General features: G+C 58.1%; 4 protein-coding genes across 12 annotated transcripts in view; 1 reads left to right on the top strand and 3 right to left on the bottom strand.

The window, feature by feature from the left end:
- Positions 1–15,125: 15,125 nt before the first annotated feature.
- Positions 15,126–39,968, bottom strand: ATP6V1B1 (ATPase H+ transporting V1 subunit B1). 6 transcript variants are annotated; one of them, XM_064712463.1, is made up of 14 exons: positions 32,479–32,646; positions 30,064–30,119; positions 28,251–28,349; positions 26,284–26,377; positions 23,271–23,348; positions 22,472–22,611; positions 21,486–21,587; positions 21,296–21,393; positions 20,381–20,504; positions 18,020–18,170; positions 17,035–17,117; positions 16,772–16,876; positions 15,497–15,626; positions 15,126–15,410 (listed from the first exon to the last, which is right to left on the bottom strand). In XM_064712463.1, the coding sequence occupies exons 1-14, from the start codon at positions 32,576–32,578 to the stop codon at positions 15,253–15,255; spliced, it is 1,518 nt and encodes a 505-aa protein (XP_064568533.1). In that variant the 5' UTR covers positions 32,579–32,646; the 3' UTR covers positions 15,126–15,252. The 6 variants fall into 6 exon arrangements, with proteins under 6 accessions (XP_064568533.1, XP_064568539.1, XP_064568538.1 ...); XM_064712465.1 differs by lacking the exon at positions 32,479–32,646 and adding an exon at positions 39,862–39,968 and having other exon boundaries at positions 15,180–15,410; XM_064712466.1 differs by having other exon boundaries at positions 15,181–15,410; positions 32,509–32,612.
- Positions 39,969–43,123: 3,155 nt separating this feature from the next.
- Positions 43,124–66,704, bottom strand: VAX2 (ventral anterior homeobox 2). 3 transcript variants are annotated; one of them, XM_064712461.1, is made up of 4 exons: positions 66,673–66,704; positions 66,216–66,500; positions 60,550–60,737; positions 43,124–45,280 (listed from the first exon to the last, which is right to left on the bottom strand). In XM_064712461.1, exons 2-4 carry the CDS (start codon positions 66,496–66,498, stop codon positions 44,765–44,767), a joined length of 987 nt encoding a protein of 328 aa, XP_064568531.1. In that variant the 5' UTR covers positions 66,499–66,500; positions 66,673–66,704; the 3' UTR covers positions 43,124–44,764. The 3 variants fall into 3 exon arrangements, with proteins under 3 accessions (XP_064568531.1, XP_064568530.1, XP_064568532.1); XM_064712460.1 differs by lacking the exon at positions 66,673–66,704 and having other exon boundaries at positions 66,216–66,528; XM_064712462.1 differs by lacking the exon at positions 66,673–66,704 and having other exon boundaries at positions 60,611–60,737; positions 66,216–66,528.
- Positions 66,705–79,767: 13,063 nt separating this feature from the next.
- On the bottom strand, positions 79,768–99,812 carry SIGLEC1 (sialic acid binding Ig like lectin 1). Its single transcript, XM_064712130.1, has 22 exons — positions 99,654–99,812; positions 98,788–98,890; positions 97,972–98,331; positions 97,592–97,888; positions 97,110–97,373; positions 96,072–96,332; positions 95,170–95,469; positions 94,209–94,463; positions 93,317–93,619; positions 92,432–92,686; positions 91,165–91,458; positions 89,898–90,152; positions 88,632–88,934; positions 86,978–87,232; positions 85,744–86,049; positions 84,189–84,428; positions 83,700–83,999; positions 83,362–83,616; positions 82,174–82,470; positions 81,609–81,708; positions 81,027–81,099; positions 79,768–79,913 (listed from the first exon to the last, which is right to left on the bottom strand). The coding sequence occupies exons 1-22, from the start codon at positions 99,666–99,668 to the stop codon at positions 79,896–79,898; spliced, it is 5,109 nt and encodes a 1,702-aa protein (XP_064568200.1). The 5' UTR covers positions 99,669–99,812; the 3' UTR covers positions 79,768–79,895.
- Positions 99,813–117,182: 17,370 nt separating this feature from the next.
- Positions 117,183–123,890, top strand: part of HSPA12B (heat shock protein family A (Hsp70) member 12B) — a 20,852-nt gene continuing 14,144 nt past the window's right edge. For both annotated transcript variants that reach the window (XM_064712129.1, XM_064712128.1), the window contains exons 1-2: positions 117,183–117,347; positions 120,247–120,304. In XM_064712129.1, the coding sequence (XP_064568199.1) occupies positions 120,262–120,304 (43 nt within the window). In that variant the 5' untranslated portion in view covers positions 117,183–117,347; positions 120,247–120,261. The remainder of the gene's footprint in view (positions 117,348–120,246; positions 120,305–123,890) is intronic.

Here is a 123,890-nt window from a genome sequence, read left to right as displayed (position 1 = left end):
TTAAAAAAGGGTGGGAAAAGATTTGGGAAATGGGAGGGAAAAGGGTGGGAAAAAGGGTGGGAAAAATGGGTGGAAAATGGGGGGAAAAAGGGTCAGAAAAGGGGGAGGGAAAGGTGGGAAAAGGGGGAAATGAGGGGTGGGAAATCGGGGAAAAAGGGGTGGAAAAGGGGTGGGAAATGGAGGAAGAAAAGGCAGGAAAGGAGAAGGAAAAGGTTAAAAAGGGTGGGAAAAAGGGGAAAAGATTTGGGAAATGGGAGGGAAAAGGGTGGGAAAAAGGGGTGGAAAATGGGGGGGAAAAAGGGTCAGAAAAGGGGGAGGGAAAGGTGGGAAAAGGGGGAAATGAGGGGTGGGAAATCGGGGAAAAAGGGGTGGGAAAAGGGTGGGAAATGGGGGAAGAAAAGGCAGGAAAGGTTAAAAAAGGGTGGGAAAATATTTGGGAAATGGGAGGGAAAAGGGTGGGAAAAATGAGGGGGAAAAAGGGTCAGAAAAAGGGGCGGGAAAGGGGGGAAAGGGGGAAATGAGGGGTGGGAAATCGGGGAAAAAGGGGTGGAAAAAGTGTGGGAAATGGGGGAAGAAAAGGCAGGAAAGGAGAAGGAAAAGGTTAAAAAGGGTGGGAAAAAGGGGAAAAGATTTGGGAAATGGGAGGGAAAAGGGCGGGAAAGGGGTGGGTAAAAAAGGGTGGGAAATGGGGAAAAAGGGTCAGAAAAGTGTAGGAAAAGGGGGGAGGAAAAGGTGGGAAAGAGGAAATGAGGGGTGGGAAATGGGGGAAAAAGGGTTGGAAAAGTGTAGGAAAAGGGGGGAGGGAAAGGTGGGAAAGGGGGGGAAGAAAAGGCAGGAAAGAAGGGGGAAAATGTTAAAAAAGAGTGGAAAAAGGGGGAAATGAGGCGTGATAAGGTGGGAAAAGGATGGGAAAAGTTTGGGAATGGGGGAAAAGGGGGGAATGAGGGGTGGGAAATGGGGGAGGAAAAAGTGGGGAAGAGAGGAAATGAGGGGTGGGAAATGGGATGGGTAAAAAGGTGGAAATGGGGAAGAAAAAGGGGGGGAAGGGCAGAAAAAATGTGGAAAATGTGGAAGGAAAAGGGGAGAAAGTGGAAGAAAAGTGTGGGGAAGGTTTGAGAAATGGGAAGGAAAAGGGTGGGAAAAGGATGGGAAAAGGGGGTGGGAAATGGGGAGAAAAAGGGGTGGGAAAGTGTAGGAAAGGGGGGAGGGAAAGATGGGAAAGGGGGAAATGAGGGGTGGGAAATCGGGGAAAAAGGGGTGGGAAATGGGGGAAGAAAAGGCAGGAAAGGAGAGGGGAAAGGTTAAAAAAGGGTGGGAAAAGATTTGGGAAATGGGAGGGAAAAGGGAGGGAAAGGGGTGGGTAAAAAAGGTGGGAAGTGGGGGAAAAAAGGGGGGGAAGGGCAGAAAAAAGGTGGAAAATGTGGAAGGAAAAGGGGAGAAAGTGGAAGAAAAGTGTGGGGAAGGTTTGAGAAATGGGAAGGAAAAGGGTGGGAAAAGGATGGGAAAAAGGGGTGGAAAAGTGTAGGAAAAGGGGGGAGGGAAGGATGGGAAAGGGGGAAATGAGGGGTGGGAAATTGGGGAAAAAGGGTGGAAAAGTGTGGGAAATGGGGAAGAAAAGGCAGGAAGGAAGGGGAAGGTTAAAAAAGGGTGGGAAAAGATTGGAAATGGGAGGGAAAAGGGTGGAAAAATGATAGGAAAAAGGGGTGGAAAATGGGAGGGAAAGGGTCAGAAAAGGGGGGGAAAGATGGGAAAGGGGAAATGAGGGTGGAAAAATAGAGGAAAAAGGGGTGGAAAAAGGGGTGGGAAATGGAGGAAGAAAAGGCAGGAAAGGAGAAGGAAAAGGTTAAAAAGGTGGAAAAAGGGGAAAGATTTGGGAAATGGGAGGAAAAAGGGCGGGAAAAAGGATGGGAAAAAGGGGTGGAAAATGGGGGGGAAAAGGGTCAGAAAAAGGGTCGGGAAAGGTGGGAAAAGGGGAAATGAGGGGTGGGAATTCAGGGAAAAAGGGGGGGGAAATGGTGGAAAAAAGGCAGGAAAGGTAAAAAAGTGGGAAAAGATTTGGAAATGGGAGGGAAAAGGGTGGGAAAAGGGTAGGAAAAAGGGTGGGAAATGGGGAGGGAAAGGGTAAGAAAAGGGGGAGGAAAGGTGGGAAAAGGGAAATGAGGGTGGGAAATCGGGGAAAAGGGGGGGGAAATGGAGGAAAAAAGGCAGGAGAGGGAAGGAAAAGGTTAAAAAGGGTGGGAAAAGGGGGAAAGATTTGGGAAATGGAGGGAAAAGGTGGGAAAAGGAATAGGAAAAAGGGTGGGAAATGGGGGGAAAAGGGTCGGGAAAGGGTGGGAAAGGGGAAATGAGGGGGGAATTCAGGGAAAAAGGGTGGGAAATGGGAGAGAAAGGCAGAAAGGAGAGGGGAAAGGTTAAAAAAGGGTGGGAAAAGATTGGGAAAGGGAGGAAAAGGGCGGGAAAGAAGGAAAAGGGTGGAAAAAGGATAGGAAAAAGGGTCAGAAAAGGGGAGGGAAAGGTGGGAAAGGGGAAATGAGGGTGGGAAATGGAGGGAAAAAGGGGTTGGAAAAAGTGTAGGAAAAGGGGGAGGGAAAGTGGGAAAGGGGGAAGAAAGGCGGGAAGAAGGGGGAAAATGTTAAAAAAGAGTGGAAAAGGGGGAAATGAGGCGTGATAAGGTGGGAAAAGGATGGGAAAAGTTTGGGAAAAGGGGGGAGGGAAAGGTGGGAAATGGGGGAGGAAAAAGTGGGGAAGAGAGGAAATGAGGGGTGGGAAATGGGGGAAAAAAGGGAGGGGAAGGGCAGAAAACGGGTGGAAATGGGGGAGGAAAAGTGGAAAAAATGTGGGAAAGGTTTGAGAAATGAGGGGGGGAAAGGGTGAGAAGTGAAAGGAAAATGAGGTGGAGGGAAAGGAGGGGAAAAATGATGGGAAAAGGGGTGGAAAAGGGATGGGAAAGGGAGGGAAAAAGGTGGGAAAAAGGGGGGAAAAAGGGGGAAATGAGGGTGATGCCACCACGGGCACCGGGGCTGTTGGTTTGGGGTGGCACTGGTGGCCCTGGAGGGGACACGGGGACCCTGCTGACCTCTCTTGAAGGACCTCAGTGCCCGCTGGCTGGCGGCCAGGGCTGCCCGCAGGCGCTGCTGCTCCTCCCGCTCCAGCTCCAGCTGTGCCGGGAAAATACAGGAAAATATGTGAGAAATCCGGGAAATAGCCGGGAGAAAATCCGGGAGGAAATAAGTGAAAAATCCGTGACACATCCGCAAAAAACTGCAAAAAATTCGGGAGAAAATCTGGGAGAAAATAAGTGAAAAATCCGTGACACATCCGCAAAAAACTGCAAAAAATTCGGGAGAAAATCTGGGAGAAAATAAGTGAAAAATCCATGACACATCCGCAAAAAACTGCAAAAAATTCGGGAGAAAATAAGTGAAAAATCCATGACACATCCGAAAAAAAACTGCAAAAAATTCGGGAGAAAATCTGGGAGAAAATAAGTGAAAAATCCATGACACATCCGCAAAAAACTGCAAAAAAATCGGGAGAAAATAAGTGAAAAATCCATGACACATGCGCAAAAGAACTGCAAAAAAATTCGGGAGAAAATCCGGGAGAAAATAAGTGAAAAATCCATGACACATCCGCAAAAAACTGCAAAAAAATTCGGGAGAAAATCCGGGAGAAAATCTGGGAGAAAATAAGTGAAAAATCCGTGACACATCCGCAAAAAACTGCAAAAAATTCGGGAGAAAATCTGGGAGAAAATCTGAGAGAAAATAAGTGAAAAATCCATGACACATCCGCAAAAAACTGCAAAAAATTCGGGAGAAAATCCGGGAGAAAATAAGTGAAAAATCCGTGACACATCCGCAAAAAACTGCAAAAAAATTCGGGAGAAAATCTGGGAGAAAATAAGTGAAAAATCCGTGACACATCCGCAAAAAACTGCAAAAAATTCGGGAGAAAATCTGGGAGAAAATAAGTGAAAAATCCATGACACATCCGCAAAAAAACTGCAAAAAAATTCGGGAGAAAATCTGGGAGAAAATAAGTGAAAAATCCGTGACACATCCGCAAAAAACTGCAAAAAATTCGGGAGAAAATCTGGGAGAAAATAAGTGAAAAATCCGTGACACATCTGCAAAAAATCCAGGAGAAAAATCTGTGACAAATCTTCAAAAAACCACTGTGAAAATGTCATGAAAAATCCGTGTATAATCAGGGAGAAATCGAGGAGAATTTGGGGAGAAAATGTGTGACAAATCTGTGAAAACTCAGTGAAAAATCTGGGAGAAATACGGGGGGAAAATGGGAAAAAATCAGTGAAAAATCTGGGCAAAGTCAGGGGGAAAAATGGGAAAAAAAATCAATGAAAAATTAGTGAAAAATCTGGGAGAAAATCCAGGAGAAAGTCTGTGACAGATCCTCAAAAAATCTGTGAAAACGTCATGAAAAATCTGGGAATAATCAGGGAGAAAACCAGGAGAAATCTGGGAGAAAATCTGTGACAATTCCGTGGAAACTCAGTGAAAAATCGGGGAGAAATACGGGGGAAAAATGGGAAAAAATCAGTGAAAAATCTGGGCAAAATCAGGGGGAAAATGGGAAAAAAAATCAATGAAAAATTAGTGAAAAATCTGTGAGAAAATCCGGGAGAAAATCTGTGACAGATCCTCAAAAATCTGTGAAAACGTCATAAAAAATCCGTGAATAATCAGGGAGAAATCGAGGAGAATTTTGGGAGAAAATGTGTGACGAATCTGTGAAAACTCAGTGAAAAATCTGGGAGAAATACGGGGGAAAATGGGAAAAAAATAAATGAAAAATCTGTGAAAAATCTGGGAGAAAATCCGGGAGAAAAATCTGTGACAGATCCTCAAAAAATCTGTGAAAACGTCATGAAAAATCTGGGAATAATCAGGGAGAAAACCAGGAGAAATCTGGGAGAAAATCTGTGACAATTCCGTGGAAACTCAGTGAAAAATCGGGGAGAAATACGGGGGGAAAAAATCAGTGAAAAATTAGTGAAAAATCAGGGGGAAAAATGGGAAAAAATCAATGAAAAATTAGTGAAAAATCGGGGAGAAAATCTGGGAGAAAGATGTGAAGAATTCGTGAAAAATCCAGGAGAAAAACTGTGAGAAAATCCAGGAGAAATTTCGTGGAAAAATTTCACAAAAAATCCGTGAGAAAATCTGTGAAAAAAATCTGGGACAAAATCCGGGAGAAAACCTGTGACAGATCCCCAAAAAATCTGTGAAAACGTCATGAAAAATCTGGGAATAATCAGGGAGAAAACCAGGAGAAATCTGGGAGAAAATCTGTGACAATTCCGTGGAAACTCAGTGAAAAATCGGGGAGAAATACGGGGGAAAATGGGAAAAAATCAGTGAAAAATTAGTGAAAAATCTGGGGAAAAACTGTGAAATAATCGAATGAAAATACGTGAAAAATCTGGGAGAAATACGGGGGAAAATGGAAAAGTCAGTGAAAAAAATTAGTGAAAAATTGGGAGAAAATCTGGGAGAAAAATGCTGAAGAATTCGTGAAAAATCAGGAGAAAACTGGGAGGAAAATCAGGAAAATTGAATTTGTGGAAAATTTCACAAAAAATCGTGAGAAAATCTGTGAAAAATCCACGAAAAATCCACAAATTTTGTGAGAAATCAGCGAGAAATTAACAAAAAATCAAGGAAAAATCCATGAAAAATCCCTTCCTGAGCCCTGGGACGTTGCAGGGGTTTAATCCCAAATAATCCCAAAAATCCCCAAATGGGACGGGGGGTTTTTGGGGTTTTTTGGGGTTTTATGGTACCAGGTGATGCATCCCTGCACTGTGCGGACGGCCGGTGTTGTTCGGAGTTTTGGAGGATCTTCTGTGGAGTTGGGAAGTGGAGATGAGGGATGGGAAGTGGAAGGTGGGAAATGGGGGGGGAAAGTGGGAAATGAGGGAAATTGGGAAGTGGGAAAGGGGGAAAGTGGGAAAAGGGGAAAAGGGGGAAAGGGGAAAAAGGGGAAAAGGGGAAAGGGGGAAGGGGGAAGGGGAAAAGGGGAAAAGGGGGAAAGGGGAAAAGGGGAAAGGGGAAAAGAGGGAAAAGGGGGAAAAGGGGGAGAAAAAGGGGGAAAAAGGAGGGTAAAGGGAGAAAAAGGGGGAAAGGGGAAAAGAGGGAAAAAGGAAAGGGGGAAAGGGGAAAATGGAGAAAAGGGGGAAAAGGGGGAAAGGGGGAAAAAAGGGGGAAAAGGGGAAAATGGGGGAAAAGAGGGAAAATGGGGGGAAAAGGGGGAAATGGGGAAATTGAGGGGTGGGAAAGGGGGAAAGTGGGAAAAGGGGGAAAAGGGGGAAAGGGGGAAATGGGGGAAAAGGGGGAAAAGGGGGAAAGAGGGAAAAAGGGGGAAAAGGGGAAAAGAGGGAAAAGGAGGAAAAGGGGGAAATGGGGGAAGGGGGGGAAAAGGGGGAAAAGGGGAAAAAGGAGGGTAAAGGGAAAAAGAAGGGAAAAGGGAAAAAAGGGGGGAAAGGGAAAAAAGGGGGGAAAGGGGGAAAGGGGGAAAGGGGGAAAATGGGGGAAAAGGGGGGAAAGGGGAAAAGAGGGAAAAGGGGGGTAAAGGGAAAAAGAAGGGAAAAGGGAAGAAAGGGGGGAAAGGGGGAAAAGGGGGGGAAAGGAGGGAAGGATGAAATGAGGAGTGGGAAATGGGGGAATGAGGAGTGGGAAAGGGGGAGAAAAAGTGGGAAATGGGGGGGAAAGATTAGGAAAGGGGAAATTGAGAGGTGGGAAATTGGGGTGGGAATGGGGGAAAGGGGAAATGGTGGGAAAGGGAGGGAATGAGAGTTGTGAAAGGGGGAAAAAGGGGGAAAGGGGGGTGGGAAATGGGGGGAATGAGGAGTGGGAAAGGGGGAGAAAACGTGGGAAATGGGGGGGAAAGATTGGGAAAGGGGGAATTGAGGGGTGGGAAATAGGGAGGAATGGGAAGTGAGGGGGGAAAAGGTTGGGAAAGGAAGAATTGAGGGATGGGAAGTTGGGGTAGGAATGGGGGAAAGGGTGGGAAAGGGAGGGAATGAGAGGTGGGAAAGAGGGAAAAGGGGGAAAAGAGGGAAAAGAAGGAAAAGAGGGAAAAGAGGGGAAAGGGGGAAATGAGGAGTGGGAAAGGGGGAGATTAGGGGAAAAAAGGGGGAAAAGGGGGAAAAGGGGGAAAAGGGGGAAATGGGGAAAGAGGGGAAAGGGGGTGGGAAATGGGGATTGAGGAGTGGGAAATGGGAAAAAAGGGGGAAAAGGGGGGTGGGAAATGGGGGGAATGAGGAGGGGGAAAGGGAGAGAAAAAGTGGGAAATGGGGGGAAAGATTGGGAAAGGGGAATTGAGGGGTGGGAAATAGGGAGGAATGGGAAGTGAGGGGGGAAAAGGTTGGGAAAGGAAAATTGAGGGATGGGAAATTGGGGTAGGAATGGGGGAAAGGGTGGGAAAGGGAGGGAATGAGAGGTGGGAAAGAGGGAAAAGGGGGAAAAGAGGGAAAAGAGGGGAAAGGGGGAAATGTGGAGTGGGAAAAGGGGAGAATAGGGGAAAAAATGGGGAAAAGGGGGAAATGGGGAAAGAGGGGAAAGGGGGGTGGGAAATGAGGAATGAGGCGTGGGAAAGGGAGATAAAACGTGGGAAATGGGGGGAAAGATTGGTAAAGGGGGAATTGAGGGGTGGGAAATAGGGAGAAATGGGAAATGAGGGAGGAAAAGGTTGGGAAAGGAAGAATTGAGGGATGGGAAATTGGGGTAGGAATGGGGGAAAGGGGAAACGGTGGGAAAGGGAGGGAATGAGAGGAGGGAAAGAGGGAAAAGGGGGAAAAGAGGGAAAAGGGGGGAAATGAGGAGTGGGAAACGGGGAGAATAGGGGAAAAAAGGGGGAAAAGGGGGAAATGGGGAAAGAGGAGAAAGGGGGGTGGGAAATGGGGATTGAGGAGTGGGAAATGGGAAAAAGAAAAGGGGGAAAAGGGGGGTGGGAAATGGAGGGGAATAAGTGGGAAATGGGGGGGAAAGATTGGGAACAGGGGGAATTGAGGGGTGGGAAAAGGGGGAGAAAAAGAGTGGGAAAGAGGGAAAAAGGGCCCTGCAGCCCCCCCAGAGCTGAGCCCCCCTTGTCACCCCATCCCAGCTGTGTCCCCAATATCCTGACTGGAATCTGCCTCTGCAATGGGATCCAGCAGGAATGAGGTGTGACAGTGGGGTGGCATCCCTGGGACACCCCAAACACCCCCCAAGGACCATCCTGGGGTGGGATCTGGGAATTTGGGATGTTCCCACAAGGTCCCCAGAGGCTGCCGAGAACCAGAAGTGGCACCTTGGGAAAAGAGGATGGGAAAGGGGAAGCGCAAGCGGTGTCGGCGACTGCGGTTGGATTTCGGTGTTGGTTTCACTTGATTTGACCCAAAACAGGACGTGGGAACGGCCCCAAAGGTCGGTATGGGGACAGGCTGGGATTTGGGGACACTGGGAGGGGACAGCGGGGCAGGGATGGGGTGTGGGATGGGATGGGATGGATGGATGGATGGATGATGGATGGATGGATGGATGGATGGATGATGGATGATGGATGATGGATGGATGATGGATGGATGATGGATGGATGGATGATGGATGGATGGATGGATGGAGGGATGGATGATGGATGATGGATGATGGATGGATGGATGGATGATGGATGATGGATGGATGGATGGATGGATGATGGATGGATGGATGGATGGATGGATGGATGATGGATGGATGGATGATGGATGGAGGATGGATGGATGGATGGATGATGGATGGATGGATGGATGGATGGATGATGGATGGATGATGGATGGATGGATGGATGATGGATGGATGGATGGATGATGGATGGATGATGGATGGATGGATGGATGATGGATGGATGGATGGATGGATGGATGGATGGATGGATGGATGATGGATGGATGTGGAGGGATGGATGGATGGATGGGATGATGGATGGATGGATGGATGGATGGATGGATGGATGGATGGATGGATGATGGATGGATGGATGGATGGATGGATGGATGGATGATGGATGGATGGATGATGGATGGATGATGGATGGATGGATGGATGATGGATGGATGGATGGATGGATGGATGGATGGATGGATGGATGGATGATGGATGGATGGATGGATGGATGATGGATGGATGGATGGATGGATGGATGATGGATGGATGATGGATGATGGATGGATGATGGATGGATGGATGGGTGGATGGATGGATGGATGGATGGATGGATGGATGATGGATGGATGGATGGATGGATGGATGGATGATGGATGGATGGATGGATGGATGGGATGGATGGATGATGGATGGATGGATGGATGGATGGATGGATGGATGGATGGATGATGGATGGATGATGGATGGATGGATGGATGGATGGATGATGGATGGATGATGGATGGATGGATGGATGGATGGATGGATGATGGATGATGGATGGATGATGGATGGATGATGGATGGATGGATGATGGATGGATGGATGGATGGATGGATGGATGATGGATGGATGGAGGGAGGGATGGATGGATGGATGGATGGATGGATGGATGGATGATGGATGGATGGATGGATGGAACAGAATTGGGATGGGAAGGAATAGGGATGATTTGGGATGAGATGGAATTGGGATGGAATGGGATGGGATAAAATGAGATGGCGAGGAAATGCGATGGGATGGGATGGGATGGGACACCTCAGTCTCACCTGGGAGCTGGGCAGGGGTGGGTGGCTCCTCCAGGGCCACCCCTGTGGCTGTCACCTCCTCTGGGGCCACCTCCAGGGTCCCTTTGGGGCTCCTGGCCAGGCTGATCCTCTCCAGCCGCGCGTTCTCCTGCTCCAGGGGAATTCCAGAATCCCAGAATTGGGGTTCCCCCAGTGTGCCCCAAGGGTACCCTAGCACTTTGTCCCCACGAAGGGACAATTTTGGGGACCTGTCCCCGTCCCCACCTGGGCACTGAAGGCCTGGGCTCGCTGCCGGCTCTGCTGCTCCAGCTCCACCTCGGTGTCCAGCGCCGCCAGCTCGGCCAGCAGCGCCTGCGACGCTGAGGGTGACACCGGTGGGGACACCGGGGGGTCAGGTGCCACCAGCGTGCCCAGAGCCCGGCCAGGGCACCCGGGAGGGGGCTGGCACCGAGCCAGGGTGGGGATTTAACCCAGGGAGGTGCCAGGGACATTAGGGACATGGGAATGGGACATTGGGATGGGACATTGGGATGGGACATTGGGATGGGACATTGGGATGGGACATTGGGATGGGACACTGGGATGGGACATTGGGATGGGACATGGGGATGGGACATTGGGATGGGACACGGGGATGGGACACGGGGATGGGACATGGGGATGGGACACGGGGATGGGACACGGGGATGGGACACGGGGATGGGACACGGGGATGGGACATTGGGATGGGACATTGGGATGGGACACGGGGATGGGACACGGGGATGGGACATTGGGATGGGACATTGGGATGGGACACGGGGATGGGACACGGGGGTGGGACAGGGCTCACCTTGCTCCAGCTGGGCCAGCCGAGTCTCGGTGTCATCTGGCACTGGATCCAGGGGTGAGTGCTATGGAGGGAAAAACGGGAATGAAGCTCTGGGTTGGCATGGAATTCCGTTGGCATGGAATTCCATTGGCATGGCGTTCCATTGGCATGGCCATGGGAAATGTCATCGTGTTGGCGCAGCGTGGCATTGCCATGGCACGGAATGGCCCTCGGGATGGAATTTGGTTGGGAAGGAGTTTTGTTGGGATGGGATGGCCCTTGGTGGGGAATTCCATTGGCATGGTGTTCCATTGGAGCAGGGCTGTTTGGCACTGGCACTGCATTGGCACAGAATTCCATTGGCACGGCATTCCAGGCCCCAGCAGGGCATTCTATCAGCATTCCATTGGGCACTGGCAGGGTATTCCATTGGCATTCCATCATCATTCCATTGATATTCCATTGGCATTCCATTGGCATTCCATTGGTGAACACTGACCCACCTGGGCACCCTCAGTGCCAGGGACACTGTGCCCGCGTCACCCCTGGAATCTGGGCACGGGGCCCCCCTCCTTCATCCCCCCAATTTATGGGATCAGCAAGGGGGGATCCAAAGGAAGAGGAGCCTGGAAGAGGGAAAAGGAGCCTGGAAGCGATACCTGTCCAAGAGCTGCCTCTTCCTCCTCCTCCTCCTCGCTGCTCCCGGACTCCATGATGGCTGTGGGGACCCGAGCCAGGACTGTGGTGACACCAGGGGTGACAGTGGGGGGACGGGGCGGTCCCTGGCACCCCCTGACACAGCCCTGGGGTCCCCAGTGTGGCACTGGGGATATCCCTTGTCCCCAGCTCCCCCTGGACCATTCCCCACAATCCCTGATCTGATGGGAAACGTGCTTGGGAATCCGAATCCCAACCCCTTTACCCGGGACAGGACCCTCTCCCAGCCTATCCCCCAATCATGAGGAGGGAAAATCTCCCCAGACCCCAAATCCCAGCCCCCAAACCCCACTGGTGACACCCCCAAAAATCCTGCAATCCTGAGGAGGGAAAATCCCCCCAGACCCCAAACCCCACTGGTGACCCCCCAGAAATCCCTCAATCCTGAGGAGGGAAAATTCTCCCCCAGATCCCAAACCCCAGCCCCCAAACCCCACTGGTGACCCCCCAAAAATCCCCAATCTTGAGGAGGAAAATTCCCCCAGCCTGCAAACCCCACTGATGACCCCCCAAAAATCCCCAATTTTGAGGAGCAAAAATCCCCCCAGACCCCAAACTCCACTGGTGACCACCCCAAAAATCCCCCAAACCTGGGGAGGTAAATACCCCCCAGACCCCAAATCCCAACCTCCAAACCCCACTGGTGGCCCCCCAAAAATCCCCCAATTTTGAGGAGGGAAAAAATCCCCCCCAGCCCCAAACCCCACTGGGTGACCCCCCGAAATCCACAATCTTGAGGAGCAAAAATCCCCCCAGACCCCAAATCCCACTGGTGACCCCCCAAAATTCCCCCAATTTTGAGGAGGGAAAATCCCCCCAGACCCCAAATACCACAGGTGACCCCCCAAAAATCCCCAATCTTGAGGAGGAAAATTCCCCCAGCTCCCAAACCCTACTGGTGGCCCCCCAAAAATCCCAATTTTGAGGAGGGAAAATCCCCCCAGACCCCAGACTCCACTGGTGACCACCCCAAAAATCCCTCAAACCTTAGGAGGTAAATACCCCCCAGACCCCAAATCCCAACCTCCAAACCCCACTGGTGGCCCCCCAAAAAATCCCAGTTTTGAGGAGGGAAAATCCCCCCCAGACCCCAAACCCCACTGGTGGCCCCCCAAAAAACCCCCAATTTTGAGGAGGGAAAATCCCCCCAGACCCCAAATCCCACTGGTGACCCCCCAAAAATCCCCCAATTTTGAGGAGGGAAAATCCCCCCCAGCCCCCAAACCCCACTGGTGGCCCCCCAAAAAATCCCAGTTTTGAGGAGGGAAAATCCCCCCAGACCCCAAATCCCAACCCCCAAACCCTACTGGGTGACCCCCCAAAAATCCCCCACGAGATTCCCGCTTACCCGTGAGGTGTCCCCCGACTCCGTCCCCAATCCAGGCCATGTCTGGGGCCCCCCAAACCCCCGAGATTTTGGGGTGCCTCCCTTTCCCCGGCGCTGCCTCCTCGTTCCCCCACAGGGAAGTGAAACCTCCCTCCCCTCCCTGTCCCCTCCCTCCTCCCGAGGGGCCCCGATCCCAAGGGGGGGAAGCGAAACCCACAGCAGGATGTTGGGATTTTCCATGGCGAGTTTTCCCCTAAAACACAGAATTATGGGGTTTTGGGGAGCTGCAGCTTGGGGTGGGGTGAGGGCTTGCCCCTCCAGGAGTTGCTGGGATGGGAATTGCATGGCCATGGAAGGAAACATCGGAGCACGGAAGGGTTTGGTGACCACGGTGGTTCATTCACCAAAAAAACCAAATTTTTGCCGATTTTAGGAAAGGGGGATCCAGCTGTAGGAAAGAGGAGTTTTCCCCTAAAACACAGAATTATGGGGTTTTGGGGAGATGCAGCTTGGGGTGGGGTCAGGAACTGCTGCTCCAGGATTTTCCAGGGTGGGAATTCCATGGCCATGGAAGGAAACATCGGAGCATGGAAGGGTTTGGTGACCACAGTGGTTTATTCACCAAAAAAACCAAATTTTTGCCGATTTTAGGAAAGGGGGATCCAGCTGTAGGAAAGAGGAGTTTTCCCCTAAAACACAGAATTATGGGGTTTTGGGGAGCTGCAGCTTGGAGTGGGGTCAGGAACTGCTGCTCCAGGATTTTCCAGGGTGGGAATTCCATGGCCATGGAAGGAAACACTGGAGCACTGAAGGGTTTGATGACCATGGCTGTTTACTCATCACTAAAAACAAATTATTTCCGATTTCAGGAAGGGGGATCCAACTGTAGGAAAGGGGAGTTTTCCCCTAAAACACAGAATTATGGGGTTTTGGGGTTTGGGAACTGCCACTCCAGGCATTTCCAGGGGTTCCCAGGGGTGGGAATTCCATGGTTATGGAAAGGAAACATCGGAGCACGGAAGGGTTTGGTGACCACGGTGGTTCATTCACCAAAAAAACCAAATTTTTGCTGATTTTAGGAAAGGGGGATCCAGCTGTAGGAAAGAGGAGTTTTCCCCTAAAACACAGAATTATGGGGTTTTGGGGAGATGCAGCTTGGGGTGGGGTCAGGAACTGCTGCTCCAGGATTTTCCAGGGTGGGAATTCCATGGCTATGGAAGGAAACATTGGAGCACGGAAGGGTTTGGTGACCACGGTGGTTCATTCACCAAAAAAACCAAATTTTTGCTGATTTTAGGAAAGGGGGATCCAGCTGTAGGAAAGAGGAGTTTTCTCCTAAAACACAGAATTATGGGATTTTGGGGAGCTGCAGATTGGAGTGGGGTCAGGAATTGCCGCTCCAGGATTTTCCAGGGTGGGAATTCCATGGCCATGGAAGGAAACATTGGAGCACGGAAGGGTTTGGTGACCACAGTGGTTCATTCACCAAAAAAACCAAATTTTTGCAGATTTTAGGAAAGGGGGATCCAGCTGTAGGAAAGGGGTGTTTTCCCCTAAAACACAGAATTGTGGGGTTTTGGGGAGCTGCAGATTGGAGTGGGGTCAGGAACTGCTGCTCCAGGTGTCCCCAGAGTGGGAATTCCATGGTTATGGAAGGAAACACTGGAGCACTGAAGGGTTTGATGACCATGGCTGTTTACTCATCACTAAAAACAAATTATTTCCGATTTCAGGAAGGGGGATCCAACTGTAGGAGAGGGGAGTTTTTCCCTAAAACACAGAATTATGGGGTTTTGGGGTTTGGGAACTGCCACTCCAGGCATTCCCACGGGTTCCCAAGGGTGGGAATTCCATGGTTATGGAAAGGAAACATCGGAGCACGGAAGGGCTTGGTGACCACGGTTGTTTATTCATCGATAAAAACAAAGAGATTGTTGGCAATTTTAGGAAAGGTGGATGCGATTTGGGGATCCAGCTGTAGGAAAGAGGAGTTTTCCCCTAAAACACAGAATTGTGGGGTTTTGGGGAGCTGCAGATTGGAGTGGGGTCAGGAATTGCCGCTCCAGGTGTTCCCAGAGTGGGAATTCCATGGTTATGGAAAGGAAACATTGGGGCATGGAAGGGTTTGGTGACCACGGTGGTTTATTCACCAAAAAAACCAAATTTTTGCCGATTTTAGGAAAGGGGGATCCAGCTGTAGGAAAGAGGAGTTTTCCCCTAAAACACAGAATTATGGGGTTTTGGGGAGCTCGGAGTGGGGTCAGGGGCTGTCACTCCAGGGGTTCCCAGGGGTGGGAATTCCATGGCCATGGAAGGAAACACTGGAGCACTGAAGGGTTTGATGACCATGGCTGTTTACTCATCACTAAAAACAAATTATTTCCGATTTCAGGAAGGGGGATCCAACTGTAGGAAAGGGGAGTTTTCCCCTAAAACACAGAATTATGGGGTTTTGGGGAGCTGCAGCTTGGGAACTGCCACTCCAGGCATTTCCAGGGGTTCCCAGGGGTGGGAATTCCATGGTTATGGAAAGGAAACATCGGAGCACGGAAGGGTTTGGTGACCACGGTTGTTTATTCATCGATAAAAACAAAGAGATTGTTGCCAATTTTAGGAAAGGTGGATGCGATTTTAGGAAGGGGGATCCAATTTCGGGAAAGGGGGATTTGTGTGGATTTGGGGTCACAGGGCCGTGCCCTGCTCGGGCGCCTTGGCCTCGCGGGGGTAGAACTCGGCCAGGACGTTCTCGGGGATGCGCTTGAGGAGCTGCTTGGGGAAGATGCGCAGGAGCTGCCAGCCGATGTCCAGCGACTCGAAAATGCTCCGGTTCTCGTAGGGACCTGCCGGGAGAGCGGGGAGGAGGATCTGGGGCTGCTGCAGGGGCTCTCCCGCATCCCAAATCCCCGGTTCAGGGCTGAAAGCTCACCCTGGGAGATGAAGTGCTTCTCGAACTTGTGCAGGAACTCCAGGTACAGGAGGTCGTCGGCGGACAGGGCCTCCTCGCCCACCACGGCCTTCATGGCCTGCACATCCTTCCCGATGGCGTAGCAGGCGTACTGCGGGATCCAGGGATTCCAGAGAGGGGCTGGGATGGGCACGGACTCCACAGCCCGGCCAGTGCCACCGAGGGACACCTCCCACCAGCCTGGGTGGCTCAAAGACCCATCCCAACCTGGCCTTGGGCACTGCCAGGGATCCAGGGGCAGCCCCAGCAAATCTGGGAATTCCATCCCAGCCAGCAATTCCTTGCCAAGATCCCAGCCCAATCTCTTTCCCAGTGGGAGCCATTCCCTAGCTCCTGTCCCTGCAGGCCTTGTCCCCAGTCCCTCTCCAGCTCTCCTGGAGCCCCTCCAGGGACTCTGAGCATTCCCTGGAATTTTTCCTTCTCCAGGGGAACATTCCCAGTTTTTCCAGCCTGGCTCCAGAACGCTGGGATAGTTTGGGTTGGAAGGACCTTAAATCCCATCCCATTCCCAACTCATCCATGTTTAGGGACACCTTCTCCTACCCTGGGTTGCTTCTGTGTCCTGTCCATCCATGACACAGAAGCAACCCTCCATCCCATCCCATCCCATCCCATCCCATCCCATCCCATCCCATCCCATCCCATCCCATCCCATCCCATCCCATCCCATCCCATCCCATCCCATCCATTTCCTCCCCATCCCATGTCATCCCAATTCCATCTCATCCCAAATCATCCCATCCATCCATCCGTCCGTCCATCCATCCATCCATCCATCCATCCATCCAACCTGGCCTTGGACATTCCCAGGGATTTGGGGCAGTCCCAGTGTTCCTGTGTGTTGCCACTTTCCCTGGATTCTCCCCCCATCCCAATAAAGGCAGATGAAGATTTGGGATTTAGGACACCTCATGGAGCTCAGTGGGATCCAATCCTGAATCATCCCAAAACCAGAGCTCCCCTCTGGAATCCCGTGGCCATTCCTGGCTCTCTGAGCTCTTCCCTTCTCCAGGAGAACATTCCCAGCTCTCCCAGCCTGGCTCCAGAGCAGCTCCAGCCCTCGGAGCATCTCCAGAACCTCCTCTAGAATTGCTCCAGCAGCTCCAAACCCTCCTGAATTTGGGATCTGGGAGCAGGAGCAGCTCCACAGGTGGGACCCTACCTGAGCCTCTCCAAACGGGGGGACAGGAGGGCCCTGAAGTGACAAACGCCACCCGAGTGTCCCCAAGCTCTCACCAGCTGGTTGGACACGTCCCCGTGGTCCTTCCTGGTCATTCCCTCTCCGATGGCCGATTTCATCAGCCGGGACAGGGACGGCAGGACGTTGATGGGGGGGTAAATCTGTAGGGTGGGAGCGACCCCAATGTCCAGCCAGCCCTGGGGGACCCCACCCCTGCCCCCGGTGTTCCCGGGGCTTTCCAGCCCTGGTGGGTGTTGGATCCACCCCTGGATCCATCCTGGATCCACCCCTGGAGATGGGAAGGGGTTTGGGAACGAACCTGGCGGTTGTGGAGCTGCCGGTCTACGTAGATCTGGCCCTCGGTGATGAAGCCAGTCAGGTCAGGGATGGGGTGGGTGATGTCTGGGGTGGGGGGACAGAGGGGTTGTGAGACCCCCAAGCGGGGCTGGCAGCTCAGCTGGACACGGGACAACGCTGTGTGACATCTGTGGGGTCACCGGGGCAGCACAGACCCCACTGGGGTCAGTAGGGGGGGATTTGGTGTCACCCCATTGTCCTGGAGCTGGGGGACCCCAAATCTGGGTGGTTGGGATGGCACAGAGGGGTTTTGGTGTCACCTCCCTTGCCCAGGGACCCCAAATGGGAGGGGATGGGGCGGCTTGGATGGCACAGAGAGGTTCTGGTGTCACCTCTCTGTCCTGGAGTTGGGGACCCCAAATGGAAGGGGATGGGGGTGGTTGGGATGGCACAGAGGGGTTTTGGTGTCACCTCCCTTGCCCAGGGACCCCAAATGGGAGGGGATGGGGTGGCTTGGATGGCACAGAGGGGTTTTGGTGTCACCTCCCTTGCCCAGGGACCCCAAATGGGAGGGGATGGGGGTGGTTGGGATGGCACAGAGAGGTTCTGGTGTCACCTTCCTGTCCTTGAGTGACCCCAAATGGGAGGGGATGGGGGTGGTTGGGATGGCACAGAGGGGTTTTGGTGTCACCTCTCTGTCCTGGAGTTGGGGACCCCAAATGGAAGGGGATGGGGGTGGTTGGGATGGCACAGAGAGATTTTGGTGTCACCTTCCTGAAGCCAAGGACCCCAAACTGGAGTTGTTGAAGGGTTGTTGAGGACATGGGGAGCTCTCAGACCCTAAATCACCCCAGCACCCTCACCACCCCAGGAGCTCCCAAACCCGGGTAAAACCAGCGCAATTTGGGATTTCCCAACCCTGCCATTTCCAGGAGTGGGGAAATCCTGATCTCCCACGGTGTTCCCGCCCCCTCCCGGTATTCCCGGTCCTGCCGTGTCCCTCTGACCGTCGTTGGGCATGGTGAGGATGGGGATCTGGGTGATGGAGCCGTTCCTGCCCTCCACGCGCCCGGCGCGCTCGTAGATGGTGGCCAGGTCCGTGTACATGTAGCCGGGGAAGCCGCGGCGGCCCGGGACCTCCTCCCTGGCTGCTGACACCTGTGGGGTTTGGGGGTCAGGGCACCCCAAACATCCCAAAAACCACAGGGGGCACGGGGGACACGAGTGTCCTGAGCAGCCCAGGGAACCCCAAAAACCCCAGGTGTGCTGGGCGCCCCAAACACCCCAAAAAACTCAAAACCTGTGGAAACCCCAGGTGTGCTGAGGATTCTGAGCATCCCAAACATCCCAAACATCCCAAAAACCACGGGGGCCATGAGGCACACAAGTGTCCTGAGCAGCCCAGGGAACCCCAAAAACCCCAGGTGTGCTGGTTGCTCCAAACACCCCAAAACCCCCAAAACCGTGGAAACCCCAGGTGTGCTGAGTATTCTAAACATCCCAAACACCCCAAAAACCATGGGAGGCAAAGGGGACATGAGTGTCCTGAGCAGCCCAGGCAACCCCAAAAATCCCAGGTGTGCTGGGTGCCCCAAACACCCCAAAAAACTCAAGAAGCTTGGAAACTCCAGGTGTGCTGAGGATTCTGAGCACCCTGATCACCCCAAACACCCCAAGGACCCTGAGTTGTCCATGTCATCCTGAGCACCCCAAATCCCTAAAGACCCTGTCACCCCCAGCTGTCCTTGTCACCTTGAGCTCCCCAAAATTTCCAAGGACCCAGGGCTGTCCTTGTCACCCCAAACACCCCAAGGACCCTGGGAACCCCAGCTGTCTTTGCCACCCTGAGCACCCAGGTACCCCAAGGACCCTGGGCTGTCCTGGTCATTCTGAGCACCCCAGATACCCCAAGGATCCTGGGATCCTCATCTGTCCTTGTCACCCTTCGCACCCCAAAATCTCCAAAGACCCTGGGCTTTGTCACCCCAAACCCCCCAAGGACTCTGGGTTGTCCTTGTCACCCTGGGCACCCCAAACTCCCCAAGGACCCTGAGCTGTCCATGTCATCCTGAGCACCCCAAATCCCTAAAGACCCTGTCACCCCCAGCTGTCCTTGTCACCCTGAGCACCCCAGGTACCCCAGGAACCCTGGGTTCTGCTTGTCACTCTGAGCTCCCCAAACACCCCAAGGGCCCTGGAACTTCCAGCTGTCCTTGTCACCCTGAGCACCTCAAACACCCCAAGGACCCTGGGCTGTCCTTGTCACCCTGAGCACCCCAGGTACCCCAAGAACCCTGGGTTCTTCTTGTCACCCTGAGCACCTCAAACACCCCAAGGACCCTGGGCTGTCCATGCCATCCTGAGCACCCCAAATCCCCAAAGACCCTGTCACCCCCCGCTGTCCTTGTCACCTTGAGCTCCCCAAAATCTCCAAGGACCAAGGGCTGTCCTTGTCACCCCAAACAACCCAAGGACCCTGGGAACCCCAGCTGTCCTTGTCACCCTGAGCACCCAGGTACCCCAAGGACCCTGGGCTGTCCTGGTCATTCTGAGCACCCCAGATACCCCAAGGATCCTGGGATCCTCATCTGTCCTTGTCACCCTTCGCACCCCAAAATCTCCAAAGACCCTGGGCTGTCCTTGTCACCCCAAACACCCCAAGGACCCTGGGCTCTCCTTGTCACCCTGGGCACCCCAAACTCCCCAAGGACCCTGAGTTGTCCATGTCATCCTGAGCACCCCAAATCCCTAAAGACCCTGTCACCCCCAGCTGTCCTTGTCACCCTGAGCACCCCAGGTACCCCAAGAACCCTGAGCTGTCCTTGTCAACCCCAAACCCCCCAAGGACCTTGAGACCGCCAGCTGCCCTTGTCACCCTGAGCACCCAGGCACCCCAAAGACCCTGGGCTCTGCTTGTCACCCTGAGCACCTCAAACACCCCAAGGACCCTGGGCTGTCCATGCCATCCTCAGCACCCCAAATCCCTAAAGACCCTGTCACCCCCAGCTGTCCTTGTCACCCTGAGCACCCAGGCACCCCAAAGACCCTGGGCTCTGCTTGTCACCCTGAGCACCTCAAACACCCCAAGGACCCTGGGCTGTCCTTGTCACCCCAAATCCCCCAAGGACTCTGGGTTGTCCTTGTCACCCTGAGCACCCCAAACCTCCCAAGAACCCCAAACACTTCCCGCTGTCCTTGTCACCCTGAGCACCCCAAGGCCCCCAGGGACTCTGGGCTGTCCTTGTCCCCCCAAATCCCCCAAGGACCCTGGGATGCCCAGCTGTCCTCGTCACCCTGAGCACTCCAAGGACCCTGGGCTGTCCTTGTCACCCTGGGCCCCCCAAACCCCACGGCCACCCCGTGCTGACCTCTCTGAGGGCCTCGGCGTAGGAGCTCATGTCGGTCAGGATGACCAGCACGTGCTTCTCGCACTGGTACGCCAGGAACTCGGCCGTGGTCAGTGCCAGCCGCGGCGTGATGATCCTCTCGATCCTGTGGGACACCCCCAATTAGCACAATTAGGTTAATTAGTGCCCACAGGGCAGGTTTGGGGTGCCAGGGAAGGAAGGGAGAGAGGAGAGAAGGAAGGAGAAGGAGAAGGAGAAGGAGAAGGAGAAGGAGAAGGAGAAGAGAGAAGGAGAAGGAGAAGGAGAAGGAGAAGGAGAAGGAGAAGGAGAAGGAGAAAGAGAAAGAGAAAGAGAAAGAGAAAGAAGGAGAAAGGAGAAAGGAGAAAGAAGGAGGAAAAGGAGGAAAAGGAGGAAGAAAGGAAAGGAAAATGGAAGAAAACGGAGAGAAAAGAAAACAAAAGAAAGAAAAAGGAGAGAGGAGGAAGAGAGACAAGGGAAAGAAAGAAAAGGAGAAGGGGAGAAGGGGAGAAGGAGAAAGGAAAAGAAGAAGGAAGGAAAAGAAGAAGGAAGGAAGGAGGAAGAGGAGGAAGGAAAAAGGGAGAAGAAAAAAGAAGAAGGAGAAAGGAAAAGAAAAAGGAAGGAGAAAATAAGAGAGGAGGGAGAAGGAGGAGGAGAATGGAAAAGGAGAAGGGAGAAGGAAGAAAAGGAGGAGGAAAAAAAGGAGAAGGAAGAAAAGGAGAAGGAAGAAAAGGAGAAGGAAGAAAAGGAGAAGGAAGAAAAGGAGAAAAGAAAAGAGAGAGGGAAGAGGGGGAGGAGGAAGTAAAAGGAGGAGAAAGAAGGAGAAAAAAGAGGAGGAGGAGGGAGAAGGAAGAATGAGGAGACAAAAGGAGAAAGGAGGAGGAGGAGGGAGAAGGAGGAGGCAGGGCTGTGCCTCACGTGGGGTCGTTGGCCAGGTTGAGGAAGAGGCAGACGTTCTCCATGGAGCCGTTCTGCTCGAAGTCCGACTTGAAGAACCGCGCGGTCTCCATGTTCACCTGCGGGACACGCGGTCAGCGGGTGGGGACATGGGGACACGGGGACACAGGGACACAGAGGTTCTGGGGTCACCTGGAATGACCTGACTCACCCCCATGGCTGCAAAGACGATGGCAAAGTTGTCCTCATGGAAATCCACCACATCCTTGGATTTCTTCACCAGCCCGGCCTGGCGGCAGATCTGCGCTGCGATCTGAGGGAGGGGACAGGGGTGGCAGCAGGGACAGGGACAGGGGTGGCAGCAGGGACACCCCGGAGTGGCCATGGCCCCTGTGGGACTGGGGCATGGCCCCGTGGGTCAGGAGCTAGCAGGGTGTCCCCCTCTTCTGCGTCCTGCCTTGCCTGTGGTCACTCTTGGCTGCTCAGGGATGGTTCCCATCAGTTCCCACCCTATGGATCCCATCCCATCCCATGGATCCCATCACAATCCCACCCCATGCCATGAATCCCATCCCATGGATCCCATCCCACCCCATGGATCCCATCACAATCCCACCCCATGCCATGAATCCCGTCCCATGGATCCCATCCCATCCCATGGATCCCATCACAATCCCACCCCATGCCATGAATCCCATCCCATGGATCCCATCCCACCCCATGGATCCCATCACAATCCCATCCCATGCCATGAATCCCATCCCATGGATCCCATCCTATCCCATGGATCCCATCACAATCCCACCCCATGCCATGAATCCCGTCCCATGGATCCCATCCCACGCCATGGATCCCATCACAATCCCACCCCATGCCATGAATCCCGTCCCATGGATCCCATCCCACCCCATGGATCCATCCCATGCCATCTCACAGATCCCATCCCATCCCATGCCCCTCTGGAATTCCCAGCCCCTCCTGCTGTCCCACACTCATGGGCACAAGAGAAGGGTCTGCAGCCCCCCCAGTCCCTGGATTTAGGGGGGTCCCTAAACCAGCCCAGATCCTCCCGCACAGCACACAGCGATTGCTGTGCCAACGGGGAAACTGAGGCACGAGTTGACAGCAGCTTCCTGACACCAGGAGGAGGGATCCAACCTTCCCAACCCCTCCATCCTGCTCCTCCCCCAACCCCACCTCGTTGTGGGGCAGCCCGGCAGCAGAGAAGATGGGAATTTTCTGTCCGCGGGCGATGCTGTTCATGACATCAATGGGAGAGATCCCAGTCTGGATCATCTCCTCGGGATAGATCCGCCCGTGGGGGTTGATGGGCTGGCCTGGAGCAGGAAAAGGAGAGATCATGGAATGGTGGGGTTGGAGGGGGCCTTGAACCCATCCAGTCCCACCCAGGGACAATTCCCACTATCCCGGAGTGCTCCAAGCCCTGTCCAGCCTGGCTTGGGACATTTCCAGGGATAGGGGGGAGGAGGATGCAAGGATGGCCCTGGTTGGTGGCAAAAATTGGGGAGGAAGTTCTGGAGATGAGCAGGGAGCAGCTCTGGTGTGGAACAGGAACCATCCCGGCAGTTGGACACCGTCCTGGAGCATCCTGGTGGGGATGGATGATGGATGGATGGATGGATGGATGGATGGATGGATGGATGGATGATGGATGATGGATGATGGATGGATGATGGATGGATGGATGGATGGATGATGGATGGATATGGATGGTTGGATGGATGGATGGATGGATGGATGATGGATGGATGGATGGATGGATGGATGATGGATGGATGGATGGATGGATGGATGATGGATGGATGGATGGATGGATGGATGATGGATGGATGGATGGATCCATGTATGGATGCAGGGATGTGGTGACACCACAGGGCATGGTGACACCACAGGGCACAGTGACACCACCAGGGCACGTTGTCACCCCAACTCCAGCCCATCCCAAGCCCCTCCCGCATTCCCTCAGAGCCGTCACCGTTGATGTCCAGGAAGTCCTCGGCCATCACCGGGGGGCCGCTGTCGATGGGTTTGGCGGAGCCGTTGAACACCCGGCCTGTGGGGACACAGGGACTGTCCCTGACTGAGGCCACCAGCTGGGGGTGGCACCTGCCGGCCCCATGGCCCTGGGGCACGGTCCCCATCCCGATCCTGGGACATGCCTCTCACCCCAGAGGGGACACAGGGACCAGGGGGCTGTGGGGCAGGAAGTGTCACCTGCGGGCTGGGTGACACCTCAGCTCCTGTGGCAGGAAGGCGCCAGCACATGGCGACAAAACCCCCATGTCCCCAGCCACCCCCATCACCCTGTCCCCGTGTCCCCATGCCCCCAGCCACCCCCATCACCCTGTCCCCATGTCCCCATGCCCCTGGCCACCCCGGTTACCTCCTCCTTGGGGTCCTGTGTTCCCAGGCAGGCGGGTGACACTGAGACCCCCATATAAGCACAGGGGACAGGACCTTGTCCCCATCATCCTTTTTATGTCCCCATGTCCCCAGTCACCCCACCACCCTGTCCCTGTGTCCCTCTCTCCCCATCACTTTGTCCCCATGTCTCCAATGTCCCCACCATCCTGTCCCCATGTCCCAATGTCCCCCATTATCCTGTCTGTCCCTGTGTCCCCATCACCCCATCTCTCTGTCCCCATGTCCCCATCACCCCCATCACTCTGTCTCCATGTCCCCATGTCCCCATCACCCTACTCCTGTGTCCCCATCACTGTGTCCCCATGTCCCCATCACTTTGTTTCCATGTCCCTGTGTCCCCATCACCCTACTCCTGTGTCTCCATCACTTTGTCTCCATGTCCCCACATCCCCAGTCACCCCCTCTCTCAGTCCTCATGTCCCCATCACCCCTATTACCCTGTCCCTGTGTCCCCGGTGTCCCCACGTCCCCAGTCACTCCCCTCTCTCAATCTCCAGCTCAGTGGGGTGACACCAACCCCCCCCGCACCCCCCAAACCGTCCCCAGGGAGGGGACGCGGCCTCACCGCTCCCTCTCAGCCTCATCGACCGCCTCGGAGCCGCGGTGGCATCGATCGCGACAAAGCCACGGTTCCCTGACCTCGCCTCGGTGGCTGCCGCCCCCTGCCCGCCCCCCCTGTCCCCCACGGGACGCGGTGGCGGTGCGGGGACACGGCAGCGGTGTCACAGCGCATCAGGGTGATGGCAGCGCCGAGCGCCGAGCACGAAAGGTCAGCGGCCACGGCAGCGGCGACTCCCGGGGGACACCGAGAGCGGCAGGGGGGGCGACACCGGGGGGGCCACACGGGGGAGGTGACACCGCCCCCTGCCCTTTGCGGGAGCGCGACGGGAGCGCGGAGGACACGCGGCCCCCGTGGGTGAGGGGACAGTGCAGGGACAGCGCAGGGACAGGGCCACCCCCCGGCCCGACCCCGAGTGACCCCCAGGGGGGCGCTGGGGAATTCGGGGGACATGAGGGGACAGGGGGGGCTCAGAGCTGGATCCCAGGGAGGTCTGGGGGAGAAGGGACCTTAAATCCATCGATGTCACCTCCCTGCCATGGGGACACCTTCCACTGTGCCAGGTGGCTTTAGGCGCTGGCCAGCCCGGGCTGGGACACCGCCAGGGGAGGGGCGACAGGATCAGGGACAGGGTGACACCGCCAGGGGTGGGGTGACACTGCCAGGCATGGGGTGATGCTTTCAGGGATGGAGTGACACTTGCAGGGATGAGGTGACACCGCCAGGGACAGGGTGAAACTGCCAGGGATGGGGTGACACCTCCAGGGTAGGGGTGACACCTTCAGGAAGGGGGTGACATCGCCAGGGACGGGGTGACGCTTTCAGGGATGCGGTGACACCACCAGGGACGGGGTGACGCTTTCAGGGATAAGGTGGCACCTCCAGGGACGGGGTGACATCTCCAAGGATGCGGTGGCACCGCCAGGGACAGGGTGATGTTTTCAGGGATGGGGTGACACTTACAAGGACGGGGTGACACTAGCAGGGATGCGGTGGCACCTCCAGGGATGATGTGACACCGCCAGGCATGGGGTGATGCTTTCAGGGATCGGGTGACACTTGCAGGAACAGGGTGACACCGCCAGGGACGGGGTGACACTTACAGGGAGGAGGCGACACTAGCAGAGACGCGGTGACACCACCAGGGACAGGGTGGTACCTCCAGGGACAGGGTGACACAGCCAGGAGTTGGGGGACACCGCCAGGGAAGGGGTGACGCTTTCAGGGATAGGGTGACACTTGCAAGGACGAGGTGACAGCTCCAGGAGGGGGTGACACTTATAGGGATGAGGTGACACTAGCAGAGATGCGGTGACACCACCAGGGACAGGGTAGCACCGCCAGGGACGGGGTGACACTTTCAGGGATCGGGTGACACTTGCAGGGACGGGATGACTGCTCCAGGAGTGAGGTGACACTAGCAGGGATGAGGTGACACCACCAGGGTTGGGGTGACACCACCAGGGACAGGGTGATGTTTTCAGGGATGGGGTGACACCTGCAGGGACGGGGTGACACTAGCAGGGATGAGGTGACACCACCAGGGATAGGGTGACACCACCAGGGTTGGGGTGACACCGCCAGGGATGTGGTGACACTTTCAGGGACTCAGTGACACCGCCAGGGACAGGGTGATGTTTTCAGGGAGGGGGTGACACCTCCAGGGACGAGGTGACACTAGCAGGGACGGGGTGACACTTCCAGGAACCCGGTGCCACCTCACCTGGCCTCCTTTCCCAGCCCACCCCTCGCTTTTCCCGGGATCGCCGCGCACAGAGGAGGCGGGGACCGGGCCCGCCGTGTCCCAGGTGGCTGCCACAGCTCGGAGGTGACCCGGGGACCGGTCCCGCCGTGTCCCAGGTGGCTGCCACAGCTCGGAGGTGACCCGGGGACCGGTCCCGCCGTGTCCCAGGTGACAGCTCGGAGGTGACCCGGGGACGTTCTCAGCCCCAGAGGTGAACCCTAAATGTCCCCAGATCTCGGTGCCAGCCGTGCCCGGGCTCACCCAGCATGTCCTCGGACACCGGCGTGCGCAGGATGTCCCCCGTGAACTCGCACGTTGTCGCCTTGGCATCGATGCCCGATGTGCCCTCAAACACCTGCGGAGTGCCCGGCAAGGGCAATTAACCAGGATTAATTAACGCTTTTTGGGGCGTGAGGTGACCCGCGCTCACCCCAACCCCCCCAGGAGGGGACATAAAAGAGGAACAAAGTTTGGGGTTAAAAACCCTTCTTGAGGGGATTTGGGGGGATTTTTTTTGGGGTGGACGGTGAATGCCCCACCCACGGGAAAAGCCTTTTGATCCGGATAATATTTGACATCATTTGCGTTAATTAACCCCCCGGCTCGCCGCTTTAATTAGAGCCGGGTGGCTCCTGGGTGCAGGGGGGAGCTGGGGACGGTGACAAGTGACACTCGGAGCCCCCCAGGTGGCTGCGGGTCACCCCCAACAACGCTGAGGCTGCAAAAATCCCCTTTTCTCGCTTTTTTTCCTTCCTTTTATCCCTTTTCCCCCTTTTTTCCCCCTGCCCGAGCCTGACTCCCTAATAGGATTAAAAGGGCAGCCCCGAGGCGCAGGTGGCACCGGAGCCGCGATTTTGGGGCAGCTGCGAGGCCCCCCCGGGCCCCCGCGGGGCCATCTGGGGGGGATCCGGGCTAATTAGGGGGGATTTGACCCCAAACAGCCCCCGCGGCTTTGGGGACACCCCGGTGGCCACTGGTGTCCCAGGGCTGGTGGCTTCGGGGACACCCTGGCAGCCCCTGTGATCCCAGGGCTGGTGACTTCACGGACATCCCAGTGGTCCCTGCTGTCTCAGGGCTGGTGGCTTTGGGGACACCCCGGCAAGGGCTGGTGGCTTTGGGGGCACCCCGGCAGCCCCTGCGGTCCCAGGGCTGGTGGCTTTGGGGACAATGGCCTGGCTGTCCCAGGGTTGGTGGCTTTGGGGACACCCGGCAAGGGCTGGTGGCTTTGGGGACACCCCGGCAGCCCTGTGACCCCAGGGCTGGTGGCTTTGGGGACACCCTGGTAGCCCCTGCGGTCCCAGGGCTGGTGGCTTTGGGGACAATGGCCTGGCTGTCCCAGGGTTGGTGGCTTTGGGGACACCCCGGCAAGGGCTGGTGGCTTTGGGGACACCCCGGCAGCCCCTGTGACCCAGGGCTGGTGGCTTTGGGGACACCCTGGTAGCCCCTGGTGTCCCAGGGCTGGTGGCTTTGGGGACACCCCGGCAGCCCCTGCGGTCCCAGGGCTGGTGGCTCTGGGGACAATGGCCTGGCTGTCCCAGGGTTGGTGGCTTTGGGGGGTGGTGGCAGCGCGGTCCTGGGGTGGAGCAGGGGGTCAGTGTGGGGTTGTGGGGTGAGGGAGGGGACACGGCCTGTCCCAGGACACCCCTGGCCATCCCACGACATTGTCACCTGTCCCAGGACATTTGTCCCAGGACACCCCTGGCCATCCCAGGACATTGTCACCTGTCCCAGGACATTGCCAATCCTAGGACACTCCTGACCATCCCACGACACTGTCACCTGTGCCAGGACATTGCCCGTCCCAGGACACCACTGACACGCAGGACTTTGCACCCTGTCCCTAAATGCATCCAGGACACCCCGACAGCCACACATGCAGGGGACATTGCCCGTCCAGGACACCCTGGCCCCCAGGACATCAGTCCTTGGGCCTAAGAGCCGGGACAAGGACAGACCCGGAAGGGGACTGAGCCCGGGACGGGACCCTGGGAAAAGGACAGAGCTCTGGGACAGGGACTGAGCCTGGGACACAGGACCTTGGGACAGGGACCTGGGACAGAGCTCTGGGACAGGGACTCGGGACAGGGACAGAGCCCGGGGACAGAGACAGAACCCTGGCCCGCGCAGCCCCCGCGTGTCGCCATGTGGCGGTGTCCTCGTGTCCCTGCGGTGTCCCCGTGTGGCGCTGTCGCCGTGTCCCCGCGGTGTCGCCGCGTCCCCGCGCTCACCTGCACGATGGCCTTGGCGCCCATCACCTCCAGCACCTGCCCGCTGCGGGTGGTGCCGTTGGGCAGGGTGAAGTTCACGATCTCGGCGTACTGGGCGAACTGTGGGGACAGCGACACGGGCAAACGGGGTGGCGGTGTCCCCTCTGTCCCCTCAGCCCCAGCCCCTCTGCCCCCAGCCCCGCCTGCTCCGCTGGCGCTGCCTCAGTTTCCCCTCCTTTGGTCCTGAAGCCACCAAACTCTGAAGTGGGGACACACCGGGTGGCAAAGGGGTGACGCTGCCTGTCCCTGTCACTGTCCCATCCTGGAGCTGTCCCCGGGCTGTGGCACCGCTCTGTGCCTCAGTTTCCCCGATGTCGAGGGGATTTTCCACTCCCGAGGAGGTGACACCAAACGCTGTCCCAGCCAGAGCCGCCACCAGGGTGCCACCACCTCCAAGGCAGAGGTGTCCCCATGAGGCACGAGTGGCACTCATGGGGACACTGCAGGGTGCAGCGAGGGGACGTTTGTGTTGCGGGGACATGTCCTGCTCTGGGGACAATGGCCGATGTCAGCGCTCTCCTCCTCCTCCTTTGATTAGCTGATTAGTTAAATAAATGACAGGGCCTTGGAAATGCGACACCAGGTGACAAAACTCTCTGGGTGTCACCCAGGTGGCCCCAGCCCAGACAGGAGAGCGGGACAAGGGACAGGGAGGGTGACAGCAAGGGGACATGGGGGTTGTGGAGTGGCCCCGCTCAGAGCAGGGGCCATGTGGGAGATGGGGCTGGGACAGGGGACAGGGGACAAGGGACAGGAGACAAAGGACAGAGCTGGGAAAGGGGACAGGGGAAATGGCAGGTGCACAGTGACACAGGACAGGGGACAGAGCTGGATCAGGAACAGAGTGGACAGGGACACAGGGTCAGACTGGGAAAGGGCAGGAGGCAGAGCTGGGTGGACAGGGGACAAGGGACAGAGCTGGGAAAGGGAACCATGGATTTGGTACAGGGGACAGGAGCCAGAGCTGGGAAAGGGGACAGGGGACAAGGGACAGGTGACAAGGGACAGGGGACAGAGCTGGGAAAGGGGACAGGGGATGGGGGACAAGGGACAGGTGACGAGGGACAGAGCTGGGAAAGGGGACAGGGGACAGAACTCAGGCAGGTGCACAGGACACAGGGACAGGAGGCAGAGCTTGGTCAGGGACACAGGGACATGGGGGACAGGGTGCCCGGACCGAGCCCACACACGTTCCACGGAATGTCCCCCGTGTCCCCAGTGTCCCCCGTGTGGGCACACACACCACTCGCACGGGGACATGAGGACACCGGGACATGGGGACATGGGGACATGGGGACACGGGACGCGCCACCCGCGCGGGCAGGCGGGGACAGGGCTCTGCTGCCGAGCGCGTCCAGAGGAGGGAGCTCGGACCCCGGAGAGGAGGGGACAGCCCAGGGGACAGCCCAGGGGACAAGGGACAGGAAGGATGGCACAGGGAAAGGGGACAGCCCAGGGGACAGGAGATAGAGAAGAAAGGACAGGGGGACAGCGGACAGCCCAGGGGACAAGGGACAGGAGGGATGGCACAGGGAAAGGGGACAGCCCAGGCGACAGCCCAGGGGACAGCCCAGGGGACTGGGGACAAGGGACAGGAGGGATGGTACAGGGACGGGGACAGCCCAAAGGACAGCGCAGGGGAAGGTGGCAGGAGGGGGGGACAGAGGACAGGTGACAGGGGACACACTCCCCCCCATGGCACCCTCAGCACTGCAGTCCCCACAGAGCCCCAAGTGCCACCACCAAGCTGTCCCCATGTCACCCAGGGTCCTACCTTGACATTGTCCAGCACCACCAGGGGCCCGTTGACACCGCACACTGTCCTGTAGGCTGGGGGAGGTGACACCGTCAGTCCCCAGGGCCACGGGGCCACCCGGGCAGTGCCACCCCCACGTCCTGTCCCTTCCTGTGTCCCTTTCCCTGTGCCATGACACCCCGAGTGACCAGTGGTGGCCCGACTGGACACTGTCACTCAGTGGTGACACGGCACTCGGGGGTTGTGTCACTTTCTGGAGGTGTCCCCATGCACTCGGCAGGGATATCACCGCTGGGAATGCCACCAGGGCCAGCAGGGAAGTGTCCCCTTGTCCCCTCCCAGTCACGCCTTGCCCGGGGATCCTGCCTGGCCCGGTGGGATGTGGGGACACTTCCCAAAGTCCCCGCGGTGCTGGGGGACCCTGGGGACACCCCGGGGCGACATTGGGGTGGGGAAAGGACGGTGTGACCCCGCGGGGACAGCCCTGGGACAGGGGGCGACAAACGGGGAGAGGGGACAAGGGTGACAAACGGGGATGAAGCTGGATAGGAACACAGGGAGAGACAGCGAATCCTGGGAATTCCGGGACTGGGATTCTGGGAATGCCGGGATTGGGATGGGATCCTTGGAATAATGGGATTGGGATCAGATCCCGGGATTGGGATGGGATCCTGGAAATAATGGGATTTGGACGGGGATTCCCTGGAATGCCGGGGTTGGAATGGATCCCAGGACTGGGATGGGATCCCGGGAAATTCCAGGATTGGATCCCAGGAATAATGATTTTGGGATGGGATCCTGGCAATGCCGGGGTTGGGATGGGATCCCAGGAATAATGGGATTTGGATTGGGTCCCCGGGAATGCCAGGGATTGGGTCCTGGGAATAATGGGGTTGGGATGGGATCCTGAGAACGGCGGGATTGGGATCAGCTCCCGGGAACCCTGGGACTGGGACTGGCTCCCAGGAGTGCCGGGTTTGGGATCAGCTCCAGGGAGTGCTGGGATTGGGATGGGATCCTGGGAGCACCAGAATTGGGATCGGGTCCCAGGAGTGCCGGGAGTGGGATCAGCTCCGGGGAATGCCAGGATTTGGATCAGCTCCTGGAAGTGCCAGGTTTAAGATCAATTCCCGGGAATGGCAGGATCAGCTCCCGGGAACGCCGGGTTTAGGATCAATTCCAGGATTTGGGATCAGCTCCCGAGAACGACGGGACTGGGATCGGCTTTGGGGACCGCCAGGATTTGGGATCGGCTCCTGGGAATGTCGGGTTTGGGTTCAATTCCCGGGAATGCCAGAGTTTGGGATCAGCTCCTGGGAACGCCGGGGTTTGGGATCGGCTCCCAGGAACGCCGAGGTTTGGGATCGGCTCTCGGGAGCGCCGGGGTTTGAATCAGCTCGCAGCAGTGTCGGGTTTGGGATCTCCGGGGTTTGGGATCGGCTCCCGGGAACGCCGGGTTTGGGATCTCCGGGGCTGGGGCGCGGCCCCCGGCGGGTGCAGGTGCGGGGGAGCTGATCCGGCTCTAAGCCTCGCCTTGATCAGCCCGGGAAGCGTCAAAGCCCCGAGCGCTGCCCCGGCCCCGCTGACCCCGCCGGGCCCTTTCATGCCCTGCCCCCGCTCCCACACCGGGCTCCGGCATTCCCACCTGATCCTAATAGGATCGGAGAGGCCGGGCCAGCTGCAGGGCGTCCCGCGGGGACGGGGGTCCCTGATGTCCCCGCGCTGACGGTGGCATTGTCCCCCGGCTGGGACAGCCCAGGGAGGTCATTCCTGGGGATGGGTCCCGTTTCTCCCGCTGGTCACAGCCCAATCCTGGACACCCCACGGGGCACTGTGGGGTCACCCTGATGGCACAACGGGACCCTCGGTGTCCCCTCCCCTCAGCCAGGGCAGTGCCAGCGATCCCAGACATTCCAGCTATGGGATCATGGAATTGCAGACTGGTTTGTGTTGGGAATTCCTTAAAGCACAGGAATTCCACCCCTGGCACCTTCCACTGTCCCAGATTGATCCAAGCCCCAATGTCCAACCTGGCCTTGGCCACTGCCAGGGATCCAGGGGCAGCCACAGCAAATCTGGGAATTCCAGCCCAGCCAGCAATTCCTTGCCAAGATCCCAGCCCAATCTCCCCTTTCCCAGTGGGAGCCATTCCCTGGCTCCTGTCCCTCCATCCCTTGTCCCCAGTCCCTCTCCAGCTCTCCTGGAGCCCCTGCAGGGACTCTGAGAATTCCCTGGAGCCCCTTTAGGACTCTGAGGACTCCCTGGAATTTTCCCTTCTCCAAGGGAACTCAGCTCTCCCAGCCTGGCTCCAGAGCAGAGGGGCTCCAGCCCTGGGAACAGCTCTGGAATCTGCTCTGGATTTCCTCCAGCAGCTCCACACCCTCCTGAATTTGGCATCTGGGAGCTGGAGCAGCTCTGCAGGTTGGGTCTCACCTGAACAGAGCACAGGGACAGAATTCCCACCTTTCCCAGCTCCATCTTCTCCCAGGGCTGTCCCCAGTCCTTTCCCCTCCAGCCTGGATTTGTGCCCCATCCCTGCTCCTCCTGCCCTTGGCCTTGCTGAGCCCCACGAGGTTCTCCCAGCCCCACTCCAGGAGCTAATTAGCTAATTAGCCTTCTCTGCCCTTCCCCAATTAGGGCCAGCTCCTGCTGCTCGCTCATTCAGGCTCTGGGAGGGGCCGGCACGCCGGGAGCCCCCTCCCTGCCTTTTGTCCCTTTATTCCCAAAGTGACCATCCGGCCTTTTATTCCCGTTCCCACTTCCCTTCTCCCGGCTGGAGTTTATGGGATTTTTAATTTTCAGCAGCCCCAGAGCTACCCCTGTGGGACAGGGACGTTGGGAGTGTCACTTGTCCCACCACGGGGGTGTCCAGTGAGGTACCAGTGGCTGCCACCTCCTTGGGGACACTCCTGGTGGCCCTCCAGCCCCACTGGAATGGCTCTTCCCATCAGGAATGTGGGACCCTCTGGAAGCACTGGTGTCACCAGGAGTGACATTGGATCATCAGCTGAGCTCTTGGGTGGTATGGAAATCCATCCTTAGTCCGTCCATCCATCCATCATCCATCCATCCATCATCCACCCATCCATCCATCCATCCATCATCCATCCATCCATCCATCATCCATCCGTCCATCTGTCATCCATCCATCCATCCATCCATCATCCATCCATCCATCCATCATCCATCCATCCACCCATCCATCCATCATCCATCCATCCACATCCGTCCATCCATCCATCCATCCATCCATCCATCATCCATCCATCCTCCATCACATCATCCATCCATCCCTCCATCCAATCATCCATCATCCATCAGCATCCATCTCATTTCTGTTGAGCATCCATCCACCATCCCCATCCCGATCCATCCAGGACCCCATCCATCCCTCCATGTGCAAGATCTCTGGACATCAGGAATCCTGGACTGTTTGGTGGGAGGCTCAAATCCCACTGGTCCACCAGGACCCTCCACCACCAGTGCTCCAAGCGTGCCCGGCCTGACATTCCAGGTCATTCAGCCCTCATCCCTGCCCGGCTCTGGGATGTTCTGTCAGGACAGAGCGGGAAATCGCGACAGCAACGCCATGGGACAACCTGGGAAGGGATTGGGGTGGGGAGAGAGGAGGAGATAGAGAAAAAGGAAAAGAAGGAAAAGAAGAAGAATGAGGAGGAAGAGGAGAAAAAGAGGAAGAAGATGAGAGAGGAGGAAGAGGTGCAGAAGAGTCAGAAATAGAAGAAGAGGAAAAAGAAAGAGGAAAAGGAGGAGGAGGAGGTGGAGATGAAGGAGGAGAAGAATAAAAAGGAGAAGGGGATGAAAAAGAAGGAGGAAGAAGAGGAAGAGGAGAAGAGGAAGAAGGGGAAGATGAAGAAGAAAAAGAGGAGGAAGAGGAGGAGGAGGAGAAGGACAGGAAAGAGGAGAAGAAGTGGAGGAAGAGGAGAAAAAGAAGATGAGGGAGGAGGAAGAGGTGGAGGAGGTGAAGAAGGATAAGAAAGAGAAGAAGAAAGAGGAGGAGGAAGGGAAGGATGAGAAAGAAGAAGAGGAGGAGAAGGAGAAGAGGAGGAGAAAGAGGAGGAGAATAACAAGAAGAGGGAGAGGAAGAGGAAGAGGAAGAGGAAGAGGAAGAGGAGAAGAATAAGAAGAGAAGAAGGAAGAGAAGGAGAAGAACAAGTAGAAGAGGAGGAGGAAGAGGAGGAGGAGAAGGAGAAGAAGAAGAAGAAGAAGAGGAGGAGGAGGAGGAGGAGGAGGAGGAGGACGAGGAGAAGAACAAGAAGAGGAGAAGGAAGAGGAGAGAAGAGCAAGAACAAGAGGAGAAGGAAGAGGAGGAGGAGGAGGGCCGAGGAGCGCAGGGGCAGCACCGGAAAGCCGCAGCAGCGATAATGAAGCCGCGGCAGGCGCGGGCTGGGTGGGCTGCGGCCGCCGGCAGGGGCACGGCCGGGGAGCAGGGGGCGGATGGGGCGAGGGGGCCGAGGGGGCAGCAAAGTCTTTCAACGTGGCCTTTCCACACCCCCAGCCCCAAATTCACAGCTGCTGTCACATGCGATCTCCGTCAGCGCTGACACTCACGCACTGCTGCCCGCGCGGGGGGGACAGCGGCCCCCGGTGACAAAGGGGACCCGACCCGGCTCCACCCGCCGCTAATTGCTCCCGCTCGCCCGCCCTGCCCTCCGCAGCCCCCGCGGCCCCTCCCGGCACTCAGGGCTCGGCTGCAAAGTGCGCCGGGGGCTCGCTGCCACCTCCGAGGGGGGCTGGGGGTCGGGGAAGGGAGCTTAAGGGTCGTCCTGTTCCTCCAGGTCAGGTGGATCCGAGTCCATCCAGCCTGGCCTTGGGCGCTTCCAAGGATTCAGGGGCAGCCACAGCAAATCTGGGAATTCCAGCTCAGCCTCTCCTCACCCTCCTGGACAGGAATTACTTGCCAAAATCCCACCGAAATCTCCCCTTTCCCAGTGGGAAGCCATTCCCCTTTTTTGTCACCTCATCCTCTGGGCTGGGTGTGGGGTAAGTGACGCTCAATCCCAGCCCCAAATTCCAGAGCTGGGAAGGGATGGGAACACCTGGAGCAGGAGGGATAAACAGCCCCCAAACCCCCAAATCCCCCAAATCCTCGGTCCCAGAGCAAAGCTGTGGGTGCGGGGCTGCCCCAGCAGGTCCAGAGCTGGTCCTGAGCCACCCTGGGGCACAGGGAGGGTCCCCGGTGTCCCCAAGGGCACAGAGAGGGGACCCCAGCCCTGGATGGATGGATGGATGGATGGATGATGGATGGATGGATGGATGGATCCATGGATGGATGGATGGATGGATGGATGGATGATGGATGGATGGATGGATGGATGGATGGATGGATGGATCCATGGATGGACAGATGGACAGAGCCGGGGCAGAGGGTGCTGGGCACAAGGCTCTGGATGGTGCTGGGTGCATCCCCATCCCTGGCAGTGTCCAAGGGACAGGGACAGGGCTGGAGCAGCCTGGGACAGTGGGAGGTGTCCCTGAGGGAGGCACTGGGGGGATTTAAACTCCCTCCCAATCCAAAATCCAGGATTTTACCACCCCATGAATTCCCAATTTCCAGAACCCACCCCACAAACCCACCCCCCTCTTTTCCTCCTCCAGCTCTTCCTCCCAATCCCTCTCACCCCCGAGCCCACCCTGGGACTTTTCCGACAATCCCTAAGTGACCGCTCGCTTCCCCCCCAATTGCGGCCGGCCGTGGTCGCCTCCTGGACCTGCCCATTGTGCCATGTGTCACTTTGTGCCGCGCTGTCAACCCCGCGGGGCTGGCCCGGGGCTGGCAGGGGCCGTGAAAAGCCCGGCGGGGGGTCACACTCTATGCCACTAATTAGGGCCCGGCGGCCGCGGGTTCCCAGACACACCTGCACGGTCATGTGGGGGCAGCCGCAGAAAAGGCGGCCCCAGCCAAGCGTGAAGCCAGCGAGGAAAAAAAAAAAAAAAAAAAAAAAAAAAAAAAAACAAAAAAAAGAGAAAAAAAGAGGGAAATTGAAGCGTTGCTTGCTGTGGGTTCTGCTGCTGGAATTAAATACCAGGGAGGGAGGAGAGGGGAGGGGAGGGGAGGGATCCTAAGGGATGTGGGATGAAGGGTGGGGGTTGTTGTGGGGCAGAGGGGTCACAACCCCCCAGGGCAGGATGGCCAAGGGTTGGGAGTGTCCCTGGATCCTCCTCTGCTGCTGCTCGTGTCCCAAACGGCACCAGGAACAGACCCCAAAGGGACAACCCGTGCCTGGAGCAGGAGAGGTGTCAGGGATTGTGGGGACAGATGGGACGTGGCAGCAACCCACCAAAATCACTGCTAGGCTGGGGCTGTGTGGCACAAATTGGATGTCCATCTGTCTGTCCATCTGTCCATCCATCCATCCATCCATCCATCCATCCATCATCCATCCATCCATCCATCCATCCATCCATCCATCCATCCATCCATCCATCCATCATCCATCCATCATCCATCCATCCATCCATCCCTGCCCATCCCAGTTCTCCCAGTTCCGGGCACTGGGCTGTAGCTGGGGACAGTCACACCACCCCTGTGCCCAGGGCCACACTGGGACCCCGAACTGGGACGCCAAACTGGGATTCCAAACTGGGAACTTGAACGGGAACCCGTAACTGGGGCTCTAAACTAGAACATTTAGCTGGGACCCTAAACTGGTACCCTAAACTGGGAACATAAACTGGGACCCCAAACTGGGATCCCAAACTAGAAACTGAACTGGGACCTCAGAATTGGACCCTGAACTGGAACTCTTTACTGGGACCCCAAACTGGAACCTTTAACTGGGAACCTGAACTGGAACTCTTAACTGGAACTCTAAACTGGAGCCTTTAACTGGGACCCCAAAATGGTACCTTAAACTGGGAACCCAAACTGGGACCCCAAATTGGGGACCCAAACTGCGAAACTGAACTGGGACCCCAGACTTGGACCCTAAACTGGAGCTTTTAACTGCGAACTTGACCTGGAACCTTTAACTGGGACCCTTAAATGGTACCCTAAACTAGGACCCTAAACTGGTACCCTAAACTGGGAACATAAACTGGGAACCCAAACTGGGAAACTGAACTGGGGCCCCAGACTTGGACCCTAAACTGGAGCTCTTAACTGGGAACATGAACTGGGACCCTTAACTGGGACCCCAAAAAGGGACCCCAAGCTGGGATGGCAAGCTAGGATGCCAAACTGGGACCCTAAACCGGGAACATAAACTGGGACTCCAAACTGGGATCCCAAACTGAGACCCAGAACTGGGGACACAAACTGGGACCCCGAATTGGGAACATAAGCTGGGACCCTAAACTGGGACCCCAAACTGGGATCCCAAACTGGGATCCCAATCTGAGACCCAGAACTGGGGACACAAACTGGGACCCCAAACTGGGACCCCGAATTGGGAACATAAGCTGGGACCCTAAACTGGGACCCCAAACTGGGATCCCAAACTGGGATCCCAATCTGAGACCCAGAACTGGGGACCCAAACTGGGACCCCAAACTGGGACCCCGAACTGGGAACATAAGCTGGGACCCCAAACTGGGATCCCAAACTGAGACCCAGAACTGGGGACCCAAACTGGGACCCCAAACTGGGACCCCGAATTGGGAACATAAGCTGGGACCCTAAACTGGGACCCCAAACTGGGATCCCAAACTGAGACCCAGAACTGGGGACACAAACTGGGACCCCAAATTGGGAACATAAGCTGGGACCCTAAACTGGGACCCCAAACTGGGATCCCAAACTGAGACCCAGAACTGGGGACCCAAACTGGGACTCCAAACTGGGACCCCGAATTGGGAACATAAGCTGGGACCCTAAACTGGGATCCCAAACTGAGACCCAGAACTGGGGACCCCAACTGGGACCCCAAACTGGGACCCCGAACTGGGACCCTAAACTGGGATCCCAAACTGAGACCCAGAACTGGGGACCCCAACTGGGACCCCGAATTGGAACATAAGCTGGTACCCTAAACTGGGACCCAGCACTGGGGGAACCCCGCACCCCCATGAGCTCAGGCACCCACGGCCCCACGCTGCCCCTCCCCCATATTCAGGGATGTCCCCACCCCTCCGAATGTCACCGCCAGGTCCCCCCCCCCAGCCGTGCCACCCCCTCTGTCCTTCCTGCCACTTCTGCTGTCACCTCCAGAACATTTTGGGACTCGCCTGTCCCAGCTGCCCACCTGGGTGACAGGGACACACCGGGGACAGGACTTTGTCCCCGCCTGCGTGGCGGTGCCGCTCTGGGCACAGGATGGAGGGGACAAACGCGTCTCCCGAGGGGACAAAAGCGAGCAAGCGGGAAGAAACTGGGGCGTTTTTTTCCTGGCAAAGGGACACGCGGGTGACACCCGAGCCAAGGGCTGGCGCTCGGCCAGGCGACACGGGCAGGAGTCACCCGCGGGTGGCCGCTGTTGACAGCAAACACGGCGGGTGGCCGGGCAGAGCCAGCTCGGCTCGGGAGGGACCGGAGCCACCCGGTTGGGGACATCCCCGCGAGGTGGCTTCCGAACCGCCCGGCCCCGGCAGCAGCGAAGGCACAAAGGTCACAAGGGACGCCCTTGGTGACAGCGGGGGCTTGGGGACAAAGTGACAGGGGGATCGTCCAGCCCCGCGTGGCGCTGGCACGGTGCCAGGTGTCCCGATGTCGCCGTGGGATGGGGACACAGCGGGAAGGGCGCCCCGGTTGTCACCACGGCGCCTCACAGGTGTCCCCAGGGTGGGGACACTTTCCCCGGTCCTTGTGGGTGCGGTGCCCAGGAGGGGACACCCCCGCAGCCCCACAGTGTCCCCCTGTCCCCCCGAGAGGCACACGTGGCCACTGTGCCACCCTGTCTGTCGCAGTGCCACCTAGCTGTCCCCTCCTGAGCCAGTGTCACCCGTCCATCCAACCCTGCAATCCCTGCCTGTCCTAGTGTCACCCACCCATCCCTGTCACCCTCCCTGTCCCAGTGCCACCCCTCTGTCCCATCCTGAGCCAGTGTCACCCACCCGTCCCTGTCACCTCTGCCTGCCCCAGTGCCACCCCTCTGTCCCTGCCACCCCTGCCTGTCCCAGTGCCACCCCTCTGTCCCTGCCACCCCTGCCTGTCCCAGTGCCACCCACCCATTCCTGTTACCCTCCCTGTCCCAGTGCCACCCACCCGTCCCTGTCACCTCTGCCTGTCCCAGTGCCACCCCTCTGTCCCTGCCACCCCTGCCTGTCCCAGTGCCACCCACCCATCCCTGTCACCCTCCCCGTCCCAGTGCCACCCCTCTGTTCCTGCCACCCCTACCTGTCCCAGTGCCACCCCCCTGTCCCTGCCACCCCTGCCTGTCCCAGTGCCACCCACCCATCCCTGTCACCCTCCCCGTCCCAGTGCCACCCCTCTGTCCCTTCCTGATGCGGTGTCACCCATCTCTGTCACCCCTGCCTGCCTGTCCCAGTGCTACCCACCCATCCCTGTCACCCCTCCCTGTCCCAGTGCCACCCCTCTGTCCCTTCCTGTCCCAGTGCCACCCACCCATCCCTGTCACCCCTCCCTGTCCCAGTGCCACCCCTCTGTCCCTTCCTGTCCCAGTGCCACCCGCCCGACCCTGTCACCTCTGCCTGCCCCAGTGCCACCCACCTGTCCCTGTACCTGCTCCAGTGCCACCCACGCACTCCTGCCCGGTGTCACCCCCTCGTCCCTGCCACCACTGCTCGGGCACAGAGCGATGTCCCTCCCGTCCCCGGGGCTCCTCCCCCGGTGTCCCCTCCGATGTCCCCCCGGTGTCCCCCTGGTGTCCCCCCGGTGTCCCCTCAATGTCCCGCACTCACTCAGCCGGGGGTTGCTGTGGAAGTCGCGGGTCACGGCCAGCCCGTGCTCGCGGGCTGCCGCCAGCTCTGTCGCCGCTGCTGTCACCTTGGTGGCGGCCATGGCCCTGTCCCTGTCCTTGTCGCCGTCACGGTCCCGGTCCCGCCGGGCAGGACACGGCAGCGCCCCGGTTTTGTAGCCCCGGCCCGGCCCCGCCCGCGACACCGGCGGCAAAGGTGACACCGGCAGCAAAGGTGACACCGGTGGCACAGGTGACACCGGAGACAGAGGTGGCACCGGCGGCACAGGTGACACCGGAGACACAGGTGGCACCGTGTTGGCTGTAAACAGCGGGAGGGAGCGGCCGGGGGCGGGATCGCGGGAGCCGGGATGGGGGCAGGGAATGGGAATGGGAAAGGGAATGGGAACGGGAATGGGGGAATGGGAACGGGATGGGGATGCGGATGGGAATGGGAATGGGACTGGGACTGGGAATGGGAATGGGAATGGGGAATGGGAACGGGATGGGGATGGGAATGGGACTGGGACTGGGAATGGGAATGGGATGGGGATGGGGATGGGACTGGGAATGGGAATGGGAATGGGACTGGGAATGAGAAAGGGAATGGGAACAGGATGGGAATGGGAATGGGATAGGGATGGGAACGGGAAGGGGAATGGGATAAGGGATAGAGATAAGGGTAGGGATAGGGATCGGAATAGGGATAGAGGATAGGGATGGGAATAGGGATAGAGAGAGGGATAAAGAACAAGGGGATGAATAGGGATAAGGGGCAGGGATAAGAAATGAGGATAGGGATAAGGGATGGGGTAGGGAATAGAGATAAGGGATAAGGATAGGGATAGGGATAAAGATAGGGACACGGATAGGAACAGGGATAGGGATAGGGATAGGGATAGGGATAGGGATAGGGATAGGGATAGGGATAGGGACAGGGACAGGGACAGGGACAGGGATAGGGATAGGGATAGGGATAGGGATAGGGATAGGGATAGGACAGGGATAGGGATAGGGACAGCGATAGGGATAGGGACAGGGACAGGGATAGGGATAGGGATAGGGATAGGGATAGGGATAGGGACAGGGATAGGGATAGGAATAGGGATAGGGACAGGGATAGGGATAGGGATAGGGATAGGGATAGGGATAGGGATAGGGATAGGGACAGGGACAGGGACAGGGACAGGGACAGGGATAGGAGGTGAATAGGGATAAGAGGATGCAAAGGGAGACGGATAAAGGACAGGAATAATGGGTATGAAATAGGGAAAGAGATAGGGATAGGGAGAGGGAGGAGAGGGAGGGGGATAAGGGATACAGATGGGAATAGGGATAGGGATAAGGAATAACAATAGGGATAAGCGAATGGGGTAGGGATAGAGATAGGGATAGGGATGTAGACAAGGGATAGGGATAAGGGATGGGAATGGGATAGGGAAAGGGACAGGAATAAGGGATAGGGGTGTAGATAAGGGATAGGGATCGGGATAGGGATAAGGGATAGGGATGGGGTTAGGGAAAAAGGATAGGGATAGGGATAAGGGATAGGGATCAGGATAGGGTTAGGGAACAGGATAGGGATGGGATAAGGGATAGGGATAGGGATAGGGATTAGGGAATGGGATAGGGAAAGGGACAGGGATAAGAGATAGGGATGTAGATAAGGGATAGGGATGGGGATAGGGAATGGGATAGGGTAGGGGTTAGGGATAAAGGATAAGGGATAGGGATCAGGATAGGGTTGGGGAATGGGATAGTGATGGGACTAGGGATAGGGATAAGGGAATGGGATAGGGAAAGGGACAGGGATAGGGATAGAGAGAGGAATTGGGATATTCCCGATTATCAGCAGGGATAAGGGATATGAGACAGGGAATGGGATAAAGGATAAAGGCCAGGGAGAGGGAAAAGGAGAGGGAGAGCGATGGGGATAAGGGATAGAAATGGGAAGAGGGATAGGGATAAGGATAAGGATAGGGATAGGGATAGAGATAGGGATAGGGATAGGGATAGGGATAAGGGAATGGGACAGGGTTAGGGATAAGGGATAGGGATAAGGGAATGGGATAGGGAAAGGGACAGGAATAAAGGATAGAGATGTAGATAAGGGATAGGGATAGGGTAGGGATGAGGGGTTGGGATAAGGGGTTGGGATAGGGATAAGGGATAAGGGATAAGGGATAAGGGATAAGGAATAAGAATAGGGATAAGGAATAAAAATAGGGTTAAGGGATAGCAATAGGGGATGGAGATTGGGGTAGGGATAAAGGATAAGGAAAAATAGGAAAATAGGAAAAATAGGGATAAGGATTGGGATAAGGAATAAGGATAGGGAACAAGGGGTGCACGGCTCCTCGGGGGCTCTGAGGACACAGCAGAGCGGGCAACGGTGGCCTTAGGAATGTCACCCTGCGATGTCACCCACGGGGACAATGACCCGGAACAGGGAAGGATGAGGAGGAGGCAGAAGGAGGCAGGACGTGACTTTTATTAACATTAGAAACCATATAAAAACCCAATTTTTCCTTAAAATTTGACATCCCAGACTGGAGGAGCCCCTGGAACGGACTGGGACAAACTGGGGGTGTCCCCAAGCTGTCCCCGACCCCCGTGACAGCTTCGCTTTGGAGAAAGGAGCTATGGATGGGATTTGGGATTTTTGGGGTCAAACGGGCAAAAGGAGCAGCGCCGGGATTCCCGCGGAACCACAGCAGGCAGGAAAACCCCAAGGATGATCCCAAATCCAACCCGGGCTTTGTTTTGCCCGAAATGTCCCCAAATCCCCTCCGGCCGCGGAGGTTGAGGAGTCTGGGGTTCCCTTTTCCACCCGATTCCTCCCGGTGAGCCCGGGAATTTTCTGGAAATCCCTAAATCCCCGCTGGAATGGGGCTGGGAAAAGGGAAAAGCAAAATCCAAGCGAGGCCCGGGTGGGGTTGGGGACAGAATTCCAGGGCTGGGGACGCGGCCGCTTCCCTGTCCTGGCTCCACCTGGATCGGGAAGAGGCGGGATGGACAGAAATTAAAGAATTAGGGGATGAGGGGAGGAAAAATCCCAAATATCTTTGGAGCAATTCCAGGCTAATTGTGCCAGAATTAAAGGACAGGGGGACAGGCGGGATTGTCACTTGTCACCTGTCTCTGCCTCAGTTTCCCCGCCCGAGCCGTCCCCTTAAAACGCTCCAAAGTCAGTGGAGTAATAAATAACAATTCCCTGAAAACGGGGAAAAATTAAAAAAAGGACCCAAAGTTTCTCATAAAATCTTTTATTTTAAATATTTCCCTGCAAAATCCTGGGAATTCGGGGCCCCGGGGGAGCAGCAGCCCGGGGGTGGGGGGGGGACGACGATGCTCAGTGTTAATGATCATTATTAATTAATTGATTGATGAATTAATCAACAGCAGCGGGTTTGGGGGTGTGGGGGGAGCCCCCAGGGCAGGGCCTGGGTGTGGGGAGGGGGCTCGGGGTGTCCCCCTGGTCCTGTCACAGCCGTGTCCCTGCGGGGTCGGGGGGTGGCACTGAGGGGTGGTGACACCGCGGGGTGTCCTGGCACGGTGGTGACACCGTGGGGGACCTGGTGATGCCACCCCAGGGTGTCCTGGTATCGTGGTGACACCACGGGGAACCTGGTGATGCCACCCCAGGGTGTCGTGGTACAGTGGTGACACCGTGGGGAACCTGGTGATGCCACCCCAGGGTGTCCCGGTATGGAGGTGACACCACGGGGTACCTGGTGATGCCACCCCAGGGTGTCCTGGTATGGAGGTGACACCGAGGGGTACCTGGTGATGCCACCCCAGGGTGTCCCGGTATGGAGGTGACACCACGGGGTACCTGGTGATGCCATCCCAGGGTGTCCCGGTATGGAGGTGACACCGTGGGGTACCGGGTGATGCCACCCCAGGGTGTCCCGGTATGGAGGTGACACCACGGGGTACCGGGTGATGCCACCCCAGGGTGTCCTGGCAAGGCAATGCCATCACAGGATGACAAAGTGATGCCACCCCAGGGTGTCCTGGCACGGTGGTGACACCCCAGGACACCTGCACAACGTGATGCCACCCCAGGGTGTCTCACCAAGGTGACACTCACACTCCCCCAGCAGCCGTCCCTGTCCCCAAGGGCCACCTCACGCCAAGTCCCCCTGGTCCCCAACCCCACCCTCAGCCCGAGTGGGCCCCGCAGGGACCTGGGAAGGGACCCTGGCTGTGACAGGTGACAAGGGGGGTGTGGCGGGTGACAGTGTCAGCGCGGGGTCACTGCGGTGCCACCCCAGGATGGGTCTGGGGGTGCCCCAGAGCGGCAGGTGGCACTGTCACCACTGTCCCCAGCTGTCACCCAGCGGGACGGGACAGGGACCCACAGCCCCCCTGTAGGGACAGCCCCAAAAAGGGACAGGGCAGTGTTGGGGCTCCGCGGGTGTCCCAGCACGGCGACAATTTGGGACATCACTCAGGACACCGGAGGACAGATCCCCTCCCCGGGAGCAGCGCCGGGACCCTGCGGTCACCGCGGGGAAACTGAGGCACGGCGCTTCTCCGAGGACACCGCGGGGACAGAGCCCGGTGTCACCTCGCGCTGTCCCTTTTGTCCCCCCGGGAAAAGACACCCCAGGGTGTCCCAGCGCCACCTCCCGCTGCTCCTGTCCCCTCTCGCCCATACCTGGAGCGGGGCTTTGGTGACAGCGACACCTCGGAGTGTCACCAGCCATATCCTGGCGACATCCGCGCCTCCACCCGCCAGGAGGGAGCTGCCATTCCCGGGGGCGCCCATTCCCAGCGGGAATTCCCACTTGGGGAGGGGACAATCTGGGCTTGGTGTGGCGGGGGGGAGGTGACACTTTTTGACACTGTTTTTTTTAGGTTTTTTTGGGGTTTTTTGGGTTTTTTTGTTTTAGTTTTTCCTTTTAAGGGCTCGGCTTCTTGCTGGGTATAGAACTGTCCTTCCTCTCCAGCCGCGTGTAAGGCTCGAACGCGGAGGTTCCGGGCGGGTACGAAGCGGGCAGATCGTGCAGGGCGCCCAGCAGCGGCCCCCCGAAACACAGCGGCCTCCCCGGCAGCCGCGGCGACGACGACAACGAGGATGAGGAAGAGGATGAGGAGGAGGAGGAGGAGGAAGCGGCGAGGGACGGGACGTGCAGGCCGAAAGGCGGCGGGGCCGGGGGGCTGCTGGTGCCCAGCCCCGGCGGGGACGCGGGGACAGGCGGCGCCAGGCTGGCCGCGGGGCTGGCGACAGCGACAGGGTTGGAAGGGGGGGACAGGAGGCTCGGGGGGGCCGGCACGGACAGGAGGCGGCCCTGCTCCAGCAGCCGCAGGATGTTGCAGGTGGCGAAGGACTCGGAGGTGCTGGAGGAGCGTTTCTCAGAGTCCCTGCTCTGGTCCTTCTTCTGCTTCGTGCGGCGGTTCTGGAACCACACCTTGACCTGGGGAGGGGGTTTGGGGTGGGGAAAGGGGGGGACGGGAGGGCACGGACGGAAAGAGAGCGCGGGCGGGGCCGGGGAGAGAGAGGCGAGAGCCAGGAGAGAGCGAGAGGTACGAGAGAGAGAGAGAGAGACGGATTAGAATAAACGGCCAAGCGAGATCCGCCCGCCCGGGATCGGGGAAAGGGAGAATTCCTGCGGGGCCCGAGCCTGACGGGGGGGAGCACCCCGGGAATGAGAGCACCGGGATGGGAATCGGGACTGGAGCCCGGGAATGGCACCCCGGGAATGGGACTTGGGACGGGAACTCAGAGTTGGGATCGCGGGGATGGAACCCCGGGAATGAGAGCACCGGGATGGGAATCGGGACTGGAGCCCGGGAATGGCACCCCAGGAATGGGACTTGGGACACGAACCCAGGGTTGGGATCGCGGGGATAGAACCCCGGGAATGAGAGCACCGGGGTGGGAATCGGGACTGGAGCCCGGGAATGGCACCCCGGGAATGGGACTTGGGACGGGAACTCAGAGTTGGGATCGCGGGGATGGAACCCCGGGAATGAGAGCACCGGGATGGGAATCGGGACTGGAGCCCGGGAATGGCACCCCGGGAATGGGACTTGGGACGGGAACTCAGAGTTGGGATTGCGGGGATGGAAACCCAAGGATGGAACCTCAGGAATGGGATCCCAGGGATGGGAGTCTGGGGATGGGTCCCCATGGATGGGACCCCAGAGATGGGATCCCAGGAATGGCACCCCAGGAATGGGATCCCAGGGATGGGAGCCTGGGAATGAGACCCCATGGATGGCACCCCAGGAATGGGACCCCAGGGATGGGACTCGGGACAGGAGCCCAGGAATGGGACCCCGGGTTTGGGAGCCTGGGGATGGGTCCCCATGGATGGGACTCCAGGAATGGGATACCAGGAATGGCACCCCAGGAATGGGACTTGCGACACGAGCCCAGGGTTGGGATCACAGGGATGGAACCCCAAGGATAGAACCTCAGGAATGAGATCCCAGGGTTGGGAGCCTTGAGATGGCTCCCCATGGATGTGACCTCTGGAATTGGACACCAGGAATGGGACCTCAGGAATGGGATCCCAAGAATGAGATCCCAAGAATGGCACCTCAGGGATGGAATCCCAGGGTTGGGATCTCAGGAATGGGATCCCAGGGTTGGGAGCCTGGGGATGGGTCCCTATGGATGGGACTCCAGGACTGGGACCCCAGGAATGGGATCCCAGGGTTTGGACTCAGAACAGGAGTCCAGGGTTGGGATTCCAGGGACAGGACCCCGGGAACGGGATCCCAGGCTCCTGTCCCTGGAATGGGACCCCAGGAATGGGATCCCATGGATGGAATCCTAGGGTTGGGAGCCTGGGGATTCATCCCTATGAATGGGACTCCAGGAATGGGATCCCAGGAATGGGATTTGGGACAGGAGCCAGGGACAGGATCTCAGGCATGGGACCCCAGGGATGGGACCCCCAACGAGCCCAGGCTCCTGTTCCTGGAATGGGACCCCTGGAATGGAGCTGGGGACAGGAGCCCAGGGCTGGGAACCCATGGATGGCACCCCAGGAATGGGACCCCAGGGATGGGGTCTGACCCCCTCCGTGCCGTGCTCGGCTCTCCCTGCGCTGCTTTTCCCGGGAATGCTGACAGGGACAGGCTGGGTTCTCCTCAACCCCAAATTCCCATCCCCGACTGCAAACCCTTCCCTGGCCGGGGTGCAGGGTGACACCTGAGGGGACAGGGTGGCTTCTGGTGGCCCTGGACTGCTGGGGACAGACCCAGCCGGGGACACCCGCACCCCTGGCCGGGATCAGGAGGGAACCCAGGCTGAGCCCCGCGGGATCCCCGCACCCCAAACCCGCCCCTGCCCACCGCAGACCCCCTAAATCCCCCTCCTTCCCTCCCTCCCTCCCTCCCTGGCAGAGCAGAGGGGCAGGAGAGGCAGAGAGAGAGACAGAGAGAGGCGGGAGGGACGGACAGACGGACACGGGGTGAGGGAAGGACACGGGTGGGAAGACACTCGGGTTAGAGCGCGGCGGGGAAGGGCGGGAGGGACCCCGAGCCGCGGGGCCGGCGGTGCCGGGATCGTCCCGGTGTCACCGGCGGCTCCTTGGGGACGCGCCGGGCCCGCGGTGACACCGCACAAAGGAGCCCCAGGGCGGGAACCGGGGGACACCGGGGACACCGCGGGGACACCGTGGGGACATCGACACTGTGGGGACACCGCGGGGACATCGCCTCCCGCCGCCGCCGGGCACTGCCGGCCCGCCACTCCCCTCGGGGACATCCGCGACACCCGCACGGGGACATCGAGGCACTCACTGCCACCGGGCACAGCCGGGTCCCCAGGGATGGTGTCACCCATGCCACTGACTCCAGAGCTGGTGTCCCTGTCCTGCTGACCCCAGGGCTGGTGTCCCCAGGCCACTGACCCCATTGGTCACTCTGTGCTGACCACAGCACAGGGACTGGTTTGGGAACAGAGCTGGGTCCCCAGAACTGTGTCCCCACCCACTGACCCCAGACCTGTGTCCCCATCCCAGTGACCCCACTGGTCACTCCATGCTGACCACTGGGATGGTTTTGGGAACAGAGCTGGGTCTCCATGGTTGGTGTCCCCATGCCACCAACACCAGAGCGGTGTCACTGTGTCACTGACCCCACTGTCACTCCGTGCTGACCACTGGGATGGTTTGGGGAACAACGCCTGTCCCCAGGACTGGTGTCCCCATCCCACTGACCCCAGTGCTGTGTCCCCATCCCAGTGACCACACTGGTCACTCTGTGCTGACCACTGGTGTCCCCATCCCACTGACCCCATTGGTCACTCTGTGCTGACCACTGGGATGGTTTTGGGGACAGTGCCACGTCCCCAGACACGGTGACTGGACACAGAATTGTCCCATCCCCTGGAGCAGCCGAATCCTGGGAATTGCAGATCCCAAACCCGCAGTGGTGGGGCCAAAGAGGACCCAGGGAGCCCCAAACCCATCTAATTAGTGCCACCCTAATGAAGATCCAGCGTGAACCTGAACAGGATGGACATTTTCAGAACTGTCCTCTCCAAATATTCCCTATCCAGCGATTCAGGAGGAGCAGGAATTCAGGAAAATCCCTCAGTGGGATTTAACCCTTGAGGACGGGCAGGACGAGCCCATGGATCAGGTTTGGAACTTCAACCCCATTCCTGAACACCAAACCAGGAGCTGCTCCAAAATCCAACTGCTCCAGGTGGATCCAGCCTGGCCTTGGACACTCCCAAGGATCCAGGGGCAGCCACAGCAAATCTGGGAATTCCAGCCCAGCCAGCAATTCCTTGCCAAGATCCCAGCCCAATCTCCCCTTTCCCAGTGGGAGCCATTCCCTGGCTCCTGTCCCTGCAGGCCTTGTCCCCAGTCCCTCTCCAGCTCTCCTGGAGCCCCTCCAGGGACTCTGAGGATTCCCTGGAATTTTCCCTTCTCCAGGGGAACATTCCCAGCTCCCCAACCCACCATGGAAATGGGAATATGGGAAAAAGGAAGCGTGGCACAGAGACCCCAAAAGGCTGGGAAAGTGTCTGTGGGGAGCTATGAAATAGTACAAAATATAAAATATTCATATTTCATTATTTATATTGAATAAAAGCAAGAAAATTTTTGATATTTATATTTGGGAAAGAGAATAATAATGGGAAAATAAATATATACACACCTTATTTACATACATATTATTTTATTTTATAGAGATATATAATTATTGTTTTCTATTATATTTACTGATGTCTTTATGTTTACTATATTGTATTGAATTACATCTTTATATTTTTGTTGTTTTTATTTTCTGCTGCATATTAAATCTTTGAGATATTTTATATTAATTTATAATTATAGTAGTAAATCATATTAATATTCACCTATAAAATATAGCTTACTAATATATAAGACATAATACATATATACATATATAGTATATAATGTATTTAATGTAATTATAATGTAGTATATATTTTATATGATGTGTTACATTTGATTTTAGATTACATGTTTATATATTGTGATATTGATGTTTTTCCTTCTTTATTTTATATTATTTTATTATTTTATGATTTATTATTTTATTCTTTAGCAATTTAATTTCAATTTTTAAAATTGATTTTAAAAAATATAATTTAATTTAATTTATCTTAATTATTTCACTCCCTTGTCTTCTATCAAATTCTTAGAATTCTCTTACACTTATTTTGTTTTCTCCTACTGTATTTTATTTTGCTTTATTCTCTTCCATTTTATTTTCCCATCTATTTCTTCTCCCTGAGCCAATTTGCTTTCATTATATTTTATATTTTATATTTTATATTTTATATTTTATATTTTATATTTTATATTTTATATTTTATATTTTATATTTTATATTTTATATTTTATATTTTATATTTTATAATGTTATGTTCTAATTTTATTTTATTTTTTTATTTCAAAATATTTACTATTTTTATTTTATTTCCTATTTTATTTTGCAATATATTTTATATTTTATTTTATTTTATTTTATTTTATTTTATTTTATTTTATTTTATTTTATTTTATTTTATTTTATTTTCATTTCCCTCTCTATGTTCCATGACCGAATGAGTCCCCAAGATCCCCCTGGATTTTTCCTCCTCCCGCGGATCCTTTCCTTAAGGATTCATCCCTCTGACTCCAGGAAGGCAGGGCTGTGTTCCCTCCCCTGCTCCTGGCACCTGGAATGTCATCCCAAATGTCACCACGTTCGGAATGCCACAGCCCAGTGCTCCAGCGAGTTCTGATCCTGGAATCCCAATTCCCGGATCCTAGCAGGGTGTGGGGAGCAGCGCATGAAGACGGGAATAAAAATGGGAACACGGCATTATCCGGAGCCTACGGAATCATCCGGAACCCGTGACGTCGGCTCCATCCCATTTTTCCACATCGGCACCGGGATGGAGCCCATGAGGGGTTGGATCCCTGGAATCCTCAGTATGGATTCCACAGGGGTTGGATCCCTGGAATCCCCAGGTTGGAGCTCGTGAGGGCTTGGAATCCCTGGAATCTCTGGGATGGAGATTGTGAGGGGTTGGATCCCTGGAATGCCTGGGATGGAGGCCACGAGGTGTTGGATCCCTGGAATCCCGTGCTGTGACCTTGGAAGGAATCCCGGGATTCCTTCTCCAGAGACGTGGACTGCTGTTCCCATCCCTGCCCTTCCCCAAACACTTCTGAGCCACAAAAGGAATTATTCCCAAGACGGGAATTCCAACGGAAACCCTTTATCTGGGAAGGGAAAGGGTGGGAGCTCATCATTCCACGGATCTCAGCGATCCGGGGATTTGTGCATGTTTTCAGTCCAGTAACTGTCCGTCCATCCATCCATCCATCCATCCATCCATCCATCCATCCATCCATCCATCCATCCATCTATCCCAGCATCCCAAAACACTGCACAGATGGAACTGGAATTTTCCTCCTCTCATTACAGCTCCCGTTTTCCACCCTCATCTGCTGCTTCCTGCTGCACTGGGGCCGACTCCCAATGATGGGAATCGCTCCTGACTGGAGTCCCAACCCTGCCCAGGCAGATCCTGGGAATATCAACATCGCACACTCTGGCACTCCCACATTCCCAAAAAACACCGCAGCGCGTTCTCCCAGCGTTTATCCGCCCAACAGGACAATCCCAACCCTGCTGGGCGGCTCCGGGGCCGGGGCCGTGTTTGGGGTTTTCAGTGGTGTTTGTTTTGGGCGGCCCTGCCCCGGCAATGACCCCATCTCTTATCCGTCCATCCATCCATCCATCCATCCATCCATCCATCCATCCATCCATCCATCCATCCCATCCGTCCATCCATTCAGCATCCCAAAGCACCACATGGATGGAACCGGACTTTTCCTCCTCTCATTACAGCTCCTGTTTTCCATCTTCATCCGCTGCTTCCTGCTGCACTGGGGCTGAGCCATAGTGGGAATCACTCCTGACTGGGATCCCAACCCCGCCCAGGCAGATCCCGGGAATACCAACATTCCACACTCCCACATTCCCAAAAAACACCGCAGTGCGTTCTCCCGGTGTTTATCCGCCCAACAGGACAATCCCGACCCTGCTGGGCGGCTCCGGGGCCGGGGCCGTGTTTGGGTTTTAGTGGTGTTTGTTTTGGCGGCCCTGCCCCGGCAATGACCCCATCTCGTATCCATCCATCCATCCATCCATCCCATCCCATCCCATCCGTCCATCCACTCAGCATCCCAAAGCACCACATGGATGGAACCGGACTTTTCCTCCTCTCATTACAGCTCCCGTTTTCCGTCTTCATCCGCTGCTTCCCGCTGCACTGGGGCTGAGTCGTGATGGGAATCACTCCTGACTGGGATCCCAACCCCGCCCAGGCAGATCCCACGAATACCAACATTCCACACTCCCACATTCCCAAAAAACACTGCAGTGCGTTCTCCCAGCATTTATCCGCCCAACAGGACAATCCCGACCCTGCTGGGCGGCTCCGGGGCCGGGGCCGTGTTTGGGGTTTTTAGTGGTGTTTGTTTTGGGCGGCCCTGCCCCGGCAATGACCCCATCTCTTATCCGTCCATCCATCCATCCATCCATCCATCCATCCATCCATCCATCCATCCATCCATCCATCCCATCCATTCAGCATCCCAAAGCACCACATGGATGGAACCGGACTTTTCCTCCTCTCATTACAGCTCCCGTTTTCCATCTTCATCCGCTGCTTCCTGCTGCACTGGGGCTGAGTCGTGATGGGAATCACTCCTGACTGGGATCCCAACCCCGCCCAGGCAGATCCCGGGAATACCAACATTCCACACTCCCACATTCCCAAAAAACACCGCAGAGCGTTCTCCCGGCGTTTATCCGCCCAACAGGACAATCCCGACCCTGCTGGGCGGCTCCGGGGCCGGGGCCGTGTTTGGGGTTTTTAGTGGTGTTTGTTTTGGGCGGCCCTGCCCCGGCAATGACCCCGGCTCCGTCACGCGCTCCTGGCACACGTGTGGCCCCCGGCTCCTCCATCCCGCGCTATTCCTGGCTGCCGAGCGGGAATTGGCCGGGATTAGCTCCTGACCGCCGGCAGCTGACGCTCGTTGGGAGCCTGCGCTCCGCCATCATCCTGCGCCACCTTCCTCCTCCTCCCTTTCCCCATTTTCCTCTTTTTCCTCCTCATTCTCCTCTCTCCATCCCCACTGGGGCTCGGATCCCGGATCCTGGCATTGTGCAATCCGTCAGGATCGCTGCCAGAACCCGCGGGTTTCGTAACGGCGGCTCCGTGACCCTCCTGCCTCTCCCTGTTCCGACTGGATGGATTCATCCCTCGGCCGCCATTCCAGCTCATCCCGCTGCGCCAACCATTCCAAACCCTCCGCCTCTCTCTTGGGAATGCGCTTCCAGCCACCAGCACGGTGGGAATTGTCCCTGACCCTCATCCTGGAGCCCATTCCCAGCACAGCCCCTCTCCCACCGCTGATCCAAAATTCCAGCCAGCAGCCAGGCCTGTGTCCCTCTCCTGCTCCAAAATTCTGGATATTCCCGGCTTGGGAGTATTTGGATATCGGGAATTCTGGTTATTGCTGCCAGGGATATCACTTGCAGGTGCTCTGGTGCCATTTGGAAATGGAAAATTTGGAGATGCCCACGAAGCTGGAGGGGAATTCCCCCATTTTTGGGGTTTTGGGAAGTGCTGGGATGGGTGGGGACACCACCCTCCATGAAATCCTGAAGGTCTGGATGGGATCCATGGGAGGGAATTCCAGCCCAAGCATTGGGATGAGCTCCAAAACTCACAAAAACCATCACCAAACCCAAACCCCATCATTTTTTTGCAGGAAAACATTTAAATTACATCCACTTGGAGAATACTGGGATTGCTCTGGGAACACCCAGTTCGGCTTTATCAGGAATCAAATATTTCCATCAGAAATTCTGAAATCCCAGGATTTTATTTTGGGGGGGGAAGGGATTGTAAATCCTCAGTGACACAAATCTCAGTGAATTATTTGCTACTTTTTCCCCCCATCAATAATTTCACTCCTTGCTTGGAGAATCCTGGAAGCACCTGGACATTTTGGGATCCCAAATATCCAACTCCTCTATCCCAGAGCACACCCCAATTTCCCGCTCCCCTTTTTAGGAACACTCTCCAAAAATCCAGAATTCATCCCTCCAGCCGGGTTTTTGGGATCCCGATGCCGGAATTCGGGAATCTCCGGGGGCTGTGCCAGCCTGGCCCTGCCACCGCGGTGTCCCCGGGTTTGTCGTCCCCTGCTGCCAGGAGGGGCCGGGATTAGCGCGGCCATGGGAGCTGGGTTTGCTCCAGGAACGTGCTCTGACGCAGGCTGGGATGTGGGAATGGGATCCAGCACCTGCTGGAGGTGCCCAAATCCCGGGAATCTCCAGTGGGTATCAGGATTTAGGATCTCCCTCCTTTCCAGGTGCTTTCAGCATCCCGGTGTGACCTGATCCCGTTAAATGTGGGATGGTTCAGGCTGATGTTCCCCATTGCCACCAATTCCCAAGGATTTGGCAGCTGCAGGATGCTGTTCCCAGATCCTCTGGAATAGCCCAGATCCCTCCTGGAAGTCAGTCAGGGAAGTGCTCCAGGGAAAAAGGGTGGGAGAGTTCATCCCATCCCGAAAAAACTCCAGCAGAAGGGATGGAGAGAGGGATGGAAAGAGGGATGGAGGCCCCTCAGGAAAGAACCACTGAATCCCAAAATTCCCAACTGGTTTGGGAAGGGTTGGGAAGGATCTTAAAACTTTTCTTCCAAGGGCAGGGACACCTCCCACTATCCCAGGTGGGTCCAGCCTGGCCTTGGGCACTGCCAGGGATCCAGGGGCAGCCACAGCAAATCTGGGAATTCCAGCCCAGCCCCTGCCCACCCTCCCAGCCAGCAATTCCTTGCCAAGATCCCAACCCTGCCCTTTGGAAGTTCCAAAATCACCTGCCATGGATCCCATCACTTCCACCGTGTCCCAGTCCAGAGGGAAATTGGAATTACGGGGTTTTGGGGCTCCCAGCTCTTGCCAACCTCATCTTTCCTGCTTTTTATTTTTTCCCAGGAGAGGAAAACCTGTGGCAGCCCCAGCCCTCGTCCCCTCGTTCTGTCCCTGCGGGGAGCCGTTAACGAGCCGAGGTGATTAATTTTTAACGGCCTCCTCCTAATTGCCGGGCTATAAATAGACCTTCCCGGCCTTCCTCGGCTTTCCCAGATGTTTTGTTCCATGCTGGGAATCCCGGGATGCTCCAGGGGGGTGGGGGGCCACGGGTTGTGATGGAGTTGTAGGGGAGCCCAGGAGTTGTCCCCAAGAAGGTCTGGATGGAGCCCATGGGGACACTTGGAGAATCCCATGGATTTTCCAGCAGCCAGGCAGGCAGAAATCATGGAATTATGGGATCATTTAGGTTGGAAACTCCTGAATCCAGCCACTCCTTCCAGCACTGCCAAGGCCACCACCATGTCCCCAAGTGCCACATCCACAGGGATGGAAAATCCCCCCAGGAATGGGGATCCACCCCTGGCCGGTTGGAAAACCCTTTCCATGTAGGAATTTTCCCAAAAATCCAACCTAAACCTTCCCTGGTACAATTTGGGACTGTCCCTCATCCTGAGTGTCACCTCCCTGTCCTGGCCCTAAAAAGGGCTGGAAAACACCGGGGTCGCTTGAATCTGAGCCTGGCACTGAACTCCTGACCCTGAGAGCAAATCCCTGCATCCCATCCCATCCCATCCCATCCCATCCCATTGCATTTCCTCCCCATCTCATTTTATCCCACCCCATTTCATCCCAATTCCATCTCATCCCAATTCTGTTCCTTCCATCCATCCATCCATCCATCCATCCATCCATCCATCCATCCATCTCATCCCAATTCTTCCCATCCCAATTCTGTTCCATCAATCCCATCCCAATTCCATCCCATCCCATCCCATCAAAAATTTATGGGAATTCCACCCCATCTACTGACCCCTTTTTGCCTCCTCCACCTGGGATTTTCCATCCCATAATGACACCAGGAAGGGGCACTTTTCCCTTCAGGATTCTGGCGGGTTTTCCCAGAAAAAGCCAAATCCATGGATATGAGCTGCCCTGGGGATTTGGGATAGGTTTGGGACGCTCCTGCCACTTCCCAGCTCATCCCAAGGACCTCAGAGCTCTCCTCGGCATCTCCATGGAAATATTCCCCAATGGAAACATTTCCCAGGTTAATTAAACTCATCGAACATTAATTATATCTGTGGATTAATTAGGAAAAGCACTGGGAGGTGGAGCGGATACCGGGGGGGAAGAGGAATTCCCTGGATGGTGGAAGTAACTTTGGCTCCGAAATTCCACCCTGCTCTCCTGGCAGATCCCTCCTCTCCCCTGGGTGATCTCACCCAAATTTCCAGGTGATTCCCTTAATTTCTGGGTGATCCCATCCTCATTCCTGGTTGATTACCATTTTCTTTGAGTGATTCCCATCATTTCTGGGAGATCCCATAATTTCTGGGTGATCCCATCCTCACTCCTGGCTGATTCCCATCTTTTTTCGGTGATCCCCCTCTCCCTGCCTGATCCCTCCTCTTCTCCCAGCGATTCCCTCTCTCCCAGCCTGATCCCTCATTCCTGGAGCATGACTCGGAGCCAAAAAATCCCAAATGCCACTCTCCCCGACAAATCCTGCCTCCAACTCTCCCAAACAGCTGCCAGGAGAGTGAAACCAGACCCTGAATCCCCTTTCCCCCCTGTTTTCAGCAGGATTTCTGCAAGATTCCAGCCCCGCTCCCGGGAATGCTGCAGCATTCCAGCTGCGATCACACCGTGTCTCTTTCCATCTCGTCACATTCCCTCCTCGCCGGGATGAATCATCCTTCCCCCTCCCTTCCCAAACATCCACAGGCACAAAAAAATCCCAACCCTGGTGGCCCCTTTTTCCTTTTTCCTTTCCTTTTTCCTTTTTCCTTTTTCTCTCTTTCTTTCCTTTCTTCCTTTCCTTTCCTTTCCTTCCTTTCCTTTCCTTTTCCTTTCCTTTTTCCTTTCCTTTCCTTTCCTTTCCTTTCCTTTCCTTCCTTTCCTTTCCTTTCCTTTCCTTTCCTTTCCTTTCCTCTTTCCTTTCCTTTCCTCTTTCCTTTCCTTTCCTCTTTCCTTTCCTCTTTCCTTTCCTTTCCTTTCCTTTCCTTTCCTTTCCTTTCCTTTCCTTTCCTTTCCTTTCCTTTCCTTTCCTTTCCTTTCCTTTCCTTTTTCCTTTCCTTTCCTTTCCTTTCCTTTCCTTTCCTTTCCTTTCCTTTCCTTTCCTTTCCTTTCCTTTCCCTTTTCCTTTCCTTTCCTTTCCTTTCCTTTCCTTTCCTTTCCTTTCCTTTCCTTTCCTTTCCTTTCCTTTCCTTTCCTTTCCTTTCCTTTCCTTTCCTTTCCTTTCCTTTCCTTTCCTTTCCTTTCCTTTCCTTTCCTTTCCTTTCCTTTCCTTTCCTTTCCTTTCCTTTCCTTTCCTTTCCTTTCCTTTCCTTTCCTTTCCTTCTTCCTTTCCTTCTTCCTTTCCTTTCCTTTCCTTCCCTTCCCTTCCCTTCCCTTCCCTTCAGGGTTCCCATCACATCCACAGGGGAAAGTCAGGAGCAGCTTCCTCGGAATTAAAGATTTAATTCCAAGAATTTGTCTTGGAATTAAAATCCAGCTCAAGGAAGGACTGGAAAGGATCTGTCCCCCATCCCAAAAAAAAAAAAAAAATAAAGAGCCAGGAGATGCTGTTGATTGGGATTCACCACTAAAATTCCATAAATTCTGGGAGCTGTTCTGGGAATGAATCACCAGAAGCAGCCAAAATCCTGGGATTACTGCAAAAGTTGAATTTATCCCGGTTGGGAGGAGCTGGCTGGGGACAGGAGGGGCTGGAGGTGACTTTTCCCTCTCCAGGTCACCTGATCCAGGTGGGATCAGCACCTTCCAGACCCAAAGGCGGCTTGGAAAAGTCAGTTTAAAGCTCTTGGAATTCCCGAGGAAAACATCCTGGCCGTGAAAAACCCGGAATGAGGAAAATGGGGAATGCCTGAGTGTGAAACCACCCCTGGAGAGAGGAAGAAGAGGAGGAATTCGGGAATTGTGAGTGGCTGGGAAAAAATCAGGGAGCCAGGAAGGTTCTGGAAACTGGGAATTGGCTGCGGGGAAGGAAAAATGGTGTGAAAAGCAGGGAAAGGAATTTAAGGAGACAGGGAAGAAGGAGGGAAGGGGGAGAGCGGAGCAGAAGCGACAGCGCCCGGCCCACGGGGTGGGAATTTTCTCACCCAGGGATGGAGGCAGCAGCCGGGCTCCAGAGAAAAGATGGGAATTTCATCCCTGAGGAAAGGCTGTGACCTCTGAGCCCTGGCACCCTGCTGGGCACATCCTCCGTGCCCGGGGGACAAACGCTGGCCAGGGAGAGAGCCTGGGAAGGGGGATTTGGGAAAGGCGGAATTGGGGAAGGGGGATGTGGGAAAAGGGATTTGGAGAGGGGGGATTTGGGAAGAAGGATCCTGGGAAGGGGGGTTTGGGAAATGGGATTGGGAAGAGGAATTTGGGAAGGAAGATTTGGGATTTGGGAAGAGGAATTTGGGAAGGAAGATTTGGGATTTGGGAAGAGGAATTTGGGAAGGGAGATTTGGGAAGTGAGATCCCGGGAAGAGCAATCTGGAAAGGGGGATGCGGGAAGGGGAATTTGTGAAGAGGGATTTAGGAAGGGGGATTTGGGAAGAAGGATTCAGGGAAGTGGGATTTGGGAAGGGGGATGTGGGAAGGGAGATTTGGGAAGGGGGATTTGTGAAAAGAGATTTAGGAAAAGGGATCTGGGAAAGGGGATTTGGGAAGGGGGGATTTGGGAAGGGGGATTTGGGAGGTGGGATTTGGGAAAAGGCATTTGGGAAGAGGGATTGGAGAAGAGGAATTTGGGAAGTGGGATCCTGGGAAGAGGGATTTGGAAAGGGGCATGTGTGAAGGGGATTTGGGAAAAGGGGTTTGGGAAGAGGGAACTGGGATTTGGGAAGAGAAATTTGGGAAGTGGGATTTGGGATATGGGATTTGGGAAGAAGGACCGTGGAAAGTGGGATTTGGGAAGAGAGATTTGGGATTTGGGAATTTTGGAAGGAGGATTCTGGGAAGTGGGATCCTGAGAAACGGGATTTGGGACGAGGGATGTGGGAAGTGGGATCCTGGGAAGGGGAATGTGGGAAGGGGGATTTGGGAAAGTGGGATTTGGAAAGTGGGATTTGGGAAGGGGGATTTGGGAAGAGGGATGTGGGAATGGGGATTTAGGAAGGGAGATTTGGGAAAGGGGATGCGGGAAGGGGGACCCTGAGAAGAGGGATTTGGGAAGAGGGATCCCACGGCAGGGACACACAGCTTGTCCCTTGTCACCTGTCACTCCCAGCTCTGTGGAGGTGACACCGGGGCCCCAGGAGGGGGAATCCTGGGAAAAGGGAATTGCTGTGCAGCTCCAGCTCCCTGGAATCCTCCGCTCCCGCTTTGCCCAGCTCCCCACGGATCTGTGGAGGGGACACGGGGACAGCGGCAAGAGGGACCTTGAGGAAGGGACTCGGCCAGGGGACAGAGCTGTCCCTGCAGTGTGACACGGCCAGCCACCTGTGACAGCGCCAGCACCACGGGGGTGACACCGGGACCTCGGGAAGAGAAATCCCAGGGAAAAGGAACTCAAAGGAGAGGGATTCCAGGAAAAGGGACACTGGGAAGAAGGACACTGGGAAAGGGGAGCCCTCACCAGGGGGACAAAGCTGCTCCCACAGAGTGACACGGCCAAAGCTATCTGTGACCCTCGTGGACAACGGAGGTGACGCTGGGACCTCGGGAAGAGAATTTCTGGGAAGAGGAACCCCAAGAAGAGGAATCCCAGAAAAGTGGAACCCTCACCAGGGGGACAAAGCTGTTCCCGCAGTGTGACACAGCCAAGCCCATCCATGACCCCCCCAGCTCCGCGGAGGTGACACTGGGACCTTGGGAAAAGAAATCCTGGGAAGAGGGACCCAAAGAAGAGGGATTCCAGGAGGAGGGACACCAGGAAGAAGGACACTGGGAAAAGGGACCCCTCCCCAGGGGGACAAAGCTGTTCCCACAGAGTGACACAGCCAAGGCCACCCGTGACCCTCCCAGCTCCATGGAGGCGACACTGGGACCTCAGCAAGAGAATTCCTGGGAAGAGGAACCTCAGGAAGAGAGTTCCCAGGAAAAGGGACCTCAGGAAGAAGGACACGGGGAAAAGGGAGCCCTCGCCAGGGGGACAAGGCTGTTCCTGCGTGTGACACGGTCACCTGTGACCCTCCTGGCTCCACGGAGGTGACACTGGGACCTTGGGAACAGGGAACCCAAGGCCACTTCTCTCCTGACCACAGCACAGCCAAATCCCACCCCAAATCCTCGTCCTCACTGAAATCCCCCTATTCCACCGCAAAAAAAAATCCTGGAATGCCGATTTCCCCCGAACCCAGCAGCAGGATCCCCCCAAATCCCATCACCCGGAGCCATGGCCTGGCTGCCCACAGCTGGGATGGGTTTGGTCCATAAAAAAGGGTTGGAAAAATTGGAATTATTTCCTGTACAAATCAAGGGAAGCTATGCCATTGCCAGACTCGGCAGGAACGGGGTGGACGAGGCAGAATATTTATAATTATTCTAATATTACTATTATTATTACATAAATACCGTTATTAATATTATTTAATTAATTATGATTACAATTTAATAATAAATTTCTAAGCCAAAACCATCACGACCCCATCAGAGGCACCAACCCCAGAGCTCACCCCACCCATTCTCCCGGCTCTCCCCAGCACAGGAAAACCAGGAAAATCCCTTCCCATCATCCAGGGAAGGCGATGGAGAAGAGATCCCGGGCTAATTCCTGGATTGGGGTGCAGGAAAAGTGGGAGCAGCCCCCACAGACACCAATCCCCACCATGTCCCACCTTGCGTCACCACTGTCACTCCCTGCTCCTTCCTCTTCCCGCTTTTCCCGGGATCATGGAATGGGTTGGGTGGGAACAACCTCAAAGCTCATCCACCTTTGGGTCCAACCTCTCCTTGACCCTTTGCCGGACATTTGAGTGGACACCACCAGCTGGGGGTGTCCCCACAGACCGCTCAGGGTTGTCCCCAATCGTATCCCAACCATTCCAAGGACGCAATGGAGGAAAGCCATCACCGGGAACGCCGCGCGCATCCGACGGCTCGGGGACACGGCCACGGCCACCACGATGTCCCCAACCCCGAGGAGCCCCCGCGGGTCTCACCTGCGTCTCGGAGAGGTTGAGCTGCCGCGCTAACTCCGTCCTTTCCCGGCCCACCACGTACTGGCAGCGCTGGAATTCCAGCTCCAGGCGGTAGAGCTGCTCCGCCGTGAAGGACGTCCGCGTCCGCTTGGGCCGGTCCAAGTCCAGCCCCTTGGGCAGCACGATCTCACGGATCGTCCCTTTGGCATCTGAGAGGAGAACAGGGAAAATTGTCAGAAAAATAACCCCAAAACCGTGAAGGAATCGGTCCAAAAATTAAAAAAATGTGGTTAACAAGCGTTGAGAAAATGGAGCGTTTCGTTCTGGGAATGATAGTTTGGAAAGCGTGGAACAAACAGGAGATTGATGCCAAGGAAGAACTCAAATTAAAGATAATTTGATTATTTTTTAAATTTAATTTTTATACAATTTTTGATGGGGAGATCTGTCAGAGAAAAAATAAGTGAAGGAATCAGTCCAAAACCCAAAAATTGTGGTTTCCGAGGGTTGGGAAAATGGAGCGTTTCATTCTGGGAATAATACTTTGGAAAGTGTGGAGCAAACAGGAGATTGATGCCAAGGAAGAATTCAAATTAAAGATTTTTTTTCTGCAATTTTAAAAATAATTTTTGATGGGGAGATCTGTCAGGGAAAAAAAAAGTGAAGGAGTCAGTTCAAAAATTCAAAAATGTGGTTAACAAGCGTTGGGAAAATGGAGTGTTTAATCCTGGGAGTAATACTTTGGAAAGCATGGAGCAAATAGGAGATTTACGCCAAAGAATTCAAACTAAAGACTTTTTTTTTGTAATTTTTTATATAATTTTTGATGGGGAGAACATCAGGGACAAAAACAAAACTGAAGGAATTGGTCTAAAAATCCAAAAATGCAGTTAACGAGTGTTGGGAAAATGGAGCGTTTCATCCTGGGAATAATATTTTGGAAAGCCAGGGGCAAACAGGAGACTTGTGTCAAGGAAGAATTCGAATTAAAGATTTTTTAAATGTAATTTTAATATATTTTTTGATGGGAAGAACCATCAAGGAAAAAAAAAGTGAAGGAATGAGTCCAAAAATTAAAAAACGCAGTTAACAAGCGTTGGGAAAATGGAGCATTTCATCCTGTGAGTAATAGTTTGGAAAGCCAGGAGCAAACAGGAGATTTATGCCCAGGAAGAATTTAAATTAAAGATTATTTTTTCTGTAATTTTTATATAATTTTTGATGGCGAGAACCATCAGGGAAAAAAAACAAAACAAAATGGAAGGAATCGGTCCAGGGGAAAAAAAACAAAACTGAAGGAATCAGTCCAAAAATCCAAAAATTTGGGGGGGAATGGAAAATAAATGGAATTAAAGAGTGACTGGATGTGAATTATCCATGGAATTCCCACAATCTGGAGCTAAATTGTGGCTCAGTTCTTCCTTCCAGCCCCAAATGCAGAGAGTTTATAAATATCCAGGGAAAGGCGACAAATCTCCATGAATTAGGGGTTTTTTAAAAACATAAATAGAAGCCATAAATTTTTTGGGGAAAATGGAGTGTTTAATCCCGGGAATAATAATTTTGAAAGCCAGGAGCAAACAGGAGGTTTATGCCAAGGAAGAATTTGAATTAAAGATATTTTTTTTAATGCAATTTTAATATAATTTTTGATTTCTGTCCTTCCTCAGGATTACTGGAAAAATTTCCTCTCTATTACAATTCCCATCTCTCCAGAATTATTCTCGCTGGAGGAATATTTCCTTGGAAAGCTCAGCTCCCGTTTTGGGGCGGTTTCCTATTAAAGGACAAGTTTGGGGAGCGCCGTGGGCGCCAAGCTGTTGCCGGCTGTGGATTTTATGAGGTTGGGAATATCCAGGGAAAGAAAACTTTGAGAGTTTGGGTGTGGGAAGTGGCTCGTGGCCATTCCAGAGGAGCCTCCATGGCTTCCTTCCCACCAGGAAAGGACAAACTCCACCAAAAAAATCCACAGGAATTCTGTCCCAGCTCCCAGAAAACAAAACGAGCCTCGGGAATCGCCCACTGGGATCTTCCTAGGTCCCAAATCCCGACTGGGTTTGGGTGAGCCCTCCCTGCAGGGCTCCCAGGGGCTTTTCCAGAGGGTTAAAATCCAGTCCAAGCCCTGATTTTGGGATGCTGGATCCCAATTCCAGAGGGATCCTGGTTGGAGGTCAATGGCTCTCTCTCCATCTGGCTGAGTTGGGCATGAAGGGGTTACAAAATTCCTGGGGTAGGAAGGAGGAAAACAGAGAGGAAAACCTGGGAATGGGGTGATGGAGATGGGATGCGAGTGGTGGAGATGGGAACGGTGGCACTGGGATGGGAATGGTGGCATTGGGATGGGAATGGTGGCACTGGGATGGGAATGGTGGTGCTGGGATGGGAATGGTGGCACTGGGATGGGAATGGTGGCATTGGGATGGGAATGGTGGCACTGGGATGGGAATGGTGGTACTGGGATGGGAATGGTGGTACTGGGATGGTAATGTTGGCACTGGGATCAGAATGGGGGCACTGGGATGGGAATGGCGGTGCTGGGATCGCAATGTTGGTGCTGGGATTGGAATGGCAGCGCTGGGATGGGAGTGGTGGCACTGGAATGAGAATGGCGGCACCGGGATTGGAATGGTGCCACTGGGATGGGAATGGTGCCACTGGGATGGGAATGGGGGTGCTGGGACTGTAATGGTGGTGCTGGGATGGGAATGGTGGCCCCGGGATTGGAATGGCGGCGCTGCCATAGGATCAGCAGAGCCGGGATGAGGACAGAAGAGCTGGGATGAGGGTGGCAGATCCAGCACCTGGATGGGAATGGGGACCAAACACCGATTTGGGAAAGGGACCCCAACCCCAGAGCCGCGCTCCCACCGTGGAGCTGCAGGACACGGCCGAGGCGCCATCCCGGAACGCGGCACCAAAGGAGTCCCGAGGGCTTGGGGACATCCAAGGTGGCACAGGGGGTGGTGGCACCGGCCCCACACCCAAACCCCACAGGCTGGCGTGGAGCTGCCGGGAAGGAAAGGGGCTGTAGGCGGATCAGCGGCTTTTCCGGCGGGATCAGCGCCGGGAACCATTTTGTGTGGGAAGCGCCGTGGTGGTGACGATGCCCAGGCCACGTCCGCACTCCCGTGCCCACATCCGTGCCCATGTCCGTGCCCACGCCACGGCCACAGCACAACAACAGCCGGGAATGCCGGGGAGGCCGGATCCGGGGCCGCAGCTGCGGGTCGGCTCCAGCTCGGGCATTATTTATTGTTATTCCCTGGCAGCTGGAGCAGCTCCGCAGGGACGGCAGGGAAAAGGGCACGGCCTCGGTGCCAGCTCAGCACAGGGGACACCAAAACACTCGTCCCACCCTAGTGACCTTCCCTAGTGGAGGTTTTGAGGCGCTCAGGCCATCTCTTTGGAACCTCCTCCTGAAAGTCTTTTCCCTTTCTGGAGCCCCAAAAAATTCCCCAGGTCCTGCCTGAGGGGTTCCGGAGCCTTGGGCCTCACTGGTGACACATCCTGCTCTTGGGGACCTGGTGGCTCTGGAGCCAGGACACAGCTGGGGTTTAAATACCTCAAAAGAGCAGAGAGCACCCAAATCCATGGGGACACTTCACCCTGCCACAGGGACACCCCACGCTGGCACAGGGACAACCCATGCCCACCTGGCTTCCCGCACCAACACAGCTACCAGGATCTTTGGGGTCCCCAAAGGTCCCTGCCAGCCTCCAGGATGTCCCTCAGTGCCATGGGGTGGCCATGGTGGCACCAAACGCCACCAGGGTCCCTCCACGTGCTCTGCGGCCACCAGGCCCAGCACAGGGAGGTGACCGCGGGGAGCATCCCGGGATGTGTCCCCAGCCCTGTGGGGCCGCAGTGGCCACGGGGGACACTGGGACCGGCCCCGGGGCTGCCCAGGTCCCTCCTTGTCCCGTTTATCCCCGGGAGCCACTAACGACGAGACGGGGACGGCCAGGAGGTGACTGGGAGGTGACCGGAAGGCTCCGTCCTGCACGGACCATCCCCGGTACCGCGGGACAAAGGAGCGGACGGAGACCCCGAGAGGACCCTGTCAGTGTGAGGGGGTCACCAGGATCCCCCGACTCCACCGAAAGCACCGCGGGCGAGCACCGGGGCTGCGCCGGGGCTGCACCGGGGCTGGCGGCAGCTCCACGGCCGCCGCTCCTCACCGAGGCCGGGGCTGACAAGGCCCCTTTCCCTGGGCAAGCAGCGAGAGCAGAACTCAAAATATTAAATAAGAATTATTTTAAACATAAAAATGAACATTTTAACCTCCCGCTTCGCACGAAACCGACCGGGAGGCTCTGCCCGGGCCCAGCCGCTGCTCGGCCCCGGCCCTGCCCGGCTGCGGGACCGGGTGGGGACCGGCGGCTCCGTGTCCCCGCAGCCCGGGTGGCCCCGCCACGTTCCCCCCGCTTTTTTCCTGCTCAAGCCCCGGTGATTTGCGGCGTTTTCTCCCCGCCACCATTTTGTCCGCACCGTGGCGGCTGCAGCAAGATGGTGAAACCGGGCGCTCCCGGTGAGGGTCCCCGGGCTCGGCGGGAGCGGAGACCCTGCCCCGGCCTTGGGCACCGACCCTCGCCCCTCTCCCGGTGCCGGCACCGTCGGGGCGGCCTCGGTGGGGCTGGAACCGGCGGAGGAGAGGCCTGGCCCCAGCCTGACCCGGTGGGACCGGCGCAGCCCTGTTTGGAGACCCCCGGAACGCGGGGACAGCACGGGCGGGACCCTGGGACTCTTGGCCGAGCGCTGCCCGCTGCTCGGCCGCTGTCCCCGGTTCGGACAGGGACAACCGGGCTGTGGGCGAAGGGCGCCTATCGCGACAACCGGGAGAGAGGCTTGGGTGATGCCCGAGCCCGGGATAACGACGGGACAGGGACCCGGCTCCGGTCCCCGGCAAAGAGCACGGAGGTCACGGCCGCCGCTCCGCTCCCTGCCCGAGCGCTGCGCTGGGCACCGGGAGGCCTCGGCCCTGATCGCCGAGCGGCCGCCGAGCCGCTCCGGGCTCCGGCAGCGGCGGGGGAGCGGCGGGGACGCGGAGCATCCCCGGGATCCCGGAGCGCTCGGGACCCGCCCGCCTGCGACAGCCGCGCCAGGGCGCCCCAAACTTCTCGGGGTTCGCCACAAGGCAGAAGCGGTCCCGGCGAGTCCCGGGCCGGCGGGGACTGAGCGCGGGCGGCGGGATGAGGGATGCGGGATGGGGGACGCGGAGGCTCCGGGGAGCGCCGAGCCGCAGCCGGGGCCGAACCGGTGATATTATAAAGGGGAATGAAAAAAAAAATAAACCCCCCCTCGCCCGCCGCCGCTCCGTGACGCTTTTCTCCTGCGACATCGCTCCCAACGCCGAGCCGATGCTGTCCCCCCTCTCCCGCCGCCCGCGCGTCCCCCGCGGGGCTCCGGCGGCTCCGTGACCCCGGGGCCGTTCCCCCGGAGCCTTCCCGGCCGCCCGCTGGGCACGGCCCCGCTCCGAGCCCGCTGCCGGCCGAGCCGCGCTGGGGCAGCGGGCCCGCTCAGTGCCGCGCTCAGCGGAGCCGGGGCAGGAGCGACGGGGCCGGGAGGCCGGAGGTCGCAGCCGGGAAGCGCCCGGGATGCGCTGGAAGCGGTGCCGGGGATGCCCCGTACCCGGAGCGGGAATCCCAGGGCGGGGGAAGCGGGGACGGGAGCGGGGAGCGTGCCCGTACCTCGCACCAGGATGCGGCGGCAGTAATCCGCCTCGCCGGTCCCCGACGGGCTCTCGGTGTCCGGGGCGCACTGCTTGGAGGAGCCGGGGCTGACCGCCGACGTTCCCGGGATGTCCTTGAAGCCGCCGGCGGTTCCGCCGCTGCCGCCGCCGCCGCCGCCGCCGGCGCGCAGGGCGCTCTCCAGCTCCGCCCGGGTCGGCAGCTTCTCCCGGGCCCGCCCGGTGGCCGCGGGCTCGGCCAGCAGCACGGGGCTCCCGCCGGGCTCGGCCCCTCCATCGCTCATCCCTGCGGGCGCCGCGGCGGGATCAAACATCAGGAGGCAGAGAGAGACACGGGGAGAGGGAGAGAGGAGGCAAGGCTGGGCGGGGGGGATGGGAGGGAGCCCCCCCCCCCCCCCACCCTCCGCAGACCCCTTCCCCTCCCCGCCCCTCCCCGGCCCCCCCGGGGCTCGGCTCACCCCCATGGCCGGGGACCGCCGGGGGCCGCCGCCTGTCGCCTGTCGCCTTCTCCCAACCGGGGGCCCGGCATTTAAAGCGCACCCCCCCCTCCCCGCCCCGCCGGCCGGGGGTGGTACCGGGGATGGGGGGGACCCGTCGGGGCGTCCCGAGAGGGTGCGAGGCCGGGGGGGAGAAGGAGTTTCAAACTTTGACAGGCGGCCGAGCCCCCCCCGCCGCGCCCCCTCCCCAGCTCCACCTCCCGCCGCACCTCGCTCCGGGCAAACTTCAGGCGCTCCGGCCGCCGCCGCTGCCCTTCCATGGAGCGCCGGTAGCGGTGCGGGTGCCGCTGTCGGTGCCGGTAGCGGCGGGAGCGGGCGGCGGGAGAGCCGCCAGCCGTGCCAGGGCTCGCCGCGCCGCGCCGCGCTCGGGATTCGCGTGCGGGGGAAATCAATACCGGGAGATCGGGGGCGATGATTTTAGGGGGGTGGTGGGGAGGGAGGTGGGGTGGGGGGGGGCGGGAGGGGAAAGGGAGGCCGAGGGGAGGGAGCTGCGGAGGAAGCGGCCGGGGGTGGGACCGGCGAAGAAGCCGGGTCCTTATTCCTCCGGCCCGGCCCTCCCCCGCCGCCGCCGCGCTCCGCTGCGCATCCCCCGGCCGCCGCCGCTGTCGGAGCCGGCAGCGGGGAGCGGGCGGCCGAGCCCCCGCCGCACCGCACCGGGGAGCGGCTGGGGGCGAGCGGGGGGCGAGGAAAGAGCCGGTTTTAAATTAACGGCTCGGTACAGACGCAATTTCCTGCCCTCCCGTTCTGTGACACCGATTGGTAAACAAAGAGCCCCTCGGCGGCCGCTGCCCGGCTCCGACAGCGGCGGCAGCGGCGGCGGCTCCGGTTCTCGGTTCCTTCTCGGGGGGGGCTCACCCTGGGGATCCCCGCCCTGCAATGTGGCAACGAATAAAGAAATCCCCCGGCCCCGGCGGGCGCTGCCCCTTCCCGGGCCGGGCGGGGGTCGGGGGGCTCCGGTCCCGCTTCCCCGCGCTGCCCCGCAGCTACCGGAGAGTCCCCGCAGCTACCGGGGTTACCCCACTGCCGCCCCGGGATGGGGCAGCGAGGGAGCCCCGAAATTCTCTGATCCAGCACAGCCGCTCCCGGGCACCGGCACCGGCACCGACACCGACACCGGCACCGACACCGGCACCGAGCAGGGCGGCTCCCGGTTTCCAACTGGGAGTGCCCGACCCGGTGTGTGCGGGGGCGTCCCGGGGGTCTCCCCCGCCTCGGGAGGCTCCGTCCCGTCCCTGTCGTTACAACGGGGGCAAAACCGGGCGGAAAAAGCAGCGGCGGCGGCCGCGGTGCTTCCCGGGGACGGCCGCCCCCCTCCCCGGTACCGCCTGGAATCGGAACGGTTCTAACGGCGGCGGATTAAAAACAAATAAATTAAATTTAAACGCAAGCAACCCCGAGATTTCGCAGCCCCTGCGCTCCGCCGCGCTCACGGCCCGGTACCGGGCGCCGCCCCGGTCTGGGGAGCCCGCAGGGGTCTGGGTACGGCCCGAGCACGGGTAGAGCCCGGTAGAGGCGGGAGGTGCCCGGTTCGGGCTCTGGCGGGCAGCGGGAGTTCAAGGCCTTGGGCTGCAGTGGCCGCTGGATGTCCGAGCCTGCCGCGGCCTGGGCCCGTCGCTGAAATAACCGGGACAGCGCAGGGAAAACAGCAGGAAAAAAATAAAATTCGAAAGGAAAAAATAAAAATAAAAGGAGAACTAAAGCTGTAGGGATAAGGAGAGTAAAAGGAAATAAATCAAAAGGGCGGAAAGGGGAAGGAAATAAAGCGAACGAAAAGGGCCGAGCGGGGAGAGCGCAGGGGACGGGCCCTGCTCAAGGCCGGGGGTCCCGGGCCGCAGCCCCGGTTCTGCGGGGCCCGGAGGGGCGAGCGGGGACGGAGCCGCCGCTCCGGGGAAGGTGCTGGCGGCTGGAAACGATTCCCGGCTCCCCGCTCCCCGTTCCCGGTTCCCCGGTGCCGCTTCTCCACTGCCGGGGCTGCGGCAGGGCCGGGCCGGACAGCCGGACAGCCGGACAGCCGGACAGCCGGACAGCCGAGCTCCGCCGTGCCCCGCCACCGGGCCCGCTGGTGAATCCGCCACCAACCAACGGTTTTTAACGAAAACGAGGAAAATTACCCCAAACCCAGCCCGCCCTGCGGCCTCAGCCCCTCGGGGCCGCGGGGAGAGGCTGCGGGCCGGTCCCACCGGGAAGACGGAGGGCGGCGATCGCCCGGGAGCTGCTGGAACGAAAATTCCTCCTTTCGCCTAGCCCCGGCCCCGAGCGGCGGCTGAGGCCGCGGAACGAGTGGCGGAGAAGCTGCCCCGGTGCCCGCTAAGCCGCCGGTGCCCGCTCAGCCCCCGCCGCCTCCTCACGGCTCCCGCTCCTCTCCTGCTGTTGTTGTTTTTTTGTTTTGTTTTGATTTGTTTTGGTTTTTTTCCCGTTATCCCCACGATTAACCTGAATAATAACGAGAAGATTTGCTCCGGGAGAAGGGGAAACGGGGAAAACGGGGAAATACCGGGTGCGAGCTGCCGGGAAGGGGAAGCGAGGAAATCCGCGAGTACCCAGATCCTCAAAAACAACAATATTATAAAAATAACCCTAATTTAAAAATCCCATTTTTTGCTGTCTGGTTGTTGTTGTTTTCGGGGCGGGTTTAGCGCTGTTGTTGTTGTTTTAATTAGCGTTAATATTAGCGGTATTAGTGTCACTATTAGCCTTGCTATTATTAGTGCCGTTCCTATTCCTATTATTAGTCCTATTAACGCCATAATTAGTCCTTATCAGTACCATTTATCGGTGTTTTTATTATCGATATTCCCGTTTTTTCTCTCGCTGCCGAGCACACCCAGCCCGGCCAAGGCCGGCCCGGGGTGGGAGCGGCCGCGCTCTCCCGGTGCATCCCCGTTCCCGCCGAGCCCCCGGGCCCGCCCCGCCGCATCCTCCGCTTCTCGCCGCTCCGGGAGCGAAAAAACCCCGCGGAATTCCTCGATTTTCCCGGTTTAGAGCCGGATCCGCACCCTCCCGGTTCTCCCGGTGCCCCCGAGATGGAGGTAAGGCCAGGCTCGGTGCGCTCGGCTCGGCCCCGGGCCTGGCTGCGGGGAGGGTGCGGGAGCGGAGCCGGCGCTTTCCCCGGTACCGGACCGGCCGCTCCCGGTCGGTCGGGAGGGGAGGGACATTTCTGCTTGTCCCCGCCAAGGAAAGGCTGCCCCGGGGACAGCCCCGCGTGGGGACCCCGCCGAGGGATCCCCGGGCCGGGCTGGGCCGGGAGAGAGCGGCGGAGGCCGAGACGGTGCCGGGCCTTGGCGGGAACGGGGACAGTGTGGGGACAGCGTGGGGACACCGGCAGGAGTGTGAAAACACGGGGGGACACTGAGGGCGTGAGGGGACACGGGGGATCCGTGAGGGGACATCGGGGACCGTGAAAACACGGGGGGACACTGAGGGGACACGGGGGGACAGCGTGGAAACAACGGGGGAGTGTGAAAACACGGGGGGGGGCACTGAGGGGACACGGGAGTGTGAGGGGACACGGGGGGAATGTGAAGGGACATCGGGGACTGTGAAAAGACGGGGGGACACTGAGGGGACACCGGGGACAGTGAAAGGACACAGGAGGACTGTGAAAACACGAGGGGACACTGAGGGGACACGGGGAACTGTGAAAACACGAGGGGACACTGAGGGGACACCGGGGACTGTGAGGGGACACGGGGGAATTTTGTGGGGACACGGGGGAACTGCAAAGGGACACGGCAGGACTGTGAAAACACGAGGGACCGTGAGGGGACACCGGGGACTTTGAGGGGACACCGGGAACTGTGAAAACGCGGGGAACCGTGAGGTGACACCGGGAACTATGAGGGGACATAGGGAATTTTGTGGGGATACGGGGGGACCGTGAAGGGACACGGCAGGACTGTGAAAACACGGGGGGACACTGAGGGGACACCGAGGGCTGTGAGGGGACACGGAAGGACACTCAGAGGACACGGGGGGACTGCACGGGGACACGGGACTATGAGGGGACACGAGGCACTGTGAAGGGACACGGGGGGACTGTGAAAACACGGGGAACAGTGAGGGGTACCGGGAACTGTGAAAACATGGGGGACCGTGAGGGGACACCGGGGACGGTGAAAGGACACAGGAGGACCGTGAAGGGACACGGGAGGACTGTGAAAACACGGGGGGACTGTGAGGGGACACCGGGGGACTGCATGGGGACACGGGGGAATTTTGTGGGGACACAGGACCGTGAAGGGACACGGGGGGACTGTGAAAACACGAGGGGACTGTGAGGGGACACCGGGGCACAGCGTGGGACACGGGGGAATGTGAAAACACGGGGGACACTGAGGGGACACAGGACTATGAGGGGTCACGGGTGGAATGTGCAGGGACACGCGGGGACCGTGGAGGGACACGGGGAAACTGTGAAAACACGGGGGGACACTGAGGGGACACTGGGGACAGTGAAAGGACACGGGAGGACTGTGAAAACACGAGAGGACACTGGGGACTGTGAGAGGACACGGGGGAAGTGAAGGGGACACGGCGGGGCTGTGAAAACGCGGGGGGACACGGAAGTGACACTGAGGACTGTGAGGGGACACGGGGGAACCATGAAGGGACACGGGGGGACTGTGAAAACACGGGGGACCGTGAGGGGACACCGGGGACTGTGAGGGGACACAGGAGAATTTTGTGGGGACAGGGCGGGACTGTGAAAACACGAGGGGACACTGAGCGGACAGCGAGGACTGTGAGGGGACACGGAAGGACACTGAGAAGACACGGGAGGACTGCGTGGGGACACAGGACTCTGAAGGGACACAGGAGGAACTGTGAAAACTCGGGGGGACACTGAGGGGACACCGGGGACTGCGAGGGGACACCGGACTGTGAAGGGACACGGAGAGACTGTGAGGGGACACCGGGGACGGTGAAAAGAAACGGGGGAACCGTGAAGGGACACGAGGGGACAGTGAAAACACGGGGGGACATTGAGGGGACACAGGGGAACAGCGTGGGGACACGGGGGGAATGTGCAGGAACACGAGAGGACCGTGAAGGGACATAGGGGACTGTGAAAAGACAGGGGGACGCTGAGGGGACACCGGGGACTGTGAGGGGACACAGGACTGTGAAGAGACACGGAAGGACTGTGAAAACGGGGGGACACTGAGGGGACAAAAGGGACTGTAAGGGAACGCGGGACTGTGAGGGGACACGGGGGAATTTTGTGGGGACACTGGGGGGACCATGAAGGGGCACGGGGGGACTGTGAAAACACGGGGGGACACTGAGGGGTCACCGGGGGAACTGTGAGGGGACACGGAAAGACACTGAGGAAACACATGGGGACTACGTGGGGACAAGGGGGGACTGTGAATGGACACAGGGAGACACTGAGGGGACACCGGGAACTAAGAAAACATGGGGGACCATGAGGGGACACCGGGGACGATGAGAGGACACGGGGGAAGTGAAGGGGACACGGGGGGACTGTGAAAACGCGGGGGGACACTGAAGTGACACTGAGGACTGTGAGGGGACACGGGGGAACCATGAAGGGACAAGGGGGGACTGTGAAAACACGGGGGACCGTGAGGGGACACCGGGGACTGTGAGGGGACACGAGAGAATTTTGTGGGGACACGGCGGGACTGTGAAAACACGAGGGGACACTGAGGGGACAGCGAGGACTGTGCGGGGACACGGAAGGACACTGAGAAGACACGGGGAGACTGCGTGGGGACACAGGACTGTGAGGGGACACGGTGGGACTGTGAAGGGACACGAGGGAACCGTGAGGGGACAGCAGGGACTGTGAAGGGACACGAGGGACTGTGAGAAAACATTGGGGGAATTTTGTGGGGACACGTGGGGACCGTGAAGGGACAGGGGGAGACTGTGCAGGGACAGAAAGGGACAGCGTGGGGACACGAGGGGGCTGTGAGGGGACACGGGGAGAAGTTCAGGGTTATGGGGGAGCCGTGAAAAACACGGGGGGACGGTGCGAGGACACCGAGAGCTGTGTGGGGACACAGGGGGACAGTGTGGGGACACGGAGGGATTGGGGACAACACGGAGGAGCCGTGAAAAACACGGAGGGGCTGTACGGGGACACCGGGAGCTGTTTGAGGACACCCAGAAATGTTTGGGGACACAGGGGGACTGTGTGGGACTGGGGACGGATACGAGGGGACTGCGTGGGGACACGAAAACACGAGGGAACAAAGCAGAAACACGGGGGGACCGTGAGGGGACACGGGGACAAATTCAAGGACATGGGGGAGCCGTGCGGAAACACGGGGGGACAGTGCGGGGACACGGGAATTGTGTGGGGACACCGGGAGCTGTGTGGGGACACCGGGAACCGGGCAAAAACCCAGAGACTGTGAGGGGACAACGGGGACACTGTGAGGGGACACCGAGGGGACTGTGAGGGGACACGAGGGGACGGGGACACTGCACGACAAACACAGACGGTGCGGGGACACGGACAAACGAGAGGGGACAATGGGGACTGGGCAGGGACACGAGGGGACACCAGGGCAATGGCCACGGGTGCCGTGGGACGGTGTCCAGCTGGTGTGAGTGGACACGGCCACACGGCCACGGGGCAGCCACGTGGGCAGAGCATGACCGGCCACCCCTCCCCTGGGTCCCTGGGGTGGCGGGTTTGGGGACATCAGGGTGGCAGCACCCGCGCTCACACGCGGCTGGGTGCGAGTGTCACCGTGTGACCGTGCAGGGACACTCGAGCAGTGTGCCCACCCCGCAGTGTCCCCGCGGTGTCCCGTGGGTGCCTTTTGTCACCCTCGGGGACATCTCCGTGCGTCCCCAGCCCCGTCGGGCCCGCGCTGAGCCCGGGCAGCGCCGGTTTCGTTACCGGAGCGGCGGCGCCCGGGGATTCCGGGGTGTCCCCGGTGCGGGAGGGTTGGGGACACCCCCCCAGGCCTTGGGGACACCCCAGCCCAGGGCCTGGCTGTCCCCAACCCCGCCAAGGTCTCCTGAGAGCGGGCGCGCTCCTCCCGGCCCGGCCCCGCCGCGCCCGCTCTGATAAAAAGGAATTAAACGAAATTAAAAGGAATTAAACGAAATCGGGGGGTCCCGGTCCCGCAGCCTCCCCGGGAGCCCCTGCCCCGACACCGAGCCCGGGGCCGAGCCCGCCCGCACCGGGGGGACCCGGCCAGCGCTGCCACCCCCGGTGTCCCCACCCCAAACGGGAGCGGGGCCGCGGGGACAGCTCTGGGAGCGGGGCGGCGGGGCCGGGCAGCCCCGATCCCCCCGCGATCCGGGGATCCTAAACCGGGATCCTAAACCCGAGGTCGTGTTCCAGGGATCCTAAACCTGGGATCCTAAACCCGGGATCCTAAACCTGAGATCCTAAACGAGGGTTCCTAAACCTCGGGTACTGCTCCTGGGATCCTAAACTTGGGATCCTAAACCTGAGGTCCCGATCCTGGGATCCTAAACCTGGGATCTCCTCTTCTGCCATCCCTGTTTCTGAGATCTCTCTTTTGGGATCCTGCCCCTGGGATTTCTTCCTCTGGCATCCCAATCCTGGGATCGCCCTCCTGGAATTTCCTTTCCTGGCACTCCTACTCATCGGATCCTGCTCCTGGAATCCTAAACCTGGGATCCAGCTCCTGGGACCCTAAACCGGGGATCCTAAATCTGGGATCCTAAACCTGGGATCCAGCTCCTGGGATATCCCAAACCTGGGGTCCCGTTTCTGGGATCCCCCCCACAGCACCCCGATTCCCGGGATCCCCTCTCTCTCCCGATCTCCGTGATCCCTCAGGGATCCCAGCTCCAGGATCCCTCTCCGGTCCCTCGTGTCCTCCCCTTGTCCTCCCCGTGTCCCCTCCCATGGCGGGGGTGACACCACGGTCCCCAAGAGCGGGGACGCCAAAGGACTGAGGGGTAAACTGAGGCACCCAACAGATTTAGGGGGGTTCGGGGAGGCAAAACCATGGGACACACACCCCCAATTTGGGTTTTGGGGTGACCCCGGGCAGAGAAGGGAGAGGGGGACAGCGGCACGGGGGGGGTCTGGAGTGGGTGACAGGGACATCCCGACCCTACTTGGGACACCTCGACCCTACTGGGGCCACCCCGACAGGGACACCCCGACCCCACTGGGGACACCCCGAAAGGGACACCCCGACCCTACTGGGGACACCCTGACACGGACACCCCGACCCCACTGGGGACACCCCGAAAGGGACACCCCGACCCTACTGGGGACACCCTGACAGGGACACCCCGACCCCACTGGGGACACCCCCTGGCAGGAGGGGACCACGAGGGGCAGCCACGTGTGACAAGGGGACAGGGAGGTGGTGGCCTGTCCTGTCACCGCTGTCACTGCCACCCACAAAGGGGTGGCAGAAGAGGGGGGATGTCCCCATACAGTGTCCCCAACAGGGCCACCAAGCTGTGCTGTCCCCACGTCACGGGTGACGAGGTGGGGTGGATTTAGCGGGTGTGGCGTGGGGACACTGCTGGGGACATGGCTGGGGACACTGCAGGGGACACTGCTGGGGACACCGGGGTGGGCTGTGGTGGCAGAGTCCTGGGAATGCTGGGGGACCCTAAAGGGGACAATGGGGCTGTCCCAGGATGTCCCCAGAGAGTTCCCACACCCCGCCCTGCTGGGATCGGGGGGGCCCAGGGAGGGACACGGGTGTCACATCGGGGTGGGGACACTGTGACACTGCTCACAGGGGGGTCACCATGCCTGGGGACAATGTGACACCACTCACAGAGGAGTCACACTTGCATGGGGACACAGTGACACCATTCACAGGGATGTCACCCTGCATGGGGACACCAAAACAAGGCTCTCAGGGGTGTCACACCTGAATGGGGACACCGTGACATCATTCAAAGAGGGGTCACTGTGCATGGGAACACTGGCACTGCTCACAGGATGTCACACCTACATAGGGACAATGTGACACTGCTCATAGAGGTGCCACCCTGCATGGGGACACTGTGACACCATTCACAGGAGAGTCCCTCCTGCATGGGGACACCGTGACCCCGCTCACACGCGTGTCACCCTCCATGTCACCACCACACACAGGCACCCCAACCAACACCTCCCATCCCCCCAGCGTGGTGACAACCGCACCAGGAGCCACCAGCCCCTCTTGTCCCCCAACCCCACCAGGAGCTCCTCTGTCCCCTCGTGTCCCCAGTCGCACCAGGAGCCACCAGCCCTGCTGTCCCCTCCTGTCCCCTCGTGTCCCCAACCGCACCAGGAGCCACCAGCCCCGCTGTCCCCTCCTGTCCCCTCCTGTCCCCAGCCCCACCAGGATCCCCCAACCCCACCAGGATCTCCCAGCCCCGCTGTCCCCTCCTGTCCCCAACCCCACCAGGATCCCCCAGCCCCGCTGTCCCCTCGTGTTCCCAACCGCACCAGGAGCCACCAGCCCCGCTGTCCCCTCGTGTCCCCAACGCCACCAGGAACCACCAGCCCCTCTGTCCCCAACCCCACCAGGAGCTCCTCTGTCCCTCCTGTCCCCTCCTGTCCCCTCCCGGCCGGGATTAGGGCCGGGCAGCCAATCCGGGCCCCGCCGGCCGCCCCGGGCAGCGCCGCGCACGTTCCTGGCCCCGGTGGCCGCTCCGTGACCTCCCGTTCACCTCCCGGGCTGGCCCCGTTCCGCCCGGCACGGCCCCACGTGACCGGAGGATTTGGCTCAACGTGCCAGGCAGGGAGGGAGGGGGGACACGGGGGGGAGCTCAGAGAGAGCCCCGAGGGCATCGCGGGCACCGTGCCCGCCGCACGGGCAGCGCTGGCACGGGTTAAGGGAGGCTGGCACGGGTTAGAGCCGCCTGGCACGGGTTAGAGCAGCCGGGCACGGGTTAGAGCCGCCTGGCACGGGTTAGAGCAGCCTGGCACCGGTTAGAGCCGCCTGGCACCATGGTTCCTGCAGCGCTGGCACGGGTTAAGGCAGCCTGGCATGGGTTAGAGCAGCCTGGCACCGGTTAGAGCCGCCTGGCACCATGGTTCCTGCAGCGCTGGCACTGGTTAAGGCAGCTTGGCATGGGTTAGAGCAGCCTGGCACCATGGTTCCTGCAGCCCTGGCACGGGTTAAGGCAGCCTGGCATGGGTTAGAGCAGCCTGGCACCATGGTTCCTGCAGCCCTGGCACGGGTTAAGGCAGCCTGGCACAGGTTAGAGCAGCCTGGCACCATGGTTCCTGCAGTGCTGGCACGGGTTAGAGCAGCCTGCCATGGGTTAGAGCCGCCTGGCACGGGTTAAAGCCGCCTGGCACGGGTTAGAGCAGCCTGGCACTGTGATTCCTGCAGTGCTGGCACGGGTTAGAGCAGCCTGGCACGGGTTAGAGCAGCCTGGCACAACGGTTCCTGCAGCGCTGGCACCGGTAAAGGCAGCCTGGCACTGTGATTCCTGCAGAGTTGGCACGGGTTAAAGCAGCCTGGCACCTCAGTTCGTGCAGCTCTGGCACGGGTTAAACCATCCAGGCACCCCAATTTCTGCAGTGCTGGCACGGGTTAGAGCAGTCTAGCATGGGTTAGAGCAGCCTGGCACGGGTTAGAACCGCCTGGCATGGGTTAGACCAGCCGGGCACCACAGTTCCTGCAGCGCTGGCACGCGTTAGAGCAGCCTGGCACTACGATTCCTGCAGGCCTGGCACGGGTTAGAACAGCCTGGCACGGGTTAGAGCATAGCTCCAGGTGGGATGGAGACTCCAGAACCGCTGGGATCACCCCCAAAGCCCCTCCCTGAGCCCCCCAAATCCCGGGATCCCCCCTGCCCTGCTGGGAACAGCCGGGATCCCTTCCCGCTCCCGGTGTGGGCTCAGGGAACCAATCCCAATCCTGGTCCTAATCCCAATCCCAATCCCAATCCTGATTCCAATCCTGCTCCTGCTCCCCATTCCGCTCCTGATCCTGATCCCAATCCCGCTCCCGATCCCAATCCTGATCCTGCTCCTAGTGTGGGCTCAGGGAGTTGATCCCAATCCCAATCCCAATCCCAATCCTACTCCTGCTCCCCATTCCACTTCCGATCCTGATCCCAATCCCGGTGCTGATCCCACTCCCAATCCCGACCCCAAACCCGATCCCAATCCCACTCTTGCTCCCCATTTCACTTCCAGTCCTGATCCCAATCCCACTCCCGATACCAATCCTGATCCCGCTCATGGTGTGGGCTCAGGGAGCCAATCCCAATTCCAGTCGCAACCCCAATCCGAATCCCAATCCCACTCCTGCTCCCCATTCTGCTCCCAATCCCAACCCCGATCTCGCTCCTGATCTTGATCCCGACCCCACTCCCGACCCCGATCCTATCCCAATCCCAATCCCAATCCCAATCCCAATCCCAATCCCAATCCCAATCCCAATCCCTATCCCTATCCCCATCCAAATCCCGCTCCTGATCTTGATCCTGACCCCACTACCACTCCCCGTTCCCGATCCCGCTCCCGACCCTGATCCTAATCCCAATCCTGATTCTGACCCCAATCCCGACCCCAATCCCAATCCCAATCCCAATCCCAATCCCAATTCCGATCCTGCTCCACGGAGAATCCAGGCTGGAATTCCCGAGCTCCGGGCCGGAAAAACGGGAGGAGGAGGAGGAGGAGGACCCCTGTGGGCGCAGGTGGCCGAGGAGGACGCGAGGCGGTGGCGCTGGGGGTGGTGGCACTGGGGTGGTGGCGCTGGGGGTGGTGGCACTGGGGGTGGTGGCACTGGGGTGGTGGCACTGGGGTGGTGGCACTGGGGCGGTGACACTGGGGGCGGTGGCGCTGGAGCGGAGGGTCCTTGGAAAGGTGAGCGCCAGCCCGAGGGCGGGAGCGGCCGGGTCACCTCTGTCACCAGGCGGGCGCAGGTGACAAAGTTTGACCCCGCTGCCCCTCGGTGCCCGCGGGGACCGCGGGGAGGAGGCGGCGCTGGCGGGGGGGGGGCAGGGGTGGTGACACCGCCCTGTCGCCTCCGCGCTGTCACCACCCCGCCAGAGGGCTGTCACCGCACTGCCACCCTGCTCATGACCCTGCCACCACCCTGATGGCCGTGGGCAGGGGACGGAGTGGGGACAGGGGTGGGGACACAGGTGGGGACACTGGGTGGGGACACAGAGTGGGGATAATGAGAGAAGAGGGGACAGGGACGGGACTGGAGACGGGGTGGGGACCGGGGTGGGGACATGGATGGGGCTGGAGATGGGAATGGGGACAGGGATGGGGATAATGAGAGAAGAGGGGACAGGGATGGGGACACGGGTGGGGACACAGATGGGGATGGGGACAGGGATGGGGACAGGAATGGGGGCACGGGGTGGAGACACAGGTGGGGATAATGAGAGAAGAGGGGACAGAAATGGGGACAAAGATGGGGCTGGAGACGGGGACGGGGACAGGGACGGGGACAGGGATGGGGATGGGGAGAGGAATGGAGATGGGGACACGGATGGGGAGAGGGATGGGACTGGAAATGGGGATGGGGACAGGGACCAGGGCTGGCACGGGAGCAGGACTGAGGACCGGGATGGGGACACAGACAGGGACAAGAGCAGTGACAGGGATGGGGACACAGACAGGGACAAGAGCAGTGACAGGGATGGGGACAGCCCAGCGCCTGCTCTGGCAGCAGAACGGGCCCAGAGGGGGGGATTAAACACCCACGGGAGCCTCCGATCCCATATTCTCCCCCGATCCCAAATCCTCCCCCATTCCCGGGAAGCTCCAGCTCCACATCCCAAAGCCACATCCCCGCGGCCGAGGCCAGGTCTGGTGGCCGCACAGTGACCTCTAACGGCAGCGGGGACACAGCCAGAGGTGACACGGCCAGAGGGGACACCGTCCCGCTGCCACCAGCAAGCAGAGTCCCCACCCCCAGGTCCCTTCATCCCAGGCACCGAGGGGACATTGAGGGGTGGCTTGGGGACCCCAGTGTCCCCTCCCTCTCCAAGGGGCCACCGGGATGGATGGCAGGGAAAAGGGACAGGGGGTGACAAACAGGACATTCCCAGCACCGGGAGGTTGGGTTTTATTCTTGTCCCGGGGTTTCCCAGCCCGGCGGCGTCACCTGGTGGTGACAAGGATCCATGGGGAAGGGACGAGGGGCTGGAATGGGGCCGGGGGATCCCCGGGGGGGTCCCTGGGTCCAGCCAGGATGGGGAGATTCCGGCGGCCACGGCTGGCCTGGGGTCCGAGAGGCACCGGGTCAGGATGCTCCATCCATCTGGAAAAGGTTGGGAGTGGCTGGGGACACCCCGTCTGTGTCTGGGGACACCCTGTCTGTGTCTGGGGACACTGCTCATGATTGGGGACACCCTGTCTGTGTCTGGGGACACCCTGTCCTTGGCTGGGGACACCCTGTCTATGGCTGGGGATACCCGGTTCATGGCTGGGGACACCCTGTCTGTGTCTGGGGACACCCTGTCCTTGGCTGGGGACACCCTCCCTTGGCCAGGGACACTCTGCCATGGCTGGGGACATCCTTTGCTTGCCTGGGGACACCCTGTCTGTGTCTGGGGACACCCTGTCCTTGGCTGGGGACACCCTGTCTGTGTCTGGGGACACCCTGTCTATGGCTGGGGACACCCTGCCCTTGGCCAGGGACACTCTGCCATGGCTGGGGACATCCTTTGCTTGTCTGGGGACACCCTGTCCTTGTCTGGGGACACCCTGTCTGTGTCTGGGGACACCCTGTCCATGTCTGGATGGTGCCCATGGCTGGGGACACCCCGTCCTTGGCTGGGGACACCCTGTCCTTGGCTGGGGACACATTGTCTGTGTCTGGGGACATTCTGTCTGTATCTAGGGACACCCTGTCCTTTTCTGGGGACACTGCTGATGTCTGGGGACAAACTGTCAATGTCTGGGGACACCCTGCCCATGGTTGGGGACACCCTGTTTATGGCTGGTGACACTCTGCCCATGGCTGGGGACACTCTGTCTGTGTCTGGGGACACCCTGTCCATGGCTGGGGACACCCTGTCTATGGCTGGTGACATTCTGTCCATGGCTGGGGACACTCTGTCTGTGTCTGGGGACACCCTGTTCTTGTCTGGATGGTGCCCATGGCTGGGGACACTCCATGGGGACAGAGGACATCTTGGGTGGCGTTGCCACCCCTCTGTGCCGTGGAGCCCCTCTGGCACGAGGCTGGCAGGGGGATTTTGGGTCCCCTCAAGGCTCTGTTCCTCCTGTCCCTGTGACAGTGACAGCCATGGCTGAGGTGGCACCACGGGGCCACCAGGCTGGGCCTGATCCCAGGATTCCTGGAAGGAACCCCCCAGAGCTCAGGGGACCCCAGGGCTGTCCCCAGGGCTGTCCCCAGGGCTGTCCCCACCTGTGGCAGGTCCTGTTTGCTCCTCAGCTCCAGGGTGTCCTCGGAACGGGTCCAGCTCCGGAAATTCCTGATCCTGCCAGGGAGCACAGGGAGCTGCCACCACCCCGGGGTCATTGTCACCACTCCAGGGTCATTGTCCCACCACCCATGCGGTGTCCCTGTCCCCTGATCCAATGGTCCCTGTGCCACCCTGGGTTCCCTGTGCCACCACCCCGGGGTCCTTGTCACCACTCCAGGGTCACTGTCCCACCCTGGGGTCCTTGTCACCATGCCAGGGTCACTGTCCCACCCTGGGGCCTTGTCACCGTGCCAGGGTCACTGTCCCACCACCCTGGGGTCCTTGTCACCATGCCAGGGTCACTGTCCCACCCTGGGGTCCTTGTCACTGTGCCAGGGTCACAGTCCCACCACCCTGAGGTCCTTGTCACCACTCCAGGGTCACTGCCCCACCACTCAGGTGTCCCTGTCCCCTGATCCCGGGGTCCCTGTGCCACCCTGGAGTCCCTGTCCCCCATCCCAGGTGTCCCTGTCCCCCCACCCAGGTGTCCCTGTCCCCCCATCCCGCCCCATCCAGGACGTCACCTGGGCCACACCTTCAGGGCCAGCAGGGCCACGGTGGCCATGGCCACGATGGCCACGAACAGCCCGGACAGGACACGGAAGGTCCTCAGGTGGCTCAGAGCTGGGGACAGAGATGGGGACAGTGCCAGTGGGACCCCCAGACCTCGGGGTGCCCCAAAAGGGATGAAGGGGACACTGGGGGTGACAAAGTGGGGGACAGGCAGCATTTGGGGTGAGGACACACATGGGGGGAGGAAGTCACAGGTGGGGACAATTGCTGCTCCTGGCAGCCACTGTCCCCTGTCCTAAAGGCCACCCTGCCAGAGACAGATGTCCCCAAGAGAGCCACGAGTGTCGCCCTCATATTTTACTGTTGGACCTCATTCCATCTCCCAATTCCAGGGACTTTTTTGGGATTTCCTCTGGCCCCACTCACTGTGCCACTGTCCCCTGTCCTAAAGGCCACCCTGCCAGGGACAGATGTCCCCAAGAGAGCCACAAGTGTCACCCTCATATTTTGCCGTTTGATCCCATTCCATGTCCAAATTCCAGGGATTTTTTTGGGATTTCCTGTGTCCCCACTCACTGTGCACATCGAAGTCAGCGCTGGCCGTGGCGTTGCCCAGGGCGTTGGTGGCCACGCAGACGTAGCGTCCCCCGGCCGCTGTCCCCAGGGCCACCAGCTCCACGCGCAGGGCGTTGTGCGAGGGGGTGGCCCGCACCCCCGGGGTGACAGCAGGGGACAGGCTGGTGGCCAGGAGGTGGCCGTGGTGCAGCAGGGCCAGCGAGGAGGGAGGGTGGCTCTGGGCCGTGCACAGCACGATGGCCCCGTGTCCGTTCTGGTTCTCCAGGAAGGTGCTCACCGACACGGCCCGAGGGGGGTCTGTGAGGGGACAGCGAGGGTGGCAGTGGGACACGGGGTGGCACAGCCAGGCCTGGCTGTCCAAAAGTGGTTTAAAGTGGCCCTGGATCTGTCCCATCCTGTTCATCCCGGTGCTGGGGGGTTCAAACCCTCTCCAGTCTTTGTCTTGCCACCCCAAGGCTGGAGAATCTTCCTGACTTGGAGCTTCTGGGCTCCAAATTTGATTTTTGGGGGGCAATCCTAAAAAAGCCCCAAATCCTTTCCCCAAAGCTTCCTAACGCGTCCCTCCTCCAGCCTGGATCATCGTCACACCCCCTCCAGCCCTTTGCTCCCACTAGAGAACTTTGCTCTCCAGCTGGAGAACCCCTCAGGTTGGAGCTTCTGGGCTCCAAATCTGATTTTTGGGGGCAATCCTAAAAAAAAAAAACCTCAAATCCCTTTCCCAAAAGCTTCCTAAAGTGTTCCTCCTCCAGCCTGGATCATTGTCTCATCCTCTGCTCCCACCTCCAGCTGGAGAACCCCTCAGGTGGAGCTTTTTGGCTCCAAATCCAACTTCTGAAGACCAATCCTAAAAAAAAAAACACCCAAATCCCCTTCCCAAGGCCACCAAGAGCTTCCCAACTCATCCCTTCTCCATCCTGGATCATCCCCACCCCATCCATCCCTGCCCTGGTGGCTTCCCACGTTCCTCAGCCCCTCATTCCACACCCAACCAGAAAATTCCTCAGCTCTGGAGCATTTTGCCCCCAAATCTGCCTTAAAAAACCCCAAAATCCCCAAAGGGAGAGGAACAGGGCAGGAAGAGGAAGAGGAAGAGGAAGAGGAAGAGGAAGAAGCTCTCCTTGCCCTGCGGAGGTGACACGAGTGACAGGTGCTGGGGACACGCGGCTTGGAGGCGCTGGGGACACTCACAGAGGACGCTGAGGCTCAGGGGGACAGAGGTGGCCGTGCCCCATGTCCCGCTGGCCTGGCACTGGTACGAGCCGGCGTCGGAGCTGGACACGGGGCTGAGGACGAAGGTGCCGGACGGTCCCTCCCAGAGCCACCTCCCGTCGCGGTACCACGTGTAGTTGACACCATTGTCCCCCCAGGCGGTGGCCGAGCAGCTCATGGTGGCCTTGGTGCCCTCGGGCACTTCCTGCGAGGGCTCCACCGTCAGCGCGACCCCTGAGGAGCGACATTGGGGACTCCAGGAACGCTCACGGGGACAACCCGCACCTTGGCCACTTGGCGACTCGGGGACACCTCACCTGGCACCTGCAGGCGCAGGGACGCGGTGGCCGAGCCGCGGCTGTTGGTGGCCGAGCACAGGTAGAGCCCCGCGTCGCCCGGCTCCAGCGCCGCCATCCCCACCCGCAGCGACGTGGGGGTGGCGCGCACCTCGAAGCGGGGGTCCGAGGGGCCCAGGCTGGTGGCCAGGGGTGGGTGGCCCTGTCCCCTGCTCACGGCGATGGCCGGCGGGGGGACACCGTCGGCCGAGCACAGCAGCACCGCCTGCCGCCCCCCGCGCGGCTCCACCAGCGCCACGAAGCTGGGCTCCTGCGGGGCATCTGCGGCGACAAGGACAGCGAGTGTCCCCCCACACCCCGCCGGGCCACAGGGAGGTCACCCCCGAGCGGGGGCTGCGCTGTCGCCGCGTGTCGCGGGGTGGCGACACACACCGGACAGCGATGTCCCCGCGGGGGTGGCGCGTCCTGCTGTCCCCTCCCGCCCCCCCGGAGGTGTCGCCCCCCACTCACAGAGCACGGCGAGGGCCACGGGGGGGGCGCGGCGCCCCCGGCCCGCCCGGCAGCCGTAGAGCCCCGCGTCGGAGCGGTGGCCGCGGAGCGCCAGCGAGGGCTCGGGTCCCTCTGTCACCCACCGCCCGTTCTTGAACCACGTGTAGAGCGTCCCCGGCTGCGCCTGAGGGGCCTGGCACGTCAGGGTCACCTCTGTCCCCTCCGCCACCTCGGCCGAGGGTCGCACCAGCACCCTGGTGGCTGCGGGGAGAGGATTTTGGTCACCTTTCCCCTTCGAAGCCCCCAGCCCCAAACTGGTGTCCCAAACTTCCAGCTCCTCCAAAATTGGGCACCCAAATCCTGCACCCTTCAGAGCCCCCCTGCCAGTGTCCCCAAACCTTTGTCCTCCTCCTCACCTCGCACCCTGAGGGCGAGGGTCTCACCAGCACCCTGGTGGCTGCGGGGAGCGGCTTTTGGTCACATTTTCCCTTCGAAGCCTCCAGCCCCAAATTGGTGTCCACAACCTCCAGCTCCTCCAAAACAGGGTACCTCAAATCCTGCACCCTTCAGAGCCCCCCTGGCAGTGTCCCCAAATCTTTGTCCCCCTCCTCACCTCACACCCAGTGCGTGAGGGTCGCACCAGCACCCTGGTGGCTGCGGGGAGCAGATTTTGGTCACGTTTTCCCTTCGAAGCCTTCACCCCTAAATTGCTATCCCCAACCTCCAGCTCCTCCCAAACTGGGTACTCCAAATCCTTCAACGCCCCCCTGGCAGTGTCCCCAAGACCTTGTCCCCCCTCCTCACAAAGCACCTGCAGCGTGAGGGTCGGACCAGCACCCTAGTGGGTGCAGGGAGGTCACCTTATCCCTTCAAAACCTCCAGCCTCAAATTGGTGTCCTAAACTCCCAGCTCTTCCAAAACTGGGTACCCCAAATCCTGCACCCTTCAGAGTCCCCCTGGCAGTGTCACCAGGTCCTCGTCCCCCTCCTCACCTCACACCCAGTGCGTGAGGGTCGCACCAGCACCCTGGTGGCTGCGGGGAGCGGATTTTGGTCACGTTTTCCCTTCGAAGCCTCCAGCCCCAAACTGGTGTCCCAAACTTCCAGCTCCTCCAAAATTGGGTACCCCCAGTCCTGCACCCTTCAGAGCCCCCCTGGCAGTGTCCCAAGCCCTTGTCCCCTCCTCACCTCACACCCAGTGCGTGAGGGTCGCACCAGCACCTGGTGGCTGCGGGAGCGGATTTGGTCACATTTTCCCTTTGAAGCCTCCAGCCCCAAATTGGTGTCCCCAACCTCCAGCTCTCCAAAACAGGGTACCTCAAATCCTGCACCCTTCAGAGCCCCCTGGCAGTGTCCCCAAATCTTTGTCCCCCTCCTCACCTCACACCCAGTGCGTGAGGGTCGCACCAGCACCCTGGTGGCTGCGGGGAGCGGCTTTTGGTCACATTTTCCCTTCGAAGCCTCCAGCCCCAAACTGGTGTCCCAAACTTCCAGCTCTTCCAAAATTGGGTACCCCCAGTCCTGTACCCTTCAGAGCCCCCCTGGGAGTGTCCCCAAATCTTTGTCCCCCTCCTCACCTTGCACCCGGAGCGTGAGGGACGCGCGGGTGTCACCGAGGGCGCTCCGTGCCTGGCACTCGTATTCACTCTCATCCTCCTCGGAGGCCTCCCGGAATTCCAAGCGCAGCGCGTTGGGAGAGGGGGACACGCGGACGTTCTGCCGGGGGCTGTCACCTCCCCTGGGCGGGCTGGAGGCCACCGGGTGTCCCCCCCTGAGCAGGGTGAGCTGGGCCGGGGGGTGGCTGTCCACCGCGCACAGCAGGATGGTGGCCGTCCCCTGGCTGCTCTCCACGAAGGATTGCAGCCTCATGTTCCTTGGGGGGTCTGTGAGATGGGAAAAATGTGGAGAAAGGGATAATCATGGAATTGGTTGGGTTGGGAAAGCCCTCTGAGCTCATCGAGTCCAAGTGTCCTCTCAGGCCACTGCTGAGTGTGTCCCCAAGTGCCACATCCCAAGGATGGAACTCCACCGCCGCACTTTCCAGGAGGGAAAATTCCAAAATTCCCAATATCCAACCAAAATTTCCAATATCCAACCAAAATTCCCAATATCCGACCAAAACCTCCCCTAGCACAGCATCCGGTCGTGTCCCTTTGTCCTGTCCCTGTTCTTGACCCCCTGGCTGTCCCCTCCTGGCAGGAGTTGTGCAGAGCCACGAGGTCCCCGTTTGTCCAACCCTTCTGTCAAACTTTAAAACTTTGACAAATCCATTTCCCACAGCCCCTGATCCCCCTTTTCTCCAGGCTGAGCCTTTTCCCAGCTCCCTCAGCTTCTCCTGCTGCTCCAACCCTTCATGCCAGGGATTCCCCATGCTCCAGAGCCTCAGTCCCACACTCATCAGGAAGATTTATAAATTAACACCATCTTTTTCTCATAAAAAAGAGGAAAAAATTTCTCACGTTCCAACTTGCAACAACATTTTGTTCCTTTTTGGTTTTTTTTAGCAAAATGTGGTTTTAATTTTCCCAGTCAGGGATAAAAAAAAAATGTCCTAAATCCAGCATTAAAGCCAAGGATTTTCCTGCTGGGTTTGGTGTGGAGCATGAGGAAACTTGGAAAAGGTTTTGAGGTCTCTGAGCAGGTCTGAAGTGTAAAGCTTGGCTTAATTATCCTCTGGAATACATTTATTGAGCCCCCCTAATTAATTAATCCACCCAAATTAAACCAGGCCTTACTGCCCCATCTCTCCAGCCATGGGGAACCGACCGAGGGGTGACACCAAGCGACACGAAGGTGCCCTTGGGGACTCACAGAGCACGTTGAGGGTGACAGGGGTGGCACTGTGGTTCCGGGCTGGGGTCTGTACGGAGCAGTGGTAGGAGCCGGCGTCAGCGGCGGTGACCGCAGGGAAGGTGAGGTTGTGGGAAGAGCCGGTGCCCAGCCACACCTGGTTCCGGTACCAGGTGTAACTCAGCACGTCCCGGTCCCCTCCTGCCACCACGCAGGTGAGGGTGGCACTGCCCCCTTCCCGCACGTCTGGGGACGGCCAGATCCAGACCCGGGCGGCTGCACAGGAGGGGAGGAAAAATGGAGACCTCAGTTTGGGGGGCACTCAGTTCCAGGGGGGTGCTGCAGAATGGTTTGCAGGAAAAAAGTTGGTCAGATCCCACTCGAGGTTTCCCTTCAGGAAAAAGTGTGTGATCCCTCACTTCCGGAGGAAGAAAAAGTGGCGATCCCTCAATTTCCAGGAAAAAGTGGTGATCCCTCACTTTGCAGGAAAAAGTGGTGATCCCTCACTTCCAGGAAAAAGGGATGGACCCTCACTTCCAGGAAAAAATGGGGATCCCTCCCCTCAATTTCCAGAAAAAAGTGGTGATCCCTCACTTCCAGGAAAAAATGGTGATCCCTCACTTCCAGGAAAAAATGGGGATCCCTCCCCTCAATTTCCAGAAAAAAGTGGTGATCCCTCACTTCCAGGAAAAAATGGTGGTCCTTCACTTACGGGAAAAAGTGGGGATCCCTCAATTTCCAGAGTGGGAAAAAGTTCCAGGGCAGTAAAAAGAGGTAACGGTCATCACAACCCACAGGTGACACCATTCCTGTGGTGTTCCCATGGATTTGTTTGGGATGCTCCATCCTTGGAAGTGTCCAAGGTCAGGTTGGACGAGGCTTGGAGCAGCCTGGGATAGTAGAAGGTGTCCCTGTCTATGGCAGGGGTGGGATTTACGGGATTTAAGGTTTCTCCCAACCCAAACCATTCCATGATTCCATGATTCCCAGGGTGATGGCAGCAGGGCAGTGCCATGGATGGACACAGCAAAGTCAGCCCTTGGAATCACATCCAAGCAGAGCCCTGTTCCTTTGCCACATGCCCAGGACACCTGCAGCTCTCTGAGAATACCTTCATCCCCATAAACACAGATTTTCCCCCTTTTTTCCCCATTTTCATCCTGTCCATCCTATTCCAGCTGCTCTCCACACTCCCTCCCCCATTCCCATCCCTTCACCTCATCACCATAACCCAAATCCCGCCATTCCATCTGCTGCCTGCAGCTCTCCATCTCCTCCTCATCTCCTTCTCATCCCATTCCCATTCCCATTCCCATTCCCATTCCCATTCCCATTCCCATTCCATGGATCCCATCCATCCATGGATCCCTCCATCCCACCCTGGATCCATCCCATCCCATCCCATCCCATCCCATCCCATCCCATGGATCCCATCTCATGGATCCCACCCTATGGATCCCATCCCATGGATCCCATCTCATGGATCCCACCCTATGGATCCCATCCCATGGATCCCATCAAATCCCATGGATCCCATCTCATGGATCCCATGCCATGCCATGCCATTCCATCCCAAGGATCCCATCCCAAGGATCCCATCCCATCCCATCCCAAGGATCCCATCCCATCCCATCCCATCCCATGGATCCCATGGATCCCATTCCCAGTGCCTCACCTCCTCCGGAGAAGTTCCCGCTGGTGCTGGCATTGCCGTGGGCGTTGGTGGCCACGCACCGGTACTCGCCCTCGTCCTGCAGCAGCACAGGGTGGATGCGGACACGCAGCGCGTTGGTGGCCGAGGTGACACCGAGCCGCGGCTGGGGGACAGGCGGTGACAGCGCCGTGGAGGCCACCAGGGCCCCGTCCTTGAAGAGGGCCAGCTGTGCCGGCGGGGAGCTGTCCACGGAGCACTCCAGGATCCCGCGCTGGCCCCACGGAGGCTCCAGGAAAGTGCTGAGCACCGGCGCCCGTGGGGGGTCTGCCCGGGACGGGGGGAGAGACCTCAGGATGCACCCAGGGACCCCTGGGACCCAGCAAGGTGCCAGTGTCCAGCATGGTGCCATCGGTGCCATTCCAGTGATGCCATCCCCTTGGCACCATCACATTGGCACCATTCCATCTCAGCATGATTCCAGTGGTGCCATTCCAGTGGTGCCATTCCAGTGGTACCGTCTCATCTCAGCACCATTCCAGCGGTGCGATCCTTCTGGCACCATCCCAAGGGCATCATTCCAGTGGTATCATCCCATCCCATCAGCACCATCCCATTGATACTATTCCACTAGTACCATCCCATCCCATTCCATCCCCATCCCATCCTCATTCCCATCCCATCTCATTTTATCTCATCCTGTCTCATCCCAGTTCCATCCCATCGCATTTCCTCCCCATCTCATTTTATCCCACTCCATCTCATCTCAATTCAATCTCATCCCAAATCATCCCAATTCCTCCCAATTCTGTTCCATCCATCCATCCATCCATCCATCCATCCATCCATCCATCCATCCATCCATCCATCCATCCATCCATCCATCCATCCACCATCCATCCATCCATCCATCCACCATCCATCCATCCATCCATCCATCCATCCATCCATCATCCATCCATCCATCCATCCATCCATCCATCCATCCATCATCCATCCATCCATCCATCCATCCACCCATCCATCCATCCATCCATCCATCCATCCATCCATCCATCCATCCATCCACCCATCATCCATCCATCCATCCATCCATCCATCCATCCATCCATCCATCCATCCATCATCCATCCATCCATCCATCCATCCATCCATCCATCCATCCATCATCCATCCATCCATCCATCCATCCATCATCCATCCATCCATCCATCCATCCATCCATCCATCCATCCATCCATCCATCCATCCATCCATCCATCCATCCCATCCCAGGCAGGTCCCACTCACAGCAGACGCTCAGGGTGACAGCAGGGGACATGCTGGTCCCCACGGAGCTCCGGGCCCGGCAGTGGTAGAGCCCGGTGGCAGCGCTGGTGACATGGGACAGCACGAGGACACTGTCAGGACCCTCCTGCAGCCACTTGCTGTCCTTGTACCAGGAGTAGACGGTGTCACCCGGTGGCTCTCCGGCCACCTGGCACAGCAGGGACACGTTGTCACCTTCCAGCACCTCCGAGGACGGTGAGATCAGAACGTGGGCGGCTGGAGCAGGGACAGTGCCAGCTCAGAGGGGACAGGGCAGAGCTCGGCACTGCCGGTGTCCCCTCGTCACTTCCATAACCTGTGGGGTGCGATATTCCCACTCTGCCCAAGGATTTGGGACAGCTCTGATGTGATATTGGTGTTCCCTGTCCCCTTAGGGTGTCCCCAACTCCTCCCAGAGATGCCCAGGGCTGAGGTGGTGGAATTTGGGCAGGGGGGTGGCACTGAGGGGAATCTGTGGCACTGGGAGGGATCTGGTGGCATTTGGAGTGTAGACATGAGATCATTCCCGTGGGATGAGCTGCTCCAATCCCTGGGTGGGATCTGGTGGCACTGGGAAAGATCTGATGGCACTGGGAGTGCAGACATGAGGTTATTCCCGTGGGATGAGCCACTCTGGTGCCTGGGTGGGATCTGGTGGCACTGGGAGGGATCTGGTGGCACTGGGGGGGATCTGGTGGCATTTGGAGTGTAGACATAGATCATTCCCATGGGATGAGCTGCTCCAGTCCCTGGGAGGGATCTGGTGGCACTGGGAGGGATCTGGTGGCACTGGGAGCACAGACATGAGGTCATTCCCATGGGATGAGCCACTCTGGTGCCTGGGTGGGATCTGGTGGCACTGGGAGGGATCTGGTGGCACTGGGGGGGATCTGGTGGCACTGGGAGCACAGACATGAGGTCATTCCCATGGGATGAGCCATTCTGATCCCTGGGTGGGATCTGGTGGCACTGGGAGCACAGACACATGGTCACTCCCATGGGATGAGCCATTCTGATCCCTGGGTGGGATCTGGTGGCACTGGGAGCACAGACACATGGTCACTCCCATGGGATGAGCCATTCTGATCCCTGGGTGGGATCTGGTGGCACTGGGAGCACAGACATGAGGTCATTCCCATGGGATGAGCCATTCTGGTCCCTGGGTGGGATCTGGTGGCACTGGGAGCACAGACACATGGTCACTCCCATGGGATGAGCCACTCCAGCCCCCAAATCCCAGGCTCCCCACCTTGCACACGCAGGTACAGCCGTCGCTCCGTGGAGCCGTGCGCATTGGTGGCCGTGCACCGGTAGCTGCCATCGTCTGCCGGTGTCACCTCCCGGATCTCCACCCGCAGCGAGTTGGGGACAGCGGAGACGGTGACCCGTGGGCTGCTCCCACCAGTGCTGGTGGCCACCAGCTCCTGGTCACGGAGCAGGGCCAGCTGGGCCGGGGGGTTGCTGGCCACGGAGCACTGGAAGATGGCCAGGGAGCCCTGCTCGGCCTCCAGGAATGCCGTCAGGAGAGGGTCCCGAGGGGGGTCTGCGAGGGGGGAATGGGATGAGAGGCTGGGAATCACATCGGGAGAGGGGTCCTGGGGAGGGGTCACTGCTCTGGGGGTCTGGGAAAAGGTGGGAAAGGAGGGAAAGGGGAAAGGGGAAAGGGGAAAGGGGAAAGGGGAAAGGGGAAATGGGGAAAGGAAGGAGAAGGGGAAAGGGGAAGGAGAAGGGGAAAGGGGAAATGTGGAAAGGAAGGAGAAGGGGAAAGGGGAAGGAGAAGGGGAAAGGGGAAATGTGGAAAGGAAGGAGAAGGGGAAAGGGGAAGGAGAAGGGGAAAGGGGAAGGGGAAAGGGGGAAAGGGGGAAAAGGAGAAAGGAAAAAGGGGAAAGGGGAAAAGGGAAAGGGGAAAGGGGAAAGGGGAAAAGGGAAAGGGGAAAAAAGGGGAAAAGGGAAAGAGATAAAGGGGGAAAGGGAAAAGGGAAAGGGGAAAGGGAAAAGGGAAAGGGGAAAAAGGGGAAAAGTGAAAGAGATAAAGGGGGAAAGGGAAAAGGGAAAGGGGAAAAAGGGGAAAAGTGAAAGAGATAAAGGGGGGAAAGGGAAAGGGAAAGGGGAAAGGGGAAAGGGGAAAAAGGGGAAAAGGGAAAGAGATAAAGGGGGAAAGGGAAAAGAGAAAGGGGAAAGGGGAAAAGCGGAAAAAGGGGAAAAGGGGAAAGAGATAAAGGGGGAAAGAGAAAAAGAGAAAAAGGGGAAAAGGGTAAGAGGTAAAGAGGTAAAGGGGGAAAGGGAAAAAGGAAAGGGGAAAGGGGAAAGGGAAAAGGGAAAGGGAAAGGGGAAACAGAAGAGGATGGTGAAGGGAAAGAAAACAGAAATGGGAAAGGAAAAGGAAAAGTGAAATTGAAAGGAAAAGGAGAAAAGGGGAAGAGAATGGGAAGTGAAAAGGGAAACAGAGGAAAGGGAAAGGGAAAGGGAAAGGGAAAGGGAAAGGGAAAGGGAAAGGGAAAGGGAAAGGGACGCACACAGCACATCCAGGAGGACGTCGGGAGAGCTCCGGCTGCCGCCCGCGGTGCTGGCCTGGCACCGGTAGAGCCCCGTGTCCCTGCTGACCACCGGCTGCAGCACCAGCGAGGTGGCCGAGCCCGTGGAGATCTGCTGCCCGTTGTGGTACCAGGTGATGTTGGGGACAGCTGTGGAGCCGCTGCTCAGGTGGCAGGTGAGGGTGGCATTGTCACCCTCCAGCACACGGGGGGATGGGGACACGGTGACATTGGCAGCTGTGGACAGGAGGAAACAGAGTCTGGTGTCAACAATGGGGTGACAACCCCCCGAAGCCACCAAGGGACAGCGTGGGCAAATTCCAGCTGATCCCACAGTGCCATAGTGGGGACAGCTCTGGGCCTGGCAGTGACACCAGCCCAGGGACATCCCTTGGCCACGTTTTGCTCGGTATTCCTGTCACACAGAGCCAGGGAACCCCCACCAGGGGCTGAAATGTCATGGGGGAGACACCATGTCTGGATTTCATGGACATGTGACATTTCCATATGGTGTTTCCATGTCTGGATTTCATGGACATGTGACATTTCCATGTGACATTTCCATGTGGCATTTCCATGTCTGTATTTCATGGACATGTGACATTTCCATATGGCATTTCTATGTCTGGTTTTCGTGGACATGAGGCATTTCCATGTCTGGATTTCATGGACATGAGGCATTTCCATGTGACATTTCCATGTGGCATATCCATGTCTGGATTTCATGGACATGTGACATTTCCATGCGATATTTCTGCCCCTCCTGCCACCATCTCCTGATCTTGCCTCCTTCTCCAGCATTCCCTTTCCACGCTCCCCTCCCTTAGAACATTCCCAGATGCCACAATGTCCCCTGTCCCCACTCACTGTCAGCCTTGAAATCCACAGTGGCGCTGGCGCTTCCTTGGGAATTCCCAGCCTGGCACAGGTAAATGCCCTCATCCTCCACCACCACATCCCGGATTTCCACCTTCAGGCTGTTGTAGGACCTGGTGACGTGGACCCTGGGGCTGGTGGCTTGGGGACAGCCCTGGGTGCAGGCGATGGCATCGTCCCCTCTCCGGAGGGTGAGGTTGGACTCGGGGTCGCTCTCCACGGAGCACTGGATGATGCCCAGGCGCCCGCCCTGGCTCTGCAGGAACGAGCTCAGCACCGGCTGCCTCGGGGGGTCTGTGGGGGAAAATGGATCCGTGAGGTTGGGAAAACTCCCAGAATCCAAGGGGTTGATGCTTCCAGCACCTCCTGATCATCCAGGTTGGATGGGATGTGGAATAATCTGGGACAGCGGGACCTGTCCCTGCCAAGGGGAGAGGTGTTGGATTAAGAAGGGCTTTGAGGTCCCTCCCAACCCAATCCAGGGACAAAACACCACTGGATCCATTGGGAAAACCCTCAGAATCCAAGGGATTGATGCTCCCAGTGCTGCCTGGGAAACTCTTGGACATCCAGGTTGGACCTGGTCTAGTGGGAGGTGCCCATGCCCATGGCAGAGGGGTCAGAATGAGATGAGTTTTGAGGTCCCCCAGGCCAAAACCATTCATGGTTCTACAATCATTAAAATTCTTGGGAAGGTGGGAATTCTCCACATTCCTCCTCCCCAGAACTCCCAGATTTACCCACCAAAGGGAATTTTTCACCCTCCCCACATTCCTGCCCCCAGAGCTCCTTGGCCGTGGCTGGTGGGGATGGGGGAAACCTCAAGGTGGGACCACCCCCAGCTCAGCCCCAGGACCCTTTGGAATTCCCACGGGACACTCACAGAGCACTCGGAGCGGGACAGCCTCCGACGTGTCGCTGCCGTTCCTGCTCCGGACCTGGCACTGGAAGGCGCCGGCGTCGTCCCCGCGGATGGACGGGAATTCCAAGGTTGGGAAGGAGCTCTCCTGGAGCCTCCGGCCGTTCCTGTACCAGGTGTAGAGCGGCTCCTCCTCCGTGTCCCCTGTCCCCACGCAGGTCAGGGTGACCGCGGTCCCCTCTGTCACCTCTGCCGAGGGCTGGATCAGGAGCCCTGCAGCTGAAGTGGGAGAAGGATTTCAGGGAAGGAGGGAAATCCTTCCTGTGGATCCATCCAGCTACAATTCCCTGTTGGGCTTCCCTGAGTCCCTTCCGTCACCGTGCGTCTTTGGGAGGTGACATTCCCTGGGGACACTGCACAGCCCAATGGGGCCTTTCCTGACCCTTTCCCGCTTTTTCCAAGTGCCAGCTTCATCCAGGTGACTTTTTCCCAGGACAGACCCTGTCCACTCTTCCCGCTAGCTGGGCCTTGTCTGGTTCCCAGCTCCCCACTGGGACACCCAAATCCAGGTTTGGTTTCTCTGGAATTGGACCTTGAGGTCTCTTTTGGGGTTTTTTGTGGATCCTAAAGGATGTTCCTCTTGGACATGGGTTTGAGGGATTTTTCTCTCCTTCTGCTACCTGTCACCCCAAACTATCCAGACTTGGAGGTCAGGGGACAGTGACTGGTGGGGATGGATGGGGTAGAAAAATTTGGATAAATTTACTGTTTTTTGGCATTTTGGGAAACAAAACCCAGGAGCCCCTTCAGCTCCAGAAGCAGCTCTGACCTGCTGAGGAGGGGACACCACAGAGCCCCCAGGACACCGATGTCCCCCAGTGCCACCACAGGGGTCCCCAAAACTCTGTGGGCTGCTTATCCCTCCAATTTTGGGTGTTCATCATCACCCCAAACCCAGGAGCGGCCGCGTCGCCCCAGGACTCACCGCGGGTCACCAGGACCTTGGTGGCACTGGCGTTACCATGGACATTGCTGGCGGTGCAGCCGTACTTCCCGCTATCCTGGGGTCCTGCATCCCGGATTTCCAGCCGCAGGGAATTGCGGGAGGCGGTGACACCGAGCCGCTGGCCCAGGGCCACCTGCGCCCCGCTGGTGGCCAGCACGGTGCCATCGCGGTCAATGGCCAGAGTGGCCGGAGGGTGGCTGTCCACGGTGCAGCGGACGATGACCAGCCGGCCACCCTGGGTCTCCTGGAAGAGCGTGAGGGTGGGAATTCTGGGTGGATCTGTGGGATGGGAGAGGATGCTGAGGTTGGGGTGTCCTCGTGGTGTGGTCAAAAGGAAAATCCCAAAAGTGGTTTGAGTTGGAGGGGACATTAAATCCCAGCTGGTCCCATGGGCAGGGACACCTTTGACTAGCCCAGGTGGCTCCAAGCTCCATCCAACCTGGCCTTGGGCACTTCCAGGCGTGGGAAGTGTCCCCTTGCCCAACCTGGATGTCACAATCTGCTTGTCCCATGTGTCACCAGGTCAGATTTACCCCAAAACTGTCACAACCAACCCATGGCTGGGTTATTTCCCCCCTGAAAACCTCCTGAGCTGTTCTTATCCTGCTGGATTCTCCTTGAGAAACCTCCTCAAATCTTACAGAATGGAGGGGATTAGTGGGAGATGCTGCGATGGTCCCAAATGTCACTTAATGTCACCTCCACACCTGCCTCATGGCCAAAATTTGTTGCATTCCCATAAAATTCAGCCAGCAGGGCAGACCCCTCTCATCTACCCCTGGGGCAATCAGGAGGAGGCTTTGCCATGAATTTTTGGAGGGAATTTCCTGGATTTTGTGGGGTTTGCACAGCCCCATGTGGCAGGAGCTGGTGGCACTCACACGTCACGCTGAGGCTGATGGCCTGGGCCGTGTCACTGCCCTGGCTGTTGGTCACTTGGCAGGAGTAGTAGCCGGCGTCACCAGCGGCCACCGTGGGGAAGAGGAGGGTGTGGGCCGGACCCTCCTTGAGCCACGCGCTGTTCTTGAACCAGGTGTAGGTCAGCTCCTCGGGGTGTCCCTCCCGCCCGGGGACATTGCATGACAAGGTGGTGGCCGTCCCCTCGAGCACCTCGGCCGCAGGGCTGGCTGAGATCTCTGCGGCTGAGGGAGAAGGGACATGTTCAGGATGGTCCCTGGGGACAGGAAAACAGATCCCCCATCCCAAATCCCCCATTCCAGAGCCTGGGAGAAGATGGAAGCCCCAAAAACAGAGTTGGGGGACATTTGGGTTTGTCCCCTGCCACCAGCTGGAGACACCTGGCTTTAGAGCAAAGCCCCAAGGGCCGAACTCAGGGTGGGTGGGGAAGGGTCTTTCACCTCTCAGGGTGGGCTCAGGGGGGTTTTGGGGGTGACACAGGGACTCATCTGGGGGGAGATGATCCCTGTGGGATTCCAGCTCAGGCAGGGAAGGATGGGATTTGTATTTGGTGAGGGATCTGGTGGGAAGAGGAGACTTCCCTTCCCTGTGGGGGTGGAATTCCCAGAAAAGCTGTGGCTGCTCCTGGATCCCTGGAAGTGCCCCAGGCCAGGCTGGACATGGCCTGGATCCACCTGGGATATTGGGAAGTGGCCCAGCCCATGGCAGGGGTAGGAATGATCCCTAAGGTCCTTTCCCACCACGGCTCTGGATCTCCACAAGCTCCCAACCCCTTCCCAGCTCTGCATCCTGTCCCAGGCTGGAAATCCCTTCCTGGGATTTTTCTGGGATCACCAAGACAAGGGACAGAGGTGTGGCACAACGGGGCCACCACCCTCCTCCTGCATGGACACCCCAATTCCCGGACCTCCAGCAGCACTGGCCACCTCCACCCCATCCGTGCCACCCCAATGTGGGACCCTCAGGATGTCCCACCCTGGCAGAGCTCCCGTGGCACTTACAGAACACACGGAGGGTGACAGGAGGTGACACCCCGGTGCCCAGGGCGTTCTGGGCCTTGCAGTGGTACCGCCCGTGGTCCTTACGGCGCACCCCACGCAGGGCCAGCACCCGCTGGGTGCCCACGGCCACCCCATCCTTGTACCAGTGGTACCCCGAGACCGGGGGGTGGCTGCTGCCAACCTCGCAGCTCAGGGTCACCGTGTCACCCACACCGATGTTCCCCGAGGAAGGGCTCAGCGAGACCTGCGTGTCCTTGGGGGCATCTGCGGGGGACACAGAGGGGCGTGGTGGGCACAGGGCGCTGTCACCACCATGGGGAGGTGCGTGGCAGGAGGTGGCATCTGAGGGATAGATATGGCCAAGGAGCAGGAAAGGGAGGGAGAGGCAGGAGGAAAATGCTGCAGGGAAGGAGGAGGTGGCAGGAGGGGGATGTGGCCGTGGTGGCAGTGACAGAGGTGTCCCCTGTCCCCACCGCACGTACGCCTGACCCGCAGCACCACCTCCGTGCTCGCCCTCTTGGATCCGTCGGACACCACGCAGAGCAGCTTCTTGGAATGGTCCTTCCAGGTGAAGGAGCTGGTCAGGGTCACCTGGTGGCTGACCCCGCTGGTGTCCAGCTGGACGTGGCTGGACACCTGGGACACCTGGGGGTCGTAGCCCTCCCAGTGCAGGGCGGTGTCACCGCCGGGACAGAAGTAGGGCGTGGAGCACTCCAAGGTGGACCTTTGTCCCTCGGTCTGCTCCTCGCTGCTGGTGACACTGGGAAGCTCCAGATCATCTGGGATGGAGAGCAGAGGGCAGGATGACCTCAGGGAATGGGGCAAGAAGGGAATTTTTGGGGAATTTCGGTGTTATACCCACCTGAAATGCTCAGGGTCACATCCCGCGATGCCGACCAGCGGTCGCCGTGGATGATCTCGAAGCGGAACCTGTAGAGGCCACTGTCCCCCGGTGTCACCCCCCGCAGCAGCAGGGTGCAATTCCGGGCCATGGGGTCCCCCAGGAGCTTGGCACGACCCCCAAAACGGGAATCCACATCCTGGGGGGCGGCGGAGTGGAACACAACCGTCCGCTGGCCCTCATAGTCCTTGTACCAGATGGCCACGATGCCACCGCCGGTTGTCACATCCGCGGGGTAGCTGAAGGTGCAGGGGACAACCAGGCAGGATCCCCCGCTGGCCCGCAGGGACTCGGGGTAGGAGACCCCCCAGGAGCTGAGGGCTGTGCCAGGGAAAATCGGGATCAGGGAGCCAGAAGTGTCCCCATTTCCCCCAGGACACGTTGGGGACACGTCACCTGTGCTAGGTGGGGAAGGTGGGAGAGGAGGTGGGATTTGGGATAAACCCCTCCAAGAGGAGGTTTTGGGGTGGAGGAGGGGGAGATAACCAGGAAAAGCTGAATCTTTTGGGCCTAAATAATGAAGAAAAAGGGGAAAGAGACGTCCTGGGGTTCCAAATTTATTTCCTCACCCTGGCGCCTTGTCCTTGCTCCCACGGCCTGGCTGTCCCTTTGTCACCCCACCCCTGCCCGTCAGCAGTGTGGGATGATGGTAAATCCCCCCAGGAGCAGCCTCGGGATCCCCCAAATTCCTGCCTGGCTCCTACTCCCACCCACTGGGGCCAATCCCAGCTTCCAGTCCCACAGGGGACAATCCCAAGGGTGTCACTGTCCCCATACCTGGTGGGACGAGGCTGGCGAGGAGCACAAGGCAGCGGGGCAGGCGCATGGTGGCACTGCCAGGGGACACGGGGGACACGGGGTCACAGTGGCACAGGGGACCCTGGGGACAAGAGGAGGTGGCTGAGGACCCTGGAATGGGTGGGATGGATCCCTGTGGGATAAATCCCACTGGAATCAGGAGGGAAAACAAAGAGGAAGGGAAAAGGGGAAGGAAGGAAGGAAGGAAGGAAGGAAGGAAGGAAGGAAGGAAGGAAGGAAGGAAGGAAGGAAGGAAGGAAGGAAGGAAGGAAGGAAGGAAGGAAGGAAGGAAGGAAGGAAGGAAGGAAGGAAGGAAGGAAGGAAGGAAGGAAGGAAGGAAGGAAGGAAGGAAGGAAGGAAGGAAGGAAGGAAGGAAGGAGGAAGGAAGGAAGGAAGGAAGGAAGGAAGGAAGGAAGGAAGGAAGGAAGGAAGGAAGACTAAAGAAAAAGGAAAAAGGGAAAGAAAATGAAAAATAAAGAAAAAACGAACAAAGGAATAAAAAAGGCAAGAGGAAAAGAGGAAGAAAAAGAAGAAGAAAAAGAGGAAGAAAAAGAAACCAAGAAAAGGAAGAGGAATACAAAAAATAAACAGAGGAATATTTAAAACATCTTTGCAGCTCCAGATGAACTCCTGACATTCCTTTCGGTTTCGCCCCTCATCGTTCCGTGACAAACCAGAATAATTTTCCCCTGAACTTTTTCCCAATATCCCGGAAATCAGCGATCGGATTGCTGCGAGCTCCGATCCTCCTCTGAGCTCTCCTGGGTCTCTCCCTGAGGAATGAGGCCTCTCCCAGCCCCCCTCTCCGGCCTTTCCCTCTCCACCGTTCCCTCCTTCTCCAATACCTCCTTTTCCCACATCTGTATCCAATTTCCTCGCCGCTCCTTGGATTTCGGGCTGGATTTCCCGCTCTGGAGAGCTTTACTTGGGATTTTTTCCAGACTATGAGCACAGAGAATGGCTGGGGTGGCCCCTGGGTGTCGATGCTTGGAGGGGGGGGACGATGTGAGGCCACAAATTGTCACGGGATTTGTGCCGGAAGAGGAAGGAAGAGCCGGGATCCAGCCCCCAACTGGTGCTGGTGCCAAGTTTCGTTTCTTCTCCCAGGTTTCTCCCGGTTTCGATTCCTGAGGGCCCCAGGGGGATCCCTCAGGATGGGGTCGGTGGCCCGTGGCGGGGCCCGGCTTCTCGGAATTCCAAGGGTTGGAAAGATTTCTAGGAAAAAGCTTTTGGTGTGGGGCTTGGGGCAACTTGGGGTGGGGAAGGTGTCCCTGGTGTCCCCAAATGGGATTTAAGGAATGGGTTGGGATGGGAGGGGTGGAAATCTCGTTTTATTTCCATGGGCAGGGACATCTCCTGCTGTCCCAGGTGGCTCCAAACCCTGTCCAACCTGGCCTTGGACACTTCCAGGAATGGGGCAACCACAGAAAATCTGGGAATTCCATTCCAGAACCATCCCACCCTCAGAGGGAGGAATTTTTTCCCAATCTCCCATCTATCCCTGTGGTTCAAAAATCACTTTTTTGGCACAGGAATGAGCACAGAGAGGGGACATTCCCAGTGTGGGACCCTTCAGCTCCACCACATCCCAAAACCCAGAGAAACAGGGACCACGGGGTGGTGGAACACCATTCCTTGGGATAAGGGATGGATGTGACCCCCTCCAAGCCTGGATCTGATTTCTGGAGTTCCAGGCACTTCCCTGGCTCCTGACAAGGCTCATCCCAAAGGGATCCTCCACGAGCCACCCCCACCCCTCATCCCTGTCCCCAGAATTCCCATCCTTTCCCATCCCATGATGTTACCTGGTGGTGGCGGTGGCTCTGGCAGTGCCACCTCCGGAGCGGTGGCACCAGGAAACCGCCTGTCCCCGTGCTCAGGGACGTCCCTTTATCAGCTGTGGGAGGAGGGTGAGGAGCCCCAAACCGCAGCACCTCCCTCTTCAGAGTCCCTGCTCTGATTTTGGGAAGTGGCGACCGCGGCAGCCTTTCCCTAATTCCGCGAATTTGGGGCCAGGGTGGGTTTGGAGCGCTCCAAGGTCTCTGGGTTTGGGGTCCTGCTGGTGGGGCTGGAGCAGGGCTGGTGTTGTTCCCTGTGGGAGCGGTTTGGGATTTGTGCTGATAGCTCGGGAATGTTTTTGTTGTGTCTTGGATGGAATCAAGGGCGGCTCTGCCCTCACCCTGCCCGGAAGGGGTTGGGATTGCAATTGGAACTGGGGAGACATGACTGGGAAAATTGATCCCAACTGATCCAGGAATATCCCACATCATGTGGCTCCAGGATAAACTGGGAAAGAAGGAAAGGGGAATGTTGGAAGTGATGGTGTTTGTCCTCCTGGGCCACCAAAATGGATCCTGGTTGTCCTGGGAATGCTGAATGCTCCAAGGGCTGGAGCACCTCAGCCCTGAGAGAGCTGGGAATGTTCACCTGGAGAAGGGAAAATTCCAGGGAATCCTCAGAGTCCCTGGAGGGGCTCCAGGAGAGCTGGAGAGGGACTGGGGACAAGGCCTGCAGGGACAGGAGCCAGGGAATGGCTCCCACTGGGAAAGGGGAGATTGGGCTGGGATCTTGGCAAGGAATTGCTGGCTGGGCTGGAATTCCCAGATTTGCTGTTGCTGCCCCTGGATCCCTGGCAGTGCCCAAGGCCAGGCTGGACATTGCGCTTGGATCCACCTGCGATGGTGGAAGATGCCCTCAAAGGCAGGAGAGTATTCTGCCATTGGAAATTCCCAAAGGAATTCTCAGCTGGGCACCGCAGCTCTGGGGATGTAGAGGCTGATCCAGATCCAGCCTCTGCCACCTGCAGTAAAGACACCGAGGCTGGTGGCACTGGTGGCACTGGTGGCACTGGTGGCACTGGGGGCACGGGGCGAGGCTGGCCTGTGGTGACCACTCGGGGTCAATGCCCGACCTTGTGCCCTGGCAGTGTGGGAAAGTGACCTCGGCCCCTCCCGGCCGTGCCAGTGGGTGCTGAGTCATCAGGGACGTGCCCACGGCCCCCGGTGCCCCCACGGCCCCCGGTGCCCCCCCGGCTGCGCCACCCGCCGGGAAACGGTGCCAGATCCCACTGGGGTGGTACCGGAGTGGGGCTGTGCCAGGCCTGAGGGATCCTGGATTTGGGAGCTGTGCCAACGCTGGTGGGCTCTTGGAGTGGGGAGCTGTGCCAGTCCCAGTGGATTATTTGATCTGGGAGCTGTGCCAATCCTGATTGATTATTGGATTTGGGAGTTGTGCCAGTGCCAGTGGGCTCTTGGATTTGGGAGCTGTGTGAATCTGGGTGGGCTTTTGGATACGGGAAATCTGCCGGGCCTGTGGGATATTGGATTTGGGAACTGTGCCAATGCTGGTGGGCTCCTGGATTTGGGATCTGTGCCAGTCCTGGTGGGCTCTTGGTATGTGGGGTCTGTGGGCTTCTGGATTTGGGAGCTGTGCCAGGCCTGGTGACTTTTGGAATTGGGAGCTGTGCCAGTCCTGGTGGGCTCCTGGATTTGGGAGCTGTTCCAACACTGGTGGGCTCCTGGATTTGGGAGCTGTGCCAATGCTGCTGCGCTCCTGGATTTGGGATCTGTGACAATCCTGGTGGGGTCTTGGTATGTGGGTCTGTGGGCTTCTGGATTTGGGAGATGTGCCAGTCTGGGTGGGCTCCTGGATATGGAAGCTGTGCCAACCCCAGCAGGCTCCTGGATTTGAGAGCTGTGCCAGTCCCAGCAGGATCCTGGATTTGGAAGCTCTGCCAGTCCTGGTGAGCTCTTGGTGTGTGGGGTTTGTGCCAGTCCTGGTGGGCTTCTGGATATAGGAGCTGTGCCAGGCCTGGTGACTTTTGGAATTGGGAGCTGTGCCAGTCCTGGTGGGCTCCTGGATTTGGGAGCTGTTCCAACACTGGTGGATTATTGGATTTGGGAGCTGTGCCAATGCTGCTGCGCTCCTGGATTTGGTATCTGTGCCGATCCTGGTGGGCTCTTGGTATGTGGGGTCTGTGGGCTTCTGGATTTGGGAGCTGTGCCAGCCTGGGTGGGCTCCTGGATGTGGAAGCTGTGCCAACGCCAGCAGGCTCCTGGATTTGAGAGCTGTGCCAGTCCCAGCAGGATCCTGGATTTGGGAGCTCTGCCAGTCCCGGTGAGCTCTTGGTGTGTGGGGTTTGTGCCAGTCCTGGTGGGCTTCTGGATTTGGGAGCTGTGCCAGGCCTGGTGACTTTTGGAATTGGGAGCTGTTCCAACACTGGTGGGCTCCTGGATTTGGGAGCTGTTCCAACACTGGTGGATTATTGGATTTGGGAGCTGTGCCAATGCTGCTGCGCTCCTGGATTTGGGAGCTGTGCCAGTCCTGGTGGGCTCCTGGATTTGGGAATGTGCCAATCCTGGTGGGCTCTCACAACTGGGATCTGTGCCAGGAGCACCACACACTTCCCTGGCACTGGGACAGCTCCATGTGATCCGTGCCAGGGCCGTGCCCACCCGGAGCAGCCGCCCAGCCCTGGCAGGAAAGGCTGGGGCAGCCTGACCCAGCTCCAGCCCGGCTCTGCCCACGCTTCCGCAGCCTCCGTTTCCCTTCCCCTTCCTCCGCAGTGCCGTGCCCGCTGTGCCCTGGCACCGTCAGGGCTGGGAGTGCCCTCCCTCGAGCTCTGGGTGCTGCCAGCTCCGGATGGGATCCCTGGATCTGCTGGTATTCCCGTGGTGGGCAGCAGGATCCAGAAGGGGAAAGGCCCATCCCAGTCCCTTTCCTGGGATACCTGCACCCTTTTCCAGGACATCCAGGAGCCTCATCCCGTGCCAGGGTTGCCAGCCCACTTTGTGCCAGCTCCACAGAAGCTCGGGACCTTCTGGAGGTCTCCAGTCCCAGGCCGTGCACAGCCCCATCCAGTTCCTCTTTCCAGGCCCAGGGTGGGACCAGCAGGAAAAGGGAAGATGAAATTAATGGAATATCAGGGAAATCAGGAAAAAATTGCAAAGGGATGGAAAAATCCCTGGGTGTGTCCTGGAGAGGGAGGCAGGGATGGCTATGCCATAGCCTGGGGATCAGCTTCCTCTTGGGAATGAGAACCTTCCTGGGGACCAGGATCCTTCTGGGAATGAGCAAATTCCTGGGGACGAACGTCCTTCTGGGATGAGAATCTTCCTGGGAACCAGGATCCTGCTGGGAATGAGAACCTTCTTGGGAATGAGAACTTTCCAGGGCACTAGGATCCTTCTGGGAATGAGAACCTTCCAGGGCACCAGGATCTTTCTGACAATGAGAACCTTCCTGGGGACCAGGATTCTCCTGGGAATGAGAACCTTCCTGGCAATGAAGGTTTTCCTGGGAATGAGAACCTTCCAGGAGACCAACATCCTGCTGGGACCAGCATCTACCTGGGAATGGGAACCTTAATGGGAATGAGAATTTCCTGGGACATACCCTCCTGTTCCAGCATTTTCTGGGAATGAGAATCTTTGAGACCAACATCCTGCCGGGACCAGCATCCACCTGGGAATAAGGACTTTCCTGAGGACCACCATTCTTCTGGGACCAGCATTTTCCTGGGAATGAGAACTTTCCTGGAGACCAACATCCTGCTGGGACCAGCATCCACCTGGGAATAAGGACTTTCCTGAGGACCACCATTCTTCTGGGACCAGCATTTTCCTGGGAATGAGAACCTTCCTGAGAGTGAGAACCTTCCTGGGGACCACCATTCTCCTGGGACCAGCATCCACTTGGGAATGGGAACCTTAATGGGAATGAGAATTTTCCCTGGGAACCAACACCCTCCTGGTTCCAGCATTTTCCTGGGAATGAGAACTTTCCTGGAGACCAACATCCTGCTGGGACCAGCATCCACCCGGGAATGAGAACTTTCCTAAGGACCACCATTCTTCTGGGACTAGCATTTTCCTGGGAATGGGAACCTTAATGGGAATGAGAACTTTCCTGGGGACCAACATCCTCCTGAGAACAGCATTTTCCTGGGACCAGTATTTTCCTGGGAACGAGAACTTTCCTAAGGACCACCATTCTTCTGGGATCAGCACTTTCCTGGGAATGAGAACCTTCCTGGGAGTGAGAACCTTCCTGGGGACCACCATTCTCCTGGGACCAGCATTTTCATGGGACCAGCCTTTTCCTAGGACCAGCATTTTCCTGGGAATGAGAACTTTCCTGGAGACCAACATCCTCCTGATTCCAGCACCTTCCTGGGACAAAGCTCCCCATTGCCCCACAGTGTCCCGGCCGTGGCTCGGGGCACCCACCCCGCGTGTCCCGCTCTCATTCCCGGGCCGGGTGGAGCGCGGTCCGCGGGGGCTGCGGCTCATTCCGTGCCCGGGAGGAATGCGGGATGGCCGGGAGGAATGCGGGATGGGCGGCGCCGCAGAGATAACCGGGAATTCGGCTGTGGGAGAGGAAAACAGCGATGGGAACAGTGGGAATAAATCACTCGTCCTGTGGCGGGTGCGGGCCGTGCCAGGGATCCCAAATCCAGCGCAAAATTCCCTATTCCCAGGAAAATCCCTCCTTTTCCATTTCCCAACACGGCCGTGGAGGGGGGTGGAGGAAGAGGAGGCAGCGCTGTGGGATGAAGCCGATTTCCCCCCAGCCCCTCCCGCATTCCTCCCTTCCCTTTCCTGCCGTGAAAAGTTGAAGGAAAAGGACAAACCAAATAAATCTGGGCTCGGCGGGGACACCGCGGTGACACCCGCGTCACCGTCCCGGCGCTGGCACCTGAGTCAACACAGACTGGTTTTCTTTGGCTGAGGGGACTGGGAAGCGCTGTGGGGTCCCAAACCGAGGGAAGAACTTGGGAATCCCGGCTGCTGGGACATTCCCGAGGTCCCCACTGAGGCTTCTCAGCCCCGCACAGATGTTGGGGACGCCCTACCCCGAGCACATCTGGAATGCTCGGGGGTTCCGAAGGGGGGGGTGGCAGGTATGGAATTGTCCCCTCCCCGCCCTGCCAAGGGTCACCCAGGCCTGGGAACGCGGCTCCAGGCAGCGCCAGGGAAATGTTTGCTTTGGCACGGGGGTGGCGGTGAGGCCCCCGCTGAGGCTGGGAGGCTCCCGGCTCCCCTCGGCTCCTCCCGGATCCCGCTGGGCTCCTCCGGCTGCCCCAAATCCCCTCAATTCCCTCCCAGTCCTCCCAGTTCCCCCCTCGCTGTGCTCCCAGCTCATCCTGGTCGTGCTGGTTTCTGCTCTCCCCCCTCCAGCTCTCCCTGACCCCAATCCCTCCCAGTTCCCCCAGTCCTCCCAGTACCCTGACCCCTCCTGCTCTCTCTGCTTCCCCCTCACTCCCCTCAATCCCACTCCAGTACTCCCAGTTCATCCTGATTTCTGCTCCCCCTCCCAGCTGCCCTGATCCCAGTCCCTCCCAGTTCCCCCAGTCCTCCCAGTACCCTGACCCCTCCTGCTCTCTCTGCTTCCCCCTCACTCCCCTCAATCCCACTCCAGTACTCCCAGTTCATCCTGGTCACGCTGGTTTGCTGCTCTCCCCTTGCAGCTTGCCCTGATCCCAGTCCCTCCCAGTTCCCCCAGTCCTCCCAGTTCCCCCGTCCCCTCCTGCTCTCTCTGGTTCCTCCCAGCTCCCCTCAATCCCACTCCAGTATTCCCAGTTAACCCCAGTCCCTCCCAGTACTCCCAGTTCATCCTGATTTCTGCTCCCCCCTCCCAGCTCGCCCTGACCCCAGTCCCTCCTGCTTCTCCCAGTACTCCCAGTTCCCTGACCCCTCCTGCTCTCTCTGCTTCCCCCTCACTCCCCTCAATCCCACTCCAGTACTCCCAGTTAACCCCAGTTCCTCTCCCAATCCCCACCAGTCATCCCAGTTTGCCCTGGCCCTGCTGCCTCCTCTGGCTCTTCCCAGCTGTCCCCAGTCCCTCCCAGTCCTCCCAGTTCCCTGTGGTTCACAACCCCCAGCTTCAATTTCCACCCTGAGAGTGTTTGAGATCCTCCAAATTCAGGGATTCACAACCCCCGGCTCCATATTCTACCCTTGGGATGTTTGGGACCCCCAAAATTTGGTGTTCACAACCTCCAGCTCATATTTCCACCCTGGGAGTGTTTGGGGTCTTTCCAATTTGAGGGTTCACAACCCCCAGCTCCAATTCCACCCTGTGAGCCTTTGGGATCCTTCAAGTCCAGGGGTTCACAATGTCCCAGCTCCAATTTCCACCTTGGGGATGTCTGGAATCTTTCAAATTTAGGGGGTCACAATCTCCACCTCCATATTCCTTCCTGGGAGCATTTGGGATCTTTCAAATCCAGGGATTCACAACCTCCAGCTCCAGTTTCCACCCTGGGAGTGTTTGGAATCTTTCAGATCCAAGGATTCACAATGTCCCAGCTCCAATTTCCACCCTGGGGATGTTTTGGAACCCCCAAAATCTGGGGGTTCACAACCTCCAGCTCATATTTCCACCCTCAGGATGTTTGGAATCTTTCAAGTCCAGGGATTCTCAACTCCCAGCTCCATATTTCAACCCTGGGGATGTTTAGGATCCTTCAAATCAGGGATTCACAGTATCCCAGTCTCAATTTCCACCCTGGGGATGTTTGGGACCCTCCAAATCCAGGGATTCACAATCCCCCTGCCCCAATTTCCACCTCAATTCCTGGCCTTATTCCAGCAGGGATTTCAGGCTGAGCTGGTGCCTGGCTCCAAGGAAACATTTTGGGTTGGATTCCTCTCATCCCAAAGCCTCGTCCATTTCCACGTGTGTGAGCTTTCAAGTGGAAAATCAATTCCTAATGCACAAACCTGACTTTTACATTTCGGGATGTCTCGAGCCACTGATCCCAAACGCCTCATTAGCTGCGGAGCGAGCCGGGCTCCCCGAGGAGGAGCGGGATGTGAATTATTCCTGCGACACCGGGAGCGGTGACGGTCCGAGGTAATGGGATCTGACACGGCCCCGCTCCTGCCGCGCTAATTCCCCATTCCCTAAATCTGCCGCAGTGCCCAGGCCAGGCAGGGACGCTCTGGGCACTGCAGGGGATTGGTGGCATTGCCCCAAATCCAGAATCCCAGGGTTTGCTTTTCCTGATCAATGTCTGCCTGGACAGAGGTCCCTGTCCATGAGGGGATACCAAATCCAGCTGTCACAGCCACATCCTGGCTTGGGATGATGTTCCAACCTCCCAGGCCTGGATCCAGGACAGCCCCATCCTGGCTTTGGATGACATTCCAATTTCCCAGAACCATGACAGTTCCATCCTGGCTTGGGATGATGTTCCATCATCCCAGATCCAGAACCATGAGAGCCCCATCCTGGTTTGGGATGATATCCCAACTTCCCAGACCTGGATCCCCAGGAGGACAGCCCCATTTTCCCTCAGGACAAATCTCCCTCCTCCCAGAACTGGAATTATGGCAGCCCTGTCCTGGCTTGGAATAATGCTCCATCCTCCAGGAGCCATGACATTCCCATCCTTCCTCAGGAGGATTCTCCATCCTCCCACACCCAGAGCCACAATGCCCCCATTCTGGCTTGGGATGGTGTTCCATTGTCCCAGATCTGGAGCCATGACCGTTCCATTCTGGCTTGGGATGATATTCCAACTTCCCAGACCTGGATCCCCAGGAGGACAGCCTCATCCTCCTTCAGGGTGAATCCTCATCCAGAACTGGAATTATGGCAGCCCTGTGCTGCCTTGGAATGATACTCCATCCTCCTGGAGCCATGACATTTCCATCCTCCCACACCCAGAAACACAATGTCCCCATCCTGACTTGGGATGTTCCATTATTCCAGACCCTGATGTTCCATCATCCCAGACTGGATCCAGGACAGCTCCATCATTCCTCAGGATGATGCTCCATTTTCCCTCCCCTGGAGCCACAAAATTCCCACCTCCCTTGGCATGATGCTCCAGCCTCCCAAACCTGGAGCCTGGATGTCCCTGTACTTTCTTGGGATGATGTTCCAACTTCCCAGACCCAGACATTCCCAACCTCCCTTGGAGTGATGCTCCATCCTCCCACGCCTGGAGTTACGACATTCCCATCTTCAGGATGATGCTCCACCCTCCCACCTCTGGAGCTACCACATTCCCAACCTCCCTTGGGATGATGCTCCATCCTCCCACCCCTGGAGCTGTGACATTCCCGTCTCCCTTGGAATGATGTTCCAGCCTCCCAAACCTGTAGCCAGGATGTCCCTGTACTTCCTTGGGATGATTCTCCATCTTTCCACACCCAGAGCTACAATGTCCCCATCCTGACTTGGGATGATGTTCCATCATCCCAGACCTCGATCCAGGACAGCTCCATCCTTCCTCAGGATGATGTTCCATCCTCCTGCCCCTGGAGCCACAAAATTCCCACCTCCCTCGGGATGATGCTCCAAAACCCTGAGCCAGGATGTCCCTGTGAGGGGTTAAATTCAGAAATTCCCGTCCTGGAGATGAGGGAGGGAAATGATGAGGGATTCCTACCTTAGGATGATCCAGTTTCACACACCCAGAGCCACATTCCCAATCTCGCTTGGAATGATGCTCCATCCTCCCACCCCTGGAGCTACAACATTCCCATCCTGGTTTGGAACGATGCTTCATCCTCCCACCTCTGGAATCATGACATTCCCTTGGGATAATCTTTCCTGGTGTGGCTCCATCAGGGACCACCCCACAGCAGTGAGGCTGCTCCGAGGGCATCCTGAGGAGCATTCCAGGAGCTCCAAACACCCTCCAGGTTCCGTGTGGGGTGACAAAGGCCCTTGGGAATGTTTTGCTCTGAGGCCTGGGGTGGGATGTGGCCTCGCTCCACCCTCACAGGCAGGATCCGGCTTTTCCCAGCTCAGGGATGGGACCTGGATCTGGAAGAGGGGGATCCCAACCACTCCAGCATTCCCCAGTGCCGGTTTTTGGCTTCTTTTCCTACTTCTGTTGAGGGTGGGATTGAAGGCCCTCAAGACAGTCACTCATGTCCAGGCTTAGATGTTCATTATTTTTTATCAATGTTACAAAGTCTCACAGCAGTGAGTTCTGCAGCGTTTCACTAGCCAGGCACAAAATGGCCAATTATCTCTTGTTACAAGGTCTTTTAAGGCTAAACTACCCAATTAAGAAGTGACACCTAAATTATTTTCCCTTTTAACCTCATAACTAATCACCTGAAGTCCTCAATGTGGACTTTTTTATCCAATTACAAAATACCACCAAAACCCATGGAGAAGAAGGTGGAGAAGGAGAAGGAGAAGGAGAAGGAGAAGGAGAAGGAGAAGGAGAAGGAGAAGGAGAAGGAGAAGGAGAAGGATCAGCCTCCACCCCAAACCCTCCATCTTGCTGTATATATATCTCTATATTCCAAACCCTTAAACTCTAAGTTTCCCACCCTGTGATATTACACATTTCTATTCAAACTCCACACCCACAATCCCAGTTCTATCATTCCATTTTGGAATCCTTCTCCATGCCCTCAGGTCAATGCAGTGTTCTCCTGGGGGTCAGAGCCTGTCAGCACAGAAAGTCTGGAATTCTCAGCATCCATGGTTCCAACACTGCAGCCCATGGAATGCTGGAGCACACGGATGCAGAGCTGCCCTGGTTCCATCCCAGCCCCAATCCTGAGGGATCAAACCCTCCGCTCCCAACTCAGCTCCAAAGGACCATTCTCACCCTCTGGAGCTTCCTGGCACCACCAAAATCCCCACCTGAGGGGCTGCTGGGATGGGATTTTCCTGGTGGAAAATCATCCCACAGACCCAAGGACTCATTTCCCCCCCCTTTTTGTGGCTCTGTCCCTTTTCCCCACTCCCTGGATCCCCATGAGCTGCTCAGGATTTTTGGGATGAACCCCTCAGTGCCGGGAGATCCCGGTGCAGCAATTCCAGAGGCTGAGAGATGGAGTGTGGGATGAGAAACGGCTTTTCCCACCCGTGGGAGGTTTGGTGAGGAACAACAACAGCAGCTTTGGGTTGGAAACGTCCCAGTTTGACAGGAAAAGGCCATTCCTGCCAAAACTCCTGGCAGGAAAACGGCGGCTTGGAGCTCCCGGAGCTCACGGGGGAATTCAGGGAAAGCAGCTTGGCTGGGAATGTTTGAGGCATCCTCCCCCATCCTGGGATTCCCTGAGGGGTGCCCAGATCCAGAGGGACACCCCAGAGCTGTCACCGAGTGGGACATTTCTCCTCCCAAACTCCTCTCCAGCTCTCAGAGCCAAAACTTTGGGAATCTTTGGCTGCTGGGGGGAATCCAGGATGCTCTACCCCCTCCTGAATGTTCCTGGGATAGGGATGAGGATCCCAAAGTGCAGGACGTGTTTAACATCGCTCAGAGATGGCCGCTGTCACATCGATGTCCCCAACACCGCTCTCACTTCCAGCACTGCCGGGAACTCTGGAATTGCTGTGGCTGATCCGTGTTCCCAATCCGTGTTCCCACTTTGCGACATCGTTTTGCATTTTGCTCCTCGTTTTTGCCCTTTTCACGCTTTTCAGGACCTGAACCATCAGCCCTGGCAGCTGGAGGGGGCAGGACCCCCCCTTTTCCTGGCTCAGGGATGTGGGAGAATGGGAAGAGCTCTTTTCATCCCAAATCCTCAATTTTCTGCCCCAAGGAGTGGCAGTAGATGAGGGGGGCTGAGAGATCCTGGGGAGTTCCCGGCTCCCCAAATCCCTCTGGCCTCATCCAGCCAGGAGGGGTCGCTGAGTTTGGGGTGCTCCAGAGGGTGGGAGAAGCAGGGGGACAGGGAATGCTCGGGATTGTGGGGAGTGGGATATCCGGGACAATGGGAATGCTGCAGTGGGGTGGCAATGCCACAGTGGGACAGTGGGGACAGATCCCAGGCAGGGCGGGATCTGTCACTTTTCCCTCCCTCATCTCCAGGAAGGGAATTTCTGGATTTAACCCTCACAAGAGGAGACAAAGATCCCTGTGGAAAATCAAAACCCAGCCTGCAGCCCCCACTGCGAGCCATCCTGGCTCCTCCATTCCCAAATCCCGGCTCCTGCTGGAGGGAAGGGTCCCAGGGGTGGCCTTGGCTGTGCCATGGTGTCCCCCAGCCCCTCCTGTCCCCGTGTCCCCTCTCGGGGTGTCCCCCAGCCCCTCCTGAGGAAGAGGAGGGTGAGGAGGAGGCAGCTGCAAACCATTACCGAGGGGCGGGGGCTGCTCCGGGGGTCCCTCAAATCCCTCTGGCCTCATCCAGCCAGGAGAGATCCCAGAGTTTGGGATGCTCCAGAAGGTGGGAGAAGCAGGGGGACAGCGAATGCTTGCCATCGTGGGATATGTGGGACAATGGGAATGCTGCCGTGGGGTGGCAATGCCACAGTGGGACAGTGGGGACAGACCCCAGACAGGGCGGGAGTCACTTCTTCCTCCCTCATACTGGAATTTCTGGATTTAACCCTCGCAAGAGGCGACAAAGATCCCAGTGGAAAATCAAAACCCAGCCTGCAGCCCCCATTCCGAGCTGTCCTGGCTCCTCCATTCCCAAATCCCGGCTCCTGCTGCAGGGAAGGGTCCCAGGGGTGGCTTTGGTGACCCAGGGTGGCCACTGTCACCGCAGAGACACATCTGGGCACGGCGAGGGGGCCCTGGGGACCCCGACTCCCCCTTTGGGGACCCCAGAGAGGCAGCGCTGCCGCAGCCCCCCGTGCCGTGCCCCTCACGTTTGTTTTCCTTTCCCGGAGAACTCCGCCTGACCCGGGGCCTCCGGAGCGGGGGGAGCCCGGCGGGACCCCCGGAGCAGCGCCCGGAGCAGCCCCCGCCCCTCGGTAATGGTTTGCAGCTGCCTCTCTCTCACCTCCTTCTCAGGAGGGCTGGGGACACCCGAGAGGGGACACAGGGACAGAGGGGCTGGGGGACACCGTGGCACAGCCAGGGGCACCCTGAAAGGGGACATGGGGACAGAGGGGCTGGGGGACACCGTGGCACAGCCAGGGGCACCCAGGGGGGGAACAGGAGGGGCACCATGAGGGGAAGGGTGGAGGTGTGTGTGTGCACGTGGGTGTGTTTGGGTGTGCACACGTGTGTGTGTGACGGTGACTGTGCACATGTGTGTGGGTGTGTGTGCGCGTGGGTGTGCACATGGGATGCGTGTGAACACAATGGGTGTGCCCTTTTGCGTGTGCTCATGTGTGGATGTGCAAATGGGGGCTGTGTGTGCATGTGTGTGTGCACACGTGGCTGTACGTGTGTGTGGACGTGTGAGCACATGTGTGAGCTCACATGTGAGTGCATGTGTGCATGCACACGGGTGTGTGCAAATTATGTGTGTGTGCACATGGGTGTGACCGTGGGTGTGTGCACATGGTGCTTGTGTGTGCATGATGTGTGTGTGCATTGTGTGCACAGTGTGTATGTACACGTGTGTGCATATGTGTGTGTGTGTGCGTGTGCACGTGGCTGTGATGTTCACATGTGTGTGCACATTGTGTGTGTGCTCATGGGGTGTGTGCACATGGCTGTGGTGTCCATGTGTGTGTGTGCACACTGTGTGCACACATGGGCTGTATGTACACGTGTGTGCCCATGTGCATATGTGCACATGGCTGTGGTGTCCATGTGTGTGAATGTGTGTGTGCATTGTGTGTGCACATGGGTTGCATGTACATGTGTGAGCGAACATGTGTGTGTACTCATGGTGTTCATATGAACACGTGTGTGCGCACAAATGGGAGTTGTGTGCACATAGAGTGTGTGAATGGGTGTGTGCACACATGGAGGTGTGTTAATGGGTGTGTGGGAGTGAATGGGTGCGTGCACACGAGGGTGTGTGTGCACATGGAGTGTGTTAATGGGTGTGTGCACATGGGGATGTGTGTGCATGGAGTGTGTGTGAATGGGTGTGTGTGCATGTGTGTGCATGTATGTGTGTACGCATGGAGTGTGTAAATGGGTGTGTGTACGTGTGTGTGTGCACATGGAGTGTGTGTGCACATGGAGTGTGTGTGAATGGGTGTGTGCACATGGGGATGTGTGTGCATGGAGTGTGTGTGAATGGTGTGTTGCATGTGTGGCAGTATCGTGTAAGCACAGAGTGTGTGAATGGTGTGTGTGTTGCACGTGTGTGTGTGCACTGAGTGTGTGTGAAGTGTGTGCACATGGGATGTGTGTGCATGGTGTGTGTGAATGGTGGTGTGCATGTGTTGCATGTACTGTGTAACATGAGTGTGTGAATGGGTGTGTGTACGTGTGTGTGTGCACATGGAGTGTGTGTGCACATGGAGTGTGTGTGAATGGGTGTGTGTGCATGTTTGCAGATGTGTGGGCACATGCTGGGTGTGCACATGTGTGTTTGAACAGGTGTATGTGCACGTCTGTGTATGTGTGCACATGGGGTGTGTGCACATATGTGTGTGTGCACACACGTGTATGTGTGTGCACAGGTATGTGTGTTTGTGTGTGTGAACAGGCGCGTGTGTACACATGGGTGTGCGTGTGTGTGAGTGAGGTCATGGGCTGTTTGTGCAAGACCACACGTGTGTGCAAGAACCCGTGTGTGCGTGTGCAAGGCTGCGAACAGCACGTGTGTGTGTGTGTGTGTGTGTGTGTGCAGAGGGGTGGGGAGCCGAGTCTCTGTGGGTGTGCCAGAGCACCCACATGTTCACCTGGGTGTGTAAGGGGCTGTTCTGAGAGTGCAGATCCTCACATGTGTGAAAGAACTCACATGCGTGCAAGAACCTCTGTGTGTGTGTGTGTGTGTGTGTGTGTGTGTGCAGGGCTGTGAACAGCACATGCGTGGGGAGCCAAGTCCGTGTGGGTGTGCCAGAGCACCCGCGTGCTCACCCCGGGTGTGCAAGGGGCTGTTCTGAGCCTGCAGATCCCCACACGTGTGCAAGAACACGCGTGTGCGAGAGCTCCTGCGCACTACAGGGAAACTGAGGCAGGCGCGGGTGCCCGCGGGTGCCCCGAGCTCGGTCGGGGCTTTCCGGGGGCTCCCGGGGCTTTCCAACCCCAAAATCCCCAAATCCACGCGCAGGGACAGCGCCGGGATGGGGAGGGGACAGCGGAGTGACCCTGGGTGTGCAGCAGTGCCAGCTTTGGGATGGGATGGCCGCCGGGAATTCGGGAATTCGGGTGGCACCGTGTCCCCCCCCGCCGTGCTGGCACCGCGTCCCCGCGGGCGCCGTGCCCTTGGCGGGGCGGGGGAAGGAAGCGATCCAACCCTTCCCCTTCCAGGGATCCAGCCCTTCCCCTTCCAGGATCCAGCCCTGCTCCTGCCGCTCCAGGAGAGGGTATGGGGGGCTGCAGCCCCTCCCTGCGGGGTCCCCTCGGCCTTGGGGCCACCTCGGTGGGGTGGGGACAATGTCCCTCAACCCGGTTTATCCGTCCCGATCCGCCAGCTCCATGCGGGACACCCGGGTTGGGGGTGAAGCTGATGGTGAGGATGACGACGACGATGATGATGATGACGATGATGATGATGACAATGATGATGAAGGTTCCCCTCAACCCGCTGCAGGTCCCGCCCCAGGAATGCCCAGTTTGCCCCCAGAAAAGCTGGGAACGAGCAAACTGGGAGCTCTGGGCAGCAGGGGAGGGGCTGCCCGCATCCTGTCCCCACTCTCCCGATGGGGACGTGATGGTGCCACCCCCATGCCCTGGTGGGGGACGTCGCTGTCGCCACTGCTGTGGGTCCGGGCTGGGCTCCGGCCCCGCTTCCAGCCGTGGTTCTCCGTCCCCATCCCGGGTTTCCTGTCCCCGCGGCATTTCCATGGGCCGGGCCTCAATTCCCGGAAAGCGCTACCTCATCCCTGTCGGGGCGCCAGGGACGCAAACACGGGCGGAGCCCCCGCCCTTGTCCCTGTCCCCACCCTCCAGAACCTTCCCCGGCTCCGGGGCAGCGGTGCCAGGCAGGGCTGGGGAGGCTGGACCCCCAAAAATCCCAGTACAGCACCAGGATAATCCCAAATGCTGCTCTGACGTCCCCCGCCGGTCCCTTTAGGGGTTTGGAGGTCCCCTGGCTCAGGAGGTGGCACTTTGTCCCCCCACCCAGTGTCCCCCACCAGTGTCACCCCTGTGGTCACAGCTGGCATGTCCCACTCCAGGCCACCACATTCCTGGCCAGGGCCTTCCTGACCTTGATCCCAGTGATCCCAGGGGTTTCATCCCAATAATCCCAATGATCCTGATGATCTTGGTGATCCCAACAAACAAAATTATCCCAACCCTCAATGATCCCAAACCCCCAATGATCCCACTGATCCCAGGGGTTTGATCCCAGTGAGCCCAGTGATCCCAATAAACAAAATGATCCCAATCCTCAATGATCCCAAATCCCCAATGATCCCGATGATCTCAGTGATCCCAACAAACAAAATGTTCCCAGCTCTCAATGAACCCAAACCCCCAGTGATCCCAATGATCCTGGTGATCCCAACAAACAAATGATCCCAAACCCCCAATGATCTCAGTGACCCCAAATGATCCCAACAATCTCAGGGATCCAAATTATCCCAATTTTCCCACTGTTCCCAATGGTCCCACCAATCCCAGTGTTGTCAGTGATCCACATGACCCCAATTATCTCAGCAATCCTAATAATTTAAGCAATCCAAATTATCTCAGCGATCCAAACAATCTCAGTGACCCCAATGATCCAAATGATCCCAATTATCTCAACCATCCCAATTATCCCAGCACTCCTGACCACCTCAACTCAGTGATCCCAAATATCTCAGTTATGGGAACAATCCCAATGTTCTGCCCACGCTTCTGAGGCTCCCATGGGTGGATTCTTCCCGTTGTGGAGATTTTTGGGAATGACAGGACAGATCCTTTGTGTGCCTCCTTCCCTTGGGGTCTCCCAGCTCTGATCCCAAATCTGGATCCCAAATCTGGGATCCCCTGGCTCTGTTCCCACCCTCGGGATCTCCCAGCTCTGATCCCAAATCTGGGATCCCCTGGCTCTGCTCCCAGCTCTGATCCCAAATCTGGATCCCAAATCCTGGATTCCCTGGCTCTGTTCCCACCCTCGGGATCTCCCAGCTCTGATCCCAAATCTGGGATCCCCGTCTCTGCTCCCAGCTCTGATCCCGAATCTGGGATCCCCGGATCAGATCCCACTCCCGGGACCCCCCGGCTCTGCTTCCCGGATCCAGGATCCCCCTTTGGGAACGGGAACGAGGAGAATCCCGGGATAATCCCGAGCTCCGGAGCCGGGACGCGGCTGGATGCGGGGTCACAGCCGATGTCCCCCGGGAGACGCGCGGTGACAAACCCGGCAGAGCGATTTACAAAATTCAGGGGGACACCGGGGGGGGTCTGGGGGTGGCGTGTCCTGTTTGGGACCCTTGTCCCCGCTCGGTGGCCGTGGCCGGGCGGGGAGCGGAGGTTCCGCTGCCGGCGGGACTGGGGCTGGCCCTGCCTCCTCCTCCTCCTCCTCCTCCCGCCGCTCCCGCTCCCACATCTGCAGCTGGAATTGCAATTTGAGGCGCTGCCTGGGCCGGGACAGGGAGTGGGAGGAAGCCGGAGCGCGGGGGGCTGCGCGGGGCCCCGGCGGGGACAGAGCCGCGGGCAGGACGGGGACAGAGACACGGGGACAGAGCCGCGGGGACAGAGCCACCACCAACCCGGGGGACACGGCCCGGGTGACAAAGAGGGGGGTCCCCAACCTGTGTCTCCCCCCACAGAGGTGAGTGGTCAGCGGGGGTGGCGGAAACCGGCGTGGGGACGTGGGGACAGCCCTGTCCCCTGGCCGAGGTGAGGGTGGCACCACCCTGGGGTCGCTGCCCTGTTTGGGGACACCCGGGGGGTGCCAGGACTCCGCGGCCTCTTCCCAGTGGGAATAGGGGGGTGTGAGCATGAGGGAGAGGGGGGAGGGACTCTCGGACACTGTCCCCGTGTGTCCTGTCCTGGGGAACACTGATGTGACCATTGGGGACACCGCTGGGACCATTTGGGACACTGCTGTGACCATTTGGAACACCACAAAGTGCCAGCACCATGCAGGGGACACCCCCGGGTGGCTCCTGTGTCCCAGCCTTGGCCGAGGGGACAGGGAAGGGCTCCAGGGAACCCCAACAACTTCTCGGGAAGATTTGGGGTGTCCCCAATCCCACAGCCATGCTCACAGCGGGGATGTGGGGACAAACAGCTCCTTCTGTCCCAGCACAGCTGGATGGGAGCCCCACAGCTGCCCTGAGCCTCCCTGGTGTTCCGTGGGGTCACCCCGAGTTTGTGGGATCACCCCAAGCTTGTGGGGGCACCCCGAGCTTGTGGGGACACGCTGAGTTTGTGGGGACATCCCGTGTTTGTGGGGACACGCTGAGTTTGTGGGGACACCCCGAGTTGTGGGGTCACCCTGCGTTTGCGGGGTCATTCTGAGTTTGTGGGGTCACACCAAGTTTTGGGGACATCCCGAGTTTTAGGGTCACCCCGAGTTCTGGGGACACCCCGAGCTGTGGGGTCACGCTGAGTTTGTGGAGACACCTCGACTTGTGGGGACATCCCGAGTTTTGGGGACACCCCGAGCTGTGGGGTCACCCTGCGTTTGTGGGGTCACCCTGCCAGCCAAGCCGGTGTCCCCGCGCCCCTCTCGGCCGTGCCGCAGCCCCGGTGTCGCTCCCGGCTGCTCCACCCTGATACCGTCCCAAACTTTGTTTCCTTTCCCCGTTTCCGTGAGCCCCCGCGGAGGCGGAAATGGTGGAAAATCCTCAAAATCCGGAGGGAGCCCAGGAGGCACCGGGAACTGCCCCGGGAGGGTCCCCCAGGGCCGGGGCCTTGGTCCCGTGTCCCCTGGGTGACAACAGCGCTGTCACTGGGGAGACTCGGCGGCCTGAGGCCACCCACCCTCCTGGCCTGGGAGGGGAACGGCACCCTGGGGACAAAGGTGGCCGTTGTCACCCCCTGCCACCCTGGACAAGGAGGATTTTGGCCACTCGGGGGCTGAGGGTCAGCACAGACCCCATAGTGACCCCCTGGACTCCCCATGGCCATGAAGGGACAGGGGACAAAGCCACGGAGCCACCAAGGGCTGGCGTGTCCCTCTGGGGGAGCTGAGACAGCGGGTTTGGGGACATTGGGGACATCCCTGCTCATCCAAAACCACAACCTGAGCTTCAGGCAGCTGGAAAAGGACACAAATCCCAGAGTTGGGGGTGATTTCCTGCAGGAAAACCTCCTGGAAAGCCCCATTTTGGTAGAAAAGTCCCATTTTGGTGGAAAAGCTACATTTTGGTGGAAAAGGACCCCTGGACCACCCCCAGGACTCCCCATGTGACACCCCAGGGCCACCAGCACAGCCTTCCCTGCCCACAGTTCCAGGGTGGCCTGAGCTGGATTCCCATTCCAGGGAAAACCTCCCCACCTGCCATTGGTATCCTGAGGGATTTTTGGGGAAAGGGGAGGCTGTGGGGCCATTGGTGATTTTTGGGGAGAGGGGAGGCTGTGGGGATTTTTTGGGAAGAGGGGAGGCTGTGGGACCACTGGTGGATTTTTTGGGAAGAGGGGAGCCTGTGCGGCCATGGGGATTTTTTGGGAAGAGAGGAGGCTGTGGGGCTGTAGGGACTTTTTGAGAAGAGGGGAGGCTGTGGGACCATGGGGATTTTTTGGGAAGGGCCATGGGGCCATGGAGATTTTTTGGGAAGAGGGGAGGCTGTGGGGCCATGGGGATTTTTTGGGAAGGGCCATGGGGCCATGGAGATTTTTTGGGAAGACGGGAGGCTGTGGGGCCATGGGGATTTTTTTTGGGAACAGGGGAGGCTGTGGAGCTGTTGGGATTTTTTGGGAACAGGGGAGGTGTAGTATTGCGTGTTTTATATAGGTTTTTTTTATATAGCGAGACTGCAGGGAGGCCGTGGGGATTTTTTGGGAAGAGGGGAGGCTGTGGGGCTGTGGGGATTTTTTTGGGAAGAGAGGAGTCTGTGGGGCCGGCAGCTCGTGGGTGGGTTTGGCTGGGGGTGAGGCCTCTCCCGATGAGCTCAGCCCTATCCCAAAGCTCTGGATTTGTGGGATGAGAGGGGCCGGTGCGGGCTGGGGGATTTGGGGGTGGTGGGAGGTTGTGACCTCGGGAAGGCAGCCAGGAGCTGGGGTGTTATCCCTGGAAGAAAATTTGGAGCTGGTCCAGGCTGGGTTAGAATCCCTGGGAAGAGCCAGGATCCCTTTGAACACCGAGCTTCCATCAGGAAATAAATTGGGATTTTTCCTAAATGATCCCTCCCCAAAAAAAGGGTAAAAATGTGCAGGAACAGCAATTTCCACCCTGCACATCTGTATCCTGAACATCTGTCTGACCTGCCCGGTGACAGGAACTCGGGTCCCTGTCCCCACAGTGGCTGTGACAGCTGGGGACGCCCTGGACGGTGACAATCATGTGTGCCCCAAACTGGGACAGCCACACCCCATGGGGAGCTGGGATTTGGGGTCCCCTCCTGCCAACCCTACAGATCCCAGCCTCGTCCCTGGTGTGGTTTTTGGGGGGTAGAGACATTGAGGGGACACCGAGGGGACATTGAGGGGACACTGAGTGGACACTGTGGCCACCCCACGCACTGAGGGCACACAGGGATGGATTTTGTCCCTTCCTTTTCCAGGTGGGCAGCGAGGCCATGGCGATGCTCCTGGAGCCTGGGATGCAGAGCCTGCGGATAGGTAAGGATGTCCCCAGGGGGTGGCACTGGCTGAGATGTCCCCTGACCCCACCAGATGATCACTCCATGTCTAGGTCCCTTGCTGTCCCCTCTCTGTCCCCTCCACAGCTCCTGTGCTGGGGGAACCAGAACCAGCTGTGGGAGGAAACCTGATCCCACCATCCCAAAACTCATCCCGCCGTCCCAAACTTGAGCCCTCCATCCCAAACCTGATCCCACCATCACAAACCTCATCCTTCCATCCCAAACCTCATCCTGCTGTCCCAAACTTCATGACTCCATCCCAAACCTCATCCCACCATCCCAAACCTGATCTCACCATCCCAAACCTGATCCCACCATCCCAAACCTGATCCTGCCATCCCAAACCTCATCCTTCCAATCTCAAACCTGACCCTGCCATCCCAAATCTGGTCCCGCTGTCCCAAACCTGATCCCACCATCCCAAACCTGAGCCCTCCATCCCAAACCTGAGCCCTCCATCCCAAACCTGATCCTTCCATTCCAAACCCGATCCCACCACCCCAAACCTGAGCCCGCCATCCCAAACCTCATCCTACCATCCCAAGTCCAGAAATGCTGAGGCCACAGCAGGAATTCTCCCCCCCCTGCCCCCCCGACCCCGATCCTTCTCCTCAGGAATGAGGTTTCATGTCCGAGGCTCTCCAGAGTCCCCAGGGTGTCACCGTCCCCCCCGGCTCTGTCACACGCAGAGGCGGCACAGGGACCGTTCCCATTTGTCTGGGATCAAATATTTATGGGACAGACATGGATACAGGGAAAGGCACTTAGGGAGTGGGTGTAGGGGACAGCAGACGTGTCACCAGCACAACCCAGGGTGGGGACACGGCCATCGCTGTCCCCAGCTCTGGGATGGGGCTGACACAAAGTCGAGATCAAACCAATCCCAATCCCAGACACAAAGTTGGGATCAGAGCAATCCCAATCCCAACCCCAATCCCAACCCCGCAGCTGCTGCTCTTGGGGGATCCCAGAACATTCCTTGGGGCTCCTGAGCTTCCCGAGGGTGTCCCAGTGGCTGTCCCAGGGCAAACTGGTGGCACTAGGAGCCGCGGTGGGTTTGTCCAGTCTCCAGCGAAGGGGAGATGGAGTTTTGCTCTTCCCGAAGGATCCTCTGCTGTTCCCAAATCCCTCAAACAACAGAATTTCCTCTGTTCCCAAATCCTTCCAACCACGGAGCCTCCTCTGTTTCCAAATCCCTCCAGAGCCCGGCTGGAGGTGGGGGCTGCTCATCCCCACTCCCATGGCCCCGATCCCAGCAGGATCCCAGCAGGATCCCGGCAGGATCGGCAATCCCACAGTGCAGGTTTTAGGGCCGACGGTCCCTTCACCTCACCGGTGTCACCGCCCGGACCCCACACCGCATTCCCAACACTTTCCCCCATCCCAATCCCTCGGGAAAGCCGCTCCGCCAGCTCCCCCAGCTCCTTCCAGCTGGGGCCGCTCCAGCGGCTCTGTCGTGGGCGGTGATTAATTAATGCCGGCTGCTAATTGGAGCCAGGTGCCCGGGGCAGCGCGGGCGGGACAGCCCCGTGTCCCCGGGACTCTGGGGCTCACTCCATCCCGGTTTTGGGATCATCGGGGTTCCCCGGGGCTGGAATTCTGCTGCTGGAGGGGACAGGGACGGGTGGTGGCTTCAGGAGGAGGGAAAATTTGCTTTACCCATGATCCCCACCCCCAGATTTTGGGATTACCACGGGCTCACGCAGGAGCTTCCAGGGTGTCCAGGAAACCGGGATGTTCTGGAGCATGGCCGAGGGTCTGAGCTGGATCCACCCTCCCTCGCTGGTTCTCCATGGATTTGAAACACAGACATTTCCTTTCTTCCTTTCCAAGTTTTCCCCCATTCCCACTGAATCCAAACCTTCCAGCTGCTGGGCTGGAGCAGCTTCCCCTGGATTATCCCATTGGACACATCCCTGGAATTGTCCAAGGCTGAGCTGGATCTAAATGGGAGAATGGAAAGTGTCCCTGCCCATGTATGGGGTGGCACTGGATCGGATTTAGGGACCTTCCCAACTCCAACCATCCTACAATTCCATGAATTTATGAACTCCACATCTGGAGACCCCACAGTGACTCTGTCCCCTCCACCATCACATCCACCCCAGATTGTCTCCATCGGGATGTCCTGGGTGGTCTCTCCTTGAGGGGACAATTTGGGAAGGGCTGGGATCCCTTCCCATGCAGATCCATTTCCAGCAGGATGTCCCAGGTGGTCTCTCCCTGGGGAATAGTCTTTGGGAAGGGCTGGATCCTTTCCCACCTGGATCTGTCTCCATCAGGGTGTCCCAGGTGGTCTCTCCTTTGGGAATGGTCTTAGGGAACGGCTGGATCCTTTCCCACCTGGATCTGTCTCCATCAGGGTGTCCCAGGTGGTCTCTCCTTTGGGAATGGTCTTAGGGAAGGGTGGGACCCCTTCCCACCTGGACCCGTCCCCATCGGGATGTCCGGGTGGTCTCCCCCGGGGGGAAGAGTTTTTGGGGAAAGGGGTTTGGGGAACCCCTTCCCCCCCGTACCCATCCCCATCGGAGGGTCCTGGGGGTTCCCCCGGGGGAAAAGAGTTTTTGGGGAAAGGGGTTTGGAATCCCTTCCCCCTTTCCATCCCCCATCGGGATGTCCGGGGTGGTCTCTCCCTGGGGAAGGGTTTTTGGGGGTCCCCAGACTCTCCCGTGGGGTGTCCCCGGTGGGAAAAGGCGAAACGGTGCCCGACCCTCCCCCCCCGGCCCCCCGGGGACCCCCACGACAGCTGCAGCATCGCCCCGCTGAGCCCTCCCAGTCACCCGGGGGTGCCGCACCAGTATGGCCACTGTGGGGTCCCCGTAAGGCAGCTTTGGGGTCCCCGTAAGGCCATTTTTGGGGTTCCCCCGTAAAGGGCAAATATGGGGGGCCCAGTATGGCCATTTTGGAGTCCCAATAAGACCATTATGGGGCTCCCCGTAGGGCGCTTTGGGTCCCATTTTGGGCCCTTGTGGATCCCAGTTAAAGGGCCCTTATGGGGGTTTCCCCGTTTAAAGGGGGTTTGAGGTCCCCGTATGGCCATAAAAGGGGTCCCCCAGGGAAGGCAGTTTTGGGCTCCCAGGATGGCAGATTTTGGGGTCCCAGTAGGCCCTTGTTGGGGTCCCAGTAATGCCTTATGGGGTTCCCAGTAAGGCAGTTTTGGGGTCCCAAAAAGGCTTTAGGGGTTCCCCGTAAGGTCATTATGGGGTTTCCCGTTAAAGGCCTTTTTGGGGTCCCCGTAAGGCCTTTGGGGTCCAGGATGGCCATTTTTTGGGGTCCCAGTAAAGCCCTTTGGGGCTCCAGTAAGGGAGTTTTTGGGGGCCCCGTAAAGCCCCCATGGGGTTCCCAGTAAGGCCTTATGGGGTTCCCAGTATGGCCATTATGGGGCTCCCAGTTTAAAGGGCATTATGGGGTTCCCCGTTAAAGGGCCCTTATGGGGGTTTCCCCGTAAGGTCATTATGGGGGTTTTCCCCGGGATGGCCCTTTTGGAGTCTCCCAAAAAGACCATTATGGGGCTCCCCGTAGGGCCCCCCCTTTTGGGGGCCCGTTTGGCCATTTTTTGGGGG

The sequence above is a fragment of the Zonotrichia leucophrys genome, chromosome 4 (assembly GCF_028769735.1).
Source record: "Zonotrichia leucophrys gambelii isolate GWCS_2022_RI chromosome 4, RI_Zleu_2.0, whole genome shotgun sequence".
Taxonomy (NCBI): domain Eukaryota; kingdom Metazoa; phylum Chordata; class Aves; order Passeriformes; family Passerellidae; genus Zonotrichia; species Zonotrichia leucophrys.
This window is presented reverse-complemented; position numbering and strand designations above follow the sequence as displayed.

Excerpts from the sequence above, each read along its gene's own strand:
- VAX2 (XM_064712460.1), bottom strand. The coding sequence starts at position 66,528 with ATGTTTGATCCCGCCGCGGCGCCCGCAGGGATGAGCGATGGAGGGGCC. Across the intron at positions 60,738-66,215 it reads CCGCCGCATCCTGGTGCGAG|ATGCCAAAGGGACGATCCGT; the intron begins GTACGGGCACGC and ends TTCTCCTCTCAG. Across the intron at positions 45,281-60,549 it reads TCAACCTCTCCGAGACGCAG|GTCAAGGTGTGGTTCCAGAA; the intron begins GTGAGACCCGCG and ends CCCCCTCCCCAG.
- SIGLEC1 (XM_064712130.1), bottom strand. Across the intron at positions 96,333-97,109 it reads TGTCACCCTCCGTGTGTTCT|CCGCAGAGATCTCAGCCAGC; the intron begins GTAAGTGCCACG and ends CTTCTCCCTCAG. Across the intron at positions 88,935-89,897 it reads TGTCACCCTGAGCGTCTGCT|ACCCCCCACGGGCGCCGGTG; the intron begins GTGAGTGGGACC and ends CGTCCCGGGCAG.
- ATP6V1B1 (XM_064712465.1), bottom strand. The coding sequence starts at position 39,961 with ATGGCCGCCACCAAGGTGACAGCAGCGGCGACAGAGCTGGCGGCAGCC. Across the intron at positions 22,612-23,270 it reads GGACTTCCTGGACATCAACG|GCCAGCCCATCAACCCCCAC; the intron begins GTGACGGCTCTG and ends TTCCTGCTCCAG. Across the intron at positions 21,588-22,471 it reads CCGGGCTGCCCCACAACGAG|ATCGCAGCGCAGATCTGCCG; the intron begins GTGGGGTTGGGG and ends CCCCTCCCTCAG.